The following is a 144179-nucleotide window of genomic DNA, read 5'->3' as shown; positions in this document are numbered from 1 at the left end:
TAAATCAGTGATATCATTCTCAGGAAGAGTATTATCAATAGGGGTATTCTCCTCCACTACCATAGGTGGATTAGTGGCCCTGTTTTTGCGTATTCTTTCAATCTGTAATCTAAGTACTTCAAATTGTCTCTTAGTTTCCTCAAAATCTGCTGACGTTCTAATAGGTATCCGAGGGTCCGGAATAGATGCAGTAGGAATCACTTCCATAGGAGTGGTATCAACCTGTGGTAAAGTGTTAGGTGTAGTAGTGAAGACCTCATCAATGACAGACACATAAGGGGAAACCAGGGGTATTGTAACCTTAGGAATAACCGTGATAGAGGTCCCCTTGGAACATTCATTAGGGGTAGTATTATCCGTGCCAGAGTTGGAGTTCTTTTTATGGAATTTACTATTATAAAAAAACAACTCCTGTTTGTACTTGGTTCCGTGACAGGGTTGAAGTCCTGGAGGCATAAAAGATGACTCTTCAGCAGTCCTGAGTAACTTGGTAGCCGTTAACCTTTTGCGCCAACCTCCAGCAAGGACCTCCTGATGCCGTCTACCAGCACCGCACCGTCCAAGGCCCTAATGGTCTTTTCCCTGTAACAAAGCGTGGAAAAAGGTTCAACAAGTATGACACAGTTTAATTACACCATAAACTTCTCCTGTCACCTCCCATCAGAGACCCTTCAGCCAATCCCTGACAGCCTTCTCCTTTTTAAACTGGACACTGGAGAACATTCAACAAAGGACACAGTCCAGACAACCATTTTCAAACTGTTTACAAATTTGCAGGTTCCAGCTTCTCTTCTCTGTGGAGACGAGCGGCTATCCCTCTCCTGCGCCGCTCCCGAGCAAACACTTTTGTACGCAACCTCATCAGCTGCCGCCAATGCCTTTCCTTTTCATGGGCGTTGATGTCGGGCTTCATCTCCACCATGGTGAATGAAGAAACTGGCTGTTCCGCAGATAGGGATGCAGAGCCAAGGTGCTCCGTATCGGTGATGCGGCCGGGTTTGGTTGGGCCATTGCTGGGGTAACCGCTGTCGTGGCCTGGTCGGGTAGTAGGGTCTGGGGTTCTGCAGCTCGTTCTTTGCAAATGGGGGCTGTAGGCTTTGATGCCGGTGTTGGGGTTGGCAGCTCGTCATCCGCCGACGAGGGTGACGGTGGCTGCGTGCTTGCGGCGGGCGGTTGCAGACCGGATCCCACAGCCTCATAGGCCGCGTCATCCGGGACTGGGTAGCTGCTTACCCGCTCCTCGCGTGGGACTTCGATCTCACGGGCTCGCACCGCCATGGCCAGGCTCCTCATCTCCTTCCTCCAGTAATCCCAAATAAAGAGGAACTGTGTCCGCAACCTCCTGCAGAGTTGTTCCGTCTCCTGCTCGATCCAGGCCGCGATCCCAGGAGCAGAGCGCTCTGGTGACCAGTCTCGTCCTGCCGCCATCTTGCCTCTGCGGTACCCAGGAACTTTATGGCAGAGTACTGGCGTCCCTGCTTCACTTCCCCTGCTACATGCCGTCACACCCCCTTGGTTTTTGCCGGCCACTCACTTTCGCGCTGGGGCACTATGGGACCTTCCGGTTCCGGACGCACTCTCAGGTCGAAGAGTGGGGCTTCGCCTCATGCACTTTTGGCCTGGAAGATGGCGTTTTGGCGCCAAAGATGGCGGAAAATGGCGGGAACAGGACTTTGACACCGCAGCTTGGGTTCTAAGGCGCACGTCACCCAGGTTAGTGGGTCATGTTTGGATCCTGTTCATGACACCAAGTTTTTTTTGAGGTGTGCCGCCCCTGCAGCGGTCAAACCGCTTGGATCAGGGGTGTTTGCTTGTGGCTCGAGGGTCTCTGCACACGAGGGCTAGGGGCCACACTCAAATGAAGAAGGGGCTATTTACAGGGGAGATATAGTTCGTGACGCCACCCATAGTGTGCGATAATGGGGAGTACCGCCGCTGCCGTTGGGAGTACCCAGGGTGATGGAGTGGGGCAGCTAGGTGACATGATCCGCCACGGGTAGGGGATTACCTCGGGACTCTGGATGATGCCTAGGGAATATAGGGGCTCATGGGCTTGCCGGTTGTAGGGATTAATCAGGTACTCAGTCAGAAGAATGCAGACACTGACAACGTAGTAAACCAAGTCTCTTAATGCCACTGTCTTCTGAGGGCAGCTCATCCAGGTCTGTCCCCTGCAGCACTGCCCAGTGGTCTGTGGCCTCTCTCCTGGCACCTGAATTTAGATTGTCTCTTGTGGCCCGTCAGCCTGCAGCTTTCCGGGTCCCGCTCCCTGCTGTGGCCAGGAAAGGAGCTTGCTCTCAGGGGCTCACGCTTGGTATTTCAGTGGGTTGCTTTTCTTGGAAAGCCCCATCCCCCTCGTTGCACTAGTGCCCCCGATCTCTGGGCTGATGGGAACAGTCCATAGAGGCCCTGTCCTCCGCAGGTTAATTGCCGGGTTGCTTGCAGCTTCTCCCTGACCTAGGGTCCGTGTACCCTGATGTGCCTTCGGTCCCAGCCCGGCTGCTGAACTGTGGCTGCTGGCTATCCTCTGAGATTAGCCCAGCACCCAGTCACAACCTCCCGCGACGAGGTCTCCGACTCCTCCGGGTCCAAACCACCGTCTGCAACCTAGGATACTTCTCCTCCGGGAGCTCCAACTCCCAGCTTCCTTAAGCTCCTCACAGCTCGAGGACTACTACTGACTCTCGGGAGCTGCTACCCCCAGCTCTTCACTCACTGGGAGCTACTTCTCAACTCTCTTTTCACCTCCCACTTCCCTGTCTGACCCCTAGGTGGGTGGCCCTATTCCAGCTTAAACAGCCCACTGGTATGCCTGACAGGTGTGGTGCAAGGTGTCACTAGGTTCTGTGAAAGCTGGTGGAGTCAGTACTGCAAGATATGGACCCAGAACCATGGGGGGTTGAGCCCTGCAAGGGGAGAGAAAGATTGTGCAGAACCCTGTGACGACCTGCCTAGTCCAGGGCATCACAATTGCACCTCATCCAGAGTTATGGTTTTCCATCCTGGGTAAGAATGAGGTCATAACCGGTTCACACAAAAGCAAAACACCCAGGCTCAGAAACACCTCATCAGACATGGCAAGGGCGTGACTATACCCGAAGCCAGGCTGGGGGGGGTGGAGTCTCAGGAGTGGGAACACAATAGTACAAGTGGGAACACAGTGTGTAGTCGTAGAGTGTGAAGTGTGGAGTCAGAGAGTGAGGAGTAGTGGAGGTCCAGTATGTCTAGGGGTATGTCCCATTGCTCATGATCTGTTACTTGCAATTCAATTTTTATGAGCGAGCAGTTCTGTTTCATCAACATTCTGCTAGGTTGATACCAGCTTGGGCTTCTTTCCCTCGCTTCCCAGCGTGCAATAATCTTACTAGAGCTGAACGTCCACCTCTCTTTGATTCATGCATGCAGTTTGTCTTACTGCTCCTGCTGTCCTGTCTCTCAAAGAGACGTCCGTACTTCCCACTTGCATTTTACATTTATCATATTATCTAATTTGTCTTGCTGTCATACAAGAGGGATGATATGGTTTCTTTTTTTATTGTGATTGTGACATCACACAAGAAAATGCATTACTGGGTATGTGCTTCTAATAAATTGTCAAACCTTGTGTGTATAATGAGCACAGAATCAGATAAAGCTTTTGATGTCATGCGGCTTGTAACCTCTCTCGTTACTTTAAGTGAGCCCATAAAAGTCTTTGATCTTACATGTTATTCATAAACACATACACACTTATTACATACATATACACATCACATACAGACAAACTGCAAATACATACACGTATTGCACATACATACACGCACCACACATACATGCACAAACACCACATATACATATACACACACCACAAATACATACACACACCGCAAATACATATACAGTACAGACCAAATGTTTGGACACACCTTCTCATTCAAAGAGTTTTCTTTATTTTCAGGACTCTGAAAATTGTAGATTCACATTGAAGGCATCAAACTATGAATTAACACATGTGGAATAAAAAACTTAACAAAGTGTGAAACAACTGAAAATATCTCTTATATTCTGGGTTCTTCAAAGTAGCCACCTTTTGCTTTCAGTACTACTTTGCACACTCTTGGCATTCCCTTGATGAGCTTCAAGAGGTAGTCACCGGAATGGTTTTCCAACAGTCTTGAAGGAGTTCCCAGAGATGCTTAGCACCTGTTGGCCCTTTTGCCTTCACTTTGCGGTCCAGCTCACTCCAAACCATCTTGATTAGGTTCAGGTCTGGTGACTGTGGAGACCAGGTCATCTGGCGTAGCACCCCATCCCTCTCCTTCTTAGTCAAGTAGCCCTTACACAGCCTGGAGGTATGTTTGGGGTCATTGTCCTGTTGAAAAATAAATGATGGTCCAACTAAACGCTAACTGGATGGAATAGCATGCCGCTGCAAGATGCTGTGGTAGCCATGCCGGTTCAGTATGCCTTCAATTTTTAATAAATCCCCAACAGTGTCTCCAGCAAAGCACCCCCACACCATCACACCTCCTCCTCCATGCTTCACGGTGGGAACCAGGCATGTAGAGTCCATCCGTTCACCTTTTCTACAAAGATACGGTGGTTGGATCCAAAGATCTCAAATTTGGACTTATCAGACCAAAGCACAGATTTCCACTGGTCCACTCTGCTGCATGGTCCACCTTCATGCAGCAGAGCTGGAAGTGACGCTGGATCATCCTGGATTCCGCCGGACATGAAGGGCTTTTTGGGGCTGATTAAATTGGTGAACCAGGGAATGTGTTTGTGTTTTTTATTTCTAATAAAGGATTTTTCAGGTGTGTGTGTTTATTTACTGTAATTTACAGATTAATCATGGAAGGTATCTCGGGGAGACGCGTGACATGATTAATCTAGGACTTATTGGCAGCTATGGGCTGCCAATAACTCCTTATTACCCCGATTTGCCAACGCACCAGGGCAAATCGGGAAGAGCCGGGTACTGCCCCAGAACAGTCTCATCTAATGTATGCGGCCATTCTGGACGGCTGCTGACTGATATTGTTAGGCTGGGGGGCTCCCCATAACGTGGAGCTCCCCATCCTGAGAATACCAGCCTTCAGCCATATGGCTTTATCTGGCTGGTATTAAATTTGGGGGGAACCGCACGCCGATTTTTTTGATTATTTATTTATTTATTTCTATACTCCATAGTGACACGCCCACCGGCTGCTGTGATTAGGTGCAGTGAGACACCTGTCACTCAGCGTGGCGGCGTGTCTCACTGCAACCAATCATAGGCGCTGGTGGGCGGGGAAAGCAGGGAATACGAGATTGTTTAATGAGCGGCCGGCTTTTTCAAATTAGAAAAAGCCGCCGGAGCAGTGTGAACGCCGTGTGATCGGGGAACGATGAGTATGAGAACGGGGGGGACACTTCAGTCACTCGGGGGATTAGCGGTCACCAGTGAATCCTTCACAGGTGACCGCTAATCAGTACACGGCACACAGACAGAGCCGCGGCATGACAATGAAGTCGGGTGAAGTTCACCTGAGTTCATTCTCATCCCGCTACTCTGTCTTCCGACATGTAGTAACGACATTTTGCATCACACACGGACATTCCACACGGACAACACAAACACATGTCAGTTAAGTTTCACACGCACACACGCACACACGGACATTTCACACGCACATACGGCTAGCATACAGGATACATACGCAGGCCACACATACCATAAAAACGGACCTAAAAAACGGAAAACGGACCCGAAAAACTGCCCATTTTACACGGACGTGGTTTTCACGGATGTGTGTTTTAGGCCTAAGGATGCGTGCCCAGCCGTCCACGATCAGTGTTTGCAGCATGTTGGCTGTAGCATGGTTCAGCTGCATCCAAAACGCTGCGTTGTAAGTAGAGTTGAGCGCGGTTCGAGGTTCGCCAGTTCTAGGCTCGAGTGATTTTGGGGCCTTTTCTAGATCGAACTAGAACTCGAGCTTTTTGCAAAAGCTCGATAGTTCTAGAAACGTTCGAGAACGGTTCTAGCAGCAAAAAAACAGCTAATTCCTAGCTTGGTTTCCGCTGTAATAGTGTAAGTCACTTTGTGAATCACACTATTATGACATTTCAGTGTATAGTGTGCGTGAACAGCGCCTTCAGATCACTGCTGTTTCTATAATGGCGATCGCCATTTTTTTTTTTCCCTTGTCTTCCTTCCCTAAGCGCGCGCGTGTAGTGGGGCGGGCCAGCATGTCAGCCAATCCCAGACACACACACAGCTAAGTGGACTTTTAGCCAGAGAAGCAACGGCATGTGTGATAGGATGTCCATGTCACATGTCCCTGCATTATAAAACCGGACATTTTCCTCCAGGACGCCATTATCTCTTCTGCGTCTTAGGTGTCAGACATCACTGTCGCAGCTCCGTCCTCCTGAGTCCTATCGCCGATACAGCTGTATGCGCTCCATACACAGCATTAGACAGCTTAGGGATAGCACTTTCTATCAGTCCTTTTAAGGGCTCAAACCGGTAGGGTCAGAGCCATAGGTGACAGGTCCTGAAAACAGCGACAGCGTCTGTGTAGCAAAGGTCAGGGATTTCCTCCCTGCATTTCCCTATTAGGAGGGAATAGAAAGGCAGGCTTCCTTTCCTCTACCCAGAGCCCCGCAATCCTGGCACTGTACCCTCCTGTCCTCTGCACACTCCAACTCATTATAACTAAGCCATTATACTAGCAAACACTCAGTGTACCTAGTGGCATCCTAAACGTGGCTATTGGACTTTGCTATAGTCCCACTAGTGCAAAGACATTTGCAGCACCTCTGCCTGCATTGCACACTCCAACTCATTATAACTAAGCCATTATACTAGCAAACACTCAGTGTACCTAGTGGCATCCTAAACGTGGCTATTGGACTTTGCTATAGTCCCACTAGTGCAAAGACATTTGCAGCACCTCTGCCTGCATTGCACACTCCAACTCATTATAACTACTCATTATAACTAAGCCATTATACTAGCAAACACTCAGTGTACCTAGTGGCATCCTAAACGTGGCTATTGGACTTTGCTGTAGTCCCACTAGTGCAAAGACATTTGCAGCACCTCTGCCTGCATTGCACACTACAACTCATAACTAAGCCATTATACTAGCAAACACTCAGTGTACCTAGTGGCATCCTAAACGTGGCTATTGGACTTTGCTATAGTCCCACTAGTGCAAAGACATTTGCAGCACCTCTGCCTGCATTGCACACTCCAACTCATTATAACTAAGCCATTATACTAGCAAACACTCAGTGTACCTAGTGGCATCCTAAACGTGGCTATTGGACTTTGCAATAGTCCCACTAGTGCAAAGACATTTGCAGCACGTCTGCCTGCATTGCACACTCCAACTCATTATAACTAAGCCATTATACTAGCAAACACTCAGTGTACCTAGTGGCATCCTAAACGTGGCTATTGGACTTTGCTATAGTCCCACTAGTGCAAAGACATTTGCAGCATCTCTGCCTGCATTGCACACTCCAACTCATTATAACTAAGCCATTATACTAGCAAACACTCAGTGTACCTAGTGGCATCCTAAACGTGGCTATTGGACTTTGCTATAGTCCCACTAGTGCAAAGACATTTGCAGCACCTCTGCTTGCATTGCACACTCCAACTCATTATAACTAAGCCATTATACTAGCAAACACTCAGTGTACCTAGTGGCATCCTAAACGTGGCTATTGGACTTTGCTATAGTCCCACTAGTGCAAAGACATTTGGAGCACCTCTGCCTGCATTGCACACTCCAACTCATTATAACTAAGCCATTATACTAGCAAACACTCAGTGTACCTAGTGGCATCCTAATCGTGGCTATTGGACTTTGCTATAGTCCCACTAGTGCAAAGACATTTGCAGCACCTCTGCCTGCATTGCACACTCCAACTCATTATAACTAAGCCATTATACTAGCAAACACTCAGTGTACCTAGTGGCATCCTAAACGTGGCTATTGGACTTTGCTATAGTCCCACTAGTGCAAAGACATTTGCAGCACCTCTGCCTGCATTGCACACTCCAACTCATTATAACTAAGCCATTATACTAGCAAACATTCAGTGTACCTAGTGGCATCCTAAACGTGGCTTTTGGACTTTGCTATAGTCCCACTAGTGCAAAGACATTTGCAGCACCTCTGCCTGCATTGCACACTCCAACTCATTATAACTAAGCCATTATACTAGCAAACACTCAGTGTACCTAGTGGCATCCTAAACGTGGCTATTGGACTTTGCTATAGTCCCACTAGTGCAAAGACATTTGCAGCACCTCTGCCTGCATTGCACACTCCAACTCATTATAACCAAGCCATTATACTAGCAATTTTTGCTGCCAGTTTAAGGGCCGTAGTTGCATTGTCAGGGATATTTATTCTTTATTATTCTGCTGTTAATAAAGCTAGACCACCACTGCAATCTACACCACCTCTCAATTTTTACTACCACATTTTCAGTCCACAATCTTGTCGCAATCAACATGAGTGGCAAAATGACAGATGCTGGTGGAAACGGGAAGAGGCGTGGTGGAAAAGGCAAAAAAGGTTTTTTCCGTGGTGAAGGTGGCAAAGCTCCATTATCATCTGCTGAAGATAGACCATATACCAGCAAAAGTAAGATGTCTACTACTTACCGTGGACAATCCGATGTGCTCCCTTTTTTACGGACACGAACAACAGGAACAAAGGTAGATGATGGCCAAAAAAGGAAAATGCTTGAATGGATCTCAAGTGGTCCAACAAGTGCCCTCTCAGCCACTTCAAGTACCGCATCCAAAAAACACCAGTCCTCTGAGTTGTCATCCCAATCAAACTTGCTTTCTCCCAGCTCTGAAGTCTCCATCAGCCCTGCACAGTATGGTGGAACTGAGATGGCTGAGTCTGCAGAGCTGTTCAGTCACACTATAGCCTGGGAATCAGAGGTCTGCTCCCAAGCTACAGTGAGTACAGAACAGGAAATGGTCTGCAGTGATGCCCAGAACCTTTGTGACTCTGATTCAGGCCGTGAGGACCAAGTTTCGGAGCATAATGTTGACCCTTTGTCACAAACTGTAACACCTGTGGTTATAGACAATGAGGAACATACTGATGAAGATGAGACTCAGATACCCGATTGGGATGACAACTTAAATATTCGGTCAGGGCAAGAAGAGGCTCGGTCTGAGGGGGAGGGGAGTGCAAACACAACAATTGATGATGAAGTTCTAGATCCCACCTACTGTCAACCCACAGTCAGGCACTCGAGGAGGTCAACAGAGGTGGTGGAGGAGGATGCAACTGATGACGAAGTTACCTTGCGCCTTCCTGGACAGAGTCGGAGTACTGGTAGCACGTCTACAACTGCATCCTCAGCCACCACTCTGCCTCTGAGCATTATTCGGGGTGGATCAACAGGTCGCATGGCCTCTAAGCCTTGCCTAGCCTGGTCCTTTTTTGACATAGAAAAAGATCGCCCAAATTATGTGATCTGTAAAATTTGTCATGGTTCTCTTAGTAGAGGTCAAAACCTCAGCAGTTTGACAACTTCTTCCATAAATCTAACAAAATTAGGGACAAAGCCCGGGAATATTTATAAACAGTAAAGGTACGTTATTCCCATTAACAAGATTTTTTTATTAAAGATATAAAACACACCATCAGTGGAAAAAATAGACCAACAGGTCACAGTGAAATAAATACAGTGAACACATACAGAATATAAAATTCCAATTTCTGTGGGACCAGAGGGCTCAAGACTTAACTTGGAAACAGAAATGCATTCAGGCAGCGCCACAGATAGGAGGTTTTGGATGCTTGCTGTCCATGAACGTCCAAATGAATGTAAGTCAGTGCTCTCCAGGCGTCCCCTTGTTTCTTGTTAAATCAAGGAATGGCAACTGTTTCATTCAGTTTAGCAGAAATAAGCCATTAAATTCAAGATTTACATCAGTCTCCACCTCAACGCGTTTCCCCACATAATAAATATGTGGTTCATCAGGAGGCTACAAAAAAGATAAGTTCTATCAGCAACAAGTTGGAAAAAGTGTTCACCTAGATTGCACACTCATACATTACATCACAAATAGGCATGTAAAATAACAGAACAACACAGTAATACAATAGTACTTGCCCAGGGAGAAAGGGGTATTAGATGTGCAGATCCATGGCGCCCATCACACAGGATCCACGGCTAGTCAGGCAATGCTGAAAGAAATGTACTGCCATAGTCCAGAGAGGCGTCATGGAACTGCACAAAACTAGGAGATTTAAATAGCCCACGGTCCCCTGATCAGCTGTAGGCGGTCAAGGCAATCATGCTAATGCCGATATCGCCACTTGTGCGCATGCCTGATAGAATGCGCACACCTGAGAAAAACCCAGGAGACTGATATATTATAGGCGCCTCCGTCCGCATCACAACTGCGCCTGCCCAGAATCTAATTGGCAGCATGCATGTGCCGACGGAGGCCCTCATGTGCCAAAAAGTAGGTGGATGTAAACAAGGGGACGGCGCATGTCTGAGGATCATGAAAATCGTGACGCCCACAGGAACGCCGCCGTCCAGATCACCACTGCGCCTTCGCAAATAAACAGGCAGCGCGCACATGTGGACGGAGGCCTCATGGTGCCAAAGTTAAGAAGAAGTAAATAGAAGCACAGCGCATGCGCAAAAAACCAACGGAGCCTGCATGTAGATAATAAGATAGTGCAGAAGACCGTATATATATGCGCAGGCGTAAGTAAAAAAGTACTTAGTGCCTCTTCCATGAATACAATATTCACCTTTAGCCCCCATTAATATAGATATATCCTTAAATATATCAATGACGGTAGTGGTGATTATGGGGATATAAATAAGATAGATAATGAAAAGGACGCCACGACAGACATGACCCTTATTGATAACAATGTATACCACAGAGGCGTACATGATCATACAGAGACGCCATATCAGATCAAACCCCTAGTAGGCACATAGATTACATAGGCATAGTATGGAATTTGATGAACAAACTGATAACATCGTGTTGCATCAAGTACTGTCAAAAAAATTCAACAGAAATACAATCATTCCCAGTCAGACAAATCCCCCACTAAGTGAGGGTACATCTGTAACCAGGCTCCCATAGCAAGGACTACAATGCATAGATATTTACCAACAATATGGTCCATTCCAAAAGGAAAGAAGGTTTGCAAAGTAGAGCAAAACAGGTTTAAACTATACAAATTTTGACACCGCTTCAAAGCTAGGTGGGAAGGAAGCAGCCAAAGGAGAGCTGTTCATTCAGCCCCCTTGGGGTTAAAGATCCCATTTTGAATATCCAAGCGGATTCCTTCTGCAATAATATCCTATCAAAGTCCCCTCCCCTAAGGTTGGGTTTCACCACCTCCAAAATGGAAAATCGGATTTGGGCTACATCCCCCCCATGTATCATATTAATGTGGCGGGAAATTGAAGTGTCCCGTTCATTCCTAATATCCGAAAGATGTTCACCTACCCGCCTCCGGAGTTCTCTTAGGGTCTTACCTATATAGTCAAGAGGACAAGTACAGGTAGCCCTATAGACAACTCCGGAGGTTTTGCAATTGCCAAAATCACGCAGAGGAAAAATCTTCCCTGTAGCTGCACTGATCACCCTCTTACATTGTTCCATAGATCCACAGTATTTACAATTCCCACAGCGAAACATCCCACAGATGCGTCTATCTGTGGGATGTTTCGCTGTGGGAATTGTAAATACTGTGGATCTATGGAACAATGTAAGAGGGTGATCAGTGCAGCTACAGGGAAGATTTTTCCTCTGCGTGATTTTGGCAATTGCAAAACCTCCGGAGTTGTCTATAGGGCTACCTGTACTTGTCCTCTTGACTATATAGGTAAGACCCTAAGAGAACTCCGGAGGCGGGTAGGTGAACATCTTTCGGATATTAGGAATGAACGGGACACTTCAATTTCCCGCCACATTAATATGATACATGGGGGGGATGTAGCCCAAATCCGATTTTCCATTTTGGAGGTGGTGAAACCCAACCTTAGGGGAGGGGACTTTGATAGGATATTATTGCAGAAGGAATCCGCTTGGATATTCAAAATTGGATCTTTAACCCCAAGGGGGCTGAATGAACAGCTCTCCTTTGGCTGCTTCCTTCCCACCTAGCTTTGAAGCGGTGTCAAAATTTGTATAGTTTAAACCTGTTTTGCTCTACTTTGCAAACCTTCTTTCCTTTTGGAATGGACCATATTGTTGGTAAATATCTATGCATTGTAGTCCTTGCTATGGGAGCCTGGTTACAGATGTACCCTCACTTAGTGGGGGATTTGTCTGACTGGGAATGATTGTATTTCTGTTGAATTTTTTTGACAGTACTTGATGCAACACGATGTTATCAGTTTGTTCATCAAATTCCATACTATGCCTATGTAATCTATGTGCCTACTAGGGGTTTGATCTGATATGGCGTCTCTGTATGATCATGTACGCCTCTGTGGTATACATTGTTATCAATAAGGGTCATGTCTGTCGTGGCGTCCTTTTCATTATCTATCTTATTTATATCCCCATAATCACCACTACCGTCATTGATATATTTAAGGATATATCTATATTAATGGGGGCTAAAGGTGAATATTGTATTCATGGAAGAGGCACTAAGTACTTTTTTACTTACGCCTGCGCATATATATACGGTCTTCTGCACTATCTTATTATCTACATGCAGGCTCCGTTGGTTTTTTGCGCATGCGCTGTGCTTCTATTTACTTCTTCTTAACTTTGGCACCATGAGGCCTCCGTCCACATGTGCGCGCTGCCTGTTTATTTGCGAAGGCGCAGTGGTGATCTGGACGGCGGCGTTCCTGTGGGCGTCACGATTTTCATGATCCTCAGACATGCGCCGTCCCCTTGTTTACATCCACCTACTTTTTGGCACATGAGGGCCTCCGTCGGCACATGCATGCTGCCAATTAGATTCTGGGCAGGCGCAGTTGTGATGCGGACGGAGGCGCCTATAATATATCAGTCTCCTGGGTTTTTCTCAGGTGTGCGCATTCTATCAGGCATGCGCACAAGTGGCGATATCGGCATTAGCATGATTGCCTTGACCGCCTACAGCTGATCAGGGGACCGTGGGCTATTTAAATCTCCTAGTTTTGTGCAGTTCCATGACGCCTCTCTGGACTATGGCAGTACATTTCTTTCAGCATTGCCTGACTAGCCGTGGATCCTGTGTGATGGGCGCCATGGATCTGCACATCTAATACCCCTTTCTCCCTGGGCAAGTACTATTGTATTACTGTGTTGTTCTGTTATTTTACATGCCTATTTGTGATGTAATGTATGAGTGTGCAATCTAGGTGAACACTTTTTCCAACTTGTTGCTGATAGAACTTATCTTTTTTGTAGCCTCCTGATGAACCACATATTTATTATGTGGGGAAACGCGTTGAGGTGGAGACTGATGTAAATCTTGAATTTAATGGCTTATTTCTGCTAAACTGAATGAAACAGTTGCCATTCCTTGATTTAACAAGAAACAAGGGGACGCCTGGAGAGCACTGACTTACATTCATTTGGACGTTCATGGACAGCAAGCATCCAAAACCTCCTATCTGTGGCGCTGCCTGAATGCATTTCTGTTTCCAAGTTAAGTCTTGAGCCCTCTGGTCCCACAGAAATTGGAATTTTATATTCTGTATGTGTTCACTGTATTTATTTCACTGTGACCTGTTGGTCTATTTTTTCCACTGATGGTGTGTTTTATATCTTTAATAAAAAAATCTTGTTAATGGGAATAACGTACCTTTACTTCTTCCATAAATCGTCACATGAATAAATATCATATGGCCCGGTGGGAAGCTCACCGTGCTGCAATGCGGCCTAGCGGAGCGAACCATCCACCGCCTGCCCCTTCCAGTGCATCTGCGCGTTCGTCATCTTCTAGGACTGTGGGGACAGCTGTCACACCTGTTTTTCCACCCACAACTTCCACCACTGTAACCGCAACAGGCAGTTTGCTTGGTAGGTCGTCAGTTGTTTTGGAAGGGGAAACAAGTGAGTGTGTACAGCTCTCTCAGACATCGATAGCACCAACTTTGGATGAAGGCAACATCATGTCTCCGCCTGCACTTTCCTCACAAACCTGCATTTTTCCAGGGACACCCTACTCAACACCGTCTACACACAGCAGCCAGATCTCTGTCCCTCAGATGTGGACAAATAAAAGGCCATTTCCTGCGACCCATGACAAAGCTAAGAGGTTGACTCTATCCCTCTGTAAGCTGTTGGCTACAGAAATGCTGCCTTTCCGCCTAGTGGACACACAGGATTTTAGAGACCTTATGTCTGTCGCTGTGCCCCAGTACCAGATGCCTAGTCGCCACTACTTCTCTAAGAAAGGTGTGCCCGCGCTACACCAGCATGTCGCACACAACATCACTGCTTCCTTGAGAAACTCTGTGTGTGAACGGGTGCATTTCACCACCGATACTTGGACCAGTAAGCATGGACAGGGACGTTACATGTCGCTCACTGGGCACTGGGTAACTATGGTGATAGATGGTGAAGGGTCTGCTGCACAAGTCTTGCCGTCCCCACGACTTGTGTGTCAATCCTCTGTCTGTCCAAGTTCCGCCACTGCTTCTGCATCCTCCACCTCATCTGGGTCCTCCACCTCAGCCCCAAGCCTGCCTGGTCAGGCCACCAGCGTTCTCACTGCGCAGAAGGAATCACGCACCCCTCATTACTATGCTGGCAGCAGAGCGCAACGGCATCAGGCGGTCTTTAGCTTGACATGTCTTGGGAATAAGAGTCACACAGCTGAGGAGTTGTGGTCAGCTCTGCGGTCCGAGTTTAATAAATGGTTGTCTCCACTCAACCTGCAGCCTAATAAGGCCGTGTGCGACAATGCTGCAAACCTGGGTGCGGCCCTTCGCCTGGGCAAGGTGACACACGTACCTTGTATGGCTCACGTGTTGAACCTTGTCGTGCAGCAATTTTTAACACACTATCCCGGCCTAGATGGCCTTCTGAACAGGGCACGAAAACTGTCTGCTCACTTCCGCCGTTCAAGCGCCGCAGCTAAGCGACTTGCATCGCTCCAGAAGTCTTTCGGCCTGCCGGTTCATCGCCTGAAATGCGATGTGGCGACACGCTGGAATTCAACTCTCCACATGTTACAGCGACTGTGGCAGCACCGCCGTGCCCTGGTGCAATACGTCATGTCGTATAGCCTGGGCCAACGAGATGCAGAGGTGGGGCAGATCACCCTGATGGAGTGGTCTCAGATCAAGGACCTATGCACCCTTCTGCACAGTTTCGACATGGCGACGAATATGTTTAGCGCTGACAATGCCATTATCAGCATGACGATTCCAGTCATTTACATGCTGGAGCACACGCTAAACACTATTCGGAGTCAGGGGGTGGGAGAACAGGAAGGGGATGAACTACAGGAGGATTCATTAGCGCAAGACACAACAACATCACCAAGGTCCAGACGTTCATCATCACCAAGGCGCTAGGCATGGGAGCATGGGGGACAGGGATCAACAAGGGCGCATGGTAGCAGGCGAGATGTTGAGGAAGGTGCAGGAGGACATGAAGAAATGGAGGACGAACTGTCCATGGACATGGAAGACTCAGCAGATGAGGGAGACCTTGGTCAAATTTCAGTTGAAAGAGGTTGGGGGGAGATGTCAGAGGAAGAAAGAACGGTTAGCACCTCTATGCCACAAACACAGCGTGGACTTGGTCCGCATGGCTGCGCAAGACACATGAGTGCCTTCTTGTTGCACTACCTCCAACATGACCCTCGTATTGTCAAAATTAGAAGTGATGATGACTATTGGCTTGCCACACTATTAGATCCCCGGTACAAGTCCAAATTTTGTGACATAATTCCAGCCATAGAAAGGGACGCACGTATGCAGGAGTATCAGCAGAAGCTGTTACTCGATCTTAGATCCGCTTTTCCACCAAACAACCGTGCAGGTGCAGGGAGTGAATCTCCCAGTTGTAACTTGACAAACATGGGACGGTCTCGTCATCTTCAACAGTCTACACGTACCAGTAGGACCGTATCTGGTGCTGGTAACAGCAATTTTATGGAATCTTTTCATAATTTTTTTAGACCCTCCTTTGCAAGGCCACCAGAGACAACAAGTCTGACACATAGTCAACGGCTGGAGAGGATGATACAGGAGTATCTCCAAATGAACATCGATGCCATGACTTTGCAAATGGAGCCTTGCTCCTTTTGGGCTTCAAACCTAGAAAAATGGCCAGAGCTCTCAACTTACGCCTTGGAGATTTTGTCGTGTCCAGCTGCCAGCGTTGTCTCTGAACGTGTCTTCAGTGCTGCTGGGTGTGTGCTGACAGATAAGCGCACCCGTCTGTCCAGTGACAATGTGGACAGACTGACGTTCATCAAAATGAACAAGTCATGGATCCAGAAGGAATTTACTACCCCTGTGTCATCCTGGGGAGAGTAAATGCTTGTGGATTTGGAATGTGCTTGATGCAAATTTAGCTGTGAAGTGTACAACTAGGGCACAAGTGCTGCCACTGAATGGGTGGGTGTGTGTGGGGCACAATTTTTGGAAAAAAGGGAGGCTCCGCTTGGAGTAACCCTTGCTTACATTGTTTTTAAAAGGAGCCAAGATGAACAAGTCATGGTTCAGCAAAGACTTTATCTACCTACCCTGGTGTCATGCTGGGGACGGTTAATTATGGCGTATTTTTGAATGTGCTTGATGCAAATCAAAACATCCTGTTTGCAACTAGGGCACAAGTGCTGCCACTGATGGGGTGTCTGTGTGGCCCAATTTTTTGAAAAAAGGGAGACTCCGCTTGGAGTAACCCTTGCTTACATTGTTTTTCAAAGAAGCCAAGATGAACAAGTCATGGTTCAGCTAAGACTTTGCTACCTACCCCGGTGTCATCCTGGGGACGGATAAGAATGGCGTATTTTGGAATGTGCTTGATGCAAATCTAGCTGTGAAGTGTACAACTAGGGCACAAGTGCTGCCACTGAATGGGTGGGTGTGTGTGGGGCACAATTTTTGGAAAAAAGGGAGACTTCACTTGGAGTAACCCTTGCTTACATTGTTTTTAAAAGAAGCCAAGATGAACAAGTCATGGTTCAGCAAAGACTTTGCTACCTACCCCGGTGTCATCCTGGGGACGGATAAGAATGGCGTATTTTGGAATGTGCTCGATGCAAATCTAGCTGTGAAGTGTACAACTAGGGCACAAGTGCTGTCACTGAATGGGTGGGTGTGTGTGGGGCACAATTTTTGGAAAAAGGGAGGCTCCGCTTGGAGTAACCCTTGCTTGATGTGTTTTTCAAAGAAGCCAAGATGAACAGAGCTGGGATCAGGAAAGACTTTGCTACCTACCCCGGTGTCATCCTGGGGACGGATAAGAATGGCGTATTTTTGAATGTTCTTGATGCAAATCTAGCTGTGAAGTGTACAACTAGGGCACAAGTGCTGCCACTGAATGGGTGGGTGTGTGTGGGGCACAATTTTTGGAAAAAAGGGACACTTCGCTTGGAGTAACCCTTGCTTACATTGTTTTTCAAAGAAGCCAAGATGAACAGAGCTGGGATCAGGAAAGACTTTGCTACCTACCCCGGTGTCATCCTGGGGACGGTTAATTATGGCGTATTTTTGAATGTGCTTGATGCAAATCAAAACATCCTGTTTGCAACTGGGGCACAAGTGCTGCCACTGAAGGGGTGGGTGTGTGTGGGGCACAATTTTTGGAAAAAAGGGAGACTTCGCTTGGAGTAACCCTTGCTTACATTGTTTTTCAAAGAAGCCAAGATGAACAGAGCTGGGATCAGGAAAGACTTTGCTACCTACCCCGGTGTCATCCTGGGGACGGATAAGAATGGCGTATTTTTGAATGTGCTTGATGCAAATCTAGCTGTGAAGTGTACAACTGGGGCACAAGTGCTGCCACTGAAGGGGTGGGTGTGTGTGGGGCACAATTTTTGGAAAAAAGGGAGACTTCGCTTGGAGTAACCCTTGCTTACATTGTTTTTAAAAGAAGCCAAGATGAACAGAGCTGGGATCAGGAAAGACTTTGCTACCTACCCCGGTGTCATCCTGGGGACGGATAAGAATGCCGTATTTTTGAATGTGCTTGATGCAAATCTAGCTGTGAAGTGTACAACTAGGGCACAAGTGCTGCCACTGAATGGGTGGGTGTGTGTGGGGCACAATTTTTGGAAAAAAGGGAGACTTCGCTTGGAGTAACCCTTGCTTACATTGTTTTTAAAAGAAGCCAAGATGAACAAGTCATGGTTCAGCAAAGACTTTGCTACCTACCCCGGTGTCATCCTGGGGACGGTTAAGAATAGCGTATTTTTGAATGTGCTTGATGCAAATCTAGCTGTGAAGTGTACAACTAGGGCACAAGTGCTGCCACTGAATGGGTGGGTGTGTGTGGGGCACAATTTTTGGAAAAAAGGGAGGCTCCGCTTGGAGTAACCCTTGCTTGATGTGTTTTTAAAAGAAGCCAAGATGAACAGAGCTGGGATCAGGAAAGACTTTGCTACCTACCCCGGTGTCATCCTGGGGACGGATAAGAATGGCGTATTTTGGAATGTGCTTGATGCAAATCTAGCTGTGAAGTGTACAACTAGGGCACAAGTGCTGCCACTGAATGGGTGGGTGTGTGTGGGGCACAATTTTTGGAAAAAAAGGGAGACTCCGCTTGGAGTCACCTTGCGGTGTTTTACATGATTTTAGAAGCGCATGCCATGCCTATATCTGTGTCTCATCCTCTTTTTATTCGTAACGCTGTTTTGTTTTCACATGAGAATTTGTCCTTGTCACTTTCCCATGTGTTTGTGTTGTTTGTCACCTTTTGGACACCTTTGAGGGTGTTTTCTAGGTGTTTTTCTGTGTTTGTGATTGCCTGCTATTGTTTCCTATGCAGTTCGAGTTCGGTTCGTCGAACGTTCGACGAGCCGAACTCGAACGGGACCTCCGTTCGGCGAACCGACCTCGAGCCGAACTGGGACCGGTTCGCTCATCTCTAGTTGTAAGTACAAGCACAGTGGATGGATTTCTAGAAATCCCATGCCCAATGTGATTCTTGTTTCCGCAGCAAACACTGACCTGCGGATCTTCTTTCTAGACCGCAACATGTCAATTGTTTGCTGCGTAATCGCATGCGTCCTCAGTAGGGAGAACACAAACGAGAGACCGCAGCGCACGGAAGACTGATCGTGGGTACAAGCAGCTGCGGTCTCCTGCGGAGGAGACGCGCGGCCCCACAGGTCAGGACTCGCTCCATGCAGAACACAGCGAGTCCTGATCGTGGGCACATACCCTAAAGGCTGCTTTACACCAGACAATCTATCGTGCTATAGATTGTCGGGGTCACGGTTTTTGTGACGCACATCCGGCATCGCTGGCGATGCTGGCCTGTTTGACACCTCCTAGCGACGCAGTATCGCTCACAAATCGTGAGTCGTGTACTGCTCGCTAGGTTCCAGAATATCGTTTAATTTAGTTGTTCATCGTTTCCGGGGTAGCACACGCCGCTCCGTGTGACACCCCGGGAACGATGAACAGCAGCTCACCTGCGTCACGCGGCCGCCGCCGGCTATGTGAAGTAAGGAGGTGGGCGGGATGTTTACGTCCCGCTCATCTCCGCCCCTCCGCTTCCATTGGCCGGCGGCCGTGTGACGTCGCTGTGACGCCGAACATCCCTCCCCATTCAGGAAGTGGACGTTCGCCGCCCACAGCGTGGTCGCACGAGAGGTAAGTACGTGTGACGGGGGTTACTGACTTTGTGCGCCACGGGCAGCGATTTGCCCGTGACGCAAAAAGGACGGGTGCGGGTACGATCGATTGTGAAATTGCACAATCGGTTGTACCGTGTAAAGCAGCCTTAAGAGTCAGTATGTGGAGGTGTGAAGCATTACCACCCAATACACTTTTCCATTTGGAGAATCTGCTGAATATTTGTCTTTACTATGGTTTCCAAACTAGTCTTACATGTTGGATAAACCCTTCACTAGTCCTGTGTATTCTGACAACACTGCTCTATAGACAGATCAGGCTTTTTTTTTCTTTTTTTTACATATACAGTATTTATAGTGAAGCTCCTCCTGTACTATCATCAAATATAGAGGCCCCCTGAAAAGTAATTACATATAGCCTAAGATAATAACGCTGACAGATACACACTTACACTGAGCCCTGGGGCTAGCCTCACTCTCGGGAGGCCACACCATCTAACTGCATTTACCATCAGCCGCAGGCGCTCCCTAAACTGCAGTGGCGGTCACCCCCTGACCGCAAATACCGAGAGTGGCGTCACGATTCCCATAGAAGTTAACCTGACCTACCTGCGGCCAGAAGATTCCCATCACGTGGAGCCCCTGAAGACCCTGAGGCGACCTGAAGGTAATGCGGGGCTCCACACATGCACAGGCATGTTCAACATGATTAAGACCTGAGCGTGGAAACGCGTTGTTCTGTACGGTTCCACATGATGTAATCTGACCTGCTGGATTTTAATAATTTTCCTAATAAAAGATGGACTTTTAATTTATCTGTCCAGCGCTGGATTTTTTCTTCAATCATCATAAAGAAAGGTGGTTATATTGGTCACTAATTTTTTGGGGTTTTGTTTTTGCATGTAAGAAATGTTTATTTCTAAATTTTGTGCAGTTATATTGGTTTACCTGGTGAAAATAAACAAGTGAGATTGGTATATTTGGTTTTTATTTAGTTGCCTAATAATTCTGCACATTAATAGTTACTTGCACAAACAGATATCCTCCTAAGATAGCCAAATCTAAAAAAAAAACCCAGTCCAACTTCCAAAAATATTAAGCTTTGATATTTATGAGTCTTTTGGGTTGATTGAGAACATAGATCAATAATGAAAAAAAATCCTCTAAAATACAACTTGCCTAATAATTCTGCACACGGTGTAAGCTATAACTGCAACACCGTTGGCCCTTATGAATCACGGCTTATACCATGACTGTTACATTTCCACTGTTTCCTTTACACTTTCTATATCCCCACACTGTCCATCCCAGCCATTCTAATCTCTCTCCATACTATACCCCCATATCCATATCCATTCTGTGTTACTTTTTCACACTATGCCTTATGCTGCCCATCACATTGTCCTCTCCAACCTGTACCCCCTCCTCACGCTCTCCCTCTACATGGTATGACTGTCACCACAGCCATTAATGCTGTATGATATCCACAACAGCCCCCAACATACACTATGATGTCCACTATAGCCCCACCATGCGGTATTTTGTTCACAATAGCCACAATACAGTATGGACACCCACCACCAGCGCCCCACATATGTCCCTACAACCTGTCCCACATATGTTTCTAAATTCTGCCCCACTTATGACCCCACAGCTGGCCCCATGTATGTCCCCCACAGCCAATTCCTTGTATGTCCTCCCAACCAGCACCTCCTATGTCCCCACAGCCAGCACCATGTATGTCCTCACAGTCTGCCCCTTGTATGTCCTCTCCAGCAGTTCCTTGTATGACCCCTACAGCCAGCTTGATGTCCTAACAGACAGTCCCTCATATGACTCTACAGCCAGCCCCTGGTATGTCTCTACAGCCAACCCCTCGTAAGAAAGCCACGGACCCACTTGGGGGGAGGGGCGACATGACCAAGGGGGAGGTAGGGAGTGATGGGTTAATAGGGACAGTGGTATATGCCTAATATGGCTTTGGGGGATGGTTTTAGCCGGGGAGGAAGAGGAGGAGCAGGGAAAGGGTTAGCTGGGAGAGGAAGGAGTTACCTCCTCTTCTGTTTCCGGACGCCGAACGATCTGCACGTGCACCTCCATGGCAGATCTTCAGGAGCTCCAGCGTCTGATTCAGGCAGCGGTCGCAGCGCACGGGCCCCTGGCAGTGCAGACCCACATCAGGGCTGCCGGGGTTAACCTGTCGGCGCTTGCCCCTCGTCCCCCCAGCAGCGGCGGGCGCCAGTCGCGGCCCCCCCGCAGGTATTCCCCGGGCGCGGGGGGGGCGAGGAGGAGATGTAAGAGCCCCTCCAGGGACCCTCCGCAGAGTGCAGCGCAGCAGCAGCGTCTGGCTGCTGCAGAGGCCGGCGGGAGGAATCTTCGTTCCAGCCGCGGCGGTCGGGAGGTGGGAGTGGCCAGCACGGGGCCTGCTTCCGGTCCCGGCCTCCGGGCTGGAGTTACTGAGACTGCAGCGGCTCCAGGCCGGGAGCGCGCTCGGCGCAGGAGAGAGGCCAGCAGATCCCCCTGCAGTCGGCGGGGGGACCGCGGGGCTGCACGTGGCGGTAGGTCCGGCGCCGGGGGGGGGTCTGCGGTGCCTGACCCCGGTGCGGCTGAGAGAAGGAGTGACGGCGGGAGCCCTGCGGCAACCGCCGGGTCACTCAGTACCGCTGTGCAGCCCCCGGATGTGGCAGTCTCCCGTGGGAGCGGGAGGACTCGGCGGATGGAGGCCTGCAATAGCCCAGGAGGGCCAGAGGCGACGACGGCTGAGATCCGGAGCCGGGCGTCTGGTCGTCCGCGCCCAGAGGCCCCTTGCAGTCGGCAGGGGGGCGGGCGCAAGAGGTCGAGGCCCGGGGTGCCGGCGCGGGGGACAGGACGGTCTCCTGGGTTGTCACCCCGGGGCAAGAGATGGAGCGGGGATGACTCTGCCCACGCGGCGGCCCTGTCTGGCGGCCGTGGTGGGGGGGGTGCTGCGGCGGCGCCCCCCGGATGTCGGATGGAAGATGAGGCCAGCGGCGAGGAGGGGGAAGAGGCTTTCGGTTCGGAGGAGTCGGATGGACGACAGACGGAGGACAGCGAGGCGGCGGTCTCGGGAGACGCCGAGCGGCGGTCGGGTGAGACGGCCGCGGAGGCGGCAGGGGCTGCGCTGGCGGGGGGCTTCGGGGGGGGGGGCGGCTGCGGCTACGGCAGCGCCCGCTGGTTTCGCAGTGTGGAGTCAATTGTTGGGGCTGTTGCAGGGGCTGGCGGCGGCTTCGGGAGCGGGGGGGGAGGGGGCCCAGGCGCCGGTGGCGGCGTGGGTGGGTGCAGCCGGTTTAGGGGCCTCGGCGGCGACGGGGGGTGACGGAGCGGGTGCGAGTAGAGGGGGGGGCGAAGGGGGGAGTGAGACGGGGGGGGGAAAGGAGAAGGAAAAGGAGAAGGAAAAGGAGAAGGAAAAGGAGAAGGAGGATGAGGTGGTGCGCTTAGATGATAGGGCTAAAAGCGAAGTTTATGTTTGTTTTGAGGGCCCGCTGGGGGCCCATTTAAAGAAGGAGGTGCGGGAAAAAATTTGGAAAGGGGAATATGTGGAGATATTTTCTCTGCTTCCCCTGGAGAAATTTAATTTGGATAGGGTTAAGCCGAGTGATTCCAAAAAGGAGAAGGACGAGGAGGAAAAGCGCCGTTATAGGCTTATTCCTCGGACTTTTGCCAACTGGCTACAGGCATTTGCGATTTTGGCGAGCGTGGTCGGGGAGAAGGAGCCGGAGCATTGTTCGGCTTTGTTCGGCTACATGGATGCGATAGGGGAGGCTTATCGAGTTTATGGCGGACTGGCGTGGCTGCGCTACGACGAGCAATTTAGGCAGCGGAAGGCATTGCGGCCAGATATGCGTTGGGACCATAAGGATATTTCCTTATGGATGCGATTGATGTCGGCACCGGCTCAGCCCTTTCGGGGGGGCGCCGGGGGTTCGGGGGGGGCCGGGTCCCCGGCAAGTTTCAAGAAAGGTTTGTGTTGGCAGTACAATGAAGGGCAGTGCAGGTTTGGAGCGGCGTGCCGTTTTAAGCATGAATGCTCCGGATGTGGGGGGGGACATAGCTTGTCCAAATGTTTTAAAAAAGGAAAAGGAAAGGCTGGTGATGGGGCTGGTAAGAGGGACGACGCCGGTGAAGGTAGAAGTGATGGTTCCGTTTTTAAATAGGTATCCGGACAAGGAGGCGGCGGCGTTGTTAAGTTCTGGTTTTTCGGATGGTTTTCATATTCCGTCGGTTGTTAATGCATCGGTTCCGCCGTATCGTAATTTGCGTTCCGCTCGGGATCACCCGGAAGTGGTGGATGAGAAGCTGGAAAGGGAGGTGGCTTTGGGCAGGATGGGCGGCCCTTATGTCGCCCCGCCGTGCGGGAATTTGGTGGTGTCACCGTTGGGGGTGGTACCAAAGAAGGAGCGGAATAAATTTCGGCTGATTCATCATTTGTCTTACCCGGAAGGGTTATCGGTGAATGATGGCATTGCGCCGGAGTTGTCGGCGGTATATTATGTGTCGTTCGATAAGGCGTTGGACCTGGTTAGGGCGGCGGGGCGGGGTGCATTGATGGCAAAGGCGGATGTGGAAGCAGCGTTTCGGTTGTTACCGGTTCATCCAGATAGTCAGCATTTGTTGGGTTGCTGGTGGGATGGCAGTTATTATGTTGATCGTTGTTTGCCAATGGGCTGTTCCATTTCGTGTTCGTACTTTGAGGCATTTAGTTCGTTTGTTGAGTGGGTGGTTCGGGACGTGTCCGGGCTTACGTCCATCATTCATTACTTGGATGATTTCCTGTGTGTCGGGCCGGCGGGTTCGATGGTTTGTGCGGGTTTGCTATTTGCGTTGCAAAAAGTTGCGGCCAGTTTCGGGATTCCTTTGGCGCCGGATAAGACGGAAGGCCCGGCGCCGGTGATGTGTTTTCTGGGAATTGAAATTGACACCATTGCTATGGAATGCAGGTTGCCGGCGGAGAAGGTCCGTGATTTGAGGTCCGCAGTGTCAGGGGTAAAAGCGGCGAAGAAGGTGCGGCTTAAGGCGGTGCAGTCTTTGCTTGGAAAATTGAATTTTGCTTGCAGAATTGTGCCAATGGGGAGAGTGTTTGCGAGGCGTTTGGCGACGGCGACGGCCGGGGTACGGTTGCCGGCGCATTTTGTGCGGATCACAAAGGCGATCAGGGACGATTTGGAAGTATGGGATCAATTTTTGCAGCATTTCAACGGCCGGACGCTGGTGATGGAGAGGGTGGCGTCTAACGGGGCGTTGCAGCTGTTTACGGATGCGGCGGGGTCGGCCGGGTTTGGGGCTGTCTTCAGAGGTCATTGGTGTGTCGGGCAGTGGCCACAGGCGTGGCGGGAGAGCGGCTTGGTTAGGAATTTGGCTCTGTTAGAGCTATTCCCCATTGTAGTGGCAGTGGAGCTATGGGGGTCGCACTTTGCCGGAAGGAAAGTGTGTTTTCATTGTGATAACCAGGCGGTGGTGCACGCGATTAACAACTTGTCTGCTAAGTCGGAGCCGGTGGTGGTGTATTTGCGGCATTTAGTGTTGAGATGTCTGCAGTTGAATGTGCAGGTAGTGGCAAGGCACGTTCCGGGTGTTGACAACGAGGTGGCTGATGCTTTGTCTCGTTTTCAGTTCAGCAGGTTTCGGGCGCTGCTGCCGTGGGCGGACGAAGTTGGAGTGGAGTGCCCCGAGGATTTGTGGCATCTGGTGAGGCGGTGATCTCAGACTTGATTCGGAACTCGGTGACCGAGGTGACTTGGTGCCGGTATGCTAAGGTGTGGGCTGAATGGGAGGAGTTGTTGCGTCTGATGTTTGGTGGGGAAAGCGTGGATTACTTGGTGGCTTTGTTGTCATTGGTGAGTACGGATTTTTCAGCCGGGCGATCGGCATCGGCTGTGGCACATCGGGTGTCGGCAGTGGCATTTTGGTTAAAAATGAGAGGGGAGCGTGATGTTTCACAGGATTTTCGGGTTCGTCAGGCTTTGCGGGGCTTTCGCCGTGGCGTACGGGAGAGGGACAAGAGGCGCCCTGTATCGTTTGGTTTGTTGAGACGGATGGTGGGTGGCCTGAGCGGCATTTGTGAGTCTGTGTACGAGACGGTTCTATTTACAACGGCTTTCGGTCTCGCTTTTTATGGGGCGTTCCGGATAGGCGAGCTGGTGAGCCCGTCCAGGGTGACGGGTGGTGGTTTGATGTTTGAGGACGTGCAAGTGAGCAGTAGTCAGGTGGAGTGCCGGATTCGCCGGTCAAAAATGGATCAGCTGGGCCGTGGTAGATTGGTGGTGTTATATGCGGTTCCAGGAGAGGAATTGTGCCCTGTGCGTTTAGTCGAGAGATTTATGGCCGTGAGGGGAGGCTTACCTGGCCCGTTGTTGCGGCATTTGAATGGGTCGTTTTTGTCGAGGTTTCAGTTTGTGGCGGTGCTGCGGCTAAGTCTACGTAACGCGGGGGAGCGCCCGGAGGAATTCGGGTCGCATTCATTCCGAATTGGTGCAGCAACGGAGGCAGCCCGTTGGGGGCTTGGAGATGAGGTGGTAAAGCGTATTGGTAGATGGGAATCTTCTTGTTTTCGGCGGTATGTGAGACCGCAGTTGTTGTAGCATCATGGGACTTTGGTTACGTGCGGAAGGTTTGAGGAAAGGGGTGTTTTTTGATGTGTTGGTGGTTGTGCTGTTATTGGTTTGATATTTTCGTTTTTGTTTTATTTGTTATAGGGAAGTGCCTGATCTGGATCTTGGGGCACTCCTTCGTATTTTGGGGTGCCCGTCGGGCGGAGGTCCGCCCGAATGGTCGACAGCTGGGTTTGGATCGTGCGCAGGCGACTGTTCGATGGATCGGAGTTCGGGGCATGGAGTGGGGCAGGGTGGTCCCGGAATTTCGTTTCCATTGTAAAGTTGAGCGGCCCCCGGATGTGCTGGTATTGCATGTGGGGGGTAATGATCTTGGTGCCAGGGCGTCGCGGGATTTGATCCGAGACATAAAGATTGATTTACTGCAGTTGTGGAAGCGGTATCCTGGTTTGCTGGTCGTATGGTCTGACATAGTGACCAGGTTGGCATGGAGAGGGGCTCGGTCGGTGGAGAAGGTTAATAAGGCCAGGGCCCAGGTGAATAGGGTAGTGGCTAGGTTTGTGACCAGGAATGGTGGGATTGTGGTACGGCACAGGGATTTGGAGCCGGCTGATTGGCGATTTCGGAGGGGTGATGGTGTGCACCTCAACGAGGTCGGTCTGGATTTATGGGCGTTGGGTCTGCAGGATGGTGTGGAGCGTGCTTTTGGTGTGTGGCGGGTCCAGGCCACGTAAGGTGTCACGTGGTCTGTCCTGTGGCGGTGGGGGTAGGTCTGGTCCAGAGGTTTGGAAGTGATTGGTGGCTGGACCGGGAGTCATTGTCTTGGTATGGTGGCTCTCGGTTTCCGGGATGTGGCAGGCACGGGGTTCTGCCAAAGTGTGGGGGTCAATCCGTGGGTGATTGGCACCTCGTCTCTGGGTCGGTGTGTTGCGGCCGGGGACAGGGGGAGTAGTAGTAGTGGACTGGGCCTACCCCGGGGGGTATTGTAAATGTTATTGTCTATTGTTACCGTTATGTGGTTGTTTTGGGTCGCCCGTTGGACGGCGTCCCTAAGGTACTAGTCTGTAAAACAATAGGCAATAAAAAGGCTGCTGTGGCCATTTGAACCAAGTCGCATGCAGTCCGTGTGTTTATTTTTAGAGGATAAGGGGGTTTGGTTACACAGACATCATGACCGGAGAATCCTCCCTCAGCTGGTCAAGAAAGCCACGGACCCACTTGGGGGGAGGGGCGACATGACCAAGGGGGAGGTAGGGAGTGATGGGTTAATAGGGACAGTGGTATATGCCTAATATGGCTTTGGGGGATGGTTTTAGCCGGGGAGGAAGAGGAGGAGCAGGGAAAGGGTTAGCTGGGAGAGGAAGGAGTTACCTCCTCTTCTGTTTCCGGACGCCGAACGATCCCCGCCCACCCTCCCTTTGTGTTGTCATGTGGGAGATGTTTTTGGGTAGTTGGGATACCTTTTGTCACAGTAGCGGTGGGGGTAGGTCTGGTCCAGAGGTTTGGAAGTGATTGGTGGCTGGACCGGGAGTCATTGTCTTGGTATGGTGGCTCTCGGTTTCCGGGATGTGGCAGGCACGGGGTTCTGCCAAAGTGTGGGGGTCAATCCGTGGGTGATTGGCACCTCGTCTCTGGGTCGGTGTGTTGCGGCCGGGGACAGGGGGAGTAGTAGTAGTGGACTGGGCCTACCCCGGGGGGTATTGTAAATGTTATTGTCTATTGTTACCGTTATGTGGTTGTTTTGGGTCGCCCGTTGGACGGCGTCCCTAAGGTACTAGTCTGTAAAACAATAGGCAATAAAAAGGCTGCTGTGGCCATTTGAACCAAGTCGCATGCAGTCCGTGTGTTTATTTTTAGAGGATAAGGGGGTTTGGTTACACAGACATCATGACCGGAGAATCCTCCCTCAGCTGGTCATGTCTCCACAGCCAGACACTTTTATGTCCGCACAGCCAACCCCCATTATGTCGCCACAGCCAGCCCCACGTATGTCCACCACAGTCTGCCCCATGTACTGTATGTCCCATACAGTCAATTTCTCACACATCCTCACAACCAGCCCCTTGTATATCCCCACAGCCAGCGCCACATATGTCCTCATAGTCTGTCCCACGCATGTCCTCACAACCAGTCCCTCATATATCCCCAGAGCCAGTTCCTTGTATGTCCCACACAGCCAGCCCCATGTATGTCCCCACAGCTAGTCTCTCATATGTCCATATGTCTCCACAGTCAGCCCCTTGTATGTCCCCCATAGCCAGCCCCTCTCGGGTCCCCCACAGCCAGACCCTCATGTCCTCCACAGCCATCTCCTCTTGTAATGCCCACTATTCATTGACAAACTAATATAAAAAAAAATAATAAAAAAAAATGTTATACTTACCTAATCCAGACTCCCTGTCCAGCTCAACTCTCCTCTTCTATCCTGTACAGCAGGGGGAGCTGGATGGTGCGATGATGTCCCTGCTTCAAGACATTCGACATCCACTGCGTCTCGCCGTCTCCAGCAGGCACAGGCCTGAAGTGGCCTGCGTTTTGCTGATGTTCCTTTGCTTTGTGTCGGCGTCACTCACAGCAATTGTATTCGCATTTGATAGACGCATACACAATTGAGTGTAGGGAGGGAGCAACGGCCACGGCACAAGCAGAGAGAGAGGGGTGAGTGATGTCAGTGACTGACACTGCTCACCTGTGTGCCTGCGCTGTAAGTGTGCTGAATGCCTGCAGCCACAGGAGGGAACTAGGGGGCTGCAGACATCTTGCAATGTAACTTTTTTCACCTCCAAAGTGCGCCCCCTTGGGGAGGCAGAAGATAGCCCTCTAAGAGGTTGCCTACAAAGCCTACCCCACTGTCTTCAGTTATTTTTGGTGCTGGTCTGCTCCTGCGTCACCATCTTGTGACTGCAACTTCTGACTGACTGTAAATCAGAGGTAACGGTCACAAGCTCTCACTGTAAAGGGTGCTTTATACACTGCGACATCGCTAACGATATATCGTCAGGGTCACGTCATTAGTGACGCACATCCGGCGCCGTTAGCGACATCGCAGCGTGTGACACCAAGGAGCGACGATCAACGATCACAAAAACATCAAAAATTGTTGATCGTTGACACGACGCTCCTTTTCATAATATCGTTGGTGCTGCATGCCGTTGGTTGTTCGTCAGTCCTGCGGCATCACACATCGCTATGTGTGACGCCGCAGGAACGACGAACATCTCCTTACCTGCATCCACCGGCAATGAGGAAGGAAGAAGGTGGGCAGCATGTTCCAGCCGCTCATCTCCGCCCCTCCCCTGCTATTGGGCGGCCGCTTAGTGACGTCGCAGTGATGTCGCTATGACGCCCAACGTACCTCCCCCTTGAAGGAGGCATTGTTCGGCGGTCACAGCGACGTCGCTGAAAAGGTATGTGCATGTGACGCTGACGTAGTGATAATGTTCGCTATGGCAGCGATCACCAAATGTCGCACAAACGACGGGGGCGGGTGCTATCGCGCACGACATTACTAGCTATCGCTAGCGATGTTGCAGCGTGTAAAGCACCCTTTAGTCTATGAAAGCCTCTTTTTGGCCTTGTTCTGTTTCTCTGACTTACAGAGTAGTGACCTCTGGCTCACACAGCAAACATTGGTGCAATCGGGCGAGTCACAAACTGCGCAGACCAATCAGAGCTGCACTGAGAACAGATGAAGACAGCTACCTGTAAATATATCATTATGGTAAGGGATCAGGGAGTTTGGCCATCTAGCGGTAAAATAAAAAAAAACAACTTAATTTTCATTGCACTAAGCATTTTTATTTATAACTGTTCTTTGCACTGTTGTGCTTTTCATGTTAACTTATTACTTTGTAAAACAATGAAAAGATTGTGTTGTTTTCTGGGCCGGTTTAGATGCATTCATTTATTATATTTTATTAAAATACTCTGTCCTTTAAAGTGATGATCAAGGACTTGAAACTGATTGCCTGTCTGTAAAATAGGTCATCAATATTAGTTTAGGAGGTATCCGACTCTTTGGATCCCTGGTGATGGAGAGGTTGCAGCACTATGGAAAGCAGTATCCTCTTCATTATCCACAAGACCCGGCTCTGTAGGGAAAATAGCGGCTTCACCAGGTCCTGCAACTAAGAGCAATAAATAGGACTGAGCTGTAATACTGGACGCAGCTTTGACTACATGTTATATAGTCGTGTTACACTCACCTCACTTCTTGTAATCTACAAATACATTGCAGATTTACCCAGTGACGTAGCAAAGGGGGGGCAGAGGGGGCGGTCCGCCCCGTGCAGCACGTGTCAGGGAGGTGGCATTTTGGAGGTTAAAACTAAAAAATAGAAAGCTTATAGAAAAGGGCCATCCGCAGCTGCATTCCTGAACATCTTTAACCCCTTAACGACCCTTGACGTACCCAGTACGTCATGGTGACATGGTACTTAATGACCCATGACATACCTAGTACGTCATGGTGAAATCGCGGCCCCGGAGCCCCGGTGACTGCAATCGGTGTGCAGAAACCTTAGATTCGGGGAGGGGTGGACCTCTGCCTGACCTCAGGAGGGATGGTGTTCCCCCCCGGATCTATGGAGGCTGTGATTGACTGACGAATGCCGCTCAGCCAATCACAGCCACTGTGATGTTTCAGCCATTGAAATCCAGCCATGATCAGTGCAGCTATACCACTGATCATTGTCTGGAGCTGGATGAACTTTGTTTCACCCGCCCCCAGCTCTGATTGGAGAGATCTGCCTTGTGACCAATCTCTCCAATCACCTTGAATCTGGGGCTGGTGACCTGTAGGTGACCACTCCCCTCAGTTTCACTCCATCCGTGAAAGCTGAGGAGAGTGATTCCTGCAAGTGCCATTTGGTAAGTGCCCCCGATCCACCGCTGCGCTCGTGTGGCGTCCTGGACTAGCCAGGTCGTCACAGGTACTGCAGAACACACCCCCACCCCGAGACAGGCACATCAGCCAGACACAAGATCCTTGTTGTCTCCCTCCGGGGGCTGATGTCCACACCGGGTGGGGTGGAGCCAGGTGGTTGACCCCACCCACTGAGGAGTTCACGGTCCTGGAGGCGGGAAAAGGAAGTCAGATCAGTTAGGGAAGTGCAAGTGTGAGGAGTGAAGAGTAGTGGAGGAGTAAACTGACCGTGTCCGGGTGTGTGGCCCGGGCACTAAGAGCAAGGTTGGTAGACGGTGGTGGCCGTCTGCAGGAGAGGCGAATCAACGCGGAACCTTAGGACCGGGGTCGGGCGGTGGCCCGCCGGTACCGAACCGGGGAGCGAAGTGAGGCCAGCACACACAGGCAGGGCATGCGGACCACGACCAGGCTTGGAGTCACCGTTAAAGGTCAAATCCGTCAGTGACTGGAACCCCAGGGGTTTCCTAGCAGCCAAGACCCGATAGAAGGCAACCGTCCGACCAGTAGAAGGAAATACAGCTACCGCCACAGCTAGAGTTCCGAGGGCCGGAGCCTGCGGGCAAAAGGGCTCCTCCGGCACATATATACGCTGTGGAGCGGGTTACCGGTGGGAAGCCATCGGAGCCGAACATACACAAAGGTGCAGGGAAAGGCAGCCACCACCAACCGTACGGGAGAAGCCACAGCAGCCGACTGCGGGACCCGTCCATCCAGCCGTTTGGTTTACCAGAGACATTGCGTACATTTGTGGCTGAGTGAGTACAACCGTGCCATCTGGCACCGCGCTGCGCCGTCCAGGCGACCCTGCACCTTGCCAACCCTGCCTCCCCGTCACCTCACCGGGCCCCGGGACCACCAACCCCTACCCACGGAAGGGGGGAAACAACATCCCAGCTGCTCCCTACCATCGCTCCCGGGATCCCCGTCACCAGCAGCGGTGGTGCCCAACCTCACCACAACCCGTGGGTGGCGTCACGAACCAAATCCCCAAACCAAACGACCCCAACCACCCCTTTCACTCATGGGCGAGGAGCGCCGCTCGAGTCCCCGGATCCAGCCCACCGCTCGAGCCACCGAGCAGCCATCGCAGCAGCACCGGACCCGAGCGTTAGCGAGCGCAGCGCAGTGGCGTCCTCCCCGTCAGCGACACTCGATCAGCAGCAGCAGTAGTCACTGCCTCCGATCCACCGCCGCTACTGCCTCCGATCTGCCACCGCCCTCTTTCATCTGCTGCCCCCCCTCTATCTGCCACCACTCTCCCCATCAGCCGCTGCTCCCCTCCATCCGCCACCGCACTCACCATCAGCCACTGCCCCCTCCCCGATCTGCTGCCCACTCTCTCCCACCTCTCACCCTCCTGCATCTGTCGCGGGCGGGGAGGAGGGTGTCAGCACACCGCGCTCACCCCTTCTGCTCGGGTCCGGCAGCTGCTCAGTGGTGGCTCGAGCTGTGGGCCGGATCCCGGGGTTTCTCGAGCGACACTCCTCGCCCGTGAGGGAAAAGGGGTTTTGTGGTTGGGTGTGGGGATTGTTATAGTTCGTGACGCCACCCACGGTTGTGGTGATTGCACCACCGCTGCTCAGTATGGGGGTCCCGGGGATGGTGATGCGGAGCAGCCAGGTGTTGTGTTGCCCCTCCGTGGGTAGGGGTTGGTGATCCCGGGGCCCAGTTATGAGATGTGAAGTGTATGGCCTGGTGGGCGCAGGGACGCGGGGGCAGCGCTGTGCCTTGCGGCACTGTGGTACTCACTCAGCCTGAGACGTGGACACAGTTTGTACGGTAAACCAAACGGCTGGCAGGACGGTCCCACAGACGGCTGCACCTGCACTCCCGGTAGGTGACGGTGATGTCCCTCTTCCTTGCACCTATGTTTGACTTGTGGTAGCGGTGGATTCCCTCCGGTTACCCGCTCCCCGACTGCAATCTGGGCCGGAGGAGCTCTACACTTTGCCCGCAGGCGCTGGCCCTGAGAAACTGGTGCTGTGGCGGTGGCGGTGTCTCTCCGGTTCAGGTTGGGCTGTTGCCTTCAATCGGGACTTGGTTGTTGGGGGATCTACGTCCCCTTCACTGACGGATTTGGCAAATCTGGCGACTCCTAGCCTTGCCGGGGTCCGAGAGGCCCCTGCCCTGGTGCTGACTGTCCTTCGGAACACTGCTCCAGACCACCGGGCACACAGCCAACGGGGTCCTTCCAGGAACTTCCAAACGGTCCCCCTCCAGACAGTCACCGCCGTCGCTGACCTTGCTGATCTGGCCCTCCACAAAGCTGGACCCTTCAGGCTGTCTTTCTCTTCTGTCACTTCACTTGCTTTCCTCCTTTACCACTTTCCTGCTTTTACTTTCACTCTCACTTTGCTGTTTACTTTCGCCCTGTCTAGACTACTCCTCCACTCCTTCCACTTCCTCCTCCCTGACTAGACTGCCTGGTTTTCCCGCCTCCAGAGTTGTGAGCTCCTCGGTGGGCGGAGCCAACCGCCTGGCCCACCCCCTGGTGTGCATCATCAGACTCCTGGAGGAAGGCAACAAGGATTTCTGGTTAGCTGTGATGTGCCTACCTGGAGTGTGGGGTGTAGTGGTGTGTGACCTGTGTCCCCTGGCTTGCCCAGGGCGACACATTCCCCCTTAGCAAAATGCAGACCGTCCGCGGGCTGCCGTCCTACACCGGTTTTATTTTTCTGAAAAAGATAACATTTGAAAAATCAACATATTTACATTTTTAATCAAAACTCTTCCCAAGACGGGAGGCACATTTACTTAAACGTTGCAACGGTATACGGTCACGGTTTCCGCTCTCTCCCACCCAAGAAACCTGGCCCTGATGCTGCCCCTAAAACCCAGGCAGCACCCCTTGACCCACAGTCCAGCACAAGTTACCCGAGCGGGATCTGTCCTTCCCCTCCAGAGGGTGGCCACCGGTTCCTTTGGTGGCTGGGCCCTAGCCTGCTCTGCTGAGGGCCCTCCCTCCAACCTGCCTCTCCGGAGGCGGCATTGCGGAAACGGTAACGGTAACCAACATATTTACAAGCCACTTAACGTTTGTGGTGCCCTGCAAGTTCACGGGCTTGTCCATGGATAGTTCCCATGCCAAATAAACTTTAAACAGTCCCCACGGGGACAACGGTGCCGGCTCCAGCCGGTTCAATCACATCAGACAATCTGGTAACTGCTTCTTGGATTAATCATTTTCATCATTCTTCAAAACTTTTAAACAACAACAAACTAACAACCACTCCTTCACATCTGCGGACCCCTTTTTACTCATAGAACGGTCTCCCTGTACCTAAGTGGGGGTCTACCTAGGTTGGAACGGGTGGACCTTCGGGGCCCGGTGTCAGTGTGGCTAGACAGTGGGGTAGAGGGAACAATCGGTTCCTCCTCCCTGCTATAGTGTGGAGCAGGCGGAGGTGTAGGGGGGCTGGGTACAGGTTCATCCCTGGGCATTGGCACTGGTTCTGGTTCACGGTTAACCGCTTCCACTACTTCTTCATCCACGGGTTGTGGGAACAGTATCACTGGAAGTATCACCGCGCCGTTCTGTGTAGGCCAGTTTGCTGGGAAGTCACCCATTACAGTGTGGATTACCTCTGCTGCCTTCTCCACGGGTGGAGGAACCGGTACTTCAGTCTCTGCCTTCAACGCTGGGGGGCATTTTTTTAGATGGTCCCGGGAGACTGTGGCCAGGGTGCTCCCTTGGTCACGACTGATCTGATAGGTCTTCCCATCTTCCCATTCTGTGGGTTGTATGACATAAGGGACTTGTTCCCATTGATCATCCAGCTTGTGGGTTTTTCTCTTCCGTTTCAGCACCACATCTCCTGGCTGGAAAGGACCTGCGGGCGCCTTCTGATTGAACCGTTGCTCCTGTTGTTCTCGACTTCGACTGAGGTTTTTCTCCACATATTCCTGGATTTGCTGGTACTGTGCCCTCCTCCGGCTTTCCCACTCTACCGTTGAAGGGAGCGCTTCTGGGGCCTCCAACCCCATCTCCAGATCCACCGGCAGGCGGCCAGGCCGAGCCCTCATCAGATACGCTGGAGTGCACTTCGTCGAGCTGGACGGGATATTATTGTACATGTCGACCAAGTCGGGCAATTTTTCTGGCCACATGTTCCGTTCTTCCAGTGGTAGCGTCTTGAGGAGCCCCAGGACCAAGTGGTTCATTTTTTCACACATGCCGTTGGTTTGGGCGTGGTATGGAGTGGTCCGGATCTTCTTGCAGCCGTACAACTGGCAGAATTCGTGAAATACTTCTGCTTCAAAAGCCGGGCCTTGGTCAGTCAGCACCTTCTCGGGGTATCCATGGGGTCGGCAAAAATAAGCCTGGAACGCTCGAGCAGCGGTTCGACCAGTCAGGTCCTTAACGGGGACTACCACCATGAATCTTGAGTAGTGGTCTACCATGGTCAACGCGTAGGTGTACCCACTTCGGCTAGGGGTGAGCTTGACATGGTCCAGGGCGACCAGCTCCAGCGGCTGATGGGTGACTATGGGATGTAACGGTGCCCTCTGGCTAGCCTCGTCCTTTCTCCTCAACGTACAAGGACCGCATTCTCGGCACCAGGCTTCCACCGATCCACGCATCCCACTCCAATAGAACCGCTCCCTCAACAGCATCTCTAGCTTCTTCCACCCAAAGTGGCCAGCGCCATCATGGTATGCCCGCAGGACAGTAGCGACATCAGCTTGAGGAACGATTAACTGGCATATCTTCTCATGGGTCTTTGGGTTAATCAACTCACGGTACAGCTTCCCTTGGTGTATGTAAAGCCGTTTCCGTTCTTTCCACAAGCGTTGGGCTTCGGCTGGAGCGGCAGGGTCTATTCCCATAGCACCTTGTTCCACCAGAGTCTTGACAAGACGGACAGCCGGCGCTTGGTCCTGGGCGTCCTGCCACTCTTGACTGGGCGTGGGTCCGGGTCCACCCTTTGCTGACATACTTGTACCCTCTCAGTAGGCGGCTGGTGGAACGCAGGCAACTCGATCTCCTCAAGGTCGTCATCCTCGCACCCCTCTTCTGACAAATGGGGCATCCGGGAGAGTGCATCGGCATTTATGTTGACACGACCAGCTCGGTACTTTATGGTGAAATCATAGTTGGCCAGCCGGGCTACCCACCGCTGCTCCAGCGCGCCCAACTTAGCCGTGTTCAGGTGAGTCAGCGGATTGTTGTCCGTAAATGCGGTGAATTTTGCTGCCGCCAAGTAGTGACGGAACCGCTCCGTGATAGCCCACACCAACGCCAGTAGCTCAAGCTTGAAGGAGCTATAGTTATCGGGGTTCCTTTCGGTCGGCCGGAGTTTTCGGCTGGCGTAGGCAATCACCTTCTCCCTTCCATCCTGGACCTGGGATAGGACCGCTCCTAGCCCCACGTTACTGGCGTCCGTGTGGAGGATGAATGGGCGCCCATAGTCAGGGTACGCTAGGACCTCTTCTCCGGTCAGGGCCGCCTTCAACTGGCAAAAGGACTCTTCATGTTTGTCCTCCCAGGACAGTGGGGCCCCAATGGGTCTACCACCTTTGGTCTGTCCCACGAGGAGATCTTGCATGGGGGCAGCCATCTTCGTGTACCTCTTTATAAAGCGCCGATAGTACCCTACCAGACCCAGAAACTGCCTTACTTCTCTCACTGTAGTTGGTCTCGGCCAGCTCTGGATGGCAGTGATCTTCTCAGGGTCGGGGGCGACACCATCCGCACTCACCACATGCCCTAGGTACTGCACCCTGGGTTTCAGCAGATGGAATTTTGAGGGCTTCAACTTCATCCCATACCCGGCAAGGGACGCGAACACCTCGGCCAGGTGCTCCAGATGGGCTTCATACGTCTGGGAATAAACAATCACATCATCCAAATACAGCAGGACGGTCTCGAAGTTTAAATGTCCCAGACAGCACTCCATCAACCGTTGGAAGGTCCCGGGGGCATTGCACAGCCCAAACGGCATGCTATTGAATTCGCAAAGCCCCATCGGGGTGGTGAAGGCGGTTTTCTCCCGGTCCTCTGGGGCCACGGCCACTTGCCAGTATCCACTGGTGAGGTCAAGGGTCGAGAAGTAGTTTGCAGTTCTCAGTGCAGCCAGAGACTCTTCAATACGAGGTAATGGATAGGCATCTTTATGGGTTATCTGGTTGATCTTCCGGTAGTCCACACACATCCGCATGGTACCATCCTTCTTCTTAACCAGTACCAACGGAGCGGCCCAGGGACTACAGCTGTCCCGAATAACCCCTGCCTCCTTCATATTCCTCAACATATCTTTGGCACACTGGTAATGTGCAGGGGGAATAGGTCTATGCCTCTCTTTGATAGGGGGATGTTCACCTGTGGGGATGTGGTGTTGGACCCCCTTGATCTGCCCAAAGTCTAGGGGATGCTTACTGAAAACCTGTTCGTACTCCTGCACCACCCTGTATACCCCTGCCCTGTGATGTGTAGGGGTCTCATCAGTGCCTACATGTAGCTGTTGGTGCCACTCCTTTGTGTCCCCCTGGGGTGGGGGAGTGCTGGTGGTAGGTGGGAGTGTGGATGAACTGGCTTCCTGGATGGTGTGAGGGTCCAGGGTGAGCAGCTTGGCAATGGTGGCATACCGGGGGAGCCTGACTTCTTCCTCCCCACAGTTCAACACTCTCACAGGCACTCTCCCTTTCTTCACATCCACCACCCCCCGGGCGGCCATTACAGTAGGCCAGTGCTCGGAAGGCATGGGCTCCATCATTGCAGGGTAGTCACGCCCCTGAGGCCCTACTGCTGCCCTACACCAAATCATCATCTCACTTCTAGGGGGCACAAGCAACGGGGCCACATCCATCACTCTCACTCCACCAATCTCTCCTCCTGTTGAATTTACATGCTGGCGGTACATCAAGGCTCGAATCTCACGCTGCACAGCTCTCTGTCGGCTCCCCGCCGCCGTGGCGGCCAGCTGTTGCAATAGGGCCAACACATCACCCATACAGTGCTCCATTACATTGGTCCCTAGTACTATCTTCGGATTATGATCACTGGGCTCATTCATGATCACAATCATACCCTGTTGTTGCAGTTCAGCTTGCCCCACTGTCATGGCCACCTGCTTGTACCCTACTTGGGTCAAGGGAAGTTCATTGGCAGCAATCAGCGTTATACTAGTATCTGGGGGTGCCAGCTCATCCGCCCCCCAATACCGCTGGTATAAGGTGTATGGTATGGTGGTTACCTGGGATCCAGTGTCCAAGAGAGCCATCACCGGTATACTGTCCACAACCACGGGAATGATGGGTCGAGCTCCGATATACCGATCCCGCCAGTCCGAGGGGCCACGCTGTTCTACTCCTGAGGATTGGCCCGGGGCCCCAGGGGTTGCTCGTTTAACGGGCACTCTCGAAGGTAATGCCCCGGCTTACGGCACTTGTAGCAGATTGGAGGCCTTCTCCGCGGGGGATTAGCACCTCTCCGATGCATCCAGGGTACATCTTCAGGGCTGTCAGCAAGCTGTATCTGTGCTGGGGGCTGAGATCTAGTCAGAGGTTGTAGTGCAGCAAGGATTTTAGCAAGGTCTCCGTCCATGCGACGGACCTGGGCTGCCAGTTCTTCTACTGTGCTGCTCGGGGCTGCAGGTACTAGGGAGGTTGGTTTGGCTGAGGCCGCCACAACGGGAGCTGTCTCGACGGGCCACGGGACGGGCTCCAGAACTTCGGCAGCTGGGGGCTGTAGTGCTTTGATAGCCCGCTCCTTTAACACGGCAAAGTCCGCATCAGGGTGTTCCAGGGCCCACAGCCGGAGTTGTTTTCGATCCTCTGGGGACCTCATCCCCTGCGCAAATTGCTCCACTAACATCTTGTTGCTATCCGCCTCATTAATAGAGTTTACCCGCTTCAGCGTGCGGAGGGCGGTCTGCAGACGTAAAGCATAGTCCCGAATGCTATCCCCAGCTCGTTGTCGGCACTGGTAAAACTGCATCCTCAGCTCAGCTTCGGTCCGGGTCTCGAAGGCAGTCTGTAGCTTCTCAAAGATGGTGGCTGCCGAGAGCCGGTCCCCCTCGGCCCAGGTCTCCGCTTCCTGCTCAGCCGCACCGGTTAGCTGGCCTAGCACTATCGCTGCGCGTTGCTTATCAGTCAGGGGGTACAGCTCTAGCAACGGGCCAAGCTTTTTCCGGAAGGCCTGTAGGGCATCCGGTTTCCCATCATACTGCGGTAGCCAGGCGGCTCCGGGCGCATAGGGCAAGGAGAACGGCATGACCTGAGCGAGCGCGGGGGCCGCGGCACCTCCCGCTGGTACAGCCGGGACTTGGGCCGGCCCATTCCCATCCGCGGGTGCCGCTGCGGCTGCGACCACCGCTCCTCCAGCGGCTCCGTCGGGCGCAGACATCTTGTTTCCGTCCCCCTTAGCTCTTTCCGGCCCCTCCTCTCTCGGGGCGGGGTTTTAGCCTTCGCGCCTCTACTGCTCGAGAAGACGCTCGAGCGGGAACTTTTCGCGCCAAAGATGGCGGCATCTGAAATTTTTCTGCCGGATACCTCCGGCGGTAACAAGGCGCACCTCTACCAGACGGCAGAGCGGTAAGATCCTGTTCGTGACGCCAAGTTGTCGCGGACGGGGAGGAGGGTGTCAGCACACCGCGCTCACCCCTTCTGCTCGGGTCCGGCAGCTGCTCAGTGGTGGCTCGAGCTGTGGGCCGGATCCCGGGGTTTCTCGAGCGACACTCCTCGCCCGTGAGTGAAAAGGGGTTTTGTGGTTGGGTGTAGGGATTGTTATAGTTCGTGACGCCACCCACGGTTGTGGTGATTGCACCACCGCTGCTCAGTATGGGGGTCCCGGGGATGGTGATGCGGAGCAGCCAGGTGTTGTGTTGCCCCTCCGTGGGTAGGGGTTGGTGATCCCGGGGCCCAGTGATGAGATGTGAAGTGTATGGCCTGGTGGGCGCAGGGACGCGGGGGCAGCGCTGTGCCTTGCGGCACTGTGGTACTCACTCAGCCTGAGACGTGGACACAGTTTGTACGGTAAACCAAACGGCTGGCAGGACGGTCCCACAGACGGCTGCACCTGCACTCCTGGTAGGTGACGGTGATGTCCCTCTTCCTTGCACCTATGTTTGACTTGTGGTAGCGGTGGATTCCCTCCGGTTACCCGCTCCCCAACTGCAATCTGGGCCGGAGGAGCTCTACACTTTGCCCGCAGGCGCTGGCCCTGAGAAACGCCGTGGCGGTGGCGGTGTCTCTCCGGTTCAGGTTGGGCTGTTGCCTTCAATCGGGACTTGGTTGTTGGGGGATCTACGTCCCCTTCACTGACGGATTTGGCAAATCTGGCGACTCCTAGCCTTGCCGGGGTCCGAGAGGCCCCTGCCCTGGTGCTGACTGTCCTTCGGAACACTGCTCCAGACTACCGGGCACACAGCCAACGGGGTCCTTCCAGGAACTTCCAAACGGTCCCCCTCCAGACAGTCACCGCCGTCGCTGACCTTGCTGATCTGGCCCTCCACAAAGCTGGACCCTTCAGGCTGTCTTTCTCTTCTGTCACTTCACTTGCTTTCCTCCTTTACCACTTTCCTGCTTTTACTTTCACTCTCACTTTGCTGTTAACTTTCGCCCTGTCTAGACTACTCCTCCACTCCTTCCACTTCCTCCTCCCTGACTAGACTGCCTGGTTTTCCCGCCTCCAGAGTTGTGAGCTCCTCGGTGGGCGGAGCCAACCGCCTGGCCCACCCCCTGGTGTGCATCATCAGACTCCTGGAGGAAGGCAACAAGGATTTCTGGTTAGCTGTGATGTGCCTACCTGGAGTGTGGGGTGTAGTGGTGTGTGACCTGTGTCCCCTGGCTTTCCCAGGGCGACACATTCCCCCTTAGCAAAATGCAGACCGTCCGCGGGCTGCCGTCCTACACCGGTTTTATTTTTCTGAAAAAGATAACATTTGAAAAATCAACATATTTACATTTTTAATCAAAACTCTTCCCAAGACGGGAGGCACATTTACTTAAACGTTGCAACGGTATACGGTCACGGTTTCCGCTCTCTCCCACCCAAGAAACCTGGCCCTGATGCTGCCCCTAAAACCCAGGCAGCACCCCTTGACCCACAGTCCAGCACAAGTTACCCGAGCGGGATCTGTCCTTCCCCTCCAGAGGGTGGCCACCGGTTCCTTTGGTGGCTGGGCCCTAGCCTGCTCTGCTGAGGGCCCTCCCTCCAACCTGCCTCTCCGGAGGCGGCATTGCGGAAACGGTAACGGTAACCAACATATTTACAAGCCACTTAACGTTTGTGGTGCCCTGCAAGTTCACGGGCTTGTCCATGGATAGTTCCCATGCCAAATAAACTTTAAACAGTCCCCACGGGGACAACGGTGCCGGCTCCAGCCGGTTCAATCACATCAGACAATCTGGTAACTGCTTTTTGGATTAATCATTTTCATCATTCTTCAAAACTTTTAAACAACAACAAACTAACAACCACTCCTTCACATCTGCGGACCCCTTTTTACTCATAGAACGGTCTCCCTGTACCTAAGTGGGGGTCTACCTAGGTTGGAACGGGTGGACCTTCGGGGCCCGGTGTCAGTGTGGCTAGACAGTGGGGTAGAGGGAACAATCGGTTCCTCCTCCCTGCTATAGTGTGGAGCAGGCGGAGGTGTAGGGGGGCTGGGTACAGGTTCATCCCTGGGCATTGGCACTGGTTCTGGTTCACGGTTAACCGCTTCCACTACTTCTTCATCCACGGGTTGTGGGAACAGTATCACTGGAAGTATCACCGCGCCGTTCTGTGTAGGCCAGTTTGCTGGGAAGTCACCCATTACAGTGTGGATTACCTCTGCTGCCTTCTCCACGGGTGGAGGAACCGGTACTTCAGTCTCTGCCTTCAACGCTGGGGGGCATTTTTTTAGATGGTCCCGGGAGACTGTGGCCAGGGTGCTCCCTTGGTCACGACTGATCTGATAGGTCTTCCCATCTTCCCATTCTGTGGGTTGTATGACATAAGGGACTTGTTCCCATTGATCATCCAGCTTGTGGGTTTTTCTCTTCCGTTTCAGCACCACATCTCCTGGCTGGAAAGGACCTGCGGGCGCCTTCTGATTGAACCGTTGCTCCTGTTGTTCTCGACTTCGACTGAGGTTTTTCTCCACATATTCCTGGATTTGCTGGTACTGTGCCCTCCTCCGGCTTTCCCACTCTACCGTTGAAGGGAGCGCTTCTGGGGCCTCCAACCCCATCTCCAGATCCACCGGCAGGCGGCCAGGCCGAGCCCTCATCAGATACGCTGGAGTGCACTTCGTCGAGCTGGACGGGATATTATTGTACATGTCGACCAAGTCGGGCAATTTTTCTGGCCACATGTTCCGTTCTTCCAGTGGTAGCGTCTTGAGGAGCCCCAGGACCAAGTGGTTCATTTTTTCACACATGCCGTTGGTTTGGGCGTGGTATGGAGTGGTCCGGATCTTCTTGCAGCCGTACAACTGGCAGAATTCGTGAAATACTTCTGCTTCAAAAGCCGGGCCTTGGTCAGTCAGCACCTTCTCGGGGTATCCATGGGGTCGGCAAAAATAAGCCTGGAACGCTCGAGCAGCGGTTCGACCAGTCAGGTCCTTAACGGGGACTACCACCATGAATCTTGAGTAGTGGTCTACCATGGTCAACGCGTAGGTGTACCCACTTCGGCTAGGGGTGAGCTTGACATGGTCCAGGGCGACCAGCTCCAGCGGCTGATGGGTGACTATGGGATGTAACGGTGCCCTCTGGCTAGCCTCGTCCTTTCTCCTCAACGTACAAGGACCGCATTCTCGGCACCAGGCTTCCACCGATCCACGCATCCCACTCCAATAGAACCGCTCCCTCAACAGCATCTCTAGCTTCTTCCACCCAAAGTGGCCAGCGCCATCATGGTATGCCCGCAGGACAGTAGCGACATCAGCTTGAGGAACGATTAACTGGCATATCTTCTCATGGGTCTTTGGGTTAATCAACTCACGGTACAGCTTCCCTTGGTGTATGTAAAGCCGTTTCCGTTCTTTCCACAAGCGTTGGGCTTCGGCTGGAGCGGCAGGGTCTATTCCCATAGCACCTTGTTCCACCAGAGTCTTGACAAGACGGACAGCCGGCGCTTGGTCCTGGGCGTCCTGCCACTATTGACTGGGCCGTGGGTCCGGGTCCACCCTTTGCTGACATACTTGTACCCTCTCAGTAGGCGGCTGGTGGAACGCAGGCAACTCGATCTCCTCAAGGTCGTCATCCTCGCACCCCTCTTCTGACAAATGGGGCATCCGGGAGAGTGCATCGGCATTTATGTTGACACGACCAGCTCGGTACTTTATGGTGAAATCATAGTTGGCCAGCCGGGCTACCCACCGCTGCTCCAGCGCGCCCAACTTAGCCGTGTTCAGGTGAGTCAGCGGATTGTTGTCCGTAAATGCGGTGAATTTTGCTGCCGCCAAGTAGTGACGGAACCGCTCCGTGATAGCCCACACCAACGCCAGTAGCTCAAGCTTGAAGGAGCTATAGTTATCGGGGTTCCTTTCGGTCGGCCGGAGTTTTCGGCTGGCGTAGGCAATCACCTTCTCCCTTCCATCCTGGACCTGGGATAGGACCGCTCCTAGCCCCACGTTACTGGCGTCCGTGTGGAGGATGAATGGGCGCCCATAGTCAGGGTACGCTAGGACCTCTTCTCCGGTCAGGGCCGCCTTCAACTGGCAAAAGGACTCTTCATGTTTGTCCTCCCAGGACAGTGGGGCCCCAATGGGTCTACCACCTTTGGTCTGTCCCACGAGGAGATCTTGCATGGGGGCAGCCATCTTCGTGTACCTCTTTATAAAGCGCCGATAGTACCCTACCAGACCCAGAAACTGCCTTACTTCTCTCACTGTAGTTGGTCTCGGCCAGCTCTGGATGGCAGTGATCTTCTCAGGGTCGGGGGCGACACCATCCGCACTCACCACATGCCCTAGGTACTGCACCCTGGGTTTCAGCAGATGGAATTTTGAGGGCTTCAACTTCATCCCATACCCGGCAAGGGACGCGAACACCTCGGCCAGGTGCTCCAGATGGGCTTCATACGTCTGGGAATAAACAATCACATCATCCAAATACAGCAGGACGGTCTCGAAGTTTAAATGTCCCAGACAGCACTCCATCAACCGTTGGAAGGTCCCGGGGGCATTGCACAGCCCAAACGGCATGCTATTGAATTCGCAAAGCCCCATCGGGGTGGTGAAGGCGGTTTTCTCCCGGTCCTCTGGGGCCACGGCCACTTGCCAGTATCCACTGGTGAGGTCAAGGGTCGAGAAGTAGTTTGCAGTTCTCAGTGCAGCCAGAGACTCTTCAATACGAGGTAATGGATAGGCATCTTTATGGGTTATCTGGTTGATCTTCCGGTAGTCCACACACATCCGCATGGTACCATCCTTCTTCTTAACCAGTACCAACGGAGCGGCCCAGGGACTACAGCTGTCCCGAATAACCCCTGCCTCCTTCATATTCCTCAACATATCTTTGGCACACTGGTAATGTGCAGGGGGAATAGGTCTATGCCTCTCTTTGATAGGGGGATGTTCACCTGTGGGGATGTGGTGTTGGACCCCCTTGATCTGCCCAAAGTCTAGGGGATGCTTACTGAAAACCTGTTCGTACTCCTGCACCACCCTGTATACCCCTGCCCTGTGATGTGTAGGGGTCTCATCAGTGCCTACATGTAGCTGTTGGTGCCACTCCTTTGTGTCCCCCTGGGGTGGGGGAGTGCTGGTGGTAGGTGGGAGTGTGGATGAACTGGCTTCCTGGATGGTGTGAGGGTCCAGGGTGAGCAGCTTGGCAATGGTGGCATACCGGGGGAGCCTGACTTCTTCCTCCCCACAGTTCAACACTCTCACAGGCACTCTCCCTTTCTTCACATCCACCACCCCCCGGGCGGCCATTACAGTAGGCCAGTGCTCGGAAGGCATGGGCTCCATCATTGCAGGGTAGTCACGCCCCTGAGGCCCTACTGCTGCCCTACACCAAATCATCATCTCACTTCTAGGGGGCACAAGCAACGGGGCCACATCCATCACTCTCACTCCACCAATCTCTCCTCCTGTTGAATTTACATGCTGGCGGTACATCAAGGCTCGAATCTCACGCTGCACAGCTCTCTGTCGGCTCCCCGCCGCCGTGGCGGCCAGCTGTTGCAATAGGGCCAACACATCACCCATACAGTGCTCCATTACATTGGTCCCTAGTACTATCTTCGGATTATGATCACTGGGCTCATTCATGATCACAATCATACCCTGTTGTTGCAGTTCAGCTTGCCCCACTGTCATGGCCACCTGCTTGTACCCTACTTGGGTCAAGGGAAGTTCATTGGCAGCAATCAGCGTTATACTAGTATCTGGGGGTGCCAGCTCATCCGCCCCCCAATACCGCTGGTATAAGGTGTATGGTATGGTGGTTACCTGGGATCCAGTGTCCAAGAGAGCCATCACCGGTATACTGTCCACAACCACGGGAATGATGGGTCGAGCTCCGATATACCGATCCCGCCAGTCCGAGGGGCCACGCTGTTCTACTCCTGAGGATTGGCCCGGGGCCCCAGGGGTTGCTCGTTTAACGGGCACTCTCGAAGGTAATGCCCCGGCTTACGGCACTTGTAGCAGATTGGAGGCCTTCTCCGCGGGGGATTAGCACCTCTCCGATGCATCCAGGGTACATCTTCAGGGCTGTCAGCAAGCTGTATCTGTGCTGGGGGCTGAGATCTAGTCAGAGGTTGTAGTGCAGCAAGGATTTTAGCAAGGTCTCCGTCCATGCGACGGACCTGGGCTGCCAGTTCTTCTACTGTGCTGCTCGGGGCTGCAGGTACTAGGGAGGTTGGTTTGGCTGAGGCCGCCACAACGGGAGCTGTCTCGACGGGCCACGGGACGGGCTCCAGAACTTCGGCAGCTGGGGGCTGTAGTGCTTTGATAGCCCGCTCCTTTAACACGGCAAAGTCCGCATCAGGGTGTTCCAGGGCCCACAGCCGGAGTTGTTTTCGATCCTCTGGGGACCTCATCCCCTGCGCAAATTGCTCCACTAACATCTTGTTGCTATCCGCCTCATTAATAGAGTTTACCCGCTTCAGCGTGCGGAGGGCGGTCTGCAGACGTAAAGCATAGTCCCGAATGCTATCCCCAGCTCGTTGTCGGCACTGGTAAAACTGCATCCTCAGCTCAGCTTCGGTCCGGGTCTCGAAGGCAGTCTGTAGCTTCTCAAAGATGGTGGCTGCCGAGAGCCGGTCCCCCTCGGCCCAGGTCTCCGCTTCCTGCTCAGCCGCACCGGTTAGCTGGCCTAGCACTATCGCTGCGCGTTGCTTATCAGTCAGGGGGTACAGCTCTAGCAACGGGCCAAGCTTTTTCCGGAAGGCCTGTAGGGCATCCGGTTTCCCATCATACTGCGGTAGCCAGGCGGCTCCGGGCGCATAGGGCAAGGAGAACGGCATGACCTGAGCGAGCGCGGGGGCCGCGGCACCTCCCGCTGGTACAGCCGGGACTTGGGCCGGCCCATTCCCATCCGCTGGTGCCGCTGCGGCTGCGACCACCGCTCCTCCAGCGGCTCCGTCGGGCGCAGACATCTTGTTTCCGTCCCCCTTAGCTCTTTCCGGCCCCTCCTCTCTCGGGGCGGGGTTTTAGCCTTCGCGCCTCTACTGCTCGAGAAGACGCTCGAGCGGGAACTTTTCGCGCCAAAGATGGCGGCATCTGAAATTTTTCTGCCGGATACCTCCGGCGGTAACAAGGCGCACCTCTACCAGACGGCAGAGCGGTAAGATCCTGTTCGTGACGCCAAGTTGTCGCGGACGGGGAGGAGGGTGTCAGCACACCGCGCTCACCCCTTCTGCTCGGGTCCGGCAGCTGCTCAGTGGTGGCTCGAGCTGTGGGCCGGATCCCGGGGTTTCTCGAGCGACACTCCTCGCCCGTGAGTGAAAAGGGGTTTTGTGGTTGGGTGTGGGGATTGTTATAGTTCGTGACGCCACCCACAGTTGTGGTGATTGCACCACCGCTGCTCAGTATGGGGGTCCCGGGGATGGTGATGCGGAGCAGCCAGGTGTTGTGTTGCCCCTCCGTGGGTAGGGGTTGGTGATCCCGGGGCCCAGTGATGAGATGTGAAGTGTATGGCCTGGTGGGCGCAGGGACGCGGGGGCAGCGCTGTGCCTTGCGGCACTGTGGTACTCACTCAGCCTGAGACGTGGACACAGTTTGTACGGTAAACCAAACGGCTGGCAGGACGGTCCCACAGACGGCTGCACCTGCACTCCCGGTAGGTGACGGTGATGTCCCTCTTCCTTGCACCTATGTTTGACTTGTGGTAGCGGTGGATTCCCTCCGGTTACCCGCTCCCCAACTGCAATCTGGGCCGGAGGAGCTCTACACTTTGCCCGCAGGCGCTGGCCCTGAGAAACGCCGTGGCGGTGGCGGTGTCTCTCCGGTTCAGGTTGGGCTGTTGCCTTCAATCGGGACTTGGTTGTTGGGGGATCTACGTCCCCTTCACTGACGGATTTGGCAAATCTGGCGACTCCTAGCCTTGCCGGGGTCCGAGAGGCCCCTGCCCTGGTGCTGACTGTCCTTCGGAACACTGCTCCAGACTACCGGGCACACAGCCAACGGGGTCCTTCCAGGAACTTCCAAACGGTCCCCCTCCAGACAGTCACCGCCGTCGCTGACCTTGCTGATCTGGCCCTCCACAAAGCTGGACCCTTCAGGCTGTCTTTCTCTTCTGTCACTTCACTTGCTTTCCTCCTTTACCACTTTCCTGCTTTTACTTTCACTCTCACTTTGCTGTTTACTTTCGCCCTGTCTAGACTACTCCTCCACTCCTTCCACTTCCTCCTCCCTGACTAGACTGCCTGGTTTTCCCGCCTCCAGAGTTGTGAGCTCCTCGGTGGGCGGAGCCAACCGCCTGGCCCACCCCCTGGTGTGCATCATCAGACTCCTGGAGGAAGGCAACAAGGATTTCTGGTTAGCTGTGATGTGCCTACCTGGAGTGTGGGGTGTAGTGGTGTGTGACCTGTGTCCCCTGGCTTGCCCAGGGCGACACACATCTGCTACCCCCTCCCCCACCTCTCACCCTCCTCCATCTGCTGCCTCCTCCATCTGCGGTGATCCTGCTGTCTAGATTCATCCTGTAAGGTAGCTATCCCTGACCTCACCTTCCACCCTCCCTTCCCCCCTCACCCCTCGCCCCTCATCAATGGAGGGGGGCGGCAAATTTGATAGACCTCCCCGGGCAGCAAAAGAAGTTGCTACACCACTCAATTCACCATGCGATAAGTGGGCCTGTGCACCTTCAAATACCAGGTCCGAATGTTAGTCCCAGTCTGGCCCTGAGTATGAATATTGCATACTTGCAGTTACATGACTGCCCAGTCTCGCTGCAGTATGGATGATATAGAGCCATTTATCATGACTTCCTACGAAGCCGAGTGGGCATGCTCTAGGTAAAGGGATTCCTTGCTCAGACATCCCTTTTTAGAAGAAGCTGAGAAAGCAGATATCTGGCCATCACAGGTATGGGCCTCTTCTCTAACTCCAGGGAATTAGCTGTTCTCGCAAGAATAGACACATGTATATTTTATGTAATGGTGCTTTGACACTGCATTGTGTCCCTCTTTTAGTGGGCCTACAATGCCATTGCCTACATCTGAAGCCCCCATAAAACAAGATCCGGACCTATGTGCCGACGGGGCTATTGACTATAATGGTGCCGACGGAGTCTGCATATTAGACTGTGTCTGGGTGTCCGCCTCCAATAGGTGTATACAGCTGAAAATGGTGCACGGCAGGGCACATGGTGACTCTGTCTGTACCATAGGTCTGAATCCCGTTTTGCAGGGGGTTCAGACATAGGCCATAGGGGGAGAAAACGCAGTATGAAAACACCCTAATACCTGAATAGCCATCGCACTAGAACAAATCTGTACTCTGGCACATAGAGGGTCTCGAGCAAGGAACGCGTTGGCTATGATGTCTATGATGTCTATTAGCGCAGAATGACAGAAGTAGCTTACTGAAGCCTCACATTAAATATGCTATGAAATGAAGCTCATGGTTTAGATCCCTATGAAAGCGGTAGAATAATGCAGCTCAGCTGGGCTTCCAGTGAGCAGGGCAAGAGCTATGTCTTAATGCAGAACGTTAATAGTCATTTTATTTGCTCTGATATTTGACTTCCAGTTTTTTTTTACTAATTTTATTTTTTTTTTTTGTATTTTGTTTTATAAATTGAAGCTTCATAAATGACACAGTTTAGATATTTCCTTTCAGTATTGCAACTGAACTTTCTAACAATTCTATTAATGGCATACATCCAGGGCCGTATTTGGGGTTTTTGCTGCCCTAGGCACTGTCAGTGGTGGCGCCCCCTTCTGATCAGTCAGATTACGGGTATGTGCACACAGCTTTTTTTTTTTTTTTTTTTTTCCCAGACAGATCCGCCCTATAACCTGCCCAAAAAACCCAAACTCTAAATATTAAAGAAATGAACTCATACACTGCAGTGTAAAATGACTTTCTGTCCATATGTTCAGTCTTTGGAGTTTTTTTAAGCGCGTCAGGTTTCCTCAGACATGAAGCGGCTGACAGTGACCGGTCCTTTATATGGCGCCTGCTGCTTGGATGCCGCTTACTAGTTGTGACCGGCCATTATATGGCGGCTTCTGCTTGGATGCCGCTTACTAGTTCATTTAAAAAAATAAGTAAAATCCAGTAGCTAAAAGATGTTGGAAAAAACAACCAAGAAGCCACAGCAAAAAAAATAAATATTTGCTTCAGGATAAAATGATGACTGTCCTAAAGTGTTTTCTGTCTAAATAATTCCGGGGGTTCACAGACCACTACAAGACGTGTGCACATTCCCTGATAGAGCCCAGAGCCTTCAGATAGTAGTTAAGACCTCCATATACATTAACCTAAAGTTGTCTAAACCCGCCAATATCGACAGGTTCTGCTGATAGCCCAATGTGAACAGGGGCTCTCAATTCCGATTGTCAGGGGAATAAGGATCCAAAATGTCCAATTACGGAGTGTAGATCCTATTATCCTCTAAATGCTAAGCTGCTGTCAGAGATGTCCAACAGCGGCTCTAATAAAGAACACAGAAACACTTGGCAGAATGAGTGCTCCTGTATATGGGAGAGCCGAGCAAGATAGCTGCCGGCCTAAAAATCAGACTATAGTGTATGGGGGCTTTAGTCTATTACTTATTCGGCTGACAGACATGCAGATAGCTGTGTTTTTAGTCCAGCACGCTGACCCTATGTTTTAGGATCAAGACTGATAAGGTAAAGATTACAACAGCCACATGACTATCACCAGAACCACCATCAGTACAGTAATACATAACTAAAACCACACTACATACTATAATACGTAACCAAAACCACAGTTAGTACAGTAATACATCAACAGAACTACTGTCAATACAGTAATATCACCAAAACCACCCTAAACACAATAACACAGCACCAAACGCACCCTAAAGACAATACATCGCCAAAACCCCCATCAGTACATGAATACATTGCCAACTTCACACAGCAATCAAGTGCAGTGTCAGGTTAGACCCATATACATCTATGTATTGCATTAACGTACAACTCTCAGTATGTCCTTAACAATGGTAAGGAGATGCTGGTAGTTGTTACCAGCCATCATTAGACTGTGGACCATATAAGAACCACAATACTGATTAGTCCCAGGCAGTAGACAACTTTTGGACGAGATCTTATAGGTTTAGGTCCATTAATTCTGAGGAGATTAGTAGGGCAGAGGTGGGCTCAGTAGGGAGAAGGGGCATCATGGGGTGGGACTTGAGACCCCCACCAATTGCTCAAAAGACCTCTTAAGTGCACAGCTCAGGAGACAGGACTATGAAATTTTACTCCCGGAATCCATTCTGTCTGCATGTTCTGGTTCTGGGAAACACTCGGGGCCACGGTAGTCGGACCCCCAGCGATTGGAAAGTTATTCCCCATCCCAAGGATAGGGGGTAAGTTCCCAATGTGAGAAAACCCCTTTAAAAGCAGCATTCACACTGCAGCCAAAGATGGGAACCTGATTTTTCTAAACAGTGTCCATCACCCGATGCACGAGCAAAAAACTTTCATTCGTCAGGTGAGATGATTTTTAAGCTGACTTAAAGGGAATCTGTCACCCCAAAATGACACCTAGACTGCGGAAATATTTATATGGGGGACATGATCTGTGGAGAAATAATCCCCCCCATAGAGTTCAGCTTAAAAGGAACTGGTCACGACCTTTAATATTAAACTGCTCCATTGTCTTGTTAGTCAGAAAATGTGCATCACTTACATTGCGTCACTAACAAGACATTGGGAGCAGTTTAAAATTGAAAAAGGGTGTAACAGGTTCCCTTTAATGTTCACTGAAAAAGCCACATTTGATATGAAAATGAGGACATTTCTGCGCGGCCTAAGCCTGGGTGCACCGATACCACCTAATATAGGAAAATACTAGCCAGGCCTTTGTCTTGATTAATAGTGATCCATTGGTGAGAGTGAGCACCGTAACACCAGATCTCCTGACTGCACCGCATCCAACACTGCATCCAACACTGCGGCACACTCCAAGCGTCAGTGCGGGTGTGCACACAACACAGGAGGAGCACAGCGGCACACACCAAGCGTCAGTGCGGGTGTACACACAACACAGAAGGAGCACAGCGGCACACTCCAAGCGTCAGTGCATGTGTGCATCCAACACAGGAGGAGCACAGCGGCACACTCCAAGCGTCAGTGCGGGTGTGCACACAACACAGGAGGAGCACAGTGAGGAGGGGGACACGGCGCTGTGATGTGCTGTCTGCTCACTTCAACAACCTTCCTCATTGAATCGGCAGTCAAATACAGGCAGCAACCAGGTGTCAGAACGTGCCTGCAGTCACATTGCATGCACACCCACACGGACACTGGAGTCACATTGCAGGCGCACCCACGCGGACACTGCAGTCACATTGCAGGCGCACCCACGCGGACACTGCAGTCACATTGCAGGCGCACCCACGCGGACACTGCAGTCACATTGCAGGCGCACCCACACGGACACTGCAGTCACATTGCAGGCGCACCCACACGGACACTGCAGTCACATTGCAGGCGCACCCACGCGGACACTGCAGTCACATTGCAGGCGCACCCACACTGACACTTGGAGTGCTACTCTGCTCCTCCAGTGTCAGGACACGTGCAGAAATGCTAAGTGATTTTAAACAGCACTGACTCACCTAAGGACGAGGGACTGTCTTTAATATGCAAATAGGACGGTGCACATCTGCACCAAGACATCGGCCACACCAGGGGGGACAGAACAGTTTGCATATATATAATATTAAGGTAAAACTGTATATGCCAGAGCGACGTCCCCTATATAAATGTGTATGCAGATTAATTGCCATTTTGGGAGTAAAAGTAAAATGTCATCGCTCTTAGCAACACATTGTCCTGCGTCTCCCAAGACTCCCCTCTTGTCTGGTCTGCTGCAGCACATACTGCAATGGTGCCCGTATAGGGAATCTGTCACCAGATTTTGCTCCCCCATCTGAGAGCAGCATAATGTAGAGACAGAGCCCCTGATTCCAGCGATGTGTCACTTACTGAGCTGTTTGCTGTCGTTTTCTCTGCTGCAGATCTCGCAGTTATACAGAGCTCATGAATATGCTGGACTACCTGCAGCACACCAAGTAGTCCTGTAATGATAACTACTGCTGATTAAACAGTGATGTTATCAAAACTACACTAAGCAGCCCAGTAAGTGACAACACTGGAATCACGATCTCTGCCCCTACATTATGCTGCTCTCAAATTAGGTGGCAAAAACCTGGTGACAGACTCATAATTCTCACTAAAGAGTAACCACCCGAAGTAAGCCCAAGGCTGTGCCCAAGAATGAATAACTGCCCATCACTGAGCTCACAGCACAAAAAATGACCTCACACCGTGTCACTTACAGTATACAGCCTCCACATTCTCTCCTATAACATTTCCACTACACTGCCCCCTCAAATGAAAACCCCCACTGAATTATACCCTCCAGACCTTCCTCACTTATGAACTATGACCTCCACTGTCCCCACCTCTCCATGCAGCCCCCACTTCACTGTCCCCCTCATGATGTCCCCTCTCTATAATGAGCCTTATGCTTCGCATTATCTATATCCAGCCCTTCCAGGCTCCTAACTGAGCGCTCCCCATGCTGCCCCTTCTCCATATCAAGCCCCCTCCATACCAAGCCCACCATGGTTCCCCTTCCATACAGAGTACCCCCCATGCTTTCCCATTCTCCATACCATGCCTCCCCCCGTGCTACCCCATTCTCCATACCATGCCCCCCCGTGCTACCCCATTCACCATACCTCCCCCCGTGCTACCCCATTCACCATACCTCCCCCCGTGCTACCCCATTCACCATACCTCTCCCCGTGCTACCCCATTCACCATACCATGCCTCCCCCCGTGCTACCCCATTCACCATACCATGCCTCCCCCCGTGCTACCCCATTCACCATACCATGCCTCCCCCCGTGCTACCCCCATTCACCATACCATGCCTCTCCCCGTGCTACCCCATTCACCATACCATGCCTCCTCCCGTGCTACCCCATTCTCCATACCATGCCTCTCATTCTCCATACTGTAACTCCCATTTGCTATACTGTCCACCACCCTCCCTCATTTTCCCTCCCCCCCCATTTTCCCATTCTGCTCCATCCCCCATGCTGCGCCCCCACATCATGCTCCATCCCCATGCTGCGCCCCCACATCATGCTTCATCCCCCCCATCCTCCATGCTGCGCCCCCACATCATGCTTCATCCCCCCCATCCTCCATGCTGCGCCCCCACATCATGCTTCATCCCCCCCATCCTCCATGCTGCGCCCCCACATCATACTTCATCCCCCCCATCCTCCATGCTGCGCCCCCACATCATGCTTCATCCCCCCATCCTCCATGCTGCGCCCCCACATCATGCTTCATCCCCCCCATCCTCCATGCTGCGCCCCCACATCATGCTTCATCCCCCCCATCCTCCATGCTGCGCCCCCACATCATGCTTCATCCCCCTCATCCTCCATGCTGCGCCCCCACATCATGCTTCATCCCCCCCATCCTCCATGCTGCGCCCCCACATCATGCTTCATCCCCCCCCATCCTCCATGCTGCGCCCCACATCATGCTTCATCCCCCCATCCTCCATGCTGCGCCCCCACATCATGCTTCATCCCCCCCATCCTCCATGCTGCGCCCCCATATCATGTTCCATCCCCCCATCCTCCATGTTGCGCCCCCATATCATGTTCCATCCCCCCCATCCTCCATGTTGCGCCCCATATCATGTTCCATCCTCCATGTTGCGCCCCCATATCATGTTCCATCCCCCCATCCTCCATGTTGCGCCCCCATATCATGCGGCATCCCCCCCCAGCCTCCATGTTGCACCCCCACATCATGCTTCATCCCCCCCATCCTCCATGCTGCGCCCCCACATCATGCTTCATCCCCCCCATCCTCCATGCTGCGCCCCCACATCATGCTTCATCCCCCCCATCCTCCATGCTGCGCCCCCACATCATGCTTCATCCCCCCCATCCTCCATGTTGCGCCCCACATCATGCTTCATCCCCCCCATCCTCCATGTTGCGCCCCCACATCATGTTCCATCCCCCCATCCTCCATGTTGCACCCCCCCATCCTCCATGTTGCGCCCCCACATCATGCGGCATCCCCCCATCCTCCATGTTGCGCCCCCACATCATGCGGCATCCCCCCATCCTCCATGTTGCGCCCCCATATCATGTTCCATCCCCCATCCTCCATGTTGCGCCCCCATATCATGTTCCATCCCCCATCCTCCATGTTGCGCCCCCATATCATGTTCCATCCCCCATCCTCCATGTTGCGCCCCCATATCATGCGGCATCCCCCCCAGCCTCCATGTTGCACCCCCACATCATGCTGCATCCCCCCCATCCTCCATGTTGTGCCCCCACATCATGTTCCATCCCCCATCCTCCATGTTGCGCCCCCACATCATGCTGCATCCCCCCCCATCCTCCATGTTGCACCCCCACATCATGTTCATCCCCCATCCTCCATGTTGCGCCCCCACATCATGCTGCATCCCCCCCCAATCCTCCATGTTGCACCCCCACATCATGCTGCATCCCCCCCATCCTCCATGTTGCGCCCCCATATCATGTTCCATCCCCCCCATCCTCCATGTTGTGCCCCCATATCATGTTCCATCCCCCCATCCTCCATGTTGCGCCCCCATATCATGTTCCATCCCCCCATCCTCCATGTTGCGCCCCCATATCATGTTCCATCCCCCCCATCCTCCATGTTGCGCCCCCATATCATGTTCCATCCCCCCATCCTCCATGATGCGCCCCCATATCATGTTCCATCCCCCCATCCTCCATGTTGCGCCCCCATATCATGTTCCATCCCCCCATCCTCCATGTTGCGCCCCCATATCATGTTCCATCCCCCCATCCTCCATGTTGCGCCCCCACATCCTCCGGCATCCCCCCTCCCCCCCCTTGTTTGTTCGGCGCTGTCTTCGGCTGTAAAGCGCTTACCTGCTCCAGGCGGCAACTCCCGGCGGCTGCACCTCCCGTTCTCCGCGGTGGTGGTGGCGGTGGCAGGATCATCATTTCACATCTTCCTCGGCGGCGGCTCCATGTCCCGTCCTCCTCTGCGCGGCGCTGCCTCACGCTCCTGTGACCTCTGCACAGTGAGCGCACGGCAGCACGTCGGGGCGGGGAGCTGATTACAGCTCCTCTGACCCCGGAAGTAAGTGCCGGCACGCTCACAGTGTCATTTATATTCGCGTGTTATAGACGCGACTATAAATGACTGTGCGCTTCCTCCCTCCTCCAAAAAGGCGCCGGATTTAATAAAGAGTTTGGAGGAGGGAGGAAGATTTAAAAAAATGTTTTTTTTTTTTTTTTTTTTTTATTTTTAAATTTTGGTTTGGGCGCTACCCCCCTGGAAGGCGCCGCCCTAGGCACGTGCCCTCAAGTGCCTAATGGCAAATACGGCCCTGCATACATCATGACATAAAGAGCGCCATTAGTCTCACAGTAGTCACAGGGCAATGCAGCAGTGGAGATTTTAAAGATTAACTTTCATCAGAAATTGACATGTATTTTAAAACTAGGTATTGCTTTTTTTTATGTGTCAATTTTTTTTACATAGCAAAGTAAAAACTGTTTTAAGTGGCTGTAACTCTTAGGCGGGCTTTGCACACTACGACATCGCAGCCCGATGCTGCGATGCCGAGTGCAATAGTGCCCGCCCCCGTCGCAGCAGCGATATGTGGTGATAGCTGGCGTAGCGAAAGTTATCGCTACGCCAGCTTCACACACACACTCACCTGCCGTGCGACGTCCCTGTGGCCGGCGACCCGCCTCCTTGTTAAGGGGGCGGGTCGTGCGGCGTCACTGCGACGTCACACGGCAGGCGGCCAATCAGAGCGGAGGGGCGGAGATGAGCAGGATGTAAACATCCTGCCCACCTCCTTCCTTCCGCATATCCTACGGAAGCCGCAGTGAGGCCGGTAGGAGATGTTCCTCGCTCCTGCGACTTCACACACAGCGATGTGTGCTGCCGCAGGACCGAGGAACAACATCGGACCGTCGCGTCAGCGTAATCATGGATTACGCCGACGCTGCACCGATGATACGATTACGACGCTTTTGCGCTCGTTAATCGTATCATCCAGCCTTTACACACTGTGATGTCGCATGCGATGCCGGAAGTGCGTCATTTTCAATTTGACCCCACCGACATCGCACCTGCGATGTCGCAGTGTGCAAAGTGCCCCTTAGATTCATTCTTCAAGCCTTTTAAGGAAAAGTTTTCAACAGTTTCTTTATCAGCAGAGGCAGGATTACAATGATAGGTAACACCTCTATACACAGCTGATAACACAGGACACACCAATCAGAATAGGTGATATAAAAACTGTTCCTGTGTCACGATAGTCATTTTGTGCTGTATGTCTTGTGACAGGCTGTCGGCCATTGTCTCTTTGCCTTCTGAGGCAATGTTATTAAACGTGTTTTTTTTCCTTTGGCACATGTAGAGATAATGTCAGTTTGTGCTGCAGCAGCAAACTCCACAATGGTATCAGCTGTTCCTATTGATTTGATTACTACTTCCGGCCTGGATAAAAGCCCTCTTCTCCCAACAGAGGGTGCCGGTTATTCAGCCTTCATACTGAGACTTGGTCTGAAGGTGGAAGGACATGTCCTGGGAGCTGCTTCTGCTGTTGTCCGTTGTTTGGTTGTGTGGAAGTTACTTGTTGTTTGGTACCCTTCACTTTCCTTACTTGTTCCTGTTCACCTTTAGTAGTCCTCTGGTGTTGGTTTTGGTTGTGCATGTGTTTAGTTGTACCACCTGTCTGTCTCTATTTGTTGGTAGGGTTATGGGGATTTCTGTCCCGGTCTGTCTCCTTGGATGGTGGGTGTGGAGGGGACATTATCATCAGGGCCCGGACAGGAGATAGGGAGAGGCTGGTGGCTCAGACATCGCTACCTTTAAGAGTAATTTTGGATTGAACGTAAGCCTGGGGCACCTCATTAGCTTGAGGGTAAACAGCAGGGGCCCCCCGTCCAGTCACTCTCCCAACCGGTCGCGCTCGTTATGACATCCTGATCCCCCATCCCTTCACAATGACCTTTGCACCCACTCATTAAATGCTTAAATAGATGGAGTCAGAGTCTGACTAACGCACATGGCATTTCCAAAAACAATAGAAAGTTAGAGAAGAAAAAAATCCCCTTTATAAAAGATAAAATATTGACAAATATTTTGAAAAAATGTTTTAAATTACAATTAACACAAAAATCGTATTTAAACAAGAGGTCATATTCCGACAATAGCTTCCCTTTAAATTTGTCATTCTTATAATATTAATATATCAGCCATTATAAGTAACTGTTAAAGCAAGTACTAATCTGTCCTCTGCATCAGAAGCCAGGAAGCTACAGGGTAGAGGATTCCTATGATAGAATATTAGTTCATATACTTCTAGAATTTGATCTTTAGCTGCGATATGACTATTTCACTGGAGCTTTTCTGCCGCTCTATCAGTTTAGCAGATTTGTGGCTTTCATAAATTCATGGGTGGAACATAAAATGGTTTAGCTTTTGTATTCTTCCCCATTTGATCGCTGTGAACTTGGCTACAAAAAAAGAAGAGTCAGCTTCTAAAATGTCTGTGCGCCTGGGGGTCATTGTGTCTGATGGTGAAATCAGAGATTAAAAAGTCCATTTTACTATTTCCAATTCCAAATGTTTCAGCGACATTCGGTTTGATTATACTAATCTCCACAGCTCCTGGTGAGTTCTAGTGACATTGAAACCTTTCATCTCTCACCACTGATGTGTGATGTCTGTCAGATAAACACTGGAAAAAACATGATTACATTTGAGCCACAGTTGCCAGCTCTCTCTGAACTTCAGGAAAACTCCTGAAAATTCAGGCAGATTCCAGGCCTCCTGCTTCCTCCTGGATGCAGCATGAAAGGGGTCAGCAGAAGAAGAGCCATGGTGACAAAGGAACGGAACCGTCACACTGAGAAGGAACTGGAAGCGCACAGGCGCAGACATCAAAGACAGAGGATATACAGCACGGAGAAAATACCATCAAATCCAATTATGGCTGCAGCTACATTTCCTGGTCCACTCGGCCTGTAAACAGCAGTGAATAAAGCATCAGACAGGCTGCATTTATAAATAACAGCGCCCAGAAATACTAGGAAAAGCCGAAAATATATCTTTATATTTCACTCTTTCATATAAATGTGTATGTATTTGGAGATTCAAATGGATAGATAGATAGATAGATAGATAGATAGATAGATAGATAGAGGGATAGATAGATAGATAGATAGATAGATAGATAGATAGATAGATAGATAGATAGAGACCGTAACTGGGCCTATGTGGGAAAGGGGCCCACGGATGCCAATTTTACCTGGATGTTTATCCCCAGACACATATCCAGCTGAAATGTATTGTGGCGCAGAGAACCGCCGGCTTCCTGCACTGCAATACACACTTCTGGCCAATCAGGCACCAGCAGCAGAGGTCAGCTTGCTAGTGAAAAGTGGTGCATGACAGTAACATCATGTGCTGCTTGTGCCAGCAAGAAGTCAGCTCTTGGCTTTTGTGTCACCTATGAAGAAGGAAGCTGCATGTTGTGGGTGCGGGGACAGGTAGATAATTGTTTGCTTTTTTTTAATATGTACTGGAGAAGAAAAGAAGGGGCCCTGGATGGGGGACATTATACCAGGATGGGGGACATTATACCAGGATGGGGGACATTATTACAGGTCAGGGGACATTATTACAGAATGAGGGCCCTGGTCAGAAGACATTATTACAGGATGGGGCCCAGGACGGGAGATGTTATTACAGAATGGGGGATATTATTAGAGGACAGGGAACATTATTACAGAATGGGTGCCCAGTACAGGCGATATTATTACAGAATGTGGGCCAAGATCAGGGGTTGTTATTACAGGATGAGGGCCATTATTAAAAAATGGAAGGCATTATTACAGGATGGGGGCAAGGATGGGGGACATTATTTTCAGATGACAAATTAGATGGGGCCAGAAGAATGCAGAACCATTCATAAAAGTAATAATGTGCCATTAAATGACTGTTGTCTCGTTATATGGCCTCCACAGACTTTGCATCCCTAAAAAACTATCACCCTGTTGGATATATGTTATATCTCTTGAAACAAAAATGGATGAAATAAACACCTAAGACATCATGGGCCGGAGTCATTATTATTTATTTATTATTATTGTTTATTTATAGAGCACCATTGATTCCATGGTGCTGTACATGAGGGGGTTACATACAGAATACATATACAAGTTACAATAGACAGACTGGTACAGAGGGAAGAGGGCCCTGCTCTTGCGGGCTTACATCCTAAAGGATTTTGGGGAGGAGACAGTAGGTGGGGTGTAGGTGGGGCGGCAGCTCCGCACGGTGGTGGGGCGGCAGCTCTGCACGGTGGTGGGGCGGCAGCTCCGCACGGTGGTGGGGCGGCAGCTCCGCACGGTGGTGGGGCGGCAGCTCCGCACGGTGGTGGGGCAGTGGCGTCATTGTAGATTATAGGCATTTCTGAACAGATGAGTTTTCAGAGTCCGTTTGAAGTTTGCAAGTGTAGTAGATAGTCTGATGTGTTGAGGCAGTGAGTTCCAGGAGACTGGGGATGCTCGGGAGAAGTCTTGGAGTCGGTTGCATGAGGAGCGAATGAGAGAGGAGGAGAGAAGGAGATCTTGGGAGGACCGGAGGTTACGTTTTGGAGTGTAGCGAGAGATTAGTTCAGAGATATATGGAGGAGACAGATTATGGATAGCTTTGTAGGTCAGGGTTAGTAGTTTGAATTGGATACGATAGACAATTGGGAGCCAGTGGAGGGTCTTGCAGAGAGGAGAAGCGGGGTGGTATTGAGGAGAGAGGTGGATCATTCGGGCAGCAGAGTTAAGGATGGACTGGAGAGGGGCGAGTGTGTTAGCAGGGAGACCACAGAGGAGGATGTTGCAGTAGTCGATGCGGGAGATTATGAGGGCATGCACTAGCATTTTTGTAGATTGGGGATTGAGGAAAGGGCGGATTCTGGAGATATTTTTGAGTTGAAAACGGCAGGAGGTGGTGAGGGATTGGATGTGCGGTATGAAGGACAGGGCAGAGTCAAAGGTCACTCCGAGGCACCGAACTTTGGGTGCTGGGGAGAGCGTGATGTTATTAATTGTAATGGATAGGTCAGGTGGAGAGTGTAGGGGAGATGGAGGAAAGATGATCAGTTCAGTTTTGGCCACGTTAAGCTTTAGAAAGCGAGAGGAAAAGAAGGAAGATATAGCAGATAGGCACTCTGGGATTCTGGACAGCAGAGATGTGACATCTGGACCAGAGAGGTAGATCTGAGTGTCATCGGCATATAGGTGGTACTGAAAGCCATGGGACTGACCTTTTGCATACCAGTTTTGCTGTATAATGAGCTGTAAGGCTCTGTGCGCACTGGGAAGTGGAATTTTCTTGAGAAAATTCCGCATGCCCTCAAAGATTACCGCACCCGCGGTAAAAAACCGCGGGAAACCGCACCCGAAAACCGCATGCGGTTTGCCGCGGTTTGCTGCGGTTTTACCGCGGTATTATTCGCGGTATTGCCGCGGTTTTGCCGCGTGCGGGTTGGGATGTGCTTTATTGCATTCAATGCAATAAAGCACATTGAAGAAAAAAAAAAAGTCATTTAATTCTGAGAGTAGATAGACAGAAGAATAGATAGAGGGATAGATAGATAGACAGAGGGATAGATAGAGAGATAGATGACAGATCGCTGCATTTCCCACGGTCGGCAGTGAGTTCACATTACCGGCCGTGGGAAATGACCGGTAATTACCTCTGCTGTCTGCTGCTTTCATTCAGCCTGTGTCTGTGACAGTCGCGGCTGGATGGAAGCAGCGCTGGACGTCGGACCTGGATTACGCCGGAGCTTTGGTGCGGGAGGGGTTAATAAAATGGTGAACGAGGCTTGTTTGTTTTATTTAAAATAAAGGATTTTTCGGTGTCTGTGTTTTTTTTCACTTTACTTACGGGTTGATCATGTCAGCTGTCACATAGACGCTGCCATGATCAAGCCTGGGGTTAATGGCGGTGGTCCCCCATCACCATTAACCCCTTGTATTACCTTGCCACCACTGCTACACGGTGGCAAGAAGAGCCGAGGACACGCCGGCAGTGCCGCATAATGGATGCGACAGTGCCGGGGCAGCTGCGGCTGATATTCTCGGCTGCCGGAGGGGGAGTGAGGCGGGGGACATTACCCCTGCCCCTCTCCCTCCCCAGCCTGAGGATACCGGGCCGCCGCTGTGTGCTTACCTCGGCTGGACGGTAAATATGCAGCGGAGCCCACGTTCTTTTTTTCCTATATTTCCGTTTTCTTTCTATGTGTGTTCTATGTGTCTGTGTCTATGTGATCTATGTGTCTGTGGTGTCTGTGTCTGTGATCTGTGTGTGTGTTTACTCTGCACGGCTTCCTCTTCCTGTAATGACATCACTTCCCTGCAAAACCGCAAGCAAGTGATGCACATTACCGGAGGTAAACCGCAAAATACCGCAGGGAATAACGCAGGAAAACGCAGTGAACCGCACAGAATTTGCTGCCTGCGTTATTCCCTGCGGGATTTCTTGATTAACATTGAGTCAATGGAGTAAAATCCCGCAGCGCTGTGCGGAAAAGAAGTGACATGCACTTGTTTTTGCTGCGGGAATCCCGCAGCAAAACATGCAGCTGTCAAATTCCGCCCAGTGCGCACAGGATTTTTTTTCTCCATAGGATTTGCTGGTGATTCACTGCAGAGATGTTATGAACATTTTCTGCAGCGAAACATGCAGCAAATCCGCGGCAAAATCCGCGAAAAATCCGGTAAGTGCGCACATAGCCTAATAGGATGCACCAAATTCATTAAGAGGCGCCCACCTGTTAATGAATTTGGGGCATCATTCAGTTGCCGTGTGCCACTGCAAGAAATGTACTCCAGTCACATAGTTCAGTAGAAGAAAATTCCAAGCCCTGCTTCACTAAAGGTAGGCTTCTTTATTAATAATATCACAAAAAAACAGCACACGCCACATCCCCTATGATCCCCTATGATGCCTCTACTAGTTGAGCTGGACTTTATGTTAAATGTTACATACTTGAGTATCATTCTGTCTTAATACACCGCTCGCCTTTGCCCCATGGAGCTCTGCTTATTTTTCAAAAAGCTGGGAACAACTAGTGTAAAAATGATGACGTTTCATTATATTTGCTCAACTACAATTCCAGCAAAATCTGTTTATTAGAAAAAATGCCTAGTTCATCATTTGGGGAGTTCAATTTTTTCTTAGGTCTTTCTTTTTTGTGCTTGCAAACAAATTTCTCATGAAATTCATCAATGATGAATTTCGATGATGAGAATGAGTGTTATGCTTCTGATTTAGTTTTTTAGCTTTATTGCAGCCTATTTTTGAGTATGTTGCATGATCTTTTCAATAACCTTCAAAATGTCGCAGTTTTGTCCCTCTAACTTTTGGAGCAAATCTAAAAATAAAATTATGAGGATTAATGAAGCTAGAGTAAAAGAGGTACATAAGAAATAATGACTTTGGTATCAAAATAAAAATTCCTTAAATCCAAAATTTTACTGTCAGAATAAGGCCTCTTTCAGATGTTCTTTCCATGAGTTTTACAGAAAGAACACATACCCATTAAAGTCTATGGTGCTATTGTACCGCCCCATGCTCGGCGGCAACCGAGCCGCTCGGATCCGGACTCGCCGGGTGGTGGCTCGAGCGTCTCCGGACCCGGAGGCCCCATGGGCCACTTCGATCTGAAAGGGGGGGCTGGCGCTTTTAGGGGATGTAGGTGTACGGCCGGAGCCGTGTTTGAGTTCGTGACGCCACCCACAGGTTGTGGTGAAGGCGGACACCACAGCTGCAGTTACTGGGCACCCGGGGGAAGATGTTACGCAGCAGGATGTTAACCTCTCCGTGGGCAGGGGTGGTGGCCCCGGGACCCGTTGGGGTTTTGTTGGGCAGTGCAGGGAGGTGCGCGGCCGGAGGGCACTGTTGTACTCACGGTTAGTTTGACGCACTGGACCCCAGGGGTCATAGGTCACTACACAACACCTTACACCCCTTCCCTGGACAGGTCACACTAGTCAAACATTAAACCCTTGTTGCCACCCTCCAGGGTTGATGTCCACACCAGGTGGGGCGGAGCCAGGTGGTTGGCCCCGCCCACCGAGGAGTTCACAGCCTGGAGGCAGGAAAAACACAGTAGTCAGTTCAGTGGTGGTCAAAGAGTCCAGTGCTGGGCAGGAGTGAGGAGTGAAAACTGTTTGTGTCTGGGTCAGAGCCCAGGCACTTCCAGAAAGGTCGGCAGACGGTGGTGGCCGTCTGCAGGAGTTGGCGAAGGTCAGCGGAACCGTAGGACCGGGGTCGGGCGGTGGCACGCCGGTACTGAACCGGGGAGCCGATTGGAGCCAAACACCAGGCAGGGTACTCAGACCGCAACTAGGCTTAAAGCCAACCTCTAGTCAAATTCTCTGATTGCGGTCTGGACCTCAGGGGTTCATTCCCAACCAAGTCCCGATTGAAGGCAACAGCCCAACCGTTCCAGATAAGTGCCACCGCCAAGGGCCAGAGATCCAAAGGGCCAGCGTCTGCAGGCAAAGGGGCTCCTCCAGCACATATACGTCAGGGAGCGGACTACCGGTGCCCAGGCATTGGAGTCAACATACAAACACAGGTGCCGGGAAGCGACAGGCAGCATCAACCCATCCAGGGAAAACACCGCAGCCGGCTGCGGGCCCCATCCATCCAGCCGTTTGGTTTACCAGAGACTCTGTCCATCTGTGTCTGAGTGAGTACACCAGTGCCATCCGGCACCGCGCTGTGCTGTACCGCAACCCTGCACCCTGCGAACCCCATCCTATGGGAATCCAACCAGTCACCGGGCCCCGAGACCAACAGCCCCTACCCACGGAGGGGACAACACCTAGCTGCTCCCCGCCATCGCTCCCGGGAACCCCGTCACCAGCAGCGGTGGTGCCCACCATCACCACAACTCGTGGGTGGCATCACGAACTTTATCCATCCCAAAACAAATCCAATTCCTCCCCTTTTCACTCGTGGGCGAGGAGCGCTGCTCGAGCCACGGGTCCGGCCCACTCGAGCCACCGAGGAGAAGGCACCGGATCCGAGCGCGATCTCCCCGAGCAGCCCCCGTGACGGGGAACTGGCCCCCGCCCTCGACATTAGTAATGCACATGAGTCTCTGGTAAACCAAGTTGATGGTGGTCGGTGCCCGCAGCCGGCTGCGTCTGGTCCCCCACCCGGTTGGTGGTCTCTGCCTTTCTCCTGCACCGTGTTGTGTATTTGTAGGTGTCGCGGGCGGGGAGGAGGGTGTCAGCACACCGCGCTCACCCCCTTCTGCTCGGGTCCGGCGGCCGCCGCTCAGTGGTGGCTCGAGCCGTAGGCCGGATCCCGGGGGTTTCTCGAGCGGCACTCCTCGCCCGTGAGTGAAAGGGGTTTGTTGGGTGTGGGGATGATTATTGCCCGTGATTTCACCACCGCTGCTCTATACGGGGCTCCCGGGGATGGTGATGCGGAGCAGCCAGGTGTTGTGTTGCCCCTCCGTGGGTAGGGGTTGGTTATCCCGGGGCCCGGTGATGAGGTGTGTGATGCAGGGCTTGGTGGGCGCAGGGACGCGGGGGCAGCGCTGTGCCTTGCGGCACTGTGGTACTCACTCAGCCTGAGACGTGGACACAGTTTGTACGGTAAACCAAACGGCTGGTAGGACGGTCCCACAGACGGCTGCACCTGCACTCCCGGTAGGTGACGGTGATGTCCCTCTTCCTTGCACCTATGGTTGACTTGTGGTAGCGGTGGATTCCCTCCGGTTACCCGCTCCCCGACTACAATCTGGGCCGGAGGAGCTCTACACTTTGCCCGCAGGCGCTGGCCCTGAGAAACTGGTGCCGTGGCGGTGGCGGTGTCTCTCTGCTTCAGGTTGGGCTGTTGCCTTCAGTCGGGACTTGGTTGTTGGGGGATCTGCGTCCCCGTCACTGACGGATTCGGCAAATTTGGCGACTCCTAGCCTTGCCGGGGTCCGAGAGGCCCCTGCCCTGGTGCTGACTGTCCTTCGGAACACTGCTCCAGACCACCGGGCACACAGCCAACGGGGTCCTTCCAGGAACTTCCAAACGGTCCCACTCCAGACAGTCACCGCCGTCGCTGACCTTGCTGATCTGGCCCTACACAAAGCTGGACCCTTCAGGCTTTCTTTCTTTACTGCCACTTCACTTGCTTTCCTCCTTTACAACTTTCCTGCTTTCACTTTCTTAACTCCTCCACTTAGCTCCTCAACTTCACTCTTGCCCTGCCTGGGCTAATCTGCCTGGTGTTCCCGCCTCCAGAGTTGTGAGCTCCTCGGTGGGTGGAGCTAACCGCCTGGCCCACCCCCTGGTGTGCATCATCAGACTCCTGGAGGAAGGCAACAAGGATTTGTAGTTTAGCTGTGATGTGCCTACCTGGAGTGTGGGGTGTGGTGGTGGTGTGACCTGTGACCCCTGGCTTGCCCAGGGCGTCACATTCCCCCTTAGCAAAATGCAGACCGTCCGCGGGCTGCCGTCCTACACCGGTTTTATTTTTCTGTAAAAGGGGGTAACAAGGTTAAGAAAACATGACTAACATTTTTAATAACTCTTCCCAAGACGGGAGGCACATTTACTTAAACGTTGCAACGGTTTACGGTCACGGTTTCCGCTCTCCCCCACCCAAGCAACCTGGCCCTGATGCTGCCCCTAAAGCCCAGGCAGCACCCCTTGACCCACAGTCCAGCACAAGTTACCCGAGCGGGATCTGTCCTTCCCTCCAGAGGGTAGCCACCAGTTCCTTTGGTGGCTGGGCCCTAGCCGGCTCTGCTCAGGGCCCTCCCTCCAACCTGCCTCTCCGGAGGCGGCATTGCGGAAACGGTAACGGTAACCAACATATTTACAAGCCACTTAACGTTTGTGGTGCCCTGCAAGTTCACGGGCTTGTCCATGGAGAGTTCCCATGCAAATAAACTTTAAACGGTCCCCACGGGGACAACGGTGCCGGCTCCAGCCGGTTCAATCACAAGCAAATCAGGTGAAACTTCGGTATCATTTTTCATTTTCATCAAAACTTTTAAACAAACAAACTCTAAACTCACATAACTGCCTCCCTGATCCCCTTTCTAAAGGACGGTTTCTCTGTACCTAAGTGGGGGTCTACCTAAGTTGGAACGGGTGGACCTCCGGGGACCGGTATCAGTAGGGCTAGGCAGTGGGGCAGAGGGAACAACTGGTTCCACCTCCCGGCTATCGTGTGGGACAGGTGGAGGCATAGGGGAGCTGGGCATAGGTTCATCCCTGGGCACTGGCATCGGTTCTGGCTCACGGTTGACCGCTTCCACCACTTCTTCATCCACAGGTTGTGGGAACAGTATCACTGGAAGAATCACCGCGCCGTTCTGCATAGGCCAGTCTGCTGGGAAGTCACCCATCACCGTGTGGATCACCTCTTTTTCCTTTTCCGCTGGTGGAGGAGCTGGCACCTCCGGCATTGTCCTCAAGGCTGGTGGGCACCTTTTCAGATGGTCCCGAGAAACCGTGGCCAAGGTGCCCCCTTGGTCACGACTGATCTGGTAAGTCTTTCCATTCTCCCATCCGGTGGGCTGAATGACGTAGGGGGTTTGTTCCCACTGATCATCCAGCTTGTGGGCTTTCCTCTTCTGCTTCAACACATCTCCAGGCTGGAAAGGCCCAGCAGCCGCTTTCTGATTGAAGTGCCGCTCCTGCTGTTTTCGACTCTGACCCAGGTTCTTCTCCACATACTCCTGAATCTGTCGGTACTGCACCCTCCGCCGGGCATCCCATTCAGCCGTTGCGGGGAGCGTCTCTGGGGCTTCCAATCCCATTTCCAAATCCACTGGCAGCCGGCCAGGCCGAGCTCTCATCAGATACGCTGGGGTGCACTTCGTTGAACTGGACGGGATATTGTTGTACATATCGACCAAGTCAGGCAGCTTTTCCGGCCACAGATTCCGTTCCTCTAGTGGCAACGTCTTGAGGAGACCCAGGACTAGATGGTTCATCTTCTCACACATACCGTTGGTCTGGGCATGGTAAGGGGTGGTCCGGATCTTCTTGCAACCATACAGCTGACAAAACTCATGGAATACCTCCGCCTCAAAGGCTGGACCTTGGTCGGTGAGCACCCTCTCAGGGTATCCATGGGGCCGACAGAAGTACGCCTGGAACGCTCTCGCAGCGGTACGGCCGGTTAAGTCCTTGACCGGGACAACCACCATGAACCGAGAATAATGGTCTACTATGGTCAGAGCGTAGGTATACCCACTTCGGCTGGGAGTGAGCTTTACATGGTCCAAGGCGACCAGCTCCAACGGTTGGTGGGTAATGATGGGATGCAGGGGGGCCTTCTGGCTAGCTTCATCCTTCCTCCTCAACGTACAAGGACCACATTCCCGACACCAGGCTTCCACCGATTCCCGCATCCCACTCCAATAGAACCGCTCTCTTAACAGCATCTCCAGCTTCTTCCATCCGAAGTGGCCGGCACCATCATGGTACGCCTGCAGAACGGTGGGCACATCAGCCTGGGGAATAACCAACTGGCGGGTCTTCTCGTGGGTCTTCGGGTTAATCAGCTCCCGGTACAGCCTCCCCTGATGCAGGCACAGCCGGGTCCGTTCTTTCCACAAGCGTTGGGCCTCCGCTGGGGCGGCAGGGTCCATCCCGGCGGCGCCTTGCTCTACCAGGGTCTTGACCAGGCGGACCGCAGGTGCCTGATTTTGAGCTTCTTGCCACTTCTGACTGGGTAGCGGATCCAGAGTCACCCGTTGTTGATGGACATGGATCTTCTCAACCGATGACCGGTGGAATGCAGGCAACTCGATCTCCTCGAGGTCATCATCTTTGCACTCACCTTCTGACAAGTGGGGCATTCGGGAGAGGGCATCAGCATTGATGTTGACACGACCGGCCCTATACTTGATGGTGAAGTCGTAGTTGGCCAGTCTGGCTACCCACCGTTGTTCTAATGCACCCAGTTTGGCCGTGTCCAGGTGAGTCAACGGATTGTTATCCGTAAAAGCGGTGAACTTCGCGGCGGCCAGGTAGTGGCGGAACCGCTCGGTGATAGCCCACACCAGTGCCAGGAGCTCAAGCTTGAAAGAGCTATAGTTCTCAGGGTTCCTTTCGGTCGGTCGGAGTTTTTGACTCGCATAGGCAATCACTTCCTCCTTGCCTTCCTGGACCTGGGACAGGACTGCTCCCAAACCCACATTGCTGGCATCAGTGTGGAGAATGAATGGGCAGCCGTAGTCCGGATACGCCAGGACCTCTTCTCCGGTCAAAGCCGCCTTCAGCTGACGGAAGGACTCCTCGTGCCTGTCCTCCCACACCAGTGGGGCTGGTCTTCCCCCTTTGGTCTGTCCCACGAGGAGGTCTTGCATGGAGGCAGCCATCTTCGTGTACCCCTTGATGAAGCGCCGGTAGTACCCCACCAGACCCAGAAACTGCCTTACTTCCCTTACTGTAGTTGGTCTCGGCCAGCTCTGGATGGCAGTGATCTTCTCAGGGTCGGGAGCGACACCATCCGCACTCACCACATGCCCTAGGTACTGCACCCTGGGCTTCAACAGGTGGCATTTAGAGGGCTTCAGTTTCATCCCGTACTTGGCAAGGGACGCGAACACCTCGGCCAGGTGCTCCAGATGGGCTTCATACGTCTGGGAATAAACAATCACATCATCCAAGTACAGCAGGACGGTCTCGACGTTTAAATGTCCCAAACAGCACTCCATCAGCCGTTGGAAGGTTCCAGGGGCATTGCACAGCCCAAACGGCATGCTATTGAATTCGCAGAGCCCCATCGGGGTGGTGAAGGCGGTCTTCTCCCGGTCTTCCGGGGCCACAGCCACTTGCCAGTATCCACTGGTGAGGTCCAGGGTCCAGGGTAGAGAAATAATTTGCCGTCCGCAGTGCGGCCAACGATTCTTCAATACGGGGCAGCGGGTAGGCATCTTTGTGGGTTATCTGATTAATCTTCCGGTAGTCCACACACATCCGCATGGTACCATCCTTCTTCTTGACCAGTACCAACGGAGCGGCCCAGGGACTACAGCTATCCCGAATGACCCCTGCCTCCTTCATATTCCTCAACATATCTTTGGCACACTGGTAATGTGCAGGGGGAATAGGCCGGTACCTCTCTTTGATAGGGGGGTGTTCACCAGTGGGGATGTGATGTTGGACCCCTTTGGTCTAGTGGGTGCTTACTGAATACCTGTTCATACTCCTGCACCACCCTGTATACCCCCGCTTTGTGATGTGTAGGGGTATTGTCAGTGCCCACATGTAGCTGTTGGTGCCACTCTTTCACCTCCCCCTGCAGTGGGGAAGTGCTGGGAGCAGGTGGGGAGACTGAGGGACTGGTTTCATGGATGGTGTGAGGGTCTAGGGTGAGCAGTTTGGCGATGGTAGCATACCGGGGAAGCCTGACTTATTCCTCCCCACAATTCAACACCCTCACGGGCACCCTCCCCTTTTTTCACGTCTACCACCCCTCGGGTGGCTATTACGGTGGGCCAGTGCTCGGAGGGTATGGGCTCCATCATGGCAGGGTAGTCACGCCCCTGAGGTCCTACTGCTGCCCTACACCAAATCATCATCTCACTTCTAGGGGGCACAAGCAACGGGGCCACATCCATCACTCTCACTCCACCAATCTCTCCTCCTGTGGAATTTACATGCTGGCGGTACATCAAGGCTCGAATCTCACGCTGCACAGCTCTCTGTCGGCTCCCCGCCGCCGTGGCGGCCAGCTGTTGCAATAGGGACAACACATCACCCATACAGTGCTCCATCACATTGGTTCCTAGCACTATCTTCGGGTTATGATCACTGGGCTCATTCATGATCACAATCATACCCTGGTGTTGCAGTTCAGCTTGCCCCACTGTCATGGCCACCTGTTTATACCCTACTTGGGTCAACGGGAGTCCATTGGCAGCAATCAGCGTTATGCTAGTATCTGGGGGTGCCAGCTCGTCCGCCCCCCAATACCGCTGGTACAATGTGTATGGTATGGTGGTTACCTGGGATCCAGTGTCCAAGAGAGCCATCACCGGTATACCGTCCACAACCACGGGAATGATGGGTCGAGCTCCGATATACCGAACCCGCCAGTCCGAGGGGCCACGGAATTCTACTCCTGAGGATTGGCCCGGGGCCCCAGGGGTTGCTCGTTTAACGGGCACTCTCGAAAGTAATGCCCCGGCTTGCGGCACTTGTAGCAGATTGGAGGCCTGCTCCGCGGGGGATTAGCACCTCTCCGCTGCATCCAGGGTACATCTTCAGGGCTGTCAGCAAGCTGTATCTGCGCTGGAGGCTGAGATCTGGTCAGGGGTTGTAGTGCAGCAAGGATTTTGGCAAGGTCTCCGTCCATGCGACGGACCTGGGCTGCCAGTTCTTCCACTGTGCTGCTCGGGGCTGCAGGCATTGGAGAGGTTGGTTTGGCTGAGGCCGCCACAACGGGAGCTGTCTCGACGGGCCACGGGGCGGGTTCCAGAACTTCGGCAGCTGGGGGCTGTAGTGCTTTAATGGCCCGCTCCTTTAGCACAGCAAAGTCCACATCAGGGTGTTCCAGGGCCCACAGCCGGAGTTGTTTACGATCCTCAGGGGACCTCATCCCCTGCGCGAATTGCTCCACTAACATCTTGTTGCTATCCGTCTCATTAATAGGGTTCACCCGCCTCAGCGTGCGGAGGGCGGTCTGCAGACGTAGAGCATAGTCCCGAATGCTATCCCCAGCTCGTTGCCGGCACTGGTAAAACTGCATCCTCAGCTCAGCTTCAGTCCGGGTCTCGAAGGCAGTCTGTAGCTTCTCAAAGATGGTGGCTACAGAGAGCCGGTCCCCCTCGGCCCAGGTCTCCGCTTCCTGCTCCGCCGCACCGGTTAACTGGCCTAGCACTATCGCTGCACGTTGCTTATCAGTTAGGGGATACAGCTCTAGCAACGGGTTAAGCTTTTTCCGGAAGGCTTGTAGGCCATCCGGTTTCCCGTCATACTGCGGTAGCCAGGCAGCTTCGGGCGCATAGGGCAAGGAGAACGGCATGACCTGAGCGAGCGGGGGGGGCCGCGGCACCTCCCGCCAGTACGGCCGGGACCTGGGCAGGCCCATTCCCATCCGCGGGTGCCGCTGCGGCTGCGACCACCGCTCCTCCAGCGGCTCCGTCGGGCGCAGACATCTTGTTTCCGTCCCCCTTAGCTCTTTCCGGCCCCTCCTCTCTCGGGGCGGGGTTTTGGCCTTTGCGCCTCTACTGCTCGAGAAGACGCTCGAGCGGGAACTTTTCGCGCCAAAGATGGCGGCTTCTGAAATTTTCCTGCCGGATATCTCCGGCGGTAACAAGGCGCACCTCTACCAGACGGCAGAGCGGTAAGATCCTGTTCGTGACGCCAAGTTGTCGCGGGCGGGGAGGAGGGGGTCAGCACACCGCGCTCACCCCCTTCTGCTCGGGTCCGGCGGCCGCTGCTCAGTGGTGGCTCGAGCCGTAGGCCGGATCCCGGGGGTTTCTCAAGCGGCACTCCTCGCCCGTGAGTGAAAGGGGTTTGTTGGGTGTGGGGATGATTATTGTCCGTGACGCCACCCACGGTTGTGGTGATTTCACCACCGCTGCTCTATACGGGGCTCCCGGGGATGGTGATGCGGAGCAGCCAGGTGTTGTGTTGCCCCTCCGTGGGTAGGGGTTGGTTATCCCGGGGCCCGGTGATGAGGTGTGTGATGCAGGGCTTGGTGGGCGCAGGGACGCGGGGGCAGCGCTGTGCCTTGCGGCACTGTGGTACTCACTCAGCCTGAGACGTGGACACAGTTTGTACGGTAAACCAAACGGCTGGTAGGACGGTCCCACAGACGGCTGCACCTGCACTCCCGGTAGGTGACGGTGATGTCCCTCTTCCTTGCACCTATGGTTGACTTGTGGTAGCGGTGGATTCCCTCCGGTTACCCGCTCCCCGACTACAATCTGGGCCGGAGGAGCTCTACACTTTGCCCGCAGGCGCTGGCCCTGAGAAACTGGTGCCGTGGCGGTGGCGGTGTCTCTCTGCTTCAGGTTGGGCTGTTGCCTTCAGTCGGGACTTGGTTGTTGGGGGATCTGCGTCCCCGTCACTGACGGATTCGGCAAATTTGGCGACTCCTAGCCTTGCCGGGGTCCGAGAGGCCCCTGCCCTGGTGCTGACTGTCCTTCGGAACACTGCTCCAGACCACCGGGCACACAGCCAACGGGGTCCTTCCAGGAACTTCCAAACGGTCCCACTCCAGACAGTCACCGCAGTCGCTGACCTTGCTGATCTGGCCCTACACAAAGCTGGACCCTTCAGGCTTTCTTTCTTTACTGCCACTTCACTTGCTTTCCTCCTTTACCACTTTCCTGCTTTCACTTTCTTAACTCCTCCACTTAGCTCCTCAACTTCACTCTTGCCCTGCCTGGGCTAATCTGCCTGGTGTTCCCGCCTCCAGAGTTGTGAGCTCCTCGGTGGGCGGAGCCAACCGCCTGGCCCACCCCCTGGTGTGCATCATCAGACTCCTGGAGGAAGGCAACAAGGATTTGTAGTTTAGCTGTGATGTGCCTACCTGGAGTGTGGGGTGTGGTGGTGGTGTGACCTGTGACCCCTGGCTTGCCCAGGGCGTCACATTGGCTACCTGTGCTTCAGCGTCGGAAGTCCACTCCTTGGCTTTGTGGATGTCGGGAGAGCCCTTTTGCCCGCAGACGCTGGCCCGTGGGATCTCTCTGCCTGTGCGGTGGCTTTCTATCCCCCTCGTTGGGCTGTTGTCTTCAGTCGGGACTTTGGGTGGGAAAGGGCCTATAGTCCAGACCGCAATCAGTTAATTAACTCAGTGTAGTGGCTTCTGGACCTCGTTTCAGGGTCTGAGTACCCCCCTCTGTGGTCCGGTTTCCGAGTCGGCTCCCCGGGTCGGTACTGGTGGGTCACTACCCTGTCCCGGTCCACCACGGTTCCACCGAGCCGTCTTCCTGACTCCTACAGGCTGAGGCCACCGTATGCCTCCTAGCCAAAGGTGCCCGGGCTCCAACCCTGGCACCTGTCAAACTGCTGCAGACCTGGGCACAGGCCTGCTTCCACTCTCCTTCACCTCCTGACAACTAACTCTCCTGTTTTTCCCGCCTCAGGCTCTCTGAACTCCTCAGTGGGCGTAGCCAACCACCTGACTCCGCCCCCTGGTGTGTCCATCGAGCTCTGAGTAGGTTTTAATGGTTGGCTGATGACACCTTTTTATGGGACAGGTGTTGTGCGGGGCTCTAACTGTGACTACCTGGCTAGTCCAGGGTATCACACTATTCATGTATCCATGTTGTTTGCAGACTGTATTTCATGAAGACATTCGTTTTTGATCGAAATCACAAATCAAAATTACCCATACAAGTCTACAGGTCAGTGTGCAGCCCATGTACTGGCCACAATTGTACAGAAGAACCTTTGTAATTTAAAGAGGTTATCCACTACTTTTAAATTGATGGCCTATCCTTAGGATAGGTCATCAATGTCTGATCGGCCGGGGTCCGACACCCTGTACCACCGCAATAAGCTGTTTTCTGTGCTGGCAGCAGCAGCAGCAGGCATGTGGAAATGCTCAGTTCTAGAGCTGCTCCGTCTTCTGATCATTGCCGGGTACTGTACATCAAATCAATAGGAGACGATTGTCCAGTACCCAGCTACGGCTGCTAATAGTTGATGGGGTAGCTCCGGAACTGAGCATTTCCATCTGCCTGCTGCCGCCGCCACCTAGGACAGCTGATTGGGTATCCTTAGGGCCCTGCCAATCAATGTAAAACAAGTGGACAACCCCTTTCATTTTTCATATGTGAAAATCACTGATAACATATTTATGGTAAAAACTGACTCAATGACCAAACTGATTAATATCTCATGCAAAACACAGATGAAACTTGGACAGTTGAATGTGTCTCAATGAGGCCTAATATGAAAAAATGATAATAATATGAGGCCAAAATCTATTAGAAGACAGCATTGTCAGGGTAATAGGATTAGAACAACACACTGGCACAATCACTACATTTACAGACAGGGTCGGACTGGGGTGCCAGGGGCCTACCAGGGAAATTGCCTCTAGGGGCCCACACTATGGCTACCATAAACGTTTTTATTACTTGATCATTTTCGGCTTCTCTCGGTATAACGTGAGCCTTTTAGCTAACTCTACAGTGCGCAGAAGAGACCTGTCCTGTGCCTGCAGATATCACAGGATTTCTTGTAGCCTCTTATTTTTTGTAGTTAATAATGGAATCTGTTATTTACAGTCAGTCGCAGTTTTTCTTACACACGAACATTCCTTGTCCTAGGAAAACCACCGAGTCCATCAGCTAAACAATATTCAAACAGAAGCAGAACGTTATCCAGCATCTTCACATGGAAACATTTACTAACATTAATCCCCCTCTGCCGCTATCTATCTGGGAAATCCCCTGTAAGGCCCCCTTCACACGTCCGTGATACACGTGCGTGTTTGGTCCGTTTCCGTATATACCGGAGACACGGCCAAACGTGCACCAATGTTAATCTATGATTGTGGTCACACGTCCGTTATTTCATTATGTCCGTGTGTGCGTGTCCGTGATCCGTATGTGTTTGCGTTTGGCACGGATGCATGTCCGTTATCTGCACGGAGCACGCACACGTGGACACAATGAAAGTCTATGGGTATGTGCACACACGTTAGTAAACACGTATGCATCTACCTATAGTCCGTGTCCGTTTGGTGTTTTTATTTCTAGTGATGTCGGCTATTCTTTCTATTTCTGTGTATGTCCGTCAATCTCCCTGAGTCCGTCGGTCAGTCTCTCTGTCGGTCTCTCTGTCTGTCTGTTCCTCTCTCACAGTCTGTCGGTCAGTTTCCCCCCCTCTCTCATACTTACCGTTCCCCGATCTCCGGCGCAGCGCTGCACGGCATTCACACTGCTGCGGCGGCTTTTACTATTTTGAAAAAGCCGGCCGCCCATTAAACAATCTCGTATTCCCTGCTTTCCCCGCCCACCGGCGCCTATGATTGGTTACAGTGAGACACGCCCCCACGCTGAGTGACAGGTGTCACACTGCACCCAATCACAGCAGCCGGTGGGCGTGTCTATACTGTGCAGTAAAATAAATAAATAAATAATTAAAAAAAAACGGCGTTCGGTTCCCCCCAATTTTAATGCCAGCCAGATAAAGCCATACGGCTGAAGGCTGGTATTCTCAGGATGGGGAGCTCCACCCTGGATCCAGTGACAGCGGGTAACCTCAGTGACAGCTCAGCTGATCGCACGGCTGTCTTCATTAGCTGCGTGGAGGTGACCGGAGCGGCTGTGTCTGCTGCAGCTCCTGTCACCTCCATGCAGCAGCGCTGGATGCGACGCTGGACCATCCTGGAGTACGCCGGACATGGAGGGCTTTTTCGGGGCTGATTAAAGTGGTGAACCAGGGTATATGTGTGTGTTTTTATTTCTAATAAAGGATTTTTTCTGGTGTGTGTGTGTTTATTTACTGTAATTTACAGATTAATCATGGAGGGTGTCTCATAGACGCCTGACATGATTAATCTAGGACTTATTGGCAGCTATGGGCTGCCAATAACTCCTTATTACCCCGATTTGCCAAAGCACCAGGGCAAATCGGGAAGAGCCGGGTACAGCCCCAGAACTGTCGCATATAATGTATGCGGCAATTCTGGGCGGCTGCTGGCTGATATTGTTAGGGTGGGGGGCTCCCCATAACGTGGAGCTCCCCATCCTGAGAATACCAGCCTTCAGCCGTATGGCTTTATCTGGCTGGCATTAAAATTGGGGGGAACCGCACGCCGTTTTTTTTTAATTATTTATTTATTTATTTTACTGCACAGTATAGACACGCCCACCGGCTGCTGTGATTGGGTGCAGTGTGACACCTGTCACTCAGCGTGGGGGCGTGTCTCACTGCAACCAATCATAGGCGCCGGTGGGCGGGGAAAGCAGGGAATAGGAGATTGTTTAATGAGCGGCCGGCTTTTTCAAAATAGTAAAAGCCGCCGGAGCAGTGTGAATGCCGTGCAGCGCTGCGCCGGAGATCAAGGAACGGTGAGTATGAGAGAGGGGGGGAAACTTCAGTCACTCGGGGGATTAGCGGTCACCGGTGAATACTTCACAGGTGACCGCTAATCAGTACTCGACACAGACAGAGCCGCGGTATGAGGATGAAGTCGGGTGAAGTTCACCCGAGTTCATTCTCATCGCGCAACTCTGTCTGCTGTCAGCCGACATTTATAAACGACATTGTGCATCACACACACGGACATTACACACGGACATTCCACGTACACATACACGTTAATTCCACACGCACACACGGACGTTCTGCACACAAACACGGCTAGCATACGCAATTCACACAGGTGCCACACGGACCATAAAAACGGACACAAAAACGGGACACGGACCCGAAAAACGGCCCGTAACACACGTGCGTGTTTTTCACGGACGTGTGAAGGGGGCCTAAGGGTGCGTGCCCAGCCGTCCACGATCAGTGTTTGCAGCATGTTGGCTGTAGCATGGTTCAGCTGCATCCAAAACGCTGCGTTGTAAGTACAAGCACAGCGGATGGATTTCTAGAAATCCCGTGCCCTATGTGATTCTTTTTTCCGCAGAAAACACTGACCTGCGGATCTTCTTTCTAGACCGCAGTATGTCACTTGTTTGCTGTGTAATCGCATGCTCCTCCGTATGGAGAACACAACTGAAAGACCGCAGCGCACTGAAGCCTGATTGTGGGTACTGACAGCTGCGGTCTCCTGCGGAGGAGACTCGCGGCCCCGCAGATCAGGACCCGCTCCATGCAGAACACAGTGAGTCCTGATCGTGGGCACATACCCTAAGGGCGGCTTTGTATACTACGACATGGCAGGTGCGATGTCGGTGGGGTCAAATCGAAAGTGACGCACATCCGGCGTCACTTGCGATGTCGTAGTGTGTAAATCCTAGATGATACGATGAACGAGCGCAAAAGCGTCGTTATCGTTTCATCGGTGCAGGCTCCGACATTTCCATAATGCCGGTGCTGCGACAGGTACGATGTTGTTCCTCATTCCTGCAGCAGCACACATCGCTGTGTGTAAAGCCGCAGGAGCGAGGAACATCACCTACCTGCCGCCGGCCACAATGCGGAAGGAAGGAGGTGGGCGGGATGTTTACATCCTGCTCATCTCCGCCCCTCCGCCGCTATTGGCCGCCTGCCGTGTGACGTCGCTATGACGCCGCACGACCCGCCCCCTTAGGAAGGAGGCGGGTCGCCGGCCAGAGCGACGGTCGCAGGGCAGGTGAGTGCATGTGAAGCTGGCGTAGCAATAATTTTCGCTACGCCAGCTATCACAAGATATTGTACCTGCGACGGGGGCGGGGACTATCGCATGCGACATCGCAGCATCGGCTTGCGATGTTGCAACGTGCAAAGCCCGCCTAAGAGTCAGTATGTGGTGGTGTGAAGCATTACCACCCAATACACTTTACCATTTGGAGACTCTGGTGAATATTTGTCTTCACTATGGTTTCCAAACTAGTGTTACATGTTGAATAAACACTAGTCCTGTGTATTCTGACAACACTGCTCTATAGACAAATCAGGCTTTTCTTTTTTTTTTTACATATACAGTATTTATACTGAAGCTCCTCCTGTACTATCATTACATATAGACGCCCCCTGAAAATAATTACATATAGCCTAAGATAATGACACTGACACTGGGGATACAGGATAATGACACTGACACTGGGGGTACAGGATAATGACACGGACACTGGGGGTACAGGATAATGACACGGACACTGGGGGTACAGGATAATGACACTGACACTGGGGGTACAGGATAATGACACTGACACCTTGGGGTACAGGATAATGACACTGACACTGGAGTATAGGATAATGACACTGACACTGGGGGTACAGGATAATGACACTGACACTGGGGGTACAGGATAATGACACTGACACCTTGGGGTACAGGATAATGACACTGACACTGGAGTATAGGATAATGACACTGACACTGGGGGTACAGGATAATGACACTGACACTGGGGGTACAGGATAATGACACTGACACTGGGGGTACAGGATAATGACACTGACACTGGAGGTACAGGATAATGACACTGACACTGGAGGTACAGGATAATGACACTGACACTGGAGTATAGGATAATGACACTGACACTAGGGGTACAGGATAATGACACTGACACTGGGGGTACAGGATAATGACACTGACACTGGGGGTACAGGATAATGACACTGACACTGGAGGTACAGGATAATGACACTGACACTGGAGGTACAGGATAATGACACTGACACTGGGGGTACAGGATAATGACACTGACACTGGGGGTACAGGATACTGACACTGACACTGGGGGTACAGGATACAGACACTGGGGGTACAGGATACTGACACTGGGGCTACAGGATAATGACACTGACACTGGGGCTACAGGATAATGACACTGACACTGGGGGTACAGGATAATGACACTGACACTGGGGGTACAGGATAATAACACTGACACTGGGGGTACAGGATAATGACACTGACTCTGGGGGTACAGGATAATGACACTGACACTGGAGGTGTAGGATAAGGACACTGACACTGGGGGTACAGGATAATGACACTGACACTGGGGGTACAGGATACTGACACTAGGGGTACAGGAAACTGACACTGACACTGAGGGGTACAGGATAATAACACTGACACTGGGGGTACAGGATAATAACACTGACACTGGGGGTACAGGATAATAACACTGACACTGGGGGTACAGGATAATAACACTGACACTGGGGGTACAGGATAATGACACTGACACTGGGGGTACAGGATAATGACACTGACACTAGGGGTACAGGATAATGACACTGACACTGGGGGTACAGGATAATTACACTGACACTGGAGGTGTAGGATAAGGACACTGACACTGGGGGTACAGGATAATGACACTGACACTGGGGGTACAGGATACTGACACTAGGGGTACAGGAAACTGACACTGACACTGAGGGGTACAGGATAATAACACTGACACTGGGGGTACAGGATAATAACACTGACACTGGGGGTACAGGATAATAACACTGACACTGGGGGTACAGGATAATAACACTGACACTGGGGGTACAGGATAATGACACTGACACTGGGGGTACAGGATAATGACACTGACACTAGGGGTACAGGATAATGACACTGACACTGGGGGTACAGGATAATTACACTGACACTGGAGGTGTAGGATAAGGACACTGACACTGGGGGTACAGGATAATGACACTGACACTGGGGGTACAGGATAATGACACTGACACTGGGGGTACAGGATACTGACACTAGGGGTACAGGAAACTGACACTGACACTGAGGGGTACAGGATAATAACACTGACACTGGGGGTACAGGATAATAACACTGACACTGGGGGTACAGGATAATAACACTGACACTGGGGGTACAGGATAATAACACTGACACTGGGGGTACAGGATAATGACACTGACACTGGGGGTACAGGATAATGACACTGACACTGGGGGTACAGGATAATGACACTGACACTGGAGTATAGGATAATGACACTGACACTAGGGGTACAGGATAATGACACTGACACTGGGGGTACAGGATAATGACACTGACACTGGGGGTACAGGATAATGACACTGACACTGGAGGTACAGGATAATGACACTGACACTGGGGGTACAGGATAATGACACTGACACTGGGGGTACAGGATACTGACACTGACACTGGGGGTACAGGATACAGACACTGGGGGTACAGGATACTGACACTGGGGCTACAGGATAATGACACTGACACTGGGGCTACAGGATAATGACACTGACACTGGGGGTACAGGATAATGACACTGACACTGGGGGTACAGGATAATGACACTGACACTGGGGGTACAGGATAATGACACTGACTCTGGGGGTACAGGATAAGGACACTGACACTGGAGGTGTAGGATAAGGACACTGACACTGGGGGTACAGGATAATGACACTGACACTGGGGGTACAGGATACTGACACTAGGGGTACAGGAAACTGACACTGACACTGAGGGGTACAGGATAATAACACTGACACTGGGGGTACAGGATAATAACACTGACACTGGGGGTACAGGATAATAACACTGACACTGGGGGTACAGGATAATAACACTGACACTGGGGGTACAGGATAATGACACCGACACTGGGGGTACAGGATATTGACACTGACACCTTGGGGTACAGGATAATGACACTGACACTGGAGTATAGGATAATGACACTGACACTGGGGGTACAGGATAATGACACTGACACTGGGGGTACAGGATAATGACACTGACACCTTGGGGTACAGGATAATGACACTGACACTGGAGTATAGGATAATGACACTGACACTGGGGGTACAGGATAATGACACTGACACTGGGGGTACAGGATAATGACACTGACACTGGGGGTACAGGATAATGACACTGACACTGGAGGTACAGGATAATGACACTGACACTGGGGGTACAGGATAATGACACTGACACTGGGGGTACAGGATAATGACACTGACACTGGAGGTACAGGATAATGACACTGACACTGGAGGTACAGGATAATGACACTGACACTGGAGTATAGGATAATGACACTGACACTAGGGGTACAGGATAATGACACTGACACTGGGGGTACAGGATAATGACACTGACACTGGGGGTACAGGATAATGACACTGACACTGGAGGTACAGGATAATGACACTGACACTGGAGGTACAGGATAATGACACTGACACTGGGGGTACAGGATAATGACACTGACACTGGGGGTACAGGATACTGACACTGACACTGGGGGTACAGGATACAGACACTGGGGGTACAGGATACTGACACTGGGGCTACAGGATAATGACACTGACACTGGGGCTACAGGATAATGACACTGACACTGGGGGTACAGGATAATGACACTGACACTGGGGGTACAGGATAATGACACTGACACTGGGGGTACAGGATAATAACACTGACACTGGGGGTACAGGATAATGACACTGACTCTGGGGGTACAGGATAATGACACTGACACTGGAGGTGTAGGATAAGGACACTGACACTGGGGGTACAGGATAATGACACTGACACTGGGGGTACAGGATACTGACACTAGGGGTACAGGAAACTGACACTGACACTGAGGGGTACAGGATAATAACACTGACACTGGGGGTACAGGATAATAACACTGACACTGGGGGTACAGGATAATAACACTGACACTGGGGGTACAGGATAATAACACTGACACTGGGGGTACAGGATAATGACACTGACACTGGGGGTACAGGATAATGACACTGACACTAGGGGTACAGGATAATGACACTGACACTGGGGGTACAGGATAATGACACTGACACTGGAGGTGTAGGATAAGGACACTGACACTGGGGGTACAGGATAATGACACTGACACTGGGGGTACAGGATACTGACACTAGGGGTACAGGAAACTGACACTGACACTGGGGGTACAGGATAATGACACTGACACTGGAGGTGTAGGATAAGGACACTGACACTGGGGGTACAGGATAATAACACTGACACTGGGGGTACAGGATAATGACACTGACACTAGGGGTACAGGATAATGACACTGACACTGGGGGTACAGGATAATGACACTGACACTGGAGGTGTAGGATAAGGACACTGACACTGGGGGTACAGGATAATAACACTGACACTGGGGGTACAGGATAATGACACTGACACTGGGGGTACAGGATAATAACACTGACACTGGGGGTACAGGATAATAACACTGACACTGGGGGTACAGGATAATAACACTGACACTGGGGGTACAGGATAATGACACTGACACTGGGGGTACAGGATAATGACACTGACACTAGGGGTACAGGATAATGACACTGACACTGGGGGTACAGGATAATGACACTGACACTGGGGGTACAGGATAATGACACTGACACTGGAGGTACAGGATAATGACACTGACACTGGGGGTACAGGATAATGACACTGACACTGGGGGTACAGGATAATGACACTGACACTGGAGGTACAGGATAATGACACTTACACTGGAGGTACAGGATAATGACACTGACACTGGAGTATAGGATAATGACACTGACACTAGGGGTACAGGATAATGACACTGACACTGGGGGTACAGGATAATGACACTGACACTGGGGGTACAGGATAATGACACTGACACTGGAGGTACAGGATAATGACACTGACACTGGAGGTACAGGATAATGACACTGACACTGGGGGTACAGGATAATGACACTGACACTGGGGGTACAGGATACTGACACTGACACTGGGGGTACAGGATACAGACACTGGGGGTACAGGATACTGACACTGGGGCTACAGGATAATGACACTGACACTGGGGCTACAGGATAATGACACTGACACTGGGGGTACAGGATAATGACACTGACACTGGGGGTACAGGATAATGACACTGACACTGGGGGTACAGGATAATAACACTGACACTGGGGGTACAGGATAATGACACTGACTCTGGGGGTACAGGATAATGACACTGACACTGGAGGTGTAGGATAAGGACACTGACACTGGGGGTACAGGATAATGACACTGACACTGGGGGTACAGGATACTGACACTAGGGGTACAGGAAACTGACACTGACACTGAGGGGTACAGGATAATAACACTGACACTGGGGGTACAGGATAATAACACTGACACTGGGGGTACAGGATAATAACACTGACACTGGGGGTACAGGATAATAACACTGACACTGGGGGTACAGGATAATGACACTGACACTGGGGGTACAGGATAATGACACTGACACTAGGGGTACAGGATAATGACACTGACACTGGGGGTACAGGATAATGACACTGACACTGGAGGTGTAGGATAAGGACACTGACACTGGGGGTACAGGATAATGACACTGACACTGGGGGTACAGGATACTGACACTAGGGGTACAGGAAACTGACACTGACACTGAGGGGTACAGGATAATAACACTGACACTGGGGGTACAGGATAATAACACTGACACTGGGGGTACAGGATAATAACACTGACACTGGGGGTACAGGATAATAACACTGACACTGGGGGTACAGGATAATGACACTGACACTGGGGGTACAGGATAATGACACTGACACTAGGGGTACAGGATAATGACACTGACACTGGGGGTACAGGATAATGACACTGACACTGGGAGTACAGGATACTGCCACTGATACTGAGGGGTACAGGATAATGACACTGACACTGGGGGTATAGGATAATGACACTGACACTGGGGGTACAGGATAATGACACTGACACTGGGGGTACAGGATAATGACACTGACACTGGGGGTACAGGATAATGACACTGACACTGGAGGTACAGGATAATGACACTGACACTGGAGGTACAGGATAATGACACTGACACTGGAGGTACAGGATAATGACACTGACACTGGAGTATAGGATAATGACACTGACACTAGGGGTACAGGATAATGACACTGACACTGGGGGTACAGGATAATGACACTGACACTGGGGGTACAGGATAATGACACTGACACTGGAGGTACAGGATAATGACACTGACACTGGGGGTACAGGATACTGACACTGACACTGGGGGTACAGGATACTGACACTGACACTGGGGGTACAGGATACAGACACTGGGGGTACAGGATACTGACACTGGGGCTACAGGATAATGACACTGACACTGGGGGTACAGGATAATGACACTGACACTGGGGGTACAGGATAATGACACTGACACTGGGGGTACAGGATAATGACACTGACTCTGGGGGTACAGGATAAGGACACTGACACTGGAGGTGTAGGATAAGGACACTAACACTGGGGGTACAGGATAATGACACTGACACTGGGGGTACAGGATACTGACACTAGGGGTACAGGAAACTGACACTGACACTGAGGGGTACAGGATAATAACACTGACACTGGGGGTACAGGATAATAACACTGACACTGGGGGTACAGGATAATAACACTGACACTGGGGGTACAGGATAATAACACTGACACTGGGGGTACAGGATAATGACACTGACACTGGAGATGTAGGATAAGGACACTGACACTGGGGGTACAGGATACTGACACTAGGGGTACAGGAAACTGACACTGAGGGGTACAGGATAATAACACTGACACTGGGGGTACAGGATAATAACACTGACACTGGGGGTACAGGATAATAACACTGACACTGGGGGTACAGGATAATAACACTGACACGGGGGGTACAGGATAATGACACTGACACTAGGGGTACAGGATAATGACACTGACACTGGGGGTACAGGATAATGACACTGACACTAGGGGTACAGGATAATGACACTGACACTGGGGGTACAGGATAATGACACTGACACTGGAGGTGTAGGATAAGGACACTGACACTGGGGGTACAGGATAATGACACTGACACTGGGGGTACAGGATACTGACACTAGGGGTACAGGAAACTGACACTGACACTGAGGGGTACAGGATAATAACACTGACACTGGGGGTACAGGATAATAACACTGACACTGGGGGTACAGGATAATAACACTGACACTGGGGGTACAGGATAATGACACTGACACTGGGGGTACAGGATAATGACACTGACACTGGGGGTACAGGATAATGACACTGACACTGGGGGTACAGGATACTGCCACTGATACTGAGGGGTACAGGATAATGACACTGACACTGGGGGTATAGGATAATGACACTGACACTGGGGGTACAGGATAATGACACTGACACTGGGGGTACAGGATAATGACACTGACACTGGGGGTACAGGATAATGACACTGACACTGGAGTATAGGATAATGACACTGACACTAGGGGTACAGGATAATGACACTGACACTGGGGGTACAGGATAATGACACTGACACTGGGGGTACAGGATAATGACACTGACACTGGAGGTACAGGATAATGACACTGACACTGGGGGTACAGGATAATGACACTGACACTGGGGGTACAGGATACTGACACTGACACTGGGGGTACAGGATACAGACACTGGGGGTACAGGATACTGACACTGGGGCTACAGGATAATGACACTGACACTGGGGCTACAGGATAATGACACTGACACTGGGGGTACAGGATAATGACACTGACACTGGGGGTACAGGATAATGACACTGACACTGGGGGTACAGGATAATGACACTGACTCTGGGGGTACAGGATAAGGACACTGACACTGGAGGTGTAGGATAAGGACACTGACACTGGGGGTACAGGATAATGACACTGACACTGGGGGTACAGGATACTGACACTAGGGGTACAGGAAACTGACACTGACACTGAGGGGTACAGGATAATAACACTGACACTGGGGGTACAGGATAATAACACTGACACTGGGGGTACAGGATAATAACACTGACACTGGGGGTACAGGATAATAACACTGACACTGGGGGTACAGGATAATGACACTGACACTGGGGGTACAGGATAATGACACTGACACCTTGGGGTACAGGATAATGACACTGACACTGGAGTATAGGATAATGACACTGACACTGGGGGTACAGGATAATGACACTGACACTGGGGGTACAGGATAATGACACTGACACCTTGGGGTACAGGATAATGACACTGACACTGGAGTATAGGATAATGACACTGACACTGGGGGTACAGGATAATGACACTGACACTGGGGGTACAGGATAATGACACTGACACTGGGGGTACAGGATAATGACACTGACACTGGAGGTACAGGATAATGACACTGACACTGGGGGTACAGGATAATGACACTGACACTGGGGGTACAGGATAATGACACTGACACTGGAGGTACAGGATAATGACACTGACACTGGAGGTACAGGATAATGACACTGACACTGGAGTATAGGATAATGACACTGACACTAGGGGTACAGGATAATGACACTGACACTGGGGGTACAGGATAATGACACTGACACTGGGGGTACAGGATAATGACACTGACACTGGAGGTACAGGATAATGACACTGACACTGGAGGTACAGGATAATGACACTGACACTGGGGGTACAGGATAATGACACTGACACTGGGGGTACAGGATACTGACACTGACACTGGGGGTACAGGATACAGACACTGGGGGTACAGGATACTGACACTGGGGCTACAGGATAATGACACTGACACTGGGGGTACAGGATAATGACACTGACACTGGGGGTACAGGATAATGACACTGACACTGGGGGTACAGGATAATAACACTGACACTGGGGGTACAGGATAATGACACTGACTCTGGGGGTACAGGATAATGACACTGACACTGAAGGTGTAGGATAAGGACACTGACACTGGGGGTACAGGATAATGACACTGACACTGGGGGTACAGGATACTGACACTAGGGGTACAGGAAACTGACACTGACACTGAGGGGTACAGGATAATAACACTGACACTGGGGGTACAGGATAATAACACTGACACTGGGGGTACAGGATAATAACACTGACACTGGGGGTACAGGATAATAACACTGACACTGGGGGTACAGGATAATGACACTGACACTGGGGGTACAGGATAATGACACTGACACTAGGGGTACAGGATAATGACACTGACACTGGGGGTACAGGATAATGACACTGACACTGGAGGTGTAGGATAAGGACACTGACACTGGGGGTACAGGATAATGACACTGACACTGGGGGTACAGGATACTGACACTAGGGGTACAGGAAACTGACACTGACACTGAGGGGTACAGGATAATAACACTGACACTGGGGGTACAGGATAATAACACTGACACTGGGGGTACAGGATAATAACACTGACACTGGGGGTACAGGATAATGACACTGACACTGGGGGTACAGGATAATGACACTGACACTAGGGGTACAGGATAATGACACTGACACTGGGGGTACAGGATAATGACACTGACACTGGGAGTACAGGATACTGCCACTGATACTGAGGGGTACAGGATAATGACACTGACACTGGGGGTATAGGATAATGACACTGACACTGGGGGTACAGGATAATGACACTGACACTGGGGGTACAGGATAATGACACTGACACTGGGGGTACAGGATAATGACACTGACACTGGAGGTACAGGATAATGACACTGACACTGGAGGTACAGGATAATGACACTGACACTGGAGTATAGGATAATGACACTGACACTAGGGGTACAGGATAATGACACTGACACTGGGGGTACAGGATAATGACACTGACACTGGGGGTACAGGATAATGACACTGACACTGGAGGTACAGGATAATGACACTGACACTGGAGGTACAGGATAATGACACTGACACTGGGGGTACAGGATAATGACACTGACACTGGGGGTACAGGATACTGACACTGACACTGGGGGTACAGGATACAGACACTGGGGGTACAGGATACTGACACTGGGGCTACAGGATAATGACACTGACACTGGGGCTACAGGATAATGACACTGACACTGGGGGTACAGGATAATGACACTGACACTGGGGGTACAGGATAATGACACTGACACTGGGGGTACAGGATAATGACACTGACACTGGAGGTACAGGATAATGACACTGACACTGGGGGTACAGGATAATGACACTGACACTGGGGGTACAGGATAATGACACTGACACTGGAGGTACAGGATAATGACACTGACACTGGAGGTACAGGATAATGACACTGACACTGGGGGTACAGGATAATGACACTGACACTGGGGGTACAGGATACTGACACTGACACTGGGGGTACAGGATACAGACACTGGGGGTACAGGATACTGACACTGGGGCTACAGGATAATGACACTGACACTGGGGCTACAGGATAATGACACTGACACTGGGGGTACAGGATAATGACACTGACACTGGGGGTACAGGATAATGACACTGACACTGGGGGTACAGGATAATGACACTGACACTAGGGGTACAGGATAATGACACTGACACTGGGGGTACAGGATAATGACACTGACACTGGAGGTGTAGGATAAGGACACTGACACTGGGGGTACAGGATAATGACACTGACACTGGGGGTACAGGATACTGACACTAGGGGTACAGGAAACTGACACTGACACTGAGGGGTACAGGATAATAACACTGACACTGGGGGTACAGGATAATAACACTGACACTGGGGGTACAGGATAATAACACTGACACTGGGGGTACAGGATAATGACACTGACACTGGGGGTACAGGATAATGACACTGACACTAGGGGTACAGGATAATGACACTGACACTGGGGGTACAGGATAATGACACTGACACTGGGAGTACAGGATACTGCCACTGATACTGAGGGGTACAGGATAATGACACTGACACTGGGGGTATAGGATAATGACACTGACACTGGGGGTACAGGATAATGACACTGACACTGGGGGTACAGGATAATGACACTGACACTGGGGGTACAGGATAATGACACTGACACTGGAGGTACAGGATAATGACACTGACACTGGAGGTACAGGATAATGACACTGACACTGGAGTATAGGATAATGACACTGACACTAGGGGTACAGGATAATGACACTGACACTGGGGGTACAGGATAATGACACTGACACTGGGGGTACAGGATAATGACACTGACACTGGAGGTACAGGATAATGACACTGACACTGGGGGTACAGGATAATGACACTGACACTGGGGGTACAGGATACTGACACTGACACTGGGGGTACAGGATACAGACACTGGGGGTACAGGATACTGACACTGGGGCTACAGGATAATGACACTGACACTGGGGCTACAGGATAATGACACTGACACTGGGGGTACAGGATAATGACACTGACACTGGGGGTACAGGATAATGACACTGACACTGGGGGTACAGGATAATGACACTGACACTGGAGGTACAGGATAATGACACTGACACTGGGGGTACAGGATAATGACACTGACACTGGGGGTACAGGATAATGACACTGACACTGGAGGTACAGGATAATGACACTGACACTGGAGGTACAGGATAATGACACTGACACTGGGGGTACAGGATAATGACACTGACACTGGGGGTACAGGATACTGACACTGACACTGGGGGTACAGGATACAGACACTGGGGGTACAGGATACTGACACTGGGGCTACAGGATAATGACACTGACACTGGGGCTACAGGATAATGACACTGACACTGGGGGTACAGGATAATGACACTGACACTGGGGGTACAGGATAATGACACTGACACTGGGGGTACAGGATAATGACACTGACTCTGGGGGTACAGGATAAGGACACTGACACTGGAGGTGTAGGATAAGGACACTGACACTGGGGGTACAGGATACTGACACTAGGGGTACAGGAAACTGACACTGACACTGAGGGGTACAGGATAATAACACTGACACTGGGGGTACAGGATAATAACACTGACACTGGGGGTACAGGATAATAACACTGACACTGGGGGTACAGGATAATAACACTGACACTGGGGGTACAGGATAATGACACTGACACTGGGGGTACAGGATAATGACACTGACACCTTGGGGTACAGGATAATGACACTGACACTGGAGTATAGGATAATGACACTGACACTGGGGGTACAGGATAATGACACTGACACTGGGGGTACAGGATAATGACACTGACACTAGGGGTACAGGATAATGACACTGACACTGGGGGTACAGGATAATGACACTGACACTGGGGGTACAGGATAATGACACTGACACTAGGGGTACAGGATAATGACACTGACACTGGGGGTACAGGATAATGACACTGACACTGGGAGTACAGGATACTGCCACTGATACTGAGGGGTACAGGATAATGACACTGACACTGGGGGTATAGGATAATGACACTGACACTGGGGGTACAGGATAATGACACTGACACTGGGGGTACAGGATAATGACACTGACACTGGGGGTACAGGATAATGACACTGACACTGGGGGGTACAGGATAATGACACTGGAGGTACAGGATAATGACACTGACACTGGAGGTACAGGATAATGACACTGACACTGGAGGTACAGGATAATGACACTGACACTGGAGTATAGGATAATGACACTGACACTAGGGGTACAGGATAATGACACTGACACTGGGGGTACAGGATAATGACACTGACACTGGGGGTACAGGATAATGACACTGACACTGGAGGTACAGGATAATGACACTGACACTGGAGGTACAGGATAATGACACTGACACTGGGGGTACAGGATAATGACACTGACACTGGGGGTACAGGATACTGACACTGACACTGGGGGTACAGGATACAGACACTGGGGGTACAGGATACTGACACTGGGGGTACAGGATAATGACACTGACACTGGGGCTACAGGATAATGACACTGACACTGGGGGTACAGGATAATGACACTGACACTGGGGGTACAGGATAATGACACTGACACTGGGGGTACAGGATAATGACACTGACACTGGAGGTACAGGATAATGACACTGACACTGGGGGTACAGGATAATAACACTGACACTGGGGGTACAGGATAATGACACTGACACTGGGGGTACAGGATAATGACACTGACACTGGGGGTACAGGATAATGACACTGACACTGGAGGTACAGGATAATGACACTGACACTGGGGGTACAGGATAATGACACTGACACTGGGGGTACAGGATAATGACACTGACACTGGAGGTACAGGATAATGACACTGACACTGGAGGTACAGGATAATGACACTGACACTGGGGGTACAGGATAATGACACTGACACTGGGGGTACAGGATACTGACACTGACACTGGGGGTACAGGATACAGACACTGGGGGTACAGGATACTGACACTGGGGCTACAGGATAATGACACTGACACTGGGGCTACAGGATAATGACACTGACACTGGGGGTACAGGATAATGACACTGACACTGGGGGTACAGGATAATGACACTGACACTGGGGGTACAGGATAATGACACTGACTCTGGGGGTACAGGATAAGGACACTGACACTGGAGGTGTAGGATAAGGACACTGACACTGGGGGTACAGGATAATGACACTGACACTGGGGGTACAGGATACTGACACTAGGGGTACAGGAAACTGACACTGACACTGAGGGGTACAGGATAATAACACTGACACTGGGGGTACAGGATAATAACACTGACACTGGGGGTACAGGATAATAACACTGACACTGGGGGTACAGGATAATAACACTGACACTGGGGGTACAGGATAATAACACTGACACTGGGGGTACAGGATAATGACACTGACACCTTGGGGTACAGGATAATGACACTGACACTGGAGTATAGGATAATGACACTGACACTGGGGGTACAGGATAATGACACTGACACTGGGGGTACAGGATAATGACACTGACACTAGGGGTACAGGATAATGACACTGACACTGGGGGTACAGGATAATGACACTGACACTGGGAGTACTGGATACTGCCACTGATACTGAGGGGTACAGGATAATGACACTTACACTGGGGGTATAGGATAATGACACTGACACTGACACTGGGGGTACAGGATAATGACACTGACACTGGGGGTACAGGATAATTACACTGACACTGGAGGTACAGGATAATGACACTGACACTGGAGGTACAGGATAATGACACTGACACTGGAGTATAGGATAATGACACTGACACTAGGGGTACAGGATAATGACACTGACACTGGGGGTACAGGATAATGACACTGACACTGGGGGTACAGGATAATGACACTGACACTGGAGGTACAGGATAATGACACTGACACTGGAGGTACAGGATAATGACACTGACACTGGGGGTACAGGATAATGACACTGACACTGGGGGTACAGGATACTGACACTGACACTGGGGGTACAGGATACAGACACTGGGGGTACAGGATACTGACACTGGGGCTACAGGATAATGACACTGACACTGGGGCTACAGGATAATGACACTGACACTGGGGGTACAGGATAATGACACTGACACTGGGGGTACAGGATAATGACACTGACACTGGGGGTACAGGATAATAACACTGACACTGGGGGTACAGGATAATGACACTGACTCTGGGGGTACAGGATAATGACACTGACACTGGAGGTGTAGGATAATGACACTGACACTGACACTGGGGGTACAGGATAATGACACTGACACTGGGGGTACAGGATAATGACACTGACACTGGAGGTACAGGATAATGACACTGACACTGGAGGTACAGGATAATGACACTGACACTGGAGTATAGGATAATGACACTGACACTGGAGTATAGGATAATGACACTGACACTAGGGGTACAGGATAATGACACTGACACTGGGGGTACAGGATAATGACACTGACACTGGGGGTACAGGATAATGACACTGACACTGGAGGTACAGGATAATGACACTGACACTGGAGGTACAGGATAATGACACTGACACTGGGGGTACAGGATAATGACACTGACACTGGGGGTACAGGATACTGACACTGACACTGGGGGTACAGGATACAGACACTGGGGGTACAGGATACTGACACTGGGGCTACAGGATAATGACACTGACACTGGGGATACAGGATAATGACACTGACACTGGGGGTACAGGATAATGACACTGACACTGGGGGTACAGGATAATGACACTGACACTGGGGGTACAGGATAATAACACTGACACTGGGGGTACAGGATAATGACACTGACTCTGGGGGTACAGGATAATGACACTGACACTGGAGGTGTAGGATAAGGACACTGACACTGGGGGTACAGGATAATGACACTGACACTGGGGGTACAGGATACTGACACTAGGGGTACAGGAAACTGACACTGACACTGAGGGGTACAGGATAATAACACTGACACTGGGGGTACAGGATAATAACACTGACACTGGGGGTACAGGATAATAACACTGACACTGGGGGTACAGGATAATAACACTGACACTGGGGGTACAGGATAATGACACTGACACTGGGGGTACAGGATAATGACACTGACACTAGGGGTACAGGATAATGACACTGACACTGGGGGTACAGGATAATGACACTGACACTGGAGGTGTAGGATAAGGACACTGACACTGGGGGTACAGGATAATGACACTGACACTGGGGGTACAGGATACTGACACTAGGGGTACAGGAAACTGACACTGACACTGAGGGGTACAGGATAATAACACTGACACTGGAGTATAGGATAATGACACTGACACTGGGGGTACAGGATAATAACACTGACACTGGGGGTACAGGATAATAACACTGACACTGGGGGTACAGGATAATAACACTGACACTGGGGGTACAGGATAATGACACTGACACTGGGGGTACAGGATAATGACACTGACACTAGGGGTACAGGATAATGACACTGACACTGGGGGTACAGGATAATGACACTGACACTGGGAGCACAGGATACTGCCACTGATACTGAGGGGTACAGGATAATGACACTGACACTGGGGGTATAGGATAATGACACTGACACTGGGGGTACAGGATAATGACACTGACACTGGGGGTACAGGATAATGACACTGACACTGGGGGTACAGGATAATGACACTGACACTGGAGGTACAGGATAATGACACTGACACTGGAGGTACAGGATAATGACACTGACACTGGAGTATAGGATAATGACACTGACACTAGGGGTACAGGATAATGACACTGACACTGGGGGTACAGGATAATGACACTGACACTGGGGGTACAGGATAATGACACTGACACTGGAGGTACAGGATAATGACACTGACACTGGAGGTACAGGATAATGACACTGACACTGGGGGTACAGGATAATGACACTGACACTGGGGGTACAGGATACTGACACTGACACTGGGGGTATAGGATACAGACACTGGGGGTACAGGATACTGACACTGGGGCTACAGGATAATGACACTGACACTGGGGCTACAGGATAATGACACTGACACTGGGGGTACAGGATAATGACACTGACACTGGGGGTACAGGATAATGACACTGACACTGGGGGTACAGGATAATGACACTGACACTGGAGGTACAGGATAATGACACTGACACTGGGGGTACAGGATAATGACACTGACACTGGGGGTACAGGATAATGACACTGACACTGGAGGTACAGGATAATGACACTGACACTGGAGGTACAGGATAATGACACTGACACTGGGGGTACAGGATAATGACACTGACACTGGGGGTACAGGATACTGACACTGACACTGGGGGTACAGGATACAGACACTGGGGGTACAGGATACTGACACTGGGGCTACAGGATAATGACACTGACACTGGGGCTACAGGATAATGACACTGACACTGGGGGTACAGGATAATGACACTGACACTGGGGGTACAGGATAATGACACTGACACTGGGGGTACAGGATAATGACACTGACTCTGGGGGTACAGGATAAGGACACTGACACTGGAGGTGTAGGATAAGGACACTGACACTGGGGGTACAGGATAATGACACTGACACTGGGGGTACAGGATACTGACACTAGGGGTACAGGAAACTGACACTGACACTGAGGGGTACAGAATAATAACACTGACACTGGGGGTACAGGATAATAACACTGACACTGGGGGTACAGGATAATAACACTGACACTGGGGGTACAGGATAATAACACTGACACTGGGGGTACAGGATAATGACACTGACACTGGGGGTACAGGATAATGACACTGACACCTTGGGGTACAGGATAATGACACTGACACTGGAGTATAGGATAATGACACTGACACTGGGGGTACAGGATAATGACACTGACACTGGGGGTACAGGATAATGACACTGACACTAGGGGTACAGGATAATGACACTGACACTGGGGGTACAGGATAATGACACTGACACTGGGAGTACAGGATACTGCCACTGATACTGAGGGGTACAGGATAATGACACTGACACTGGGGGTATAGGATAATGACACTGACACTGACACTGGGGGTACAGGATAATGACACTGACACTGGGGGTACAGGATAATGACACTGACACTGGAGGTACAGGATAATGACACTGACACTGGAGGTACAGGATAATGACACTGACACTGGAGTATAGGATAATGACACTGACACTAGGGGTACAGGATAATGACACTGACACTGGGGGTACAGGATAATGACACTGACACTGGGGGTACAGGATAATGACACTGACACTGGAGGTACAGGATAATGACACTGACACTGGAGGTACAGGATAATGACACTGACACTGGGGGTACAGGATAATGACACTGACACTGGGGGTACAGGATACTGACACTGACACTGGGGGTACAGGATACAGACACTGGGGGTACAGGATACTGACACTGGGGCTACAGGATAATGACACTGACACTGGGGCTACAGGATAATGACACTGACACTGGGGGTACAGGATAATGACACTGACACTGGGGGAACAGGATAATGACACTGACACTGGGGCTACAGGATAATGACACTGACACTGGGGCTACAGGATAATGACACTGACACTGGGGGTACAGGATAATGACACTGACACTGGGGGTACAGGATACTGACACTGGGGGTACAGGATAATGACACTGACACTGGGGCTACAGGATAATGACACTGACACTGGGGGTACAGGATAATGACACTGACACTGGGGTACAGGATAATGACACTGACACTGGGGGTACAGGATAATGACACTGACTCTGGGGGTACAGGATAATGACACTGACTTCACTCACAGCTTACGAGCGCCCCCCCCCCCCCCCCCCCCCCCCCCCCGCTGTCATCTGACTGCTACCTGCAGCTTGCATACAATATTATCACCTGCGGTGGCGTCTGGCGAGCCGCGGTCGCAGGTCATAATACACCCGGCGGGGGCTCTGCAGTCTGCCAGAGACAACATAAAGTACAGACAAGGGCGGGGCCTACCCCGCCACGCCAGAACGAGCCTGTTTACAGAACATTCAAAGCTGCAAATGTTCTGCTCTGAATGCTTTCTCCTGTGCATGCCTCTTGCAAATACTAGAATCTCCAACCCTTGTATGGATGACCCATAGATGACCCATAGATTGAGTGGGTTACTCAAGAAGCTGAACACAATAACAATATAAAGGAATGAAACATAAAAGACATTTTGGTAGACATCACATGTCCTTCGGCCGAAACCAGAATAGTCACCTTCTGAAGAGCAAGTAGATTGAAAATTGAGCTGCTTTTTGCATGATTAGTTCACGGCTGTTGGAAAACCCCTTTAAATATAATATAACATACATTATACATGTATTTTAAAAATAATCATGGATAACAGAATATATGGATGATAAATAAACACAATAAAACAGAGGTGCACAGCTTTTTTTGGTCCAAGCCTTGACAAAGAACGCAGGCAGCGTTCGAAACGCGTAGCCTTATGCCACATATGGGCTCCCTATTTTTGTCATTGTGTCAATTTTTACGTCCTTGAATAAAATTGCAGCAATTTTACTATTATTCCGGAAGCTGGACATTTTTTCTTCTCTTTCATTGGACCCTTGCACTGTCAGAGTGTATCCGTGCATGCCGGACTTTGCCCCAGTAGAGCTGGATCACCTGGTTTCTTCCTACTTACATGAATACATCACCTGAACCACCATCACCAGATGTTTTAAGTATTTTAGGAGGATTTGTGTAGTGCTGTGTCCCTGCACTCCTCATTCTCCCCTCTTACACGTGGTCTGACTCACCGCCACGGCCGACTCTCCCCACGCTGGTCGGCATCCCTGTGGTCTCCTACGTGGCTTCTTCCTGCCTCCCCCTCCCGGGACTGTGTGCACAGGTCCCCTAGAAGTACTCCTAGGGCATGCACATGCACTACGGCCCTCCTCTTAAAGGGCTATCACTGAGAGGCAATGGGTACTTTAGACATTCTCCCACTAGGGGAGGTGCCTGATCAACACCTTTAGTCCAGTTAGTCAGTTGTATTATGTCTAGCTAGTTGCCATTTGCCTCTACCATCCCAGAGATCCCAGTCTTGCTAGGGATTCTGCCTGTCCGTTCTGCTAGTGACTTTGCCTGTCCATCCTGCCCTGTTGGTGCTAGTGACTCTGCCTGTCCATCCTGTCCTCGTGTCCGGCCTTCCTGTGCGGTCTTCCTCAAGCTGCCCTGGTGGTCCCTGTCTATGCCTGAGACTTAGCCCAGTCTGTTGCTGTGTCCACCCCTGCCCTAGGGGTCAACTGCCAAAGTCCCGGTCTTTACCCCACTAAAAGGGTAGGCCCAGTTCCCTCTGTGGTCCAGTGGCTTTACTTTTGCTCAGCACAGTACCATCTCCAGTAGTGAGTGTTATACTTTGATCAGGCGATGGACTCTGCTGACTCTGTTTTTGCCATCAGTCTGAACTATGCCAGTGAAGAAACCTGTCCGCCTGGCTCCGTCTTTCCAGATCCCTTTTTTTTCCAGAATCCTGTTTCGGCTCCTGTTCCTGAGCTTATAGAAGTGACAGGCGTCCATACGACTCAGCTGCAATCCGAGAATCTTCATGCCAAGGTCCACTGTGAAGCTGCAATGGTGCATTACCAGACTCCCATCCGACACCTCCTGGAGATCCGGTCGGTGTTGTGCATGAGTGGAGTGCTCCAATCCGAACCTAGATGCTTCATTCCTGAACCTATGACAAGTCTCATTCAACAGGCCGTGGTGTTGCATATCCAGACTCCCATCTGATGCCTTCTGAAGTCTGTGTTGATGTCGTGCATGGGTGGAATGCTCCATTTCGAACCTATACGCTTTGTTCCTGAACCCGTGATGCATCTCCAAACTCCCATCCGATGCCTTCTGAAGCCCTTGTTGGTGTCATGCGTGGATGGCATGCTCCAATCTGAACCTGGACACTACATTTCTGAACCTGTGGGAGAAACGCATTTGGAGAAGATCTCCTTCTTTGTTTAGTCCTGTCTGTCTTGTCTGTTTTTTCTATGTTTGCCTTGAATATGTGCTTTTGATATTATTCTGGACTGGAAATCCGGTGACGTACCTCGCTGGGTCCTGCTTCACCATGGGAACTTCCTGGTTTATGCCTTTCTGTTCCAGTTTCCTGTGATTTTGTCTTGCAAGCCTGTCCTGTTTTCTGCCTCTCTGCCGGCTACCATTGACTTCGAGGAGAAAAACCCTTCTTCAGCCATAAGGAGAAGGAGGCGTAAGGGGCGGTACTGTACCACTGCTTCCCTGCACTCTGCACTCTCCCCTCCTGCAGGAAAGATGCACTCTGACTCATCGCCGCGGCCAGCTCTCTCAATGCTGTCTAGCGTCCTCGCGGTCTCCCGCGTGGCTCCTTCCTGCCTCCCCCTCCCAAGGCCTGTGTGTGCATTACAAGTCCTCTGGGAGTGCCCCTAGGGCATGCGCATGCACTACAGCCTTCCTCTTAGGCCCGTTTCACACGTCAGTGAAAAACACAGACGTTCTTCACTGACGTGTAAAACACACACTTGTCCCTCCGTGTTCCGTAATTCACGGCACACGTGGGTTGTCCATGTGCAATCCGTGATCCGTGATCCGTGATTGCATATATACATTACTCACCTGCCTTTACTGCTGCTGTCCATGGTGCTGAAGTCTCCAGCTCTGCAGCGTCCGCCCACCGCTCTCAGCACCTACTTCCTGGTCAGGTTTTCTGCTCTCATGAATATTCATGAGCCAGGCATGAGCTGCCGAGAGTGAAGGCTCCAGAGCGAATCGCAGGCAAGGTAAGTTGAAAATATTTAATATGTCCGTGATTTTCTGGTGCATGTTTCACTGATCACACATGGATCACACCATAGTGTGGTTCGTGGGTCATCAGTCATTCCAGAAAAAAACTGACTTGTCTCCATGCAGAATCACGGCCACGCGTGCACACTGCACGGAGACACATTCAGTGAAAAATCACTGATGTGTGAGCAGACCCATTGATTATAATGGGTCTGCGTATGTCAGTGATTCTGGTACGTTTTAAAAAAGCACAAACGTAGCAGAATCACTGACGTGTGAAACAGGCCTTAAAAGGCCAGCATACTACTCCTAGGAAGTGCCTCTCAGCCTATTGCTAAGAGGTACTGTGAAATTTAGGCACTCTCCCACTAGGGGAGGTACCTGATCATCGCCTTTAGTCCAGTTAATTAGTTGTGTTCTGTCTAGTTAGTTGTCAGATCCCGGTGTCTGCCATCCACAAAAATCAGTGTAAACACATGCTAATTTAAACTGAGTATTTGGAACAAAAACTCACTGACTGCTCTCCATAAAAATACTCAATTCTTAAAGATTTGAGATAAAGTTTTAACATAGTCATGAAACACGTTATGGAATGCTGTCAATGTGAAGATAAGAAACACCTTCAGTAATGAATGCAGAGCCAAGAATAGTGCAGCAATCAATTGCAGGTCAGATCAGCCCCATATAAATTGTATTAATTCTATCGTTCAAGCCTACATTTCTTAGTATCACCTTAACAATGGTAAAAAGATACTGGGAGTTGTTGTCCAGCAATCATCAGACCTTATAGACGAAATCTCCTCTGATTGCAGTTATTTCCATCCCTTTTGTCTCCACGTAGTATAGACGCCATGATGAAATTTCATGCCCAGGACTTGTTGCTGCAGACTTCCCTCTTCTCCGTCTTTAGCAGCACTTCCCTGACAAGATTACCTTAACAATAAAAGTATCATTATACTGCCCATATATAAAACTCACATGCTGCACCCCTAAATAAATAACTACACCTTACTGTGCTTCCTGCACAAAATAGTCCTCCCTTTGCACTGTCCCTCTGTATAGTATGACCCCCACACTGCCAATCATCATATTGTCCCCCTCACACTTATCCTTTCCATAAACCGCCCCACACTGCTCTTCTCCATATTGACCCCTCCACTGCCCCTCTCCATATTTTTCACCCCACACTACCCCTCTCCATAATTTCCTCCCCACTGCCCCTCTTCATATTGCTCCCTACATGCTGCCACTCTCCATATGTCATCCCCTCCACACTGCCCATAATATCTCCCCCACACAGCTCCTTTCCATAATATCCCTACGCACTGCACCTCGCCATAATATCTCCCCACACAGCCCCTGTCCATAATAACCCCCACACTGCTCCTTTCAATAATAACCCCCCACACATTGCCCTTCTCCATAATACCGTACCCACACTGTCCCTCCATAATATTTCTCCCCCCACACTGTCCATCTCCATAATATCCCCCACACTGCCCTCCCCATACTGTCCCCCCATGCTGAACCACTCCATAATAGCACTATCCCACACACTCCCCCTCTCCAAAATATCCCCTCAAACTGCCCCTTTCCATAATATCCCCCTCGCCCCACTGCCACTCGCTATATTGTGCCCCCTTTCACAACATCCCCCATAGTGTGTGCCGTAGCACACATTTAATCTTAATTTTCTCCATGGAGCCCTTACAGGGGCCAATGTCTCCAATGCCTTTGTGGCGCTGACAGCAGTGCGTTGTCGTCTGCAGCATGTTGACGTTGCTGCGCATCAGATCAGTAGCTGACAAGCTTTCCACTGCTCTGCGCCAGACCCGGTACTCAAGTTTTCAAATGTATTTGCGTCTGAGAAACACAAATATATTTGAATATGGGAATCAAGGAGCGGAGACTCCTGGACAGATCCGCAAGCCGTATGTTGTGCAGGCCTGCAAGAAAGGGTCTGTTTTACTGTCCTATAGACTATCAGTGTACAGATGTAAGGAACAAACTGTAGCTCTGATTTTTTTTATAAATGAAAACCTATTTAGAAGAGCAGTAGCGTAATGTGACAGGAAAAGTGTTCATCCTATTTATTTTATGTTTGCAATTGTGAATCCAAAGCAGTAGAGGCTTTAATGTTCACATTCCCTATTTAACATTTCTAACACTACAAAGGTAAAGGAACCTGTAATTTCAAGCAGTGGGAGTGTGCAGAAGGGACCTAGAGAGTTTACCTGATTTACATACCAAAAACCCCTCTCTACTTATAACAAGTGATTGTCTTTGAAATGCAGAATCACTTGTGTCATTGCTTAAACAAGCAATGTTCGCTGATCAGTAGAGAAGATAAGTCCAGACAAACAGCTGGCAAGGTTATGGTGCAAAGTGCTATACCCTCAAAGTTCACTATACATTCATTCACGAAGGAGGACAAATACAAATACATCTCCAAGCTGAAAAGTCAGTGGTTACCTTCATCATATATGATTGTTCAGTACTTTATGCAATAGATAACTAAGCCATTCTCAGCTGTTTTTGTCAATCAGATTTGGGTTTTCTACTCTATAGGGATCCATTAATAATGTAAGACATGCTTGAGTCTGCACGGAGTGTGATACTCAAGCCCCTTTATTATTTGGGGGTGCCTTAATTCCTTCACCACCCAGCAATTTTCCTTTTTGTGTTCTTTCCTCCCTTCTTCCAAGGGCCATGTTTTGATTTTTCCATCAATATAGCCATATGAGGGCTTGTTTTTTTCGCAGGACGAGTTGTACTTTTTAATGACATAATTCATTTTGCCCCATATTGTAATGGAAAACAAGAATAGAATTCCAAGTGCGGTGAAATAGCAAAAAAAGTTCAATTCGACGATTGTTTTTTTTATTTACCATGTTTACTATATGGTAAAACTGAGTTAATAGATACTAAACATATATACGGTAGTTTTATTTTTATTTAAGTGGTAAAAAACAAATTCAGAAATTTGTAAAAGAAAAATAATTGCGCTTTTGTCGCCATTTTCTGAGACCCGTAGCCTTCTCATTTTCAGGATCTGGGGCTCAGTGATTACTTATTTTTTTCGTCTTTTGCTGACATTTTAATCATACCATTTTTGTGTAGATGCAATGTTGCGATCGCCTCCTTTTGCATTTTATTATACGGTGACCAAAAAACACTGCACTAAAACAACACACCAGGGAAGGAAGACAGACAGAGGGAAAACAGAAGGATAAACTTCTGTTTGTTCCATTGGGTGTCTGTGACCAATCTCCGGTGCTCATAGCAATATTCCTCTGTCGACCGCGCCCCCAGCTAAAGACTATGAAGATTAAATTCTGCAAGGGAGACATCATTAGGAGCACCATAGACCAAGGCCAGAGCCACAAAAAACTCATCCACTGACCGTAACGTCAAGAAGACAGAGAGAAGGCCCAGGACTAGGGATCTCCCTGGAACAGGCAGACTACAATCCCCACTCGCTGTACCTCACTCCCTGATGAACGAGGCCGGAGCTTAAAATGTAATTTGTATGCTCCCTTAAAAATTCTGACCCAGTCATGCCCCCCCAGAAAACCTGTCTGGGAGGGCGTGACTGGTTAGGTTAGGTCCATGCTGTGACTGGGCCATTTCCAGCAGACCCGCAACATGCTGCTGCTGATGCACCACCTAAGACTGCATCTCAGCCACCTCCTGTGAAAGAGTCTGCAAGAGGTGTGCGAATGCAGCCATCTGAGCCATAATGGCTCAGCAAAAAGGTATGGGCTGGTTATTATGTCACAAACAGACTTGGAGAAGGTCCAGTGTGGGGCATGACACACAATAACAATTGGTACACTAACAACAAACAAGGGATACCCCGGGGACACTGTAACAACTGTGGGCCCTGATACTAGTGAGTGGGAAGATGGACACTTCCTCAACTTACCTGCTTCTGTACCCTGGACTTCTAGCCAGTCCCTATACAGGTTCCTCACCTGTAACCAAACAGGAACTTGAAACCCTGAGTGACCCTATAATAGTCCTGGCTAGTGAGTGGCGGGTAAGGGATGCTATCCCCAACACTGCACTAAAACAAAACACCAGGGAAGGAAGACAGACACGGAGAAAACACAAGGATACATTTCTGTAGTCAGCACCAAAACGGCAGCCACCAGAGCAATTTTAACACAGGGTTTAAGCAGCTCCTTCCACATCCACGCCCAGCATCCAAAGGGCAAAGAATAACTGGCTAGTAGCAGAGGGTATATAAAGGGATTGAGAGTGGTCCCAAATTTGAAACACCTGACCAGGATTCAGAAGCTGCTAGAAAGCAAACTGACTAACTCTATGACTGCCAAATAAAATAAATCCATTTAATATTGAGAGTCTAGCATGGAAATGGCTCTCAAGTCCTGAATCTGTCGCTAGTCTCATAATGCAGAGAGACAGGCGTGACATTATTTCCCCCTCCTGGTATTATGGCCCTCTACTGGTGTATATATATATGTCCCCTCCTGGGCTATATAGGCTATATATGTCACCCTAGGCCAGGGGGAGTACCCTGGGAAACATTGGCAGCCGAACCATTTAAGTGTGGCCATCTCTGTAGTGAAGGTGAAAGAAGTAATAAACCATTTACAGTTATTTAGCTCAGAGTTTTTCAGTGTCCTGTGTTTATCTATTACATCTACGATGGCAATCGGGGGTGGTGTACGCTGCCTTGAAGAGTACAGTAAGTGTTGCACACCCCGCCCAAAGTGGTCTACAAGCACTGGCTCTCTCTGGTGAAGGAGTGCCAAGCCAATCTTTGTCAATCGATGGTCAGTTAATAGCTTGTTTATACAGACACACCAAAGCAATGTAATCTGTATACAGTAGATCACTCAGTGTGCATATGTGACGCCCTGGACTAGCCAGGTAGTCACAGATAGCGCCCCACACAACACCAGTCCCACACAAGGTAACACCAGCCAAACCATAAACCCTAGTCACCTCCCTCAGTGCTTAATGGACACACCAGTGGGCGGAGCCAGGTGGTTGGCCACGCCCACTGAGGAGTTCAGAGGGCCTGAGGCAGGAAGTCAAGTTCAGTTGTCAGTAGAGTGTCAGTGGAGTGAGGAGTGAAGGAGACTGACAGGTGTGAGGGTTGTAGCCCGCACACCTTGGCTAGGCGGCATACGGTGGCCTAGCCTGCAGGAGCCAGGAAAACAGTTCGGTGGAACCGTGGTGGACCGGGACAGGGTAGTGGCCCGCCGGTACTGACCCGGGGAACTGACTGGAAAACGGAGCATACAGGGAGGTACTCAGACCCTGAAACGAGGTCCAGAATCCACTGGACTGAGTTAATTCACTGAGTGCAGTCTGGACTATAGGTCCTTTCCCACCCAAGTCCCGACTAAAGACAACAGCCCACCGAGGGGGATAGAAAGCCACTGCACAGGCAGAGAGGTCCCACGGGCTAGCATCTGCGGGAAAATGGGCTCCTCCGACATATACACAGCCGGGGAGCGGACACCCATCGCTGAAGCGCAGACAGTCTACACTACATGGTGCAGGAGAAAGGCAAAGACCACCGAACCAGATGGGGGACCAGACGCAGCCGGCTGCGGGCTCCGAACACCATCAACTTTGTTTACCAGAGACTTGTGTGTGTCAATAACAGTGAGTACAACAGTGCCATCCGGCCGCGCACCGCCCTGCACCACCCAGCTACTTCTCCCCAACGGATCCCGGGACCATCATCCCTGCCCACGGAGGGGTTAACATCTTGCTGCATCACCATCTTCCCCGGGTGCCCCGTAACCGCAGCGGTGGTGTCTACACCTTCACCCCATCCCGTGGGTGGCGTCACGAACTCAAACACGGCTCCGGCCGTACACCTAACTATCACCCCCCTAAGTAGCGCCAGCACCCTTTCAGAGCGACGTGACCACGGGTCCGGAGGCGCTCGAGCCACCCACCAACGAGCCCGGATCTGAGCGGCTCGGCTGCACCTGAGCACGGGGCGGTACACATAGGCAGCCTTGGTTCTTGGCAGTGCAAGTCATGTGTACACTGGATGTTGCACCACAACAGATCATTTTACCTGGTCACCAAGCATTTTGCACCTTTTTTAGACTGCAAGATAATAGTGAAACAAGCTTTGGAACCAGTAGAGGTGTACTGGAAGAGGGCAAAATATTCTGGGAAGTGTAATCAATTTTACAGAATGAATATGTCAGTGTACTCAAGACAGTTTAATTTCTAGAGAAGTCTATAGGATTTGGGATATTTATCACTCATATTAATGAAACCCAAATTTTTCTGTATTAGTTTAGCCATACGTTTGGTGCATGAAGAAAAGTATACCTAATTTGGTGGAATCAGTAGGAAAGCCTTAGAAAGATGCAGATTTGTAAAATAGGTTCACGAGGTTTGGCATGGCGGAACGTTTTGTGGGTATCAAGAACAGTTCATGTGGAAACAGAGTGACCTAGCATTGCTGGCCATTGATATTGAGTCCACTGATGTCTGTGCATTGCCTTATTGCTATGGCTAGGGTTTCATAGCTAGTTTGAAAAGCGCAGGTGAAAATGAGTTTCCCTGCTGTGCGTTACTTCTAATAAAAGATATAGATATGTTTGGGTATATCAAAGGGAAGTTTTAGGAATGCTTCAGGAAAAATATAAAGGTACCATATGGAGGCTAAAAATGCCGCCCTGAAGCCTTTTAATGAAAGGGTCTGAATTAGTATAATGGCAAGAGAGGCTGTTAAATATCTTCTCAATATCGGATTTAAATTTTACTTGGATAAGAGGCTGAAGGACTTTTGAAGATGAACATTTTCTTCAAGGACTTTTTAATCTAAAACTGTATTTACACTGCACTATAATTCTTCAAATTCCAACACTATTGATAATTATTGTGTAATATGAATGGGTTGAACAACTGAACGATGTGTCCCAAACTTGTTTATCGTGCATGAAAATGTTTATGCAAAATGTTAATTCGAACCAAAAAATTATTGTTCATCTTTCAAAAATTGTATAATACAAATGTAGATTGTTGCTCATTCAAAGCTTAGACTGGCAAAAAGCAGGAGCGGAAATTCAAATCATAAATAGGTATTGATTGATTCAATAATTGGTTGTTCATGTTTCAAGGCAATTGTACAGTAGCATCAGGTGTAATAAATTTGTGTCATATTGTTCTTTGTGCAAATGTTACTGTTCACTTAAAAGGGTTGTCTGGCCTTGGGGTACAAGTCTGCAGTTATTCTATGTGACTGCAGACTTGTAAATTCTCAAAGCTCGATATGGGCACGCTGTTAGCATTCTCAGGTGCTGGTGCCAGGAGCAGGACTGTAAGTATGCGGTTTGCATACATAACGTCACATGCCAACTAGATTACATACCGCTAGTTGTAATGTAGCTGGTAGTATGCAAATCTTGATGCTGGCACTGGAGAATCCTGACAGCGTGAGCATAATGTGCTTTGAGGATTCACAAGTCTGCTGTACCCCAAGGCCAGACAACCCCTTTACAAGTGAAGTTATTATTATTCTGTCTCTTCCTGGTAGCAATGAATCCAACCGCTCTAATTATCAGTCCCTTAGATAACTGTATGATTTTACTCACTCTACCGGCTTCCACAGATAGTGTTAACTCAGCCCAACGATGACTTGTAGAAAGATAAGGAGAAACACTGTAGTTTTCTTCTAGAATCTTGTATTAAGTACAAAGTAAAGGCAGGTAAAAAGGAATAATCTGTACAAGGTTGTAGACATGTCTCTTCAGCAATGGTTCCTCTAGACTAAACTGAAGGAGAAGGGAGGAGCTTTCTATACAGAATCCAACTAAGGGAGGTACATAGGGACAAACTTCATACAGTCTAATCTACCTAGTAACAATAAGGAATTTCCTGATAGGAGGAAAAATATGCAATGCAAGAATTATATACAACAGGTTGTTCCCATTCATGGGACACAACACTCCCCGTCTGAAATCGTATGATTTCACAAGTCCTTCTACGACGTAAGGAGTCGATCCTGTCCCTCGATGTCACGAAACCTGTAACGAGAAAAGAGACAAACACAAAAAATGCAACGTAATGCACTGAATTCAAGTCCATGCTTGATTGATGACGCTTGTCCTTGCGTAAAAATGTAAAAGTAGAAAAATGTAAAAAATGAATCCAAGTTCAACAAACCCATCTTCAGATTGGGGAAGCCGCAAACATGCCAATTCTTCCTCCAACCCAATAATCCAACGGTAAAGTTTTAATCCAAAGGAAAAGTTCAAGGTTCAATTGGACACGGACAGTTGTATCTCCGTACAGCAGGGGAAAGGAAAGGTACGCTCCCCGCCGTGGCAGTGTCCAACGACAAAGTTAGTTCATGTAACGTCCTCCTTTGGTAAAGGTAGCACGAGTTCGGTGACTGGACGAATCACACACATGTGCCAGCCGTGGCACGTTGAAGACTTGTAGTCGGTGAAACAGTGAGCGATGTGAATAAGATGAGCTACGATTCGTACCTCAGATGACCAACTTGAGAAGCGCTCGAAGCGATGAGGTCTCAACTTCTGTTCTGATGTCACTGAAGTGTAGCGAGCGGAGACGACTGGTCTAATTTCCTTGTCGGATTCTGGTTCCACCAGCTCGTACATGTTGCCGGCGTAGTTATCGCAGGTCTCCTCGTATAAGATACTTGGAGGTGTCAGCCACATGTTGTCGCCGAGTTTGGATGCAGCAGTGAGTCTCGTTCCTCGGTCGGCTGGGTTTTGTTCGGTGGGAATGTGGTGCCACTGTTCAGCATGATCTCTGTTGAGGATATTTTGCGTAATCTCGACAAAGCATTTCTCCATCTCTGGTTGTCTTTCCAAAGTGCGTTTTAGAGAGGAGGACCTTGCGGTTGCTTGCTGGGAGTTGTTTGGCAACCTTGGCCTTGGAGACCGAAAGGGTAATGGGGCTACCCAACTGTTAGAGTCATTTTGAGAGAACTCTTTATCCATAATCTTTATGAATTCTTTGTCTTCTCTCATCGGAGCCAATTTGTTGTCTTCATTTGTAGACTCGAACGCTGTTGACCCGAAGTCGTCATCCCAGACATGATATGCGTCCGCGCAGTCGGGAGGCTGCTGTCGCCACCTGGTGTCACTCAGCCTCTCTTTCACCCCGTAGTAATGCGGACATGGTTGAAAGTGAGCGCCGCAACCGTTTGGGAGGATGTGCGTCTTGTAGGAGGAGATCGCGTCGGGACTCTTCATTTTGCCTACGCAGACGTTTCCTATGATCACCCAGCCTAAGTCGTAGCGCTGAGCGAATGGCGCATCGTGTGGCCCGTTGATGTGTTGGCGTACTTTGTGTAGCCGAAGGATGTCCCTTCCAATCAGAATCAGGATTTTTGCACTATGATCAAGAGATGGGATCTTGCTGGCAATAGTTCTCAGGTGAGGTTGGTGAAGAGCTGCCTCTGGTGTTGGAATCTCTTCCCGGTTAGCCGGTATCTGGTTGCACTCGACGAGTGTCAGTAGAGGTATCTCTACGGTATTTTCAAGAGATGTTACCATGAGACCACTGGCTCTTCTTCCGCAAGCTTCTGAGATGCCACTGCAAGTATGTAGTGTGTAAGGGTAGGCATTTCCTTTTAAGCGGAACAAGTCGAAGAGTTCAGACCTGGCGAGTGACCTGTTGCTCTGATCGTCCAGGATGCTGTATACCTTCGCGGCCCTTTCTGGGTGACCTTTGGGATATACCCTTACTAGGCATATTTTTGCACAAGACTTGTCCCAGAGATCTTCTCCGCAGACATTGGTGCACGAGGAGGATACTGTGAGGTGGTTTGTAGCTTGGCCTGTACTCTCCCCTGTACACTCTGTGCTGTCACACTCCATGCACTTAATTGTAACCTTACAGTCCTTGGCAAGGTGTTCTGTAGAGGCACAACACCTGAAACACACCCCAAACCTTTTCAAGAGTTCCTTTCATTCTTGAAGTGGTTTCTTCCTGAAGCCAATGCACTTATTCAGGGGGTGTGGCAGTTTGTGAATAGGACATTGGCGGTTCGGATTTTCCGCCTTCCCGCCTTCAGTGCCATTGTCTGGTGCTGACGGTGTAGGTGTTAGAACATCGGTCTTTTTGACTGATACTGGGCCCCTACATTTTCTGTCATTTTGATGAGTGCTTTCATACCTAGGAGCTGGTGAAGTGGAGTCAGTGGGTTCTCCACAGGTGAAGCTGGGGTCTGCCTTACGTTCCGCGATGCCGTTGATGAACTCGCAGAAGTAGGAGAATGGAGGGAAGGACACTTGGTTCTCTTTTTTATAGTTTGTTCCTACCGTGGTCCACCACCTTTCCTGCACGTTGTAAGGTAACTTGGCGACTATGGGTTTCACCCCACGAGCGGTGTCCAGGTAGCTGAGGCCAGGTAGGTGTGTGTCTGTTTTGGCCAGCTGGAGCTCGGACAGCAGGTCGCTGAGTTCCTGGTACTTTGAAGCATCCTTGCCAGATATTTTGGAAAGGTCGTATAGTTGTTTCAGCAATGCATCTTCAATTGCTTCAGGACTGCTGAAGCCTTTCTCTAGTCTGTCCCATGCGGTTGCGAGACCAGTTGTTGGGTCGCTGATGTAGACGGATCTAAGTCTCTTGATTCTCTCAGTAGACCGTGGCCCTAGCCACCTGATGAGCAAGTCCAGCTCTTCAGCAGCCGTAATGCCAAGGTCACGCGTTGCGGTTTTGAAGGCACACTTCCACCCTCTGTAGTTTTCAGGCTGGTCATCATACTTGGCGACTATGGGTTTCACCCCACGAGCGGTGTCCAGGTAGCTGAGGCCAGGTAGGTGTGTGTCTGTTTTGGCCAGCTGGAGCTCGGACAGCAGGTCACTGAGTTCCTGGTACTTTGAAGCATCCTTGCCAGATATTTTGGGAAGGTCGTATAGTTGTTTCAGCAATGCATCTTCAATTGCTTCAGGACTGCCGAAGCCTTTCTCTAGTCTGTCCCATGCGGTTGCGAGACCAGTTGTTGGGTCGCTGATGTAGACGGATCTGAGTCTCTTGATTCTCTCAGTAGACCGTGGCCCTAGCCACCTGATGAGCAAGTCCAGCTCTTCAGCAGCCGTAATGCCAAGGTCACGCGTTGCGGTTTTGAAGGCACACTTCCACCCTCTGTAGTTTTCAGGCTGGTCATCATACTTTGTGAGACCGGTGTTGGTGAGCTCTCGGCGGATCATGTACCTTGCAAAGTCGGACATGTCTGATCTTTCCGACGTTGGGGGCACATTTGCTGACTGCGTGGTGCTGGTTGTGTGATTCGTAGCTTCGCGGTTCGGGAACATGGGAAAGTACGGAGTGGCGTGGGCGTTTAGACCAGTGATCGGTTTGGTGTGTACAATCTCTGTTGTATCCGGGGCTGGAACTACATAGTTGTTGGGAGTGTAGCGCCTTGACGGCATGTTAGGTTGCATGTAGACATGGGCATACGGAGGTTGCTGATGCGCAGGGTGTGGCTGTGCATTGGAATATGAAGCTGGTTCAGGCTTGAAAGTCTGAGGTGCATTGGACTGACCTGGAAGGCTGGAAGCTGTAGGTGGATCAGTGTCTTGAGGCTCTGGAGAAGTGTTAGCACTGACGGGAATGTTGATGGTAGTTGGGAGTTCGTCGGCTTGGCTCAGCACGTAATCTCTTGTACGCGTAAGTGAGTCTTCTGTGTCGAGATCACACAAACTGGCGCTGCCTTCTTGGCTCCCACCCAGAGCTTGCTCAAAGACTTTTAGCCTTGTCATGGCCGCCACATGTTCACATTCCTTCTGTAGGGCTTCAATCTCTGCTTTTTTGCGTGCAGATTCTGCTTTCATCTCTGCTTCTCTGCATGCAGATTCTGCTTTAATCTCTGCTTCTTTGCGTGCAGATTCTGCTTTCATCTCTGCTTCTTTGCGTGCAGATTCTGCTTTCATCTCTGCTTCTTTGCGTGCAGATTCTGCTTTCATCTCTGCTTCTTTGCGTGCAGATTCTGCTTTCATCTCTGCTTCTCTCTGGGCGAAGATGGCTTGCACTTTCGTTGTTTCTGCTTCGGCGCGCGCCTTTATGAGCTGCTCGCTGAGGGTTGAGTACCTTGATGAGCCTGATTTGAGTGAGTGCCTTGAGCTCTTAATGGACCTGGATTTGTAAGATGCCGCTCCTGACATTTGCGCCATTTTTGCTTCAGTCTCGCTCACAATGTCGCGCACAGTTTGGTCTCGTTCAGCATTAAGCTGTTGGAAGTCCTGTAGTTCTTTTTGAGACTCGGACGTATTTGATCTCAGCAGGGTAGAGGAATATTTTTTACAAATCTCTTTGTAGGACTGGTATGCTGAGTACAGTTGTTCCAGGGCTCCCTCTGATGGTAGCTCATGAGCACCGGGCGCAGATAAAACAGTCACTTGTTTTTGCACTCTTTGCCACAATAATGTTGTGTGGGTAAGCAGTTCACTTCTGGCTGTTTCTAGGTTCTCTTTAACCTTCCATGTTGGTCTAGTCAATCGCTTAGATCTTTCAGTGTAATTTGAGTGTGAGTCCATGTCTTCCTCTTGTTGCTTTAAAGCAGGTAGTGAGCGAGCTCTCTTTGACTCCATCAGGAAGGGTGAATGCTGCTCTGCACTGGTTGTCAGGGAAACAATACAATGTTGCAATCTCTGCAGCCAGCAGTCTGTGTTTGCAGGATGTATTTGCAGAGTCTCTGGCTGCAACTTACAATTAGCTTATGGGTGATTCTAGGTTTATAGCTGCACACAGTTCTGATAACAGGTTAATACTTTACAGGGCACTTTGTCTGAAGCTGCTATAAAGTTTTATGCTGTGGCTTGTTATCAGCCCCTTGGGGTAATCCTTTCTCTGGATTGTATGCAGTATAACACTCCTGGAAACAGGTTCTTTACTGATATATGTATACTAATCCCGGTCACAGCTAGTCCTTTTCTCTGTTCTATCTCTTTCTGGTAGCAATGACGATGACTTGTAGGAAGACAAGGAGAAACTCTGTAGTTTTTTTCTAGAATCTTGTATTAAGTACAAAGTAAAGGCAGGTGAAAAGGAATAATCTGCACAGGGTTGTAGACATGTCTCTTCAGCAATGGTTCCTCTAGACTAAACTGAAGGAGAAGGGAGGAGCTTTCTATACAGAATCCAACTAAGGGAGGTACATAGGGACAAACTTCATACAGTCTAATCTACCTAGTAACAATAAGGAATTTCCTGATAGGAGGAAAAATATGCAATGCAAGAATTATATACAACAGGTTGTTCCCATTCATGGGACACAACAATCATCATTCATTTTAGTATCAACGGGAATGTCTGTACAATACTTAATGACTTCATGTATTCAAAATAAATAGTATCAGATTTAAGTTTGAACATTGAACACCCCTACTCTTTAGATTATCTGTATGAACCTGTAACACTTGCAGGACAAGCACGGGACTAGTGGATTTTCTGGACCGAAGATCCAATCACTGGCCTGGAGGAGCAAACTGAAACAGCTACCAATGTCTTCACTAAAGCCCCCAAAGTTAACAATAGAGACACATGCTGTTAGGTAGCCGAAAGAGAGAAGCCTCAGGGGATCAACAGTAGGCTAGCACCACAGAAAAGGATACAGACAGTTTCTGGTAGCAACAACAGCAGCTGGTGTCGTGAATTTGGCCAGGATGGATGGATACAATGCAATAGCAGCTACCAGTATGGGTAGTTGTAGCAGCAGTGGCTGGTATCATAAAAATGGCCAGGTTGGATAGATGCAGCAGTGGATATCACAGAAGGGGTCAGCATGGATAGTTGCAGCAGCAAAATTGTCATGCACTGAAAAACAGATAGTAATCAGCAACAACACACAGCACAGTGACAGCAGCGGCATCACACAAAGGAACCTGACAACCAGTGACATATAGAATTTCTTGCCCATGCTGAGAGGCACTTCTGAGTCAGGGCATACTTGCCTTTTAAGAAAAGGGGCATGTCCGTGTGCACACACCCTACGGGCACTCCTGGAAGGTTTGTGTGGCATGCGCAGGCCCTGTGAGGCAGGACAAGGAACTGGTTATGGAGCAATCACGACTGGGCGGCCGAGAAGGTGAGAGTGCCAGCACCCCTGCAGGGGGAGGAAGGCATGATAGCTTTACAGTACCCCCTTATGTCCCCCTTTTCCAGGAATCTCTTAAGAAGAAGAGGGGAATTAATATTCTTATTTAGCTCCCATTACCTCTGTGGCGCCCTGGACAAGCCAGGACATCACAGGTACTGCAACAACACACCCCACACCCCGGCTAGGCACACCTAAGTCAAACACAAATCCTTGTTGCCTTCCTCCAGGGGCTGATGTCCACACCAGGGGGTGGGCCAGGCGGTTGGTCCCACCCACTGAGGAGTTCACAGTCCTGGAGGCGGGAAAAGTGGCAGATCAGTTTTGGAGTTAGAGAAGTGAAGTGGTAGAGGAGCAGCCTGACGGTGTCCGGGTGTGTGGCCCGGGCACATACAGCAAGGTTGGCAGACAGTGGTGACCGTCTGCAGGAGAGGCTGATTGGAGTGAACCGTAACGATCGGGGACGGGTGGTGACCCGCCGGTACCAGATCGGGGAGTGAAGAGAAGCCAGCACCATTCGGCAGGGCCTACGGACCCCGACCAGGCTAGGAGTCACCGGAAAGCTGGTCAAATCCGTTAGCGAAGGGGACCTCCGGGGTTTCCCAGCAGTCAAGACCCGATTGAAGGCAACAGCTCACACCGTAAAGGGAAACACAGTCACCACCAAGGCTACAGTTCCCAGGGCCAGAGCCTGCGGGCAAAAGGGGCTCCCTCAGCATCCATCCAAGCTGGGGAGCGGGTTACCGGTGGGAAGCCATTGGAACTGTAAACACAACACAGGGAAAGGCAGTCACCATCAACCTACTGGGAGGAGAACAACCGCAGCCGTCTGTGGGACCCGTCCATCCAGCCGTTTGTTTGACCAGAGACTCCGTGTAAATTACTGGCTGAGTGAGTACCACCGTGCAGTGTGGCACAGCGCTGCCCCCGCGACCCTGCACCTCACCAGGTCCCGTAACCCGCCTGTCATCCCTAACCCTCACTGGGGCCCCGGGATAACCAACCCCCCTACCCACGGAGGGGAGAACCAACATCCAAGCTGCTCCCTGTCATCGCTCCCGGGATCCCCGTCCAGAGCAGCGGTGGTGTCACAACCTCACCACAACCGTGGGTGGCGTCACGGACAATATCCCCAAACCAACACACACAACCCCCTTTCACTCACGCCGCTCGAGTCCCCGGGATCCGGCCCACCGCTCAAGCCACCACCGAGCAGCAGCAGCAGCCGGACCCGAGCAGTGGGTGAGCGCAGCGTCCCCTCCTCCGCCCGCGACACCTCTCCTAACACCCTGTTACGTCACCGCCGGAGTCTGCTCCAGCGACTTCTGCTCCGATCGCCAGGCGACGCCGCGTTCCTGCCGTGGATGGTGCTGGTGATGGGAGAGGAGTCGATGCCAGCAGCATCGGTGGGCGCAGGCTCCGATCATCCACTGGGCTGGGTTATCTTGGGATCTGCAGTACCGCTGGCTGACTGTAGGTGGCGGGTGTCTCCCAGCTGCTGTACCATCATTCAGCTACAGCTAATGGGAAGACACCACACCCTTCTTATTCCCCCTCCTGTCTGCTGGCCTCTGCCAGAGATAGTTCTGATTCTGGCTCATGTGCTGTTTGTTTTGTGATTCCTGTGCGCTGACTTGCTTGTTGTTGACTACCCTTCTGCCTGCTGTTTTGTACTTCGCTGCCCAACCCGGATCTGACCACTGCTACGTTTTCTGTTTACGCCTTTGCCTGCCGATTCTGTCCCTGTTCTGCTGTTCCTGGTTTGACCCTGCCTGACGACTACTCTCATCGGACTGCAGCCTTCCACGGGTAGAGATCTCCAGGGCCCTGTGTAATTCCAAATCCCTGTAAAGGGGTTAAAGGGTTTCAGGGTCCTGGGGTCCTGCTTGGTGAGGGGCTTCCCTCTAGTCTGTCCATTACATCCTACCTGAGTCTGTTTATCCAGGCAGGCGTTACATTATCTCTGGCCCACTAAACAAAAAAAAATGGATTCTCTCCATGCTGTACTGAAATAGGTGCACACCCTTTCTGGCCTGGTACATGGACTTACACAGCAAGTGCAGGATCTCAGGTCTGCTCAGGTTCAAGCCCCTACAGCACCGACCTCCGCATGTCCAGAGTCCCGTCGACTGCAAGGGAACAGATCACGTTGTGGAGCCAATCGTGGAGGGCCTGGATCTCTGAGGCAATCATTTCCAAGGCAGCAACCGCACCTGAGCGGGCCCCAGGATACCCGCTCAGGTGCCCAGGTACTTCCTGCAGACCCTATGAGGTTAATGATACCTGTCTCATTGTTTCACCAGGGTAAATCTGTGCGGCTGCAGGCTTTTGTTGATTGTGGATCTGCTGCTAATTTTATAGACACTATTGTAGCAAAAGAGCTGGGTTTGACTTTGCTAAAGTTAAATGCGCCTATTAGAATCTCTGCTATTGACAGTACACCTCTCACGCAGGGTGTGGTTACTTTTGTAACTCCAGAGATCTCCATGCTTGTTGGGGCTCTGCATGTAGAATCCGTGTCATTTTTTGTTCTTGACAATCTGATGTCAGTGGTGGTTTTGGGCATGCCATGGCTACGTAAGCATAACCCCGTCATAGACTGGCATCAGGGTGAGATTGTGCGATGGAGCCCTGAGTGTCAGGAGACATGTATGCCGTTATCTGTTAACCTGACTAGACCTGATGCACTTTCCCGTAGCTTCTGTCCCTCTCATTCTGAAAACTCTGAACCAGAGCATATTTTAGCTAAAGGCATTATTATGTCATCTGTTTCCTTAGATTTGATAAAAGAGGTCCATAATACCCAAGACCAAGCTCCTGAAACCACTCCTGTCCATAAACTGTTTGTCGCCCGCTCACTTCGCCTACGGGTACTTCAGGAATCCCACAAGTCTGTGCTGGCAGGTCACCCTGGTATCGGCAATACCCTCCGATTAGTAACCAGGCATTTTTGGTGGCCAACCGTAGCGAAAGATTGTAAGGAATATGTACTGGCTTGTGAAACTTGTGCTCGAGCCAAGACACCCCGTACCCGCCCTGTCGGATTTCTCCAGTCCCTACCTACCCCAGTAAGCCCTTGGACACATCTCTCCATGGACTTCATCACTGACCTTCCACCCTTAGAAGGGAAGACCTGTATCTGGGTAGTAGTGGATAGATTCAGCAAACAGTGTCATTTTGTTCCTCTGTCTGGATTACCCAATTCTGAAACTCTTAGCAAGTTGTTTATTAGGCATATTGTGCGGTTACACGGGGTTCCGGAAAATATTGTTTCTGACCGAGGAACACAGTTCGTCTCGAAATTCTGGAGGGCATTTTGTAAGAAGATCAATATAGAGCTATCTTTTTCTTCTGCCTACAACCCAGAGACCAATGGTCAGACCGAACATTCCAATCAAACCCTTGAACAATATCTCCGGTGTTGTGTCTGACGATCAGTCTGACTGGGTGGAATATATGCCGCTAGCTGAGTTCGCAATCAATAATCAGTATCAGGAATCCATCAACCCCCTTTTTCTGCAATTTAGGGTTGCATCCCCGTTTTGGTTCTTTTTTTTCCGCTGTGGTGGATACTCCTGAGGCTGAATCAACTGTGGACAAATTGAAGGCTATCTGGTCTGAGGTGAAAGAGAACCTGAAGAAGGCAAAGGTTGGTCAAGCCTCCTCTGCTAATAAGAGACGTTCCAAGGGCCCTAGCCTTGGAGTTGGGGACAAGGTATGGTTATCCACACAGAATATTAAACTCAAGGGCCCTTCTGCTAAGCTGGGTCCGAGATTTATTGGACCTTACGAGATAATCGAGGTCATTAATCCCACAGCTTTCCGTCTGCAACTCCCCCCGTCCTTTAAGATATCGAATGTGTTCCATAAGTCCCTCCTCAAGTTATATCGTGTCCCCATTCACCCAGTCAGTGACCCCCCTCCTCCTGTTTTGATTGAAGGTAACTTGGAGTATGAGGTACAGAGAATACTTGATTCTCGTATTGTCAGAGGGGCGGTACAGTATTTGGTGCACTGGAAGGGTTACGGCCCTGAGGAGAGGTCATGGGTCCCTGCAAGCGATATTCATGCTAAGGGTCTGGTCCAGCGGTTTCACCTCCAATTTCCTGGGAATTCGGGTTTTGAGGGTCCGGAGGCCCCTCGTGGAGGGGGGGTACTGTTACGTCACCGCCGGAGTTACACACCCAAACCCCTTTCAGTCCACTAAGAAGTAGGTTTTACCTCTGAACCTTTTCACAGCGAGGATGGATTTTACCTCAAAGGTGTCTTTATCACTAACCGGAGAAGGTAAGGTACTTGGACCATAGTAGTACCTGCTCAGGATGAAGGGATTGAGGAAGGACACGTGGAAGGCGTTGGGAATTCATAAGGAGGCCTGGAGCTACAACTTGTAGGACACCTTGTTAATCTGCTATAGCACCTGGAAGGGACCAATAAAGTGTGGACTCAACTTGTAGGAAGGCAAATGAGGCAGACGTACTTGAAAGAGAGCTATACCTTGTCTCTGGATATTAAGGAGAATCAAGGCATCTTTTGTCTGCGTGCCACTTCATACAGATGGAGGACTGCTTCAGGGAGGGCTTGGCTTCCACACAGATATGGAGAAAGTCTTGATGAGGGAATCAGCCGCAGGATTGTCTAACGTGAGTGTGATGCCCTGGCAAAACCAGGTAGTCACACATTAGGCCCCCGCATAACACCTTCCCTCACAGGGTTACATGCAGCCAACCTGAAACCCTAGTCACCCCCCTCAGGGCAAGAAAGCCACACCAGTGGGCGGGACCAGGCGGGAAGACGGCTCGACAGATCCGAGGTGGACCTGGACAGGGTTGGAGCCCCCGGTACCGACACCGGAGACCCGACCGTAAACCGTGCACAGAGGGGGTACTCGGACCCTGAAGCTAGGACCGGAACCAACGGCCTAGCTAATCAACTGATTGAGGGCAGGATTATAGGTCCTGTCCCAACCAAAGTCCCAAAAGCAGACAACCACCCACAGAGAGGGATAGGACAACCGCCAGGGCCCATAGATTCCACAGGTCAGCGTCAGCGGGCACGGCTCCTCAGGTACACAAAAAGCCGGGAGCGGACTCCCTTGTTCCATACCGGGAAGTCTAAACAAACAACAGAACTAGTGCAATGGAAAAGACGGCGACCACCAGCCCAGGTGTGGGACCAGAGTACACCCGGCCGCGGTGGCCGGCCACCAGCACCTTAGTTTACCAAAAGACTCGTGTGATTAATTTAATTGTGAGTAACAAAACACCCCCTGGTACATCCGGGCGCACAGACCCCTGCCATCGCCATACCCTGCACAGAGACACTGGGTCCTGGGGCAACCATCCCTACCCACGGAGGGGTTAACATCCAGCTGCCACTACATCTTCCCCCGGGTGTCCCACAACAGCAGCGGTGGTGTCCCACTTCACGTCACAAACTGAATATGGCCAAGCCCATACAACTACGTCCCCCTTTTCATTTGGCGTGTCCGCGTGACCCCCGGTTCCGGAGGATCCCTCGAGCCACACAGCGGGTCCGGATCCAAGCAGCCCGGCTGCTACAGGCATGGGGGCGGCACATGAACACCACTGGGAACGGGATTTTGGGTCACTGTCCATGGAAGCAACATGACCCAGTCGCTATGGTGCTCATTTACGAAGTGCTGAGGGAAGTTCATCAGGATCTAATTTACCATTTCCATTTGGCCGTTAGACCGTGCATGGTAGGCCAACGAGAAGTCTAAGGTGACATCTAGTAGCTTGCAGGTGGCCCTACAGAACTGAGATGTAAACTGGACACCTCAGTCAGACTCAATGAGAAGCAGTAGGCCATGCAGCCGGAAGATATTCTGAACGAAGTGTTCATTAAGCACTGGCGCAGAATGCAACCCAGTCAGTTGCGTGAAATGGTCCATTTTTGAAAAACATCCATATAGCGGTGCAACCGGATAACATTGGCAGGTCGGTGATAAAGTCCATTGAAATAAAGAGCAGATGGCACCAGTAGACGAAGCAGTCACCCAGCAGGAAGCTTCTTTAGGGTCTTATTGCGGGCACATGAAGGACAGGCTAAAACAAACTCCAGAACATCTTGTCTCAGCATTGGCCACCAATAATGCAAAGAGATCAGGATACCAAGCCAGCTTGGAGGGATGACTCCACTGAAAAAATTGCTTCCTGTCTGCTTCTGTAACAAACATCTTACTGTGAAGGACTTGAGACACACCTATAGGAGCCCCTGACAGCATCCTGGAAAGCTTCATAATATGCTGAGGCTCCTCTTCTTGTTTGGTGCCAGAAACGACCGACACAGCACATCGGCCTCAACGTTCTTCTCAGCCTTATGGAAATGCAGAATGAAGTTGAAGCGGGTGATTAACAATGACCAACAGGTTTGGTGCAGATTCAACCTATGCGCTGACTAGAGGTAGGCCAAGTTCTTGTGGTCAGTGTAGATGATGACTACATGAACCTCTTCCTCCAGCAGATATCGTCATTCTTCCAGAGCCATTCTGACTGCCAACAGTTCTCGGTCGCCAATTGAGTAGTTGTGCTCAACAGGAGAGGAGGCCCTGGAAAAGAATCTTACCTGCAGCAGACTTCTGCGTGCGGACTGCATCGGCATCGATGGATGAAGCATCTACTTCCGGGATGAACTGCTTACTAGTCTCCAGTCTATGCAGGCATGAAAATGAAGAGTAGGCCTGCTTGAGGGTGACAAACACGACTTCTGCTTCTGGGGTCCACACCTTTTGAATTCGCCCCCTTGCGGGTCAGAGTCGAGATGGGAATAATCTGGGATCAGCATTGCAGGATGAACTGCAGATAATTATTAGCAAAACCGAGGTACCACTGAATCGCTTTCAAATCGATGGGCCGAGGCCACTTCAACACCGCTGATACCTTGTCTGGATCCATCCTCAGGCCTGTGTCTGAGATTATGTAGCCTATGAAAGGCAGGGAAGACCACTCAATAAGGCACGTCTCACGTTTGGCATAGAGACGATTCTCTCTAAGGGGTACTTTGCATGCTGCGACATCGCTACTGCGATATCGTCGGGGTCAAATCGAAAGTGACGTACATCCGGCACTGGTAACGACATTGCAACGTGTAAAGCCTAGATGCGCCGATAAACGATCGCAAAAGCATCAAAAATCGGTGATCTGTGCAGCATCGGCCATTTTCATAATGTCGCACCAATAGGAGATACGATGTTGTTCCTCGTTCCTGCGGCAGCACACATCGCTGTGTGTGAAGCCGCAGGAGCAAGGAACATCTCCTTACCTGCCTCCACTGGCTATGCGGAAGGGAGGAGGTGGGCGGGATGTTTACGTCCCGCTCATCTCCGCCCCTCCGCTTCTATTGGCCGCCTGCCGTGTGACGTCGCTGTGACGCCGCACGACCCGCCCCCTTAGGAAGGAGGCGGGGCGCCGGCCAGAGCGACGTAGCAGGGCAGGTAAGTGCGTGTGAAGCTGCCGTAGCGATAATGTTTGCTAAGGCAGCTATCACAAGATATCGCATGTGCGACGGGGGCGGGTACTATCGCGCTGGACATCGGTGGCCGATGGTAGCGATGTCGCAAAGTACCCCTTAGTCTCTACAGCACCTAGTCGATACATGGCGAAAGAGACCAGTCCTTTTTGTTTACAAAAAATAATCTGACTCTTGCCAGTGAGGAGGACTTTTGAATGAATCCTCTTGCAGATTCTCCTCAATGTACTTGGACATGGCTTGGGTCTCAGCCTGAGACAGAGGGTAGATACGACCGTGAGGAGGAGTGGACTGGAAAGGAGGTCAATAGGACAGTCATATGGCCTATGTGGCAGCAGGATCTCAGTGTCCTTTTTGTCGAAGACATTCGCATAGGCCCAGTAGCTGGACAGCAGTTCTTGCAGATTAGAGGGTCTCGCAGGTGGCCAAGCAGGTAGTACGGAAATGAGAAAACTTTCTTGGCAGGAGTGATCCCACCTGGGTACCTCTCCAGATCTCCAGTCTATAACCAGTTCATGCTTTCGCAGTCACGGCAGGCCCAGTAAGAGTGGATGAGACATTCCCGGCAGTAACACGTGGAAGGTGATTTTCTCCATATGTAGCATTCAGACCCAAAGGTCAAGTTGCTCGGTAACAAACTGGACAGCCTCAGACAGCGGCCTTCCATCCACAGATGACACAGCAATGGGAGTTTGCAGCTGAAGGACAGGAATTTGATACGATTCACAATAGCCTGCTGAATTAAATTCCCATTTAAGCTTGAGTCCAGTAAGGCCATTTCGGAGAATTGGGTGTCTCCACTTGTCATGGACACAGTCATATGAAGCGGTGGAGAGAACTTGCTCTCACCTAGGGTTTAGTGATGAGCGAGTATGCTTGTTACTACTCGGTACTCGCACGAGTATCACAGTACTCGGGCTACTCGGCGGGTACCGAGTAATCTCGCGATACTCGTGCTGTACTCGTGGTCTTCATCCCTGCATGTTGGCGCTCTTTTGAGAGCCAGCCCTCATGCAGGGATTGGCTGGCAGACCACTGCAATGCCACAGCCCTGTTAGTTGTGGAATTGCAGTGATTGGCCGGCCTGCACAGCGTTACCGAGCCTTTATACCGGCGGGCGCGCTGTGCTCTGCACACAGCCATCTCATATTCCATGCTTTCCACGCCCACAGGCGCCTATGATTGGTTGCAGTGAGACACGCCCCCACGCTGAGTGACAGGTGTCTCACTGCACCCAATCACAGCAGCCGGTGGGCGTGTGTATACTGTGCAGTAAAATAAATAAATAAATAATTAAAAAAAACGGCGTGCGGTCCCCCCCAATTTTAATACCAGCCAGATAAAGCCATACAGCTGAAGGCTGGTATTCTCAGGATGGGGAGCTCCACGTTATGGGGAGCCCCCCACCCTAACAATATCAGTCAGCAGCTGCCCAGAATTGCCGCATACATTAGATGCGACAGTTCTGGGACTGTACCCGGCTCTTCCCGATTTACCCTAGTGTGTTGGCAAATCGGGGTAATAAGGAGTTAATGGCAGCCCATAGCTGCCAATAAGTCCTAGATTAATCATGTCAGGCGTCTCCCCGAGATTCCTTCCATGATTAATCTGTAAATTACAGTTAAAAAACACACACACCCGAAAAATCCTTTATTAGAAATAAAAAACACTAACAAAGTCCTTCATCACCAATTTATTAACCCCGACAAACCCTCCATGTCCGGCGTACTCCACAGTCCTCCAGCGTCGCATCCAGCTCTGCTACATTCAGGTGACAGGAGCTGCAGAATACACCGCCGCTCCGGTCAGCTTCACACAGCAACTGAGGTGAGTAGCGAGATCAGCTGCTGTCAGTCAGGTAACTCACGGCCACCGCTGGATCCAGCGGTGGCCGCGATTAACCTCAGTGACAGCAGCTGATCGCGCTACTCACCTCAATTGCTGCATGGAGCTGACCGGAGCGGCGGTGAGTAGCGCGATCAGCTGAGCTGTCACTGAGGTTACCCGCGGCCACCGCTGCATCCACCGCTGGATCCAGGTAACCTCAGTGACAGCTCAGCTGATCGCGCTATTCCCTTCATTAGCTGTGTGAAGCTGACCGGAGCGGCGGTGTATTCTGCAGCTCCTGTCACCTTCATGCAGCACAGCTGGACGCGACGCTGGAGATCTGTGGATTACGCCGGACATGGAGGGTTTGTCGGGGTTAATAAATTGGTGATGAGGGACTTTGTTAGTGTTTTTTATTTCTAATAAAGGATTTTTCGGGTGTGTGTTTTTTAACTGTAATTTACAGATTAATCATGGAAGGAATCTCGGGGAGACGCCTGACATGATTAATCTAGGATTTAGTGGCAGCTATGGGCTGCCATTAACTCCTTATTACCCCGATTTGCCAACGTACTAGGGTAAATCGGGAAGAGCCGGGTAAAGTCCCAGAACTGTCGCATCTAATGTATGCGGCAATTCTGGGCGGCTGCTGACTGATATTGTTAGGCTGGGGGGCTCCCCATAACGTGGAGCTCCCCATCCTGAGAATACCAGAATTCAGCCGTATAGCTTTATCTGGCTGGTATTAAAATTGGGGGGACCGCACGCCGTTTTTTTTAATTATTTAATTATTTTTTTCACTGCACAGTATACACACACACACACCGGCTGCTGTGTTTGGGTGCAGTGAGACACCTGTCACTCAGCGTGGGGGCGTGTCTCACTGCAACCAATCATAGGCGCCGAAAAGCAGGAAAGTAGGGAATACGAGATTGTTTAATCTCCGGCTTTTTCAAAAGAGGAAAAGCCACCGGAGTTTAGTGAACAGTCGTGCAGCGCCGCGGCAGTGATCGGGGAACGGTAAGTAAGAGAGAGGGGGGAGAATGACCGACAGACTGTGAGAGGGGGACAGACAAGACAGAGAGAGACCGACAGAGCGAGACCGACCGACGGGAGATAGAATGAAAAAAAAAATGACCGACATCGCTAGTAAAAAGCACAAAACATGCGTTTTGGACATCGGAGTGCCACACAATGTTTTACGTAAAATCTTTCATGTATTAATCTCAAAAAGTAACATACACCAGCTCTATCTCACTATTGGGTATGTGCCCTTAACATTTCCGCCATGAAAATTCATTTTGGTGTCATTTTGGAAGGTTTTCTGGTGAGTCCGTAAAAATGGCGTAAAACGCGGACAAAATTGTTCACAGCTGTGACTTTTGAGTGATAAATGCTTCTAGGGGTCTTCCCCATGCTGTTGCCATGTCATTTGAGCACTCTTCTGAGACTTTTGTGACATTTTTAGGGTTTCTACATGCTGCCGGGGGTCATTTCAGAAAAATACTCGGGTCTCCCATAGGATAACATTGGGCTCGGTGCTCGGGCCGAGTACACGAGTATCTTGGGATGCTCAGCCCGAGCCTCGAGCACCCGAGCTTTTTAGTACTCGCTCATCACTACTAGGGTTGTCTCTCCTACAGTTTCCTGCCTTATTTGGACAGAAGCAAATCAGGTGCGTTGGTCTTCCGTAGTAGAAGCACTTTTCTCCGATGCAATGGATCTCACTTCAGCAACTTGCCAGATGCACTTGATCCACCTCCATGGGCTCGGAGGAAGCAGCGGAGGCTGCGAGAAGTAGTATGATGGGCCTCTGGAATAAAGGAGCCAAGCGCAATAACCTACTCCTAGTTATCTCTCTGGATTGTTCATGAAACCGAAGGTGGAAGCGGATAGCCAGTGATACTAGGTCGTCCAGAGAAGATGGCAGGTCGAGATGTGCCATCTTCTCTGGACGACCTCGCCCTTTATCCTTCCAGACAATCCTTCCCAGAAGATAGCCACTTGTGCTTCATTATTCCAGCCCAGATTGGAGGACAGGGTGCAGAAGCGGACACCATACATTGGCCTGCGGTGAGCCTCCCTTTTGCGGAGTTTGAGCAGCAAAGATGCAGCCAAAGAAACTCTACCCAGCTTGTCAAACACCTTTTGGAATGTATCCAAGAAGATTGTCAGGGTCTGGATGATTGGATCATTTCTCTCTCACATTGGTTGATCCAAGCCAGGGCTTCGCCACTCAGGTGCAACATCATTAAAGCCACTTTATTCCGATCCTTGGAGAACAGATGCGACTTCAGCTTGAAGTGAAGAAAGCACTGGTTTATGAAGCCTCTGCATAATTGGAGATCACTGTCAAACCATGAAGGGGACAACAGACTAAGACCGGAACTTGGAACCGGATTCCTGGATTAAGAACTGCAGCTTGTAGAGCATTTGACAGAGACATGGCTTGAAAGTGGGTATCAAATGAACAAAGAGGAGTCAGCATCCAATCCTATTGCTCATGTTGCCGGACCACCTCTTGCTGCAGACAGGTGAATTGAGTGGCACCAGAACCAGTGGGATCCATGACAAACTGTAATGCTTGCCACAGGATTAGTGGATCCACTGGACCAAACGTATTGATCACTGGCCTGGAGGAGAGAACTATAATAGCTTCTGAGTCTTCACTAAAGCCACCAGAAGTGGTGATAGACACACAACAGGTATGTAACCAACAGAGGGCAACCACAGGGGATCAACGGTATCTTAGCAGGCTGGCACCACAGAAAAGTGTCATGTCCGTGCATGCACCCTATGGACAACTCTGTGCACAGGCTCTGGGAGACAGAAGCAGGAACTGGGGACGGTGCAGTCCCCGCTGGGCAGCTGGAAAGGTGAGAGTGTCAGAAGGGGCAGTACAGCGCGGGAACGTTAGTACGGGCGTTACAGAACTCAGTGTATAATGTTACAATGTATCCCTAATGTTATTTCTATTCAACCATTTAATTCATGATTCTTGTCCTATAGAAACATTTGTCTAACATTGCTTGTCATGAGTTATGATTTGCATCAGTAATCGTTTATATGATTCTGTTCATGTAAACGAACCTCTAGAAAACCTCAACGCATAGGGTATGTTCACACAATGCATTTTTAATCCACATTTTATGCGACGTATTTGATGTGTAAAGTATGTAGCATTTTAGAGTACTTAGAGTAATTGAAATTTTTTAAAAACCACATAAACATTTTCTCCTGAGCTATTGAGAAGATCACTGAAATGATGTAAGCAGGTCATTTTGTGACAGGGTTGAAATTATTGTTTGCAATTCTTCTGATCACTCTTCATAACAATCTAGAGTTAAAGAGGTTGTCAACTAATTTAATATTGATGGCTTATCCTAAAGGCCGTTTTACACGCTGCAATCTCGCTAGTGAGATCGCTAGCATGCGTACCCGCCCCCATCGTTTGTGCGTCATGGGCAAATCGCTGCCCATGACGCACAAAAACGCTTGGACCCGTCACACTACTTACCTGCCTAGCGACGTCGCTGTGACCAGCGAACCGCCTCCTTTCTAAGGGGGTGGTTCATTCGGCGTCACAGCGACGTCACTAAGCGGCCACCCAATCGAAGCAGAGGGGCGGAGATGAGCCGTACGAACATCCCGCCCACCTCCTTCCTTCCTCATTGCCGGCGGCCGCAGGTATGGTGAGGTTCCTTGTTCCTGCGGTGTCACACATAGCGATGTGTGCTGCCGCTGGAACGACGAACAACATCGTACCTGCAGCAGCAACGATTTTTGGGAATAGGGGAGCATGTTAACGATTTTGCACGGTTTTGCGACCATTTTCAATCGCACGTAGGTGTCACACGCAACGACATCGCTAAAGCGGCCGGATGTGAGTCACGAATTCCGTGACCCCAAAGACATCGCTTTAGTGATGTCCCTGCGAGTAAAGCGGACTTTAGAATAGGTGATCAATGTCTGATGAGCCAGGGTCCGACATCCGGCACCCCCGCCAATCAGCTTTTTCTGGTGCCACCGGCAGCAGCAGGTGGTTGGAAACGCTCAGCTCTGGTGCTACCACATTTTCAGATAGAAGCCGCGGCCGGGTACTGCACATCCACCTCCTATTCAAATCAGTAGGAGGCAGATGTGCAGTACCCAGGCATGGCCACTATCAAAAGATGGGGCAGTTTCGGAAATGAGCATTTCCGACCTGCTGCTGCCGCCACTGATACCGGGAACAGTTGATCGGCGAAGGTGCCAGGTGTCAGAACAGGAAAAGGATAGGCTATCAATGTTAAAGTAGTGGATAACATTTTTAATGCAAATTGTCAATATAAAAACTGAAGCAACAAACTTTGTGAAAACCAATATTTGTGCCAATCACAAAACATTTGCCCACGTCTGTAAGTGTAGAAAATGTATATGGCAACAACAGCATACTTGGACTTTTATATGTGTGGCAGATAGGATGGAGGGACCTTATACTCAACATGGTTTCTCATTGGGAGAGAGAAACATTGAGGCTACAGGATCAGTCATTTGGGCAGCTGGTCACATGATATTGGTTTCATAGTGGGAGACAAATGTGATTATATTAACAGTATTCAGTGAATCATATTATAATTAGAACTGGGCAGACTTGCAAAAAACCTGCTCTCTTTTAAAAAAAAAAAAAGGAAATCTGCATCCGGTCCGGAATCCGCCTCCATATAAGTTTATGGGGAGCAGAATCCGGAGATTAAAAATGGTGGTAGAAGGGATAGAGGAATGGGAGCGAAAGCGGTTGACTTACCAAGGCTCTGGCATGGTTGTACGCTGCTTCCAGGCTTTGCATTCACTTCCTGGGCTGGTAATTACAGTCAGACATGCCCCCACCCTGAGTGGCAGCGTGTCAGCTGACTGCATCCAATCACATGTGCCAGGACAGCCGGTCGGCGGGGAAAGCAGTGTAACTGAAGGGTAAAGTCTAAATCCCAGTAGACAGAGGGACCTCTGCTGATGTCATGCCTATGTGACCAGAAGAGGTGGTGCCTTCACTAACATAGCTCATGCCAGGAAGTAATATTATTTTTCTAAGTCCACGTGGGCAAAAAATTGATTATATTTTTATTAATTATTTTTATGAATATATTATATTTTTTTTATTATATTTATTATTTGAGGGTAAGACCCCCAAATGGGGAGGGTGAAGGTGGCAAAGCCCCCCCTTGCATGATTATAGTGGACGGGAAAAAAACTCATCACGCCCACCAACGAAGTGGTCCACGCCCACAATCCAAGTCGGCCATCGGCCACGCCCAAGGTCCTTCTAGCCACTGGGATTTAACCTCAACCGTAACTGAAGGAGCCCGTACATTCTAGCATCTACCGTGGGTGTAGAATGTATTGGCTCCATCCAGGTTAGTGGGCGTGACTGGCTTGGTTAGTGGGCATGGTGATGTTTCCTTTCGTCCACCATAACCATGCAAGGGGAGCTTCGCCCCCTCCTGCACTCCCCCTATCTGGGGATCTCACCTCCAGACCCCCACTTCTATTATAAACAACTCCATGCCCACGTGGACTTAGAAAAAGAATGTTTATTCTGGCTGGCAACATCGGACGGCATTGTGAATATGCCCCTATCAGTAACAAGGTATATAATAAATAAATAAATAAATAAAACAATTTGTGCAGGGTCCTACTCCCCGGTATTCTGATACCAACACAGATAAGCAGAAAAAGAAGAGGAACCGCATATGGCTTTTTTTTTTTATTTAAATAAATAATTTTTTAAAAAATGACGTACGACCCATCCCCCCCCCCAATTTTGATACCCAGCCAAGAGTTAATAGCAGCCCACAGCTGCTACTAAAACCCAGATAAAGATAGCAAGCATCTATGACACACCCCCTCGTCATTAATCTGTAAATGAAAGTAAACAAACACAAATACAGAAAAAATCCTTTATTTGGAATAAAATACAAAAACCACCCTCTTTATTACAGCTCCGACGTAATCCACACGATATCCCATGGCGATTCCAGCTCTGCTACATCTGAATCTCACAGTGAGTGGCCATAGAGCACAACTGCCCACTGTGAGCTCCAGAGAATGAATGAGCCGTGATGAGCGATGCCTGCAGACAGACGCCGTCACACAGGCTGGGGGCACGACTGACTGCAACCAATCACAAAGGCCAGGCCAGCCGTTGGGTGGGGAAAGCCGTGCATATGAAATGAGCTGCACAGGGAGGTCACAAGAGCAGCGTACAGGAGTGCGGGAGCAGCGTACAGCCAGCCTTGGTAAGTATGAAACGTTTGCGTCATTCTTATTTTCTTTATTTTTCTTTGTTTTTATTTTCTCGAGTGCCGGATCCGGATCAAACACCCGGAATCCCGGGCCCGGTCTAGCGCCCGGGCAACTTTGAATCTGCGCGATCCCAGACTTTTACAGTCCAGGTCCACCCAGCCCTAATTTTAATCATAAATTTAGAGTTCAGCTAAATAAAATATAATATAAAGGCTTAACCTTTCTCTGTGAGTTGCACATCATACCGGACTACTAGGGTATGAATGTTTTCAGACATGTAATTACTTAGAATCAAATTATACAGATTACTATTCAACTAAACCATAAGCGGATCATTTCCCTGAATCACAAAAATGATATTATTTGTTTAAGGTTTACTGTTTGTTTTCTTTGCACAAATATATTACAATTGTTTATTTTGTTAGATTTATATTTCTTAACTCTGTCACTGCCAGGTTTTTGGTTTTTTTGGGTTTTTTTTTTAGAAATTTTGCCATTTGCTATTTCTAGTTCATTATAGTTTTTTATATAGAAGATGTGACTCACCACTGACAAGAAAATCTATACTTTATCAGAACCCAGTTTTCAATGCCCATGTCACAGAAGGGTTAAGTAACTTACATTGTTAAACCAGCTGCTTATTATTATTGAATATGCGGTCTGGCCTTCTCCAGTTTCCTATAAATATATGTATAAAATAATAACCATTTTAAATATACATTTCCAATATCAATATGGTTACAGACTACAAACAAACCTTATGTATAGCCAAACCCTGCAGTCATGCATTTACGTTCTCGCACATGTAAATGCTTTCTCATGTGTTCAGTACGACATGAGAAAGAGCTTGTTTAGGAAATACAGCAGCACAAGAAAAGTAAGGCAATGATAAAGTTTTTCTTTTTCACATATTATGAACGTAGTAATTAGTTATTTTTATTTAATTTGTGTAATTATTTTTTAAATAGAAAACACACCTAAAATTCTATACTCAAGAAGTTACTAGATCTTAGAAATCCCCTATAAGGTTTGAGATGTGTGAAAACGTAACACAGATGTAAAGATAGAACAAAGAAGAATGGGGGTGTCTAAGACACTAAAAAAGAGGATATAAAGCAAGGTAGCTGAGAAAGTTTAAACAACTCAGTTACTAAAGTACATCCTGTTTTTGTAGTAGAATGAAAAGACAATAAAAAGGAGGAAAGAGAGGGGCACGGAAACCGAAGACATTAAAAACAACACAGATTGTAGACAGAGGGTAATCCAGCAACAAAGTCCAAGGGATATTAAAATCCAAAAATTTTATTAAATCAAATTAAAATCCATATAAAAAAAGGTCCAAACAGGGTATAAACAACTGTCAGAGAGGATGCATTTCGATGCATTTTTTTGGGGGGTTCGAAATGCATCCTCTCTGACAGTTGTTTATACCCTGTTTGGACCTTTTTTTATATGGATTTTAATTTGATTTAATAAAATTTTTGGATTTTAATATCCCTTGGACTTTGTTGCTGGATTACCCTCTGTCTACAATCTGGATTGCCAGTATACCCTTTCCCTTGCACGAGTCCTGGATACAGTGACCCCTCCTTTGGCTACAGGTGAGCGGATACCAATCTTTCTTTTTGTCCCTGTCATTAAAAACAACACAGTCTTGATAACTTTAATATGTTCTATACCTAAATTGAACCCTGGAAAGATAAAAACAGTTTAAAGAATAAAATCTTAAATACCCCTATTGCTTAGCACCTCAATATATTTATTACTAATTCCATATTGAAAGAATGGATCCCAGGTTCTATTATAAAAATGTTGTTGTGTGTTCAAATCCTTTTTAAAAATACATAATGTATATGTGGCGCCCTGGACTAGACAGGTCGTCACAGGTACTACAACACACACCCTCACCCTGAGACAGGCACATCAGCCAGACACAAAATCTTTGTTGCCTCCCTCCAGGGGCTGATGTCCACACCAGGTGGGGTGGAGCCAGGTGGTTGGCCCCACCCACTGAGGAGTTCACAGTCCTCGAGGCGGGAAAAGGAAGTCAGTTGAGATCCGTTAGGGAAGTGGAAGAGAGAGGAGAAGGAGTGGAGGAGTAAACTGACCGTGTCCGGGTGTGTGGCCCGGGCACCAAGAGCAGGGTTGGCAGACGGTGGTGGCCGTCTGCAGGAGAGGCAGATCAACGCGGAACCGTAGGACCGGGGACGGGCGGTGGCCCGCCGGTACTGAACTGGGGAGCGAAGTGAAGCCAGCACACACAGGCTTGGAGTCGCCATTAGAGGTCAAATCCATCAGTGACCGGAACCCCAGGGGTTTCTTAACAGCCAAGACCTGATAGAAGGCAACCATCCCACCAGCAAAAGGAAATACAGCTACTGCCACAGCTAGAGTTCCAAGGGCCAGAGCCTGCGGGCAAAAGGGCTCCTCCGGTACATATACACGTTGGGGAGCGGGTTACCGGTGGGAATCCATTGGGACCGAACATACACAAAAGGTGCAGGGAAAAGCAGCCACCACCAACCGTCCGGGAGAAGTCACAGCAGCAGGCTGCGGGACCTGTCCATCCAGCCGTTTGGTTTACCAGAGACTTTGTGTACATTTGTGGCTGAGTGAGTACAATCGTGCCGTCCGGCACCGCGCTGCGCAGTCCAGGCGACCCTGCACCTTGCCAGCCCTGCCTCCCCATCACCTCACCGGGCCTCGGGACCACCAACCCCCTACCCACGGAGGGGAGAAACAACATCCCAGCTGCTCCCTACCATCGCTCCCGGGATCCCTGTTGTGACGCCCTGGGCAAGCCAGGGGTCACAGGTCATGACACCACCACACACCCCACATTCCCTGCAGGAACACCAAGGTCAGAACACAAAACCCTTGTGCCTTCCTCCAGGGGCTGATGTCCACACCAGGGGGTGGGCCAGGCAGTTGGCTCCGCCCACCGAGGAGTTCACAGCCCTGGAGGTGGGAAAAACGAGGAGATTAGTTGCAGAGGGGTTAGAGAGTAGAAGTGAAGTGGTAGAGGAGCAAGAGAGAGGCGTTAAGGTGGAAGAGAAAGTGACAGTTAAGAACCTGAAGTTGGTCCGGGTGTGTGCCCCGGACTGAGACAGCAAGGTTGGCAGACGGCGGTGACCATTTGCAGGAGAGGCTGATCGGAGGTTGCCGAAAGGACCGTGGATGGGTGGTGGCCCGGCGGTACCGGAGCGGTATACGAAGAGAAGCCAGCACCATTGGCAGGGGCCTTTCGGATCCCGGCAAGGCTAGGAGTCGCCGTGAATTTGCCAAATCCGTCAGTGAAGGGGACCTCCTGGGTCTCCCAACAGCCAAAGTCCCGATTGAAGGCAACCGTCCAACCATATTGGAGAGACACCGCCACCGCCAAGGCACCAGTTTCTCAGGGCCAGCGCCTGCGGGCAAGAGAGGGGCTCCTCCGGCTCATATCCAAGCTGGGGAGCGGGTTACCGGTGGGAATCCATCGCTACCAACAACCATATCTAGGTGCAGGAAAGAGACAGTCACCGCTAACTTGCAGGGAACATCAACACCGCAGCCGTCCGAGGGAGCCGTCCAACCAGCCGCTTGTTTACCGTGAACTGTGTCATCATCCTTGGGCTGAGTGAGTACCTCCGTGCCGTGCGGCACCGCGCTGCCCCTGTGCCCCTGCACCTCAACAGGCCCCATAACCCACCTGTCAACCATCCTAACTCCCTGTCAGAGTTCCGGGATATCCAGTTTTCTTTTAAAGGAGCTTGCCCTTTGTTAACATGGAGTTTTCTGTTCTGTTGCCCTACTTCTTGTCCATCTGTTTAAAAGCCTCCCCTAAGCTTAGTCCAGTTGCCTGAGTATACTGCTTCCTGTGTACTCCTGCCCTGCTGCTCTTGGTTCCTGATTGATATTTGGATCCTCTTGAAAAACAACCAACACCGACTCTGGACTTCACCTGGTCTCATCAAGCTATGCCCGGACTCCGTCTGCCGTCTTTGGTCGGCACTTCTGCCCGGTTCCTTCCGTTTCGTAACCACTCTGGACTCTCATCACGTACGGACATTATTTGGACTATACCTATTGCCCTTTGTGTCCCGGCTGCTGCGCATTTAGGCCTTCTGGGGTGATTGCCAGACAGTCCCTGTATAGGGGTTCGCTCTTGGTGGTCTCCCTGGGGGAGTCCGTTGCGTGGCCCCGGGAATTCCCCTTCGCTCCGATCCTGGAAGGTATTTCCTGTGTTTATGTTCTACTGTGTTTTTGTTCTGTTTATGTACATATTGTTGGTTGCATATTATAAACGTTCTTGCACCAAGAACTCGTCTCTGGTTGTCATTGCCCTAACGCAATCGAAATCCTCAGTACATACAATTGTATTACACTCCCCATCATCGGGCCCCGGGACCACCAACCCCCCTACCCACGGAGGGGAGGGCCAACATCTAGCTGCTCCATACCATCACTCCCGGGATCCCCATACAGAAAAGCGGTGGTGTCTACACAATCACCACAACCGTGGGTGGCGTCACGGACAATAAATCCCCTAAACCCAAGCCCCCTTTTCACTCACGGGCGAGGAGCACCACTCGAGTCCTCGGGATCCGGCACATCGCTCGAGCCACCGAGCAGCAGAGGCCGCAGCAGCAGCGGCAGCCGGACCCGAGCAGAGGGAGAGCGCAGCGTCCCCTCCTCCGCCCGCGACACTGTCACCAGCAGCGGTGGTGCCCAACCTCACCACAACCCGTGGTTGGCGTCACAGACCAAATCCCCAAACCAAACTATCCCCCTTTCACTCACGGGTGAGGAGCGCCGCTCGAGCCCCCGGATCCGGCCCACCGCTCGAGCCACCGAACAGCCGTCGCAGCAGCGCCAGACCCGAGCGTTAGCAAGCGCAGCGCAGCGGCGTCCTCCCTGCCCGTGACATATATACAGTATGATTATATATCATTTAAAGAGGTGGTATGGTTACAAATTGATGGCTATCCATCGAATATATCATCAATATCAGATTGGTGGAGCTCTGACACCCTGCACCCCCACCAATCAGCTGTTTTTTTTCTCCAACGGCCAGTCATTTTAAATTTTTGAACACAGCTGCAAAGCTTCATTCAATGTGTAGCAGCTGCTGCCGAGTACTGCATGACAGCTTCTTTTCAAACAATTACAAGCAATACTCTAAAGAGACTGCTACACATTGAATGGACCTTCACATTGCAGCTGTGTTCAATACTGTTCATGACATTTTCCTGACTGTACATTGTAGGTGTTGTTGAGTATTAATCTGTATATGATAATGTGATGCCCTGGACTAGCCAGGTTGTCACAGGTAGGCCCTTACACAAACACCTTCCCCCCCTTAATAAGGTGACAGCAGACAAACTACAAAAACCCTTGTCACCTCCCTCCAGGTTTGATGTTCACACCAGAGGAGGCGGATCCAGGCGATTGGCTCCGCCCACCGAGGAGTTCACAGGCCCTGAGGCAGGAAGAACAGAGTAGTTCCCCGTGGGGAGCACAGAAGTAGTCTAGTCTTGACAGTGGAGTGGAGTGGAGTGAAGTTCAAGGGCAGACCTGTGTCTAGGTCTGCCATAGTCTACACAGGTGTCTGGGTTGGAGCCCAGTCACCTCTGGCAAGGATTCAAAGCAAGAAGGCCTGCGGAGACACCATCACATGTTTCTCAACGCTGGCAGGAAACTAGCCAGGTCTTTCACCGGGAAGGAACAACCACGGGAAGGGCAGTCTCCAGTCAAGGAGACCACCTATGCCAAACATGGTATCCATCCACAGACAGCCGTTTCGGGGTATTTGCCCCTCATCAGTGTGGAGTAGGAATCTGGCTAGTGGGACATTGCCTAGTAAAAGACTATGTGAGCAAGGATGGTTGACCTTAGGGAGATCAACATCCACCACTGCGGAGACACCATCACGTGTTTCTCAACGCAGTGATTCTAGAGCAATGCCCCCTGGGAAATATTCAAAGCAAGAAGGCCTGCGGAGACACCATCACATGTTTCTCAACGCTGGCAGGAAACTAGCCAGCTCTTTCACCGGGAAGGAACAACCACGGGAAGGGCAGTCTCCAGTCAAGGAGACCACCTATGCCAAACATGGTATCCATCCACAGACAGCCGTTTCGGGGTATTTGCCCCTCATCAGTGTGGAGTAGGAATCTGGCTAGTGGGACATTGCCTAGTAAAAGACTATGTGAGCAAGGATGGTTGACCTTAGGGAGATCAACATCCACCACTGCGGAGACACCATCACGTGTTTCTCAACGCAGTGATTCTAGAGCAATGCCCCCTGGGAAATATTCAAAGCAAGAAGGCCTGCGGAGACACCATCACATGTTTCTCAACGCTGGCAGGAAACTAGCCAGGTCTTTCACCGGGAAGGAACAACCACGGGAAGGGCAGTCTCCAGTCAAGGAGACCACCTATGCCAAACATGGTATCCATCCACAGACAGCCGTTTCGGGGTATTTGCTCCTCATCAGTGTGGAGTAGGAATCTGGCTAGTGGGACATTGCCTAGTAAAAGACTATGTGAGCAAGGATGGTTGACCTTAGGGAGATCAACATCCACCACTGCGGAGACACCATCACGTGTTTCTCAACGCAGTGATTCTAGAGCAATGCCCCCTGGGAAATATTCAAAGCAACCTCTGGCAAGGAGGCAGACGGTGGTGGCCGCCTGCAGGAGCCGGGATTACAACCGGTGGAACCGTAGGGACCGGCGGTGGCGGCGGTACCGAACCAGGGAACCGATTGGAAACCGGAGCACCAGGAGGGGTACTCAGACCCAGTACAAAGCCCAGAAACAACCTGGCTGAGTCAAATCAACTGATTGAGGACTAGACTTAAGGACCTATCCCACCTAAGACCCGACTGAAGACCGCAGCCCAACCATTAGGGTAACGCCACCGCCCAGGCATAGAGACCCAAGGGGCCAGCATCTGCGGGCAAAAAGGGCTCTCCCGGCACATACCAAGCCGGGGAGCGGACTATCGTTGCTCAGGCATAGGAGTCAACGTTTACTACATAAGTAAGGTGCAGGAGAAAGACGGAAACCACCAACCTGATAAGGGGAAAACTGCAGCCGGCTGCGGGCACCGTTCACCATCTCGTTTGGTTTACCCAGAGACTCCAGCGTGTTTGTGATAGTGAGTACAACAGTGCCTTCGGGCCGCGCACCGCACCGACACCCCAGCACGCATCCACTCCCCCGCCTCAGCACCTCCCTCGGGCATCCGGGACCATCATCCCCCTACCCACGGAGGGATCAACACCAAGCTGTGCAACACCGTCCCCGGGAGCCTAGTCAACGGCAGCGGTGGTGTCCATCCATTCACCACAACCCGTGGGTGGCGGCACAAACTCAAATCCCTTACAAACAACTGCGGCTCCGGCCGTGAACCTCCCCACTGAAGTCCCTACGTGAAGCGCCAACCCCCTTTCAGAGCGACGTGACCCCCGGGTCCGTGAGGAGCTCGAACCAACCACCGACGAGCACGGATCCAAGCGGCTCGGCAGCCAGCCGAGCTCCAGGGCGGTACAATAACATGCACTGCTGTAAGCGAACTGTAGGTCCCCGATGTAGTATAGCTGGGACAGTGTAGATGTCAGTGCCATTTAGCGGTCGGCCAGGAGCAGCGGTAGGTTAGATGTTATATCATATAGGGTTGAGCCAAGTAAGGGAGGAGTGTAATGGCCGGGATACCAGTTCTGGATAGGGTTTGAATAGAGAGGATGTAGCTACGGTGTCAGGGCCAGACAGGGAACCCTGAGCTAGCCTCGTCAGGTCCGGAGCCTACAGTTCTCCCCGACGGGCTGAGTTAAGTCATGCGGCTAGACAGCCATTGAAACCCAGAAGCGGACAGCAGTGTAAGAAAGAGGAGGAACGGAGACACAGGCCTGGCAGCTTGAGGACAAAATCCAAGGTAGCAGGGCTAGATCAAGTACCTGACAATACTAAAAACAGCAGAACTATGAGAAGTGAGGTCATGTCTGTGATAGCGGTGTGATGAGTAAAGTTTGCTTTGCTAAGAGAACTCTGGTGTTCCATGCTTTACTACTTTGTCTACAACAGGGAACAGCAGCAGGCAATAGACACCGGCCTGGAGAAACCAGTAAGTGTCTCACCCCCCACCCAAAGCCACACACGCATAGGGGGGCTCCTTGGCAAAGGAAAGCAGAGCCCGTAAGGCAAGGCATCTGTGCCTTCCTTCACATTCTTCAGCTGGAAATTTCAACAGCTGATCGGTGAGAGTACCAGCTGTCAGATCCCTACTGATAGGATATTGATGACTTATTCTACAAATTGGTCATCAATATGTTATAATTAGAGATTCTTAGAATTAGCTTAATCCTGACCCCAGGAGTTGGAAAATTATTCTTGTAAAAATTAATTATGTTCAACTGTTATAAATTTTTAAATCATTAGTTTATGGAACAATTACGTTCCTTACCCCTCCTATGTGGAAATACCTCCTTGATGGTTGTTAAAATTGTTAGGATTCAATCCAGATAAATAGTTTTTCAAACCTCAGATCATTTTGGTAATATAGATAAATGAGATGCTGATGTCTTCCATGACTATCATGGAAGACATCAGCATATGATGAGCTTCCGTTTCCCTTTTTTCCTCCCTGGGCCTCCTGATGATCCGGAAAACGGGCGGAGAAATGCGTTGAGGCGATGCAGTATGCATCATTTTTAAGGAAAGTGATTGATCTATTTATGTTACTTTAATTGTTTGCATAACACTGGACTGGCTTATGACCAGTTTAGGCTGCTTTCACACTACGTTTTTTTAACATGCGTCCTGAACATTTTTTTAACGCAAAAACGGATCCAGTGCAAATGCGTTTTCATTTCAATGCATTTGCAATGGACTCGCGTCAACATGCGTTCACATGCGTTTGCGTGCGTTATAGTGAGGATCCAGCGAGTTGCAGTTTTTTAACATTTTTTAAAAACGCTACTTGTAGCGTTTTTGAGCTGCGTCCAAATACTGTAAATTGCTGGATCCTGACTATACTGCATGCAAATGCATGTGAACGCTGGCATGCTGATAGACCGGATCCTGCTTGCTCTACTGAGCATGCACAGAAACCAGCCTCGGGTGATCAGTCCCTCTCTCCCCCTCCCTCTCTGTCTCTCTCCCCCTCCCTCTCTGTCTCTCTCCCCCTCCCTCTCTGTCTCTCTCCCACTCCCTCTCTGCCTCTCTCTCCCTCTCCTCTCTCTCTCTCCCCCGCCTGAGAGCGGCGGACACTCGTAACCAAGATCAATATCGGGTAACCAAGCAAAGCGCTTCCCTTAGTTACCCGATGTTTACGTTGGTTACGTGTGCAGGGAGCCCGGCTCCTAGCACCAGCGGATGCTCGTAACCAACGTAAATATCGGGTATCCAAGCAAGTTAACCGATGTTTACCTTGGTTACGAGCCTCCGCAGCTGTTAGATGCTGGCTCCCAGTCTATCACGTTCAGTTCCACTGACTCCCAATCACATGACTCCAATGCCCGCCCATAAACTTAAAGTGACAGGATCCTTCAAAATAACACATGCGTTTGCATGCATTTTTTTGCTGTAAAAGCAGGATCTGCTTTTACAGCAAAAAAAAACGTTCATGACGCATGTTAAAAAAACATAGTGTGAAAGCAGCCTTATAGTGATAGTGCAGCATGCACCATTTTTCAGGGGAAGTGATTTTTTTGTGTTTCATGTATACATCTTTAATTATCTGTACAATGCTAGACATTTTTAGGACCGATTTTTGTGTACGGCACATACATTTGGCTATTGTTTGGATTTAATTACAGCCAATGTTAATATTTATTTCTATATACAGGGGTGTTTGATCAATGTGCATTGTGATCACACCCTGATGGTTTCTCAGTATTTATTCCAATTGATTTTTGATACAACGTATAATTTATGTACATTGGCTATGGTATAGGTATAAATAGTCATCTGTATTAATATTTACAGGGCGTATTATAGTCCTTCATGATAGGGTAAGTAAAGGGTGAGTGAGGGTGAGTCGACGAGAAACGGGGGCGCCCGGTCAAGTTAGGGTGTCATACCCTCCATTGACAGGTAGGGGTCAGTCTTAGGTAATTATACAGGGCAATCATACTGATCCCCTTATGACATTGATATTAACTTTTGAAATAACCTACTCCTCTTTCTTAAATACCGTATTTTTCGCTTTATAAGACGCACCTGATTATAAGACGCACCCCCAAATTTGGTGAAGGAAAAGAGAATTTTTTTTTTTAATGTTAAATGGGGTCCATCTTATAATGCCAGTGTCCCTCTAACAAATCATATAGGGTATATGTCCCTCATAGCCCCCCATCCTAAAATTAGCCCCCTTAATCTGGATATGGCCCCCTTATATTGAATATAGCCCCCTTGTGATGGCACACGTTCCCCTGTGCTGCCTATGGTCCCCTATGGATTGCACACGTTCCCGTGTTAGATAACGCCCCCATGCTGCTGCCCATGGCCCCTATAGATCGCACAAGTCCCCCTGTGTTAGATATCGCCCCCATAGTGCTGCCCATGGCCCCTATAGATCGCACAAGTCCCCCTGTGTTAGATATCGCCCCCATAGTGCTGCCCATGGCTCCTATATAGATCGCACAAGTCCCCCTGTGTTATATATCGCCCCCATAGTGCTGCCCATGGTCCCTATAGATCACACAAGTCCCCCTGTGTTAGATATCGCCCCCATAGTGCTGCCCATGGCCCCTATATAGATCGCACAAGTCCCCCTGTGTTAGATATCTCCCCCATAGTGCTGCCCATGGCCCCTATATAGATCGCACAAGTCCCCCTGTGTCAGATATCGCCCCCATAGTGCTGCCCATGGCCCCTATAGATCGCACAAGTCCCCCTGTGTTAGATATCGCCCCCATAGTGCTGCCCATGGCTCCTATATAGATCGCACAAGTCCCCCTGTGTTATATATCGCCCCCATAGTGCTGCCCATGGTCCCTATAGATCGCACAAGTCCCCCTGTGTTAGATATCGCCCCCATAGTGCTGCCCATGGCCCCTATATAGATCGCACAAGTCCCCCTGTGTTAGATATCTCCCCCATAGTGCTGCCCATGGCCCCTATATAGATCGCACAAGTCCCCCTGTGTCAGATATCGCCCCCATAGTGCTGCCCATGGCCCCAATAGATCGCACAAGTCCCCCTGTGTCAGATATCGCCCCCATAGTGCTGCCCATGGCCCCTATATAGATCGCACAAGTCCCCCTGTGTCAGATATCGCCCCCATAGTGCTGCCCATGGCCCCTATAGATCGCACAAGTCCCCCTGTGTCAGATATCGCCCCCATAGTGCTGCCCATGGCCCCTATATAGATCGCACAAGTCCCCCTGTGTCAGATATGGCCCCTAGGCTGCTGCCCATGGCCCCTATAGATCGCACAAGTCCCCCTGTGTCAGATATGGCCCCTAGGCTGCTGCCCAAAGTAAAATAAAACCCTCTTTCCTTACCTCCTGCAGCGCTGAGCTCCCTCCTGTCTGGCTCCGTGCTTCTGTTCTTCCACTTCCTGGTTCTCAGTGCGGTCATGTGATCGGCACAGCAGGCTGAGCTCTCTGCCTGATCACAGTGGAAGCAGGGACAGGGGGAGAAATGCTGCAGGGGTAAGTAAAGCTTTTTTATTTTAGAATGAGCAGCAGCCTGGGGGCCAAATCTAACACAGGGGGGCATGTGCCATCTCAGGGGGGCGCAGGCTCATATAATATGCACCGCTGCCCCAGCCCCTCACTGCGTGCGATTTCAGCACCATTGGAGATGGACAGCGGCTGTGCATATTATATGAGCGGGTGCAGGAGATCAAAGGCTGCAGCCCGCAGCGTTCACCTGTGCTCCAGAGCTGCTACCCCCACCTCCCCTGGACGCTGCAGTGTACATATATATATACACACACACACACACACACACACCCCCCCCGTATATTCGGCTTATAAGACGCACCCCCTACTTTCCCCCAAAATTTGGGGGAACAAAAGTGCGTCTTATAAAGCGAAAAAACATATGTGTGTGCAGGTGTTCAACCGGGCAAATTTTAATATTGAAGATTGAAATAAAGATTATGTTTTAAAGGGATTTGTTTTGTTCATGGTAAAACGTATCTCATAGATGCCTGCCATCACGAATCTAGAACTGCTGCTGTGGGCTGCCATTTACTCCCTCATTACCCCGATTGACACAGCACCAGTGCAATCGAGATGAGCCCGGTAAAACGCCAGATTTGTCACAGCTAATAGATGCGACAATCTTGGGCGTCAGCAGGTTGCTATTGTTAGGCTGGGGGTGGTCCAGTAAGCAAGGACCTCCCAGGTCTGAGAATACCAGACCCCAGCTGTTGGGCTTTATCTTGGCTGGATATCAAAATTGGGGGGACCGCATGTTGTTTTTTTAAATTATTTATTTAAATTTAAAAAAAAAAAAGTCGCATTTGGTTCCTCTTTTTTTGACACACAGCCAAGATAAGCGCAGGGCTGAAGGCTGCAGCCTGTAGCCATGGGTTTTATCTGTGCTGTGTATCATCATAAAGGGTGACCCTACGCCAATTGTTTTATTTATAGTTATTTTAGTTATACCACGATACTGACCCACAGACCGGATCTGTGATTGGTTGCAGTCAGACGCTGTTGTACCACCCCGGGCTCGGCCGCGACCGAGCCGCTCAAATCTGGGCTCGCTGGTGGGTGGCTCGAGTGTCTCCGGACCCGGGGGCCCCGTGGTCCACTTCGATCTGAAAGGGGGGCTGGCGGTTTTAGGGGACGTAGGTGTACGGCCGGAGCCGTGTTTGAGTTCATGATGCCACCCACGGGTTGTGGTGAAGGTGGACACCACCGCTGTGGTTACTGGGCACCCAAGGGAAGATGTTACACAGCAAGATGTTAACCCCTCCGTGGACAGGGGTGGTGGCCCCGGGACCCGTTGGGGTTTGTTGGGCGGTGCAGGGAGGTGCGCGGCCGGAGGGCACTGTTGTACTCACGATTAGTAACACACACGAGTCTCTGGTAAACCAAGTTGATGGTGGTCGGTGCCCGAAGCCGGCTGCGTCTGGTCCCCCACCCGGTTGGTGGTCTCTGCCTTTCTTCTGCACAGTGTTGTGTGTATGTGGGCTACCTGCGCTTCAGTGTCGGAAGTCCGCTCCCCGGCTTTGTGGATGTCGGGAGAGCCCTTTTGCCAGCAGACGCTGGCTCGTGGGATCTCTCTGCCTGTGCGGTGGCTTTCTATCCCCCTCGTTGGGCTGTTGTCTTCAGTCGGGACTTTGGGTGGGAAAGGACCTATAATCCAGACCGCAATCAGTTAATTAACTCAGTCCAGTGGCTTCTGGACCTCGTTTCAGGGTCTGAGTACCCCCCTTTGTGCTCCGGTTTCCGAGTCGGTTCCCCGGGTCGGTACCGGCGGGCCACAACCCTGTCCCAGTCCACCACGGTTCCACCGAGCCATCTTCCTGGCTCCTGCAGGCTGAGGCCACCGTATGCCTCCTAGCCAAAGGTGCCCGGGCTCCAACCCTGGCACCTGTCAGTTAGCTGCAGACCTGACACACAGGCCTGCTTCCACTTTACTTCACCTCCTAAACTGATCTCACTACTTTTCCTGCCTCAGGCTCTCTGAATTCATTGGTGGGCGTGGCCAACCGCCAGGTTCCGCCACCCTGGTGTGTCTATCAAGCTCTGAGAGGGGTGACTAGGGTTTAATGGTGACACCTTTTTAGGGAACAGGTGTTGTGCGGGGCTCTATCTGTAACTACCTGGCTAGTCCAGGGCGTCACACTGTCACACAGGCTGGGGACTGCAACCAATCACAGACATCAAGACAGCCAGTGGGTGGGGAAAGCAGAAAAGCAGTGCATATGTGATGAGCCTAATACACGTCACTGGAAGTGAATGCGTGACCTGAAAGCTGAAGTGCACGCTTCTATTTCCCTATAACTTCTACCAACATTTTTCATCTTCGGATTCTAGACTTATATGGGGACCGGATTCTGGACTGGAGCCAGATTTTAATTTAAAAAAGAGATCACAGGGACCCGCTGGTCCCGGTTATTTGCGAGTTCGCTCATCTCTATCCAGGATTGGTGAAATTAAACCATTTTATATCTACATAGTTTATCACTTTGCATCTAATTGTTTCATGCTTCCCTGCTACGTTTTCTTAGTGATCATGAATGGGGATTATGTTTTATATATTGCTCTGGTATCAGCTCTATTTATAAAATTACTTATTTCAGGCTATATTTTTAATAGGATCTCCTCATTCTGATTATCCCCTACATATTCTAAGAGATGTACAATGGGCACAATAGCCGATTGGGCTATATTGAGTGATAAATGAGCGTTTAGAGCCTGCATGCATCAATTTTTCTGATCAAAATACATCATTGTCATATTGTACCACTCACAGAAGCTGCAATAAAAAAATGGTGGCCATTCACACATGTAGGTTCATTCGTTGTAGAGCTGCAAAAAAATTATTGGCTGTTTTTGCACCTCTAATACACTACAGAAAATATAACAGAGTTTCTGCTTAAAACAGGCTCGGAGAACCTCCATTGTTCCAATATATGGGATCCCTAGGAAAGGTACTACCACCCTTCAAATATTCACTGCATACTCT

The sequence above is a fragment of the Anomaloglossus baeobatrachus genome, chromosome 1 (genome assembly GCF_048569485.1).
Source record: "Anomaloglossus baeobatrachus isolate aAnoBae1 chromosome 1, aAnoBae1.hap1, whole genome shotgun sequence".
In the NCBI taxonomy this organism is placed as follows: domain Eukaryota; kingdom Metazoa; phylum Chordata; class Amphibia; order Anura; family Aromobatidae; genus Anomaloglossus; species Anomaloglossus baeobatrachus.
The sequence above is the reverse complement of the archived record's forward strand: the minus strand, read 5'-3'. Positions refer to the sequence as shown.